General features: G+C 35.0%; 1 long non-coding RNA gene and 1 pseudogene across 1 annotated transcript; one reads left to right on the top strand and one right to left on the bottom strand.

The window, feature by feature from the left end:
- Positions 1-54,057: 54,057 nt before the first annotated feature.
- Positions 54,058-136,231, bottom strand: LOC143647973 (uncharacterized). Its single transcript, XR_013158293.1, has 5 exons — positions 136,140-136,231; positions 133,530-133,623; positions 76,039-76,136; positions 55,970-56,006; positions 54,058-54,155 (listed from the first exon to the last, which is right to left on the bottom strand). It is a non-coding gene; the product is annotated as an uncharacterized LOC143647973 (long non-coding RNA).
- Positions 109,455-118,302, top strand: LOC143648862 (SEC14 domain and spectrin repeat-containing protein 1 pseudogene; annotated as a pseudogene).
- Positions 136,232-144,179: the final 7,948 nt, after the last annotated feature.

The raw sequence follows: 144,179 nt of genomic DNA, 5'->3' as shown, positions 1-144,179 counted from the left end.
CAGCATATAGGAAGGCTAGCCACATTTAAGTATGACCAGGGCATCATTATATGACAAAATGAGTGAACAGTGGGGCAGAGCAGCTCTAAACAAGCCAGAACATACTTGCCTTCACAACTACTATTGTTTTATCATTTCTCAGCATTGCAAGCTGTTAAACCTATAACCTCACATTCCCATACTCAGGGACTTATGCAGCCCTGGTGTCAGAAAGAGTGTGAGTAGTGGAATGGGGTGGATTGTAACATAACAATGTTTTTGTATTTTCCAATATCCCCCAACCCTTCCAACATTGTCAGCAATTATGCACATCACTACAGGTACTGTCAATTCTATGAAAACATAAAGAATGTATCTCTCAGCCTTCCTTCAAGATGAAAGGGATTGAGAGAGTAGCTCAAGATCAGCCCTGCTCCATGGAAAAGTTAGAGAAGGGACAGGAGGGCAATTGAGGTGTGATTCAGGAGTGTGGCTGACTTGGGAGAACCTTTTGCATCACATAGAGTGGCCTTAGTTGCAGAGGCTGAGGAAATGAGATGCAGAAATTTGGAGACTGGTGCAGAGGCACAGAGCCCACAGTAGTGTACAGATGGAAGCCAGGGACTAGGAAGTAAGCCAGGCCAATTTCTTGAGCATGCTACCCTCATCAATGCAGCACCATGACCAGACACCCCATGCACCTGAACCCCATCACCCACTCCTATTCCACATGCTCCAGGTGCCCCCACCCCACCAGCTCCCAGCACACGTACCTGCCCCACATGCCTACCCCAAGTGCATGCACTCCTCCTGAACACTATTCCTCTCCCCTGTTCCCTGCAGGCTGTTGTCAGTGCATAAAGGCTGTAGGCACTGACTTCCATACCCAGGATACCCCTACCAGCCCATAGTGTTTCACAGCATCACCCCATACCCCCCGAGTATCGGATTACAGCATTCTTAGTTCCACACATACGCACTGCCCCTAATCTTGTACTTCAGCTTTGGGAACTTCAGTTTATGACACTTTTAGACCTGCACATGCACATGGGCCCCCAATCATATCATTCAGCTCTGCAAACTTCAGTTTATGACAGTTCTAGAACTGTGCATGCACATGGTGTTCAGCCACACTTCTCAAATCTGAGACAGTGTTGATTTCTACTGCCGGATCACATGTGCCCCCATCCCATGAAGATATAACACCAATCTGCTGCTGCAGCTCTATGCATGCTCACAAAGTACCCCACACTCTAGATCACTGCACATCAATGTTATTTCCCCTGGACTGGTGCACCCACATGGCTACATTCTCCCTGGCCAGTGGGCACCCATGTTCACAAACACCAGGGTAACATCCCCAACCTGCACCTATACCTGCTCTGAAGCCACACTGAGCGCCACACCCAATACAGTGCTCTCTGCTATATATCCATCCTGCAAACACAAGGCCTTAGACTACTGAAAAAAATCAACTCCAGAGTAAATCAATCAAGACATTTACATGCGATGAAAAACAACAGAAGGTCACTAAGCATATCACAATGCAGACAGATATAGCCCTACCTAATGACCAAATTAAAACACCAGAGAAGAACAGACATTGGAACAACTAATCGAAAATGTTCATAACACTACTTAATAAAATATGTGGGATGGCAAATGACATAAGGGCGATGAAGAAGACAGTAGAAGAGCAAAAAGAGAAATTTGAAAGAGCAAACAGAAATATAGGGGACAGGATAACTGATTTCAAAGACTGAAAACAGCAAATGGCAAAAAAAAAAAGAAGATGGAAAAATTTGAATTGGATCTCAGGGAAATGATAGACAAAACAAAATGCACAGAAATAAGAATCATTGGTGTACCAGAAGGAGAAGGGAGGAATAAAGGGCTAGAAAGAGTAGAATATAATGGGGGAAAACTTCCCAACCCTTATAAAAGACATAAATATACAAGTCAAAGAAGCCTAATGAACTCCAAACAGAATAAATTCAAATAGGCCTTCTGCAAGACACATATTAATCAGTCTGTCAAATGTTGAAGAGAAGCAGAAAATCTTGAAAGCAGCAAGAGAAAAACAATCAACTACATACAAGGGAAACAAAGACTGAGTTCAGACTACTCAACTAGCACCATGGAGGCAAGAAGGCAGTGGTATGATATATTCAAGATACTGAAAGAGAAATACTTCCAACCAAGAATTCTGTACACAACAAAATTTCCTTAAAAACTGAGGGAAAGTTTTCACAGACAAACAAATCCTGAATGAATTTGTCAACAAGAGACCAACCCTACAAGAAATACTAAAAGGAGCTCTGCTGGGTAAAAAAAAAAAAAAAAAAAAAAAGACAGGAGAGGAAAGTCTGGAGGAGGGCAGAGAATTGAAGAGTACCACTAAGGGTAATGTAAATAATACAAAGAGAAAGGGGGGAACGAATATATAGATCTGACAAATAAAATTAAAAAGATAAGATGGTGGATTTAAGAAGCACCTTTTCGGTAATAACTTTGAATGTTAATGGACTAATCTTACCAATTAACACATATAAATTGGCAGAATGGATTAAGAAACATAATCCAGCTGCATGCTGTTTATGAGAGACTCATCTTAGACACAAGGATACAAATAGATTGAAAAGGAAGGGATGGAAAAAGATTTTCCATGCAAGTTGTAACCAAAAGAAAACAGAAGTAGCTACTCTAATATTTGACAAAATGGACTTTAAATATAAAGACATCATAAGAGACAAAGAAGGGCACTATATGCCAACTAAAGGATCAGTTCATCAAGAAGATATAATAATCATAAATGTTTATGCTCCCAATCAAGGAGCTCCAAAGTATTTGAGACAGACATTGGCAAAAATGAAGGGAAGGAAGCAATAGATGTTTCAGCAGTAATAGTAGGAGACTTCAGTACACCACTCTCATCTACAGATAGAACAACCGGACAGAAGATCAACAAGGAAATAGAGAATTTAAATAACAAATGAATTAGACCTAATAGACATATATAGCTCATTGCACCCCAAAACATGAGGATATACATTCTTCGCTAGTGCTCATGGAATATTCTCCAGAATAGATCATATGCTGAGGCACAAAACAGGTGTGTATAAATCTAAAACATTGAAATTATTCAAAGCACTTTCTCTCATCACAATGGGATGAAGTTGGATCTCAATAACCACTAAAATATGAGAACACACATAAAATATGGAGATTAAATAACACACTCTTAAACAACCAGTGGGTCAAAGAGGAAATTGCTAGAGAAATGAGTAGTTATCTGGACATAAATGAAAATGAGAATACAACTTATCAGAAATTATGGGATGCAGCAAAGGCTGTGCTGGGGGTGGGGGTGGGGAGTTTATTGGCCTGAATGCCTATATTATAAAGACAAGAAAGAGCAAAAATTGAGGACTTGACAGCACACCTGGATGAACTTGAGAAAGAACAGCAAACTAACCTCAAAGCAAATAAAAGAAAATAAATAATAAAGATTAAAGCAGAGATAAATGAATGGGAGAACAAAGAACAATAGAATGAATCAGTAAAACCAAAAGTTGGTTCATTGAGAAAATCAATAAAATTGATGGTCCACTAGGAAGACTGACAAGGAAAAAGAGAGAGAATGCAAATAAACAAAATCAGAAATGAGAAATGTGGGTTACCACAGATTGTGAAGAAATAAAGACATCATAAGAGGATACTATGAACAACTATATGTCAACAAACTAGACAACTTAAATGAAATGGACAAATTCCTGGAAACACACAAACAAGCTACACTGACTCAGGAAGCAATAGAGGATTTCACCAAACCAATCACAAGTAAAGAGATTCAATCAGTCATCAAAAATCTTCCTACAAAGAAAAGCCCAGGGCCAGATGACTTCACAGGGGAATTTTATCAAACATTCCAAAAAGAACTAACACCAATCCTGCTCAAACTTTTCCAAAAAAAATTGAGGAAAAAGGAACTCTACCTAGCTTATTTTATGAAGGTAATAACATTTTAATACCAAAACGGGTAAAGATGCTATCAGGAAGAAAAACTACAGGCCAACTCCCTAATGAATGTAGATGCAGAAATTCTCAGCAAAATGTTAGCAAATCGAATCCAACAACACATTAAAAAATTATACACCATGACCAAGTGGGATTTATAAAGGGAATGCAAGGAAGGTACAATGCAAGAAAATCAATTAATGTAATACAGCACACTAACAAATTGAAAGGGAAAAATTATATGACCATCTTGATTGATACTGAAAAAGCATTCAACAAAATTCAACATCCTTTTCTGATAAAAACATTCCAAAAGATAGGAATCAAAGGTAAATAACTCAATATGATAAAGGAATATATGAAAAACCAATAGCCAGCAATGTACTCAATGGAGAGAGAATGAAAGTTTTTCCCCTAAGGTCAAGGATGAGACGATGCCCACTGTCACCACTATTATTCAACATTGTTCTAGAAGTTCTAGCTAGAGCAATCAGGCAGGACAAAGAAATAAAATGCATCCAACTTGAAAAGGAAGAAGTAAAGCTCTCATATTAGGAGATAACATGATACTATACTTGGAAAATCCTGAGAAATCTACAGCAAAGTTACTTGAGCTAATAAACAAATTCAGCAAGGTGACTGGATGTAAAATTAATGTGCAAAACCAGTAATGTTTCATACACAAGCAATGACCTAACTGAAGAGTCAGTTAAGGAAAAAATTCCATTCAAAATAACAACTAAAAGAATCAAGTACTTAGGAATAAACTTAACTAGGGACATAAAGGACATGTACCCAGAAAACTACATAACATTGCTAAAATAAATCAAAGGAGATCTAAACAGGTAGGAAGGCTAATTAGTTAAGACATCAATTCTCCACAACTTGATCTACAGATTCAACACAGTACCAATCAAAATTCCAACAACCTACTTTGAAGACTTGGAAAAGCTAACTACCAAATTCATCTGAAAGTGAAAGAGACTCCAAATAACTAAAAGCATCCTAAAAAAGAAGAACAAAGTGAGATGATTAACATTCCCTGACTTTAAAACCTATTATAAAACCAAAGTGATCAAAATGACATGGTACTGCCACAAAGATAGAAGCATTCACCAATGGAATCAAATTGATAGTGCAGATATAGACCACCAAATCTATGGTCAACTTTTTTTTGGCAAGGCCCCCAAATCCTATGAACTGGGACAAACTAGTCTTTTCAGTAGTTGGGCATGGAAGAACTGGATATCAATGGTCAAAAGAATGAAACAGAACCCCTATCTCACACTTTACACAAAAATTACCTCAAAGTGGATCAAAAACATGTAAATATAAGAGCTAGCACCATAAAGTTCTAGAAGAAAATGTAGGGAAACATCTTCAAGACCTAGTAATAGGAGGTAGCTTCCTAAACTTTACACCCAAAGCACAAGCAACAAAAGAAGAAATATATATAAATGGGAACTCCTCAAAATCAAATGCTTCTGCACCTCAAAAGACTTTGTCAAAAAGGTGAAGAGGCAGCCAACTCAATGGTGGGAAATATTTGGAAATCACATATCGGACAACGGTTTGATTTCCCGTATATACAAAGAAATGATACAACTCAACAACAAAAGAACAAACAACCTGATTATAAAATGGGTTAAAGATATGAATAGGCATTTTTCCGAACAGCAAATACAGATGGTTCAAAAGCAAATGAAGAGATGCTCATTTTCATTGGCTGTAAGGGAAATACAGATCAAGACTACAATGAGATGCCATCTCACACCTATAAAAATAGCTGCTATTAAAGAAACAGGAAAATATTAATGTTGGAGAAGATGTGGAGAAGATGGGACACTTATGTACTGCTGGTTGGAATGTATAATGGTGCAGCCACTATAGAAGACTGTTTGCTGGTTCCATAGGAAACTAAATATTGAGTTGCCCTATGACCCAGCAATAGCACTACTTGATATATACCCAGAAGAGCTGAAAGCAACAACACAAACAGATATTTGCACACTGATGGTCATAGCAGCATTATTTGCAATCACCAAAAGATAAAAACAAGCCAAATGCCCATCAACAGACAAGTGGACCAACAAAATGTGGTATATACATATGATGGAATATTATGCAGCAGTAAGACAAAATGACATCCTGAAGCACACGACAAGATGAATGAGACTTGAGGACATAATGCTGAGTGAAATTAGCCAAACACAAAAGGATAGATACTGTATGATTCCACTTTTATTATCAGAGGCTTATAATATAGAATATAGGGGACTTAGACATACATAGAAGCTAGAGATGGGTGAATCATTAGTTAATGAGGTTGAATTCCAATGTAAGGGAATAGGTAGGAGTGAAGGCGGTTCACTCATGGGTTTATAAATACTATTACCATATTGAAGATGAAAAAGATTGAAAGGAGTTGTATAGACCTATGTGTCCCACTGTTTAACACTAGAAATATGAATTAGTTCTTGCAAGAATTACTTCAAAGATGTGATTCTTGAACAAAGAATGTTTAAGTCCAGGGTACAAGGAGAAAACTGCTATTGCATTCTATGAGCTACGTTCAAAAGGAAACCATCAGCACTACCAGAGCAACAGCAGAGGTAAAAAATAGGGGAAGGACAAAAGTTAAGGGGCAAGAGTTAAGAGGAAGTTTAGATTTCCTTTTTGGCCAGGGTGTGTTTATTGTTCTCTTGGGAACAATGAAATTATCTAAAATTGAGAATATTGATGGACTGTGGACTTTGGGCACGATAAATGATGCCTGATGAAGGCAAATGGCTGAAGGATGTAGTGACTGAGAAGTAGATTGGTGAATGATGGAGTATATTTATGAACAAAGGTTGTGCTGCTACAAAAAGGAACAAAGTCATGAGGCATGCAATGATGTGAATGAACATGTGGGACATTTGGTGAGACAGAATAAGCCAGAAACAAAAGAACAATAGTGGTATGGTCACCTGTAGAAATGTTTATAAGAAAACAGTGGCCTTGATTGCATGCTTTTAGAGCAAACATATTAAGTTCGGAGTGGTGATTATTATTTGTGTATTTTGAGAACCTGATATGTATATATACATATAACCTGATATTTAGATATAAGAATGAAGCTGAACAGGTTGGGGTTAAAGTAATTCAGAACACAGGAGTAAGGAAGACAGTGTCTATATTTAGAATCACATAAACTTTTGGAGACCAACAGAAGAAAGATTTATTTCATCTGGAACTGAAATTTTCTGTAATGCATTATCTAATTCAACCTATCTGTACAGCTCATTTGAACAATTGAAACACAGGGAGCACAGAATAAAAAAGAAAAGGTCCTTTAATCCTGTATAGATTATTGTTATGCCTGGAAATATCCTAGAGTATATTAAGCAGATACTCAAAAAGTATTGTCATAGTCCCTTGAGGGATGGGAAAAGGAATATGGAACTATTAAACCTCACCATCAGGGAATCCCCTGATACTGTGTCAAACTAGGAACACCCAAATCAATAAGCCATGCCTTTGATCATGAAACTTACCCTCCTGAAGCTTATGTAGGTAGCAGATAAGCTTAGACTACCTATAGGCATGCCTAAGAGTTACTTCTGGAGAACATTTTCTGTTGCTCAGATGTTGCCTCACTCTCTCTAAACCTAAGTCTGCAAGTGAAATCATTGCCCTTCCCTCTATGTGGGACATTACATCCAGGACTGAAAGTCTCCCTGGTGACATGGGAGAAGACTGCCAGGGATGAATCCAGCCCTGGTGCCATGGGATCAACAATTTCATCTTGACCAAAAGGCAGAAAAGAAATGTGTGCTGGTTGGAAAGGATGTATGTTCCCTAGAAAAGCCATGTTTTAATCCTAATCCCATTTTGTAAAGGCAACCATTTCTTCCAATCCCAATTCAATACTGTATGCTTGAAACTATAATTAGATGATCTCCCTGGAGATGTGACTTAAGGAGTCACATCTTGATGTGAACTTGATGTGATCTTGAATGATCAAGAGTGGTTGTTAAACTGGATTAGGTGGAGATGTGTATCCACCCGTTTGGGTGGGTCTTGATTAGTTTATAGAATCCTTCTAAAGAGGAAACATTTTTGGAGGAAGAAAAGATTCAGAAAGAGCAGAGCAGAACAACATAGCCATGAGAAACAGAGTCCACCAGCCAATGACCTTTGCAGATGAAGAAGGAAAATGCCTCCTAGGGAGCTTCATGAAACAGGAAGCCAGGAGAAGAAACTAGCAGATAATACCATGTTTACCATGTGCCTTTCCAGATGAGAGAGGAACTCTGACTGTGTTCACCATGTGGCCTTCCCCTTCAGCGAGAAACCCTGAACTTCATCAGCCTTCTTGAACCAAGGTATCTTTCCCTGGATGCCTTAGATTGGACATTTCTATAGACTTGTTTTAATTGGGACATTTTCTCAGCCTTAGAACTGTAAACTAGCAATTTATTAAATTCCCCTTTAAAAAAGCCATTCTGTTTCTGGTATATTGCATTCCAGCAGCTAGCAAACTAGAACAAAGTGTGAAATGTCAGTGGCAGAGAGAGTTCAAGTAGAGTTAAGAGGCTACTCTAGTGGTTGCTCTTATACAAGCTTCAATTAGACCTTGCTACACATCATAACCTGCCAACCCCCAACCAGGACCATTCAGTCAATCTTAAAGAACACTTAGGGCAATATATAAGATTCCACAAGGGTTCCAGGCACTAGGGTAACTTGCCAGAAACCTACCCTCCAGATGGGTCCCTGGTCCAGATAAGTCCTGAAACCTGGTCCAGCCTCTTTAGAACATCAGATAGTTCCATCTCCCTACCCCATATTAGTGACAGACACTTCCATTATGAAGGCCATGGGCCTAAAGAAAGGGATGGAAAGTTCAAAGATGATGGTGGAGTTATACAGAGAAGATAGGATTTAATAAATGAATATGAATGCTGAATCAAGTTGATATCACTTTTAGTCTCCAGTATCTTAGAGCAACTAGAAGTAAAAACCTAAAATTGTGGAACTATAACCCATGTCAAACTCTGAAATATGTTCTACAACTAATTGTCATGCTGCACTTTGAAATTTATTACTTTTTTGTATTTATGCTATTTTTCACAAAAAAAGGGAAAAAAGTCAATTGTAATGATAGAAAATTATTTAAGTTCTCTAGCCACCTATATTCAGGAGCAGCTAGATGGAAAAATACGAGAGGCTTGTATGGTAGTCCATGACAAATTCTGGGATCTGTCCTGTAACCACTTGTTGAAGAGTGCTTTGGAAATTATTGCTTTTTTATTTCTTTGCTTTATATATATGTTATGCTATATGATAAAAAAGTAAAAAAAAAAAAGGATTAAAAAAGATTGAACTCTTTCAGAGGAGGATTGAAACAATATGAAATAGGACAACTGTAAGTCTCTGGTTTCCTATTCAGCTCTGAAAGAGTAAACAGACAACCCCAAGTCCCTTATTTCTTTTCTAGTTCCAAAGGAACTAATACAAAGCTGCAAAGTTCCTAGGACAAAAATTGCCTTAAAGACCCTAAACCTCCCCAAACCATTGAAACCGCCCCACACCATAAAAGCTTGTAAAATTCTGGGCCCAAAGCAAATTCTTGGTTAATAATAATAATAACAGTGTCATAAGGATTGTTAAACATTTGCCCAAAGACAAGTTTTAGGTATGTGACAGCAAGTCAAGAATTCTGCTAGCTGTCTCCTCCTAGAATAACGAAGACACCTAGTATTCAAATATTACTATGGAAAACTGCTATCTACAAAACTTTCCTATAAAACAAGCTGGACTACTCCATTCCTGTGTGTGTCCCTTCCTTGGACATGTCCAGGTTACCTCTCTAACATTTACTCACCCTTTTTATAAATTTCTCTTTTTAATAAACTTTACCACTTATTCAAAACAAACACACCAAAAGGACTCCAGTAAGAGAATTAAAATCCATCTTGTGGTATTTCTTAACTGAAATAAAATAATCAAAATGTTTTACCTACAACAGGGCTAAACTTGCAAGAATGAATTACAACAACATGACCTTTTCTGGGGTACACAATGGTTTCAAACTACCACAGGAGACATTATTACTGACCCTTCAGAAATAAAAGGGATCATTACAGGGTACAATGAACAACTGTATGTGGTAACAATTTAACTTAGATGAAATGGACAAATTCCTAGAAACACACAAACAACCTACAACAACTCTAGTAGAAATAAATACAGCAACAGACCAATTACAAGTAAAGAGACTGAATTAATCATTAAAAAAAAAACCTTCCCAAAAAAGAAAATTCCAGGGCCAGATGGCATCTAGCAATCAGTCTAAGAACCTGTATTCTACTAATCATTCTAAGAAGAATTAATACCAATTCTCTCAAAATCTTCCAAAAAATTGAAGAGGAGTGAACACTACCTAAGTTACTTTATGAAGCCAATATCATCCTAATGCGAAAGCCAGATAAAGCTACTACAAAAAAGAAAATTACAGAGCAATTTATCTAATGAACAGGGATGCAAAAATCTTCAAGAAAATAATAGTCAAACAATCCAGCAGCATCTTAAAATAATTATACACCATGGCCATGTGAGTTTATCCCAGGTATATGAGGGTGGCTCAATACAAGAAAATCAATTAATGTAATACCCCACATTAAGAAATTGAAGGGTATAGAAATTGAAGGGTATGATCATCCCAATTGATGCAGGAAAGGCACTTGGCAAAATCTAGCATCTTTTCTTCTTAAGAACACTTCAAAAGATAGGAATAGAAGGAAACTTCCTCAACATGATAAAGGGCATATATGAAAAATGCACAACTAACATTATACTCAGTTGTAAAAGACTGAAAGCTTTCCCTTAAAGATCCGGAAAAAGACAAGGAAGCCCACTGTCATCACTGTTATTCAACATTGTGCTAGAAGTTCTAGCTTGAGTAGCTAGGCAAGTAAAAGACATAAAAGGTATCCGAATTGGAAGGGAAAAAGTAAAACGTTCACTATTTGCAGATAACATGAACCTATATACAGATAGTCCTGAAAAACTACAACAAAGCTGCCAGAGCTGATGAATGAGCTCAGCAAAGTGGTGGGATACAAGGTTAACAGGGAAAATTCAGTAGTGTTTCTATACACTAATAATGAGCAATCTGAGCAGGAAATCAAGAAAAAACTTCATTTACAGTAACAATTAAAAAAAATGAAATGCCTAGGAGAAAATTTAATCAAGGATATAAAGAATTTGGATATGGAAAACTACAAAATACTATAAGAAATCAAAGATAGCCTAAATAAATGGAAGGACATTCTGTTTCATGGATTGGAAGACTAAATACTGTTAAGATGTCAATTCTATACAAAGTATTTATATATTCAATGCAATCTCAATCAAAATTATAGTAGGCTACATTGCATTAATTGGAAAAGCCAATTATTAAATTTATTTGAGAGGGCAAGAGATCTTGAATAGCCAAAAACATCTTGAAAAGGAAGAAATAACTTTGAAGGACTCACACTTCCTGACTTTAAGCATATTATAAAGCCACAGTGGTCAAAGCAGCATGCTACTGGCATAAAGATAGATATATTGAGCAACAGAATCAAATTGAGAGTTCAGAAATATACCCTCACATCTACAGCAAATATTTGGGATATATTCACTAACTAAGAGCATAATTTATATTATTTAAGGTCCATATTATGGTATGCTCCAAATTTTAAGTTCATATTATCATGAATTTCTACCTTATGATTCTATGAGATAAAAACACCTTTTAGAATGAATAAGTATAAAATAAAAGCTGACATCATTTTCATCAGCTTGTGCTTATTTTCATCAGCTTGTGCTTAAATAGAAATCTTATCCAGGTCACATTTCTCAGGTTCATAAACTATAGAAGCACCTGTTTACTTGCAAAAGTATAATTGATACCCAAAATACAGAAATAAAAAAGCATTACAAAGACTGAAAACCATATGGCATATCCTTATTATTAATAAATGATATTTAATTTAAAAACAAACCAATAATTTTATAAAGCAAGGAACATTTAGACCTCATTGCTACAAAATGCATGCATAATAGTCCTAGGAAAAAGAAAACCGAAAGGAAGCAATTTGGTTCTGTGTGCTTATTTACATGCATTATAGATGAGAGTATAAAGCCTGTCTATAAATCAGGTTTTGAATTTTACTATAATCGTGCTTTTCAAAGTAGATAATTAAATTGCTATGTCTTTTGGAAAAGGTCATACTGTTGGGATAGCACAGATTAATCTCTCTAGAGCATTTGCTCTTAATAGCCATGAATCGTTGCTTCATAAGCTTGAAGACTTGGCGAAATTCCATCAGCCTAAAATACTTTGGAAATGACAGGAATTCACTAAGAAGCACTGTAATAGTTTTATTTAATCGCCAATTAACCTGCATATGCACCTTTGTGTTCTCATCTAGCTGTCCTACACTATGAGCAGATACTTGCTCAAATGTACACACGGGGTCTTCTGGGCCTCTTTGTCTATGCCTGTGTTTTGGTTTGGTTTAGGGGCCCTGAGCTAGATGTATTGGGAAAAATCTATGAACTCAGTCATTCAGACCAAATGAAACTTGTAGCTCTATAAATTATTATTGAGTACCTGCCACTTGACTTTGTGCTTCTATTATAAAGACCCATGTATTTCCATGGTGTGCCATTATGTAAATTATTAAGGGTAATTTCTAGTCCAACTTCTGAAGAAAGTCCTAAAATATTCTTTCTAAGATATAAAGACAATCACTGCCTACACAAGCAAAATTAAGATCTTTTATTGAAAAAACGTCAGCTCTCCAGTCCTCCTAAAGAGATAAAAAATAAAGGGGAAAAAACTAATTTGAACCTGAATTATCTAGTACTATTATTCTCACATTGATGGGATTTTCCAGAATCCCATTCACAGAGTCTGTGAAAAAGAACAAATTGAAGATAAATGATCAGTGACATAGGATGTTTTTTAAAGCATAACTGCTATGGAGATGAAAACAATTTGGGTGTCTTTTTTAACATTACTATTTTCATTTTTGCTATTTTATATCAGCACACTTTTAAAAGTATTAATATGAAAATATCTGCATTTCTTTGGGAAGAAAAGCAATCATATTTATTGCTGTATGTTTGGTCATTAGTATTATTATTTTTGTTCATGGACAAGCACCGGGAATCGAACCCGGGTCTCTGGCATGGCAGGTGAGAACTCTGCCTGCTGAACCACTGGTGCCCACCCTGGTCATTATTTTTAAATGTTTATTTAATGAAACCATTATCTCCATTGCTGAAAATATGGTCACATGTTCTAAAAAAAACCTTCTGGATTGCCCACCCTGATCATTAAGCCGCAGCTTGTGCTTCTAGTAACATTGACTGATTTCTCTGGTGCATTAAGGAAGGTTTCCCTTTGAAGAAAGGCATATGCCCCATCCTTCTGCTTTCAATATGTCTGTAGGCATCAAGAACTTAGATTTCTAAAGGAAATGTTTTTAGGATTTTGGAGTGGAAGAATTTAAGGAGAAGTAACAAAAATTTAAGGAGATGCTGTAAAAAAACTTCTAGGAGAAAAATCTCAACTTTTTATTATTCTTAATTAACAAAACTCACAATAACAAAATATACTTTTAATCACTTTCTTCTTTGGGTTATTAAGGATCTCTCTCTTGGCACACTTAAATTTTACTTTAATATTAGAAATAGTATTTTATTAACTAATTTTTAATTTAATGATATTTCCCATTGAGTTCACACTGTAGAGCAATGTGTGCTTTATAAAAGATGGGATGAATGTTATCATTACATCATCATATCAATTTTAAAAACATTTGCTATTTTAGTAACTTTTTCCAAGCAGAACATGTGTTCTGAAATACCAAAACCATCATGGGACAAGGCAGAGACTAATTTTATTTCCTAATCAGCAATAGCTCAACTCATCACCATCTAATATTTACCATACTTTTATATTAATATTATTAATGAATACTTCTTTTTATCACTTGCTGACAGAGGGATTTTTAAGCTGACATTTATTACTTCTTAAATTGTGTTCTTGGTCAGTGGCCAGCATTATACAAAATATTCTAAATAAATGTGAGAATAATTTCAGCATCAATTTATGAAACTAATGGCCAGGAACTCTAGCCACAAATAAGTTGCTGAATCATATTGTTCACCTATTTACTGGAATCCTGCACATTACTGCCTAATATTTTTATTGTCCTCTCTTAGTATTTACGTCCTTCTACAATTTGTGAAAGACATTCATTCTGCATTTCACATTTAACAACACTTCTCAAAATTTATTTATGCATCAGAAGGAATGCTTCTAAAATAAAATGATCAAAATCATCATTGAGCTTACAAATGACAAATGCATTAAAATGTAAAGCAGGTATTACATGCATATTGCTAAAGTATACAAAAGACATGCAATTTTTACAAAGGTTTTGCATCTTTTATGATAGTCTATATAAATGTGTTTGAATTTAATATTAAGAATTATTTTAAAGAATTCTAGTTTTAGTCACTGTTTATGTATGAATGGTCACCTTCACTTCAGTCTATAATTTCTAACAACATGGTAAAAAGTTACTACACCCCAAGGCTATTTGAACCTGAAATTAATTTTATTTGTCTGATTACATCACTTAATGCTAATTCCTTTAAATCTTTCCAACCTGTTTCAGATCATTTGTTCCATTTACCACTAATAAACTCATCAGCCTAAAGCGCTATTGTTTAAAGTGTGTTTTCGTGTGGTGATAGCAATCTATAAGATCATTTGTTAATTGTTATGGCCAAAATTCAGTTTTTACCATTGAGGTAATCATACACCTTTAATTATGCTGCCTACAAAGACTTACAATAGATTTGATTCTGAACAGAACATTCCTTAAAGTGGTTCACCTCAAACTACTAAACTAGGAAATTAATGGCTCTGTCTTCTGTGGCTTATTCTGGGAAGTTACTTGAAAAAGACAAAGTTTTGTGTAAAGCACATTCTTTTTCCTTTGTCCTTGGCTTTCAATCTATCATGAAGTTTGATGACTTCCTCCAACTCATCATTCTGATCAAACTTTCCCACTTGTACATAAAACTCCAGCCACTTTTTATGATGTGTAATGTAGTTGTTACACATCATAATGTAAATTGTGAATCTATGGGGCACAGAGATTGTTACATGAAGAATGAATATCCTAAGGAGTCATATAGCAACATTTAAGAGTTCAAATTAGAGTGAAAGGAAAATAGCTAGGCTTTTGCTCCTGGCTCTCCTCCTCACCATTCTGATACATGTGGAGCCCCTCTTAGTCTCCTTTGCCTGATCCACCCTATTGTAAGTTGTTTTTAGAAAAGAATCTGATTAATTCATTCACACTGAGGTGTAAATGATGAAGGGTTTAAATATTGTTAAAGGACAGGTCTTTTACAATGATTTCAAAGAAATACTTTACTTGTAAAAAATATGTTAAGGACAAGGTTAGTATTGCTTTTCAAAATAATATTAACGGTGATCATGATATATATTTACATTAAGAAATGCATGGGTGAGACACTGTTCTGTGAGTTTTACATACATTACCTCTTTTATCATAATACTAGCCATTGTGAGTTGGGTGATTTTTTTACCCCTATTTTTCAGATATGCCTCTTTAGAGAAGCCTTCCTAAAATATTTGAAGTTACAGTGCAAAGACACTTAATAAGATCTTTTAATGAACCTAATCAATTTTCTCTGGACTTTTCGTCTTCACAGCTCATACTAAATATTCAATAAGAAAAATATTACACAGAGAATACTTTTATCCTACCAATGTACTTATTTAAACTTTTGAACTTAATAACAAATAAAAATTCTGGAAAAAACTACTTGAAGACATGGCAACACGAGCAAAAGTAGGCAAAAAATTGGATGGGAGTCCACACTTGGTAGAAGGCATGGATGTGTCTAAAAGATGTGTATTTGGAGTTACAAAAGGAGAAGAGATAAAGAATTTGACAAAATTTTAAAGAAATAATAGGGAAAATTTCCCAAAGTTAGTGAAAATCATAAATGTATAGATCTAAGTCAGGTCAGTCCTAAGCAGGAAAAAGACAAAGAAGCTACCCTTAGGAATATCATAGTCAAGTTGCTGAAAATAAAAAATAAAGAGAAAAATTCAAAAGCAGCCAGAGAAAAATGGCACATTAAAAATAGGTGACCCAATCAGGAGATAGAAATAGGGTAAGATATTGGGTAATTGGAGCTGAAGGGATACAGACTGTGCAACAGAACTGGATACAAAAACTCAGAATTGGACAGCACAATACTACCTAACTGTAATGTAATTATGTTAAAACACTGATTGAAGCCGCATGTGAGAATGATAGAGGGAGGAGGGCTGGGGACATAAATGAAATCAGAAAGAAAGATAGATGTTAAAGATCAAGATGGTATAATCTAGGAATGCCTAGAGTGTATAATAATAGTGAAATGTACAACATACAAATTTTAAAAATGTTTTTGCATGAGGAAGAACAAAGGAATGTCATTATTGCAGGGTGCTGAAAATAGATGATAATTAATACTTTAAAATGTCACCTTATGTGTGAGACTAAAGCAAAAAAATGTTTATTTGTTACAAAATTTATATTTTGACTAGAGCATTTCCTAATACACCTCATGTAGATAGTTTGATTGAATGTTATAAGTACTTGGAATCTCAGGTAGGACATGTGAGATTTTGTTGGTTTGCCCAGAGTGATGCCCCAATGAATCCCAGAATGATTTGATCAGTGACTGGAAAAGTATTTGTAAGCCCCCTTCGGGGAATGGTGAGAGCGTGGAGAAATTCAACTTCCCCAAGTTGAATTCTTGATATTCTCACAAGCAGTGTGGACAACCAAAGCTATAGGCTGAGCCCCCAGTCTTGGGGTTTGTTCATATGAAACTTAACCCCACAAAGGATAGGTCAAGTCTACTTTAAATTTAGGCCTAAGAGTCATCCCCAAGAGAGCCTCTTTTGTTGCTCAAATGTGGCCTCTCCCTCCAGCCAACATGACGAGCAGTCTCACCACCCTCCCCTCTCTGCGTGGGACATGACTCCCAGGGGTGTGGACCTTCCTGGCAACATGGGACAGAAATCCTGGAATGAGCTGAGACTCAGCATCAAGGGACTGAGAAAAACCCTAGAATGAGCTGAGAATTAACATCAAGGGGTTGAGAGAACCTTGTCGACCAAAAGGGAAAGAGTGAAATGAGACTAAGTGTCAATGGCTGAGAGATTACAAACAGAGTTGAGAGGTTATCCTGGAGGTTATTCTTATGCATTAAGTAGATATCACCTTGTTGTTCAAGATGTAGTGGAGAGGCTGGAGGGAACTGCCTGAAAATGTAGAGCTGTGTTTCAGTAGCCATGTTTCTTGATGATGATTGAACAATGATATAGCTTTCACAATGAGACTCTGTGAATGTGAAAACCTGTGTATGATGCTCCTTTTAGCTACTATATCAACAGAAGAGTAGAACATGTGGAATAAAAATAAATAATAGGGGGGAACAAATGTTAAAATAAATTTACTTTGAAATGCTAGTGCTAAATGAAAGCGAGGGGTAAGGGGTATGGTATGTATAATCTTTTTTTTTCTCTATTATCATTTTATTTCTTTTTCTGTTGTCTTTTTATTTCTTTTTCTAAATTGATGCAAATGTTCTAAGAAATGATGAATATGCAACTATGTGATGATATTAAGAATTACTGATTGTATATGTAGAATGGAATGATATCTTAATATTTTGCTTGTTAATTTTTTTAATTAATAAAAAAGTTAAAAAAAAGGAAATAGCCATATAATGATTAAAAAATCATAATCATTTGTTTAAAAAAAAATAGGTGACCCAAAAGATTACTTACTTCTCATATGAAGACTGGAAGGCATAAGATAGTAGAAAGGCACCTAGTGCTGAGATTAAAAGAAAAAAAACTGCCAACCCCAAATTCTACATTTGGTGAAATAGCATTCAAGAATGAAAACATGATATAGACTTTTCCAGATAATCAGAAACTAGGATAACTCAGCAGCAGCAGACCAGCACTAAAAGAAATGCTTTAGGAAATTCTTCAAAGTACTTAAGAATTGAAACCCAGATCTCTAGGAAGGAATGAAATGCACTAGGAGTTACAAATATGAGGGTAAATATAAAATATATTTTGTTCCTCTTCATTTGTTTAAAATCTACATGACTCATAAAAATAATATGGCTTTGTATTGTTTGGTTTCTATAGATGGAAAACATAGACCATCTATAGCTTAAAGGATCTTCTCCAAATTTTAGCTAAATGAGTCCAGCAATACATGTTAATCCAACATGTTGACCAAGTAGTTAATCATGTCAGGTATGTAAAATTGGTTTAATATTTTAAAAAACAATCAATGAAGTTACCGTATTAATAGAATAAAGGAGAAATGCCACACAATTATTTCAATAGATAAAAAAGCCACTTAAACTATATAGCTTCCAGTCATCATAAAAGCTGCCAACAAATTAAAAATAGAAGAGAACTTCAATCTGATGAAAGGAATATTCAGAATACCAACAATTGACATCATACTTAAAAGTAAAAAACTGATCATATTTCCCAAAATATCAGAAGCAAGGAAGGATGTCATCCAACATCAATTCCTCAGTGTTGCACTGGAGTTCCTAGCCAATGCAACAAAGGAGGGAGAGGAAATTCAAGGTAAATAGATCAAAAAAGGACAAAGTAAAACACTCTATCCACAGATGATATGTTTTTTTTATGTAGAACATATTAAGGTATCATCAAAATAAATATTAGAGCTAATAATCAAATTTGGCAAGCATCATGGGATACAAATTCAGTGTAAAGATTAATTATATTTTTATATAACAGCAAAAACTTGGAAAACAAAGCTGAAAATTAAAAAAAATGATTCTAATTATGAGATCATCAAAAACAGAATTGTAAGAATGAACTTAGCAAAAAAAATATAAGATCTCTACTTTGAATACTACAAAATATTGTTGATAAAAATTAATTTAATCATAACCTCAGAGATGCATAGTTGTTCATGTATTAAAAAACTCAATAATTTTAAGGTGTCAATTCTACTCAAATCAAATTAGATTCAATGCAGTTCCACTCATGATAACATCTGTTTTTTTTTTGGTAGATATATGCAACTTTATTGCAAAAAATATTTTGAAATTAAAAGGCCAAAGTGAATGCAAAACAATCCTATGAAAATGAACAAAAGTGGAGAACTCAGACTAGCTGAATTTAATACTCACTATAAGCCTATATTAATTAATATAGTGTAGTATTGGTCTAAGAATAGATAACATCAATAAACAGAATAGAGAGCCCAGAAATAGATTAATGTGTATATGATCAATTTTTGACAGATGCCAAAACAATCTAATGGGGAAAGGATATCCATAAAGAAAAGAAATATTTCAAACTCAAAGTCATACCCTATATAAAAATTAATTTAAAGTGGGTCATTGACTTGATTGTGAAAGTGAAAACTGCTAAGCTAAATGTATAAAACATAAGAGAATATCTTCGTGACTTAGGGGTAGGGTAAGGTAGAGGACACTAAAAGGAATAATCATAAAAGAAAACATTATCAATTAGACTTTATCAAAACCTAAGACTTTTGCTCCTTAAAAGATTTATTTAAGAAAAAACAGTAGACAAGACTGGGAGAAAATGTTCAGTAAACACATCATCTGCCAAAGAATTGGTATTCAACATTCATAATAAAACCTTACTGTCAAACAGCCATGAGCTTCCAGATCCATCAGAATTGTTCCACTGAAGTGGAAGCCTCCATCACCTGCCTGATCAAGCTGCATTTGCAGGCCTCCTACACCTACCTCTCTCTGGGTTTATAACCACACACACACACAAATAGTGTTAGCTGGTCCTGAAAGCCAAAAACCAGAAATGGCTCAGATGTCCGTCATCAATAGAAGGATCTGCAGTATATTCATACAATGCCACACTACACAGCAATTAAAAGAAACAAACTAATGATACACACAACAAAGATGCATCTCAAAATATTTTGCTGATTTAAAGAAACCTTAAAATAAGTGGTAAGATATTATTAACATGAAATTCTATAAATTGCTATCTTATCTCTGGTTGCCTTTGGGTTGAAGATAATGGAATAGGGAATTGACTGGAAGGAGAATGAGGGAATTTTCTGGGGTGATAATGATTCTCTATCTTAAGATGGAATTGTCAACATAGATATATACATTTGTCAAAACTTGTCATCTGGTATATTTAAGAGATATGCTTTTCATTGTGTGCAAATTATACCTAAAAAGAAATAAACAAAAACAAATATTGAACTTAAGTTAATAATCCATATGCAAAAAATATTTAGAGGTGAGTTGTATCAATGTCTGCTATTCACTTTAAAATATTTATTTCGAAAGTAAGATGGATTTATAGATAACCCATCTATAAATGGAGGATGAATAGATAAATATACAATAAAACAAGTATCCAAAAATGTTAATTATACAATCCATGTGGTGACTACATGTGTATTCACTCTAAAATTCTTTCAACATTTCTCTATGTTTGATAATTTACATAATAAAACGTTGGTGGAGAGACTAAAAATGTAAAACGTTACTTCATTTACTACAGCATTAAATATTATTTTCTAAAAGAGACATTTATTTGGTGCAAAATTTATATTTTTGGCAGTGCATTTCCTAATTTAACTTGTGTGGTCAGTTTAGCTGAACACCACAAGTACATGGAATATTGAACAGGGCATGAGATTGCAGTGGTTTGTCCAGGTTAGTGTGATACTCCGCTAAATACCAGAGTAATTTGGACAGTGAATGAAGAAGTATTTGCAAAGCCCCCCTGGGGGAATGGGGAGAATTCCCCATTGGGATAATTTCTGATATTATCACCAAATCAGCAGTGGGGACAACCAAATCAATAGGCTGAGCCCCAGTCTTGGGGTTTCCGCCTATGAAACTTATTCCCTCAAAGAATAGGCTAAGCCTACTTAAAATTAGGCCTAAGAGCCACCCCCAGAGAATCTTTTTTGTTGCTCAGATGCAGCCTTTCTCTCTAAACTGATAGTGTGAGTGAACTCACTGACCTCCTTCCCCACCCCACCCCCCAACATTGGACATGACTCCTAGGGGTATAAATCTCCTTGGCAAAGTGGGACAGAAATCCTGGGATGAGAAGGGACCCAGCATCTAGGGATTGAGAAAATCTTCTTGACCAAAAGGGGGAAGAGAGAAATGAGAAAAAAGTAAAGTCTCAATGGCTGAGATTTCATGGTCGAGGTTATCCTGGAGGTTATCCCTATGCATTATATACATATACCCTTTTCAGTTTATGGTGTATTGGAGTGACTAGAGGAAAGTACCTGAAACTGTAGAGCTGTGTTCCAGTAGCCTTGTTTCTTGAAGATGACTGTATAATGATATAGCTTTTATAATGTAACTGTATGATTGTGAAAACCTTGTGTCTAATGCTCCTTTTATCTGGGTATGGACAGATGAGTAAAAATAATATGGATAAAAATAAATAATAAGGGGAAGAAAGGCTAAAATAAAGTGAGTAGTTTGAAATGCTGGTGGTCAGTGAGAGGGAGGGGTAAGGGGTGTGGTGTGTATGAGTTGTTTTTATTTTCTTCTTTATTTTTTCTGGAGTCATGCAAATATTAAAAAAAATGATCATGGTGATGAATGCACCATGTGATGATACTGTGAGCCTCTGATTGTACACCATGTATGGAATATTTGTACGTTAAGAATGTTTGTGTGTTTATATGAGTTTTACCAATAAATTTTTTTTAAATATTATTTCCTAAGATTTGAATTTAAATACAGCCTCTTGTATACCAGACAACTTAAAAGCTAGGAAGAGCTCGGTTGGAATATTTATTAAAAATAGATTTCTAGATTGTTTCCAGAAGTCCCAACTTCCAAAATATCCATTTTAATTAAAGAACATAGTAATTATTATGCACATTAAAAGTTGAGAATCTCAGCTCTAGATAAATATTTTAGAATTACATCCTATCATATAAAAATGTTTTTTCTATATTTTGATACACTTGCTTTTTCCATTGTCCATCTTCTTTCACTGGGTTCTTTTGACCCAAGTCTTAACCAATACGTCAGTGCTTGTAGGACATTTTTCCAACCCACAAATTGCATGTTTTAAGTTGTTCTGTTAATCATCTCTTTTAATTTCCATTATAGTTTAAAAGCTAGAGTCCTCCTTGAAATGATTTTTTAAATCTATATCCATTCATCTATTTGGTGTATTGTTTATGTATTAGTTAGGGTTCTCTAGAGAAACAGAATCAACAGGAAATAACCATAAATATAAAATTTATAAAATTATCTCAGGTAACTGTGGGTACATAGAGTCCAAAATCCATAGGGCAGGCTGTAAAGCTGATGACTTCAATGGAGAGTCTGGATGAAGTCCATAGGAAAGGCTCGCCAGCCAGAGCAGAAAAAGTGCAACTACAGAGCTCTTCTACAGGGATGATGGTGCTAATTTCACAGTTTTTTTTCTCACTGTTCTGGTAAATAGTACACCCTCCGGATATTCCTGGGGTGTAAGAGCAGGCTTTGCCTGATAAATCCACTCTAACATTCCAATCTCTCTAAGCCTCTGGATCCCTTCATCTGCGTTATACCAGGGCAGTTCTGGTATTTCAACCTCAAGTAATGTCAGCCACCCTTTGATCCATGTTTCAACTAACCATCTAAACAAACTGTTAATGCCTTTTCTAACTCCTTGAGCTATAACATAGAATGCAGAATCTCTGCTTAGTGGGCCCATATCAATTAAATTCAGCCTGATCCAGCTTTATATTCCTCTCACCATTATCCCACACTCTTAAGATCCATTTCTAACCATATTCCCCTGGTTTCTGTCTGTATAAATTGGAAAATCTAGACAGTTCTTTTGGAGTATAACGTACCTCCTCATGGGTGATACTTTGTACCTCACCTTTTGGGGCTTGTTTGGACTTTAGTTATAGATCTGGAAGAAATGGGGGTGGATCACGAAAGGAATTAGAAGTATCTTCCAAGCCATTTGCTTCAGGACGTTCATTTGTACTTTCATCTGATGAACAAGATTCTAGAGCTAATCCCTTCAAGTGGAGGTTGTGTGACCAACTCAAGGCAGGCTGGAGGTGGGACAGCTTTGTCCTCAGGGCAGGCTATTACAGGGTCAATCTAGAGGAGACTCAGCATTACCTCGGGTTTCAACCTCTTCACCTACGTCATTATCAATCCATATGTTGCCATCCCACTTTTCAAGGTCCCAGTCCTTTCCAATCAGTGCCCTCACTTTAATGTCAGACACCATGCAAAATTGAGATTTCAGTTTATGTTGTAAAGTTGTTACTCTAACAATAAGATTCTGAGTCTGATTTTTGGACATCTCAAGCCTATGGCTACAGGAAAAGATTTTTCTTCAGGACACTCATAGAGATGTTTACACCTGTCAGATGGAGCATAAGCTTCTCATTTGTAGCCTTAAGGCCATCCTTTTCATTCATTACTGCATACAGTGTATCTAACAACAACCAGCCAACATCTCTATACCTCCTATTTCCACAAAACTCTGTAAAAGTGTCAAAAACGTTATCCCCAAGAGTCTGGTGTCATACAAGTGAAGCATTAGAAGAATTGAATGGTGATATTTTGACTATCTCTTTTGCCAACCCACCCCATGGATTGGCAGTCTCATTCTGATTATGGGAATGAGGGTCCTTAGTGCCTTTGAATCTAGTCAGAGTAGAAAACCCATTTTTAAGATTCTGTTTCTTAAGAACCACTCCTAGTACCAAGCTATATAAGTTAGGGTTCTCTAGAGAAACAGAATCAGCAGGAAATATCCATAAATATAAAATTTATAGACATGTCTCATGTAACCATGGAAATATAGAGTCCAAAATCTGTAGGGCAGGCTATGAAACTGATGGCTTCAATGGAGGGTCTGGATGAACTCCATAGGAACTGTTTCTTCTGAATCCTCCTTAAAAGCCTTCCATTGATTAGATTAAATATCACTCATTGCAGAAGACACTTCCCTTGGCCAATTACAAATGGAATCAGCTATGGATGCAGTCAATGTGATCATGATTTAATTCTATGAAATGTCCTCATAGCAACAGACAGGCCAATACTTGCTCAACTAGAGAAACGGGTACTACCACCAGGCCAAGTTGACACCTGAACCTGACCATGACAGTTTACAAGAAAATTCTCTATGTACTTCGACTTCTACTCTTTGTTGAAAATTGCCATTTCTCAGAAAACATTCCTTCCTTTAGTATTATCCACAAGAACTAATCTTATTTTACCTTTTCTGAATTGTAGACTAGGAAGAGAGGTCAGCATATCCCTTATTTCCCATTGCTGGTCCTAGAACACTATTCCACTATTGCTGTTACCCAAAACTTCTTGTTCCAAAGTTCATGATGTTCTCTTTATCCCTTCAACTCCCAATCCTATGGCTACTCTATACTGCTGTCCAGATTTACCTTGTTGATTTCAAGTATGAATTTTCCTCCTCATGCTCTTTTATACCTTTTTACTTAATACCTTCTTTGATTATCTATATAATTAGTTAAAGAATCACTAACTGGCAAAGCCCCATCTCAGATCTCACCAACAGTTGGAACTTCAATTATTTTACTGTGATTTGAGAACCTTTAATATTCTCCATTTTCTACTTTCACATCTGCTCTATGGTTTGTTGACTTATGTTCTCTTTGTGACCCCTGATCCTTCAGCACCTGCTCATTTTCCTTGTTTTTTTCTTTCTTCACTTACTGGGACCTAGCACAAGTCTTTGAAACTGGAGACCTTCTATAAATGGTTTTTTGAACTGAATTGAATGGACTCACTTTTCTGCTTTGGCTATCCATAGTAATCTGTCATCTCAAAGTCCCTTCTGTAGTAATCTAGAATCACTCATCCCCTTAGCCTACACTACATTCCTGAATGCTTAGTCACAACTACCTGTGGTTTCCTCTGTTCTCTCCTTAACCTTATTGAAAGTGGATGTGTGAAGTCCATACATGGGAATGATTATATATAATAATCATTGCAGCTAAGCTCAGAGAGCCCTAGCTATAGCTCACCAGTTCTTGTATTTATACTGTTTTATACTAAAATACTGTTTTCCAGTATCAATTATTCAATGCTTGATCTCTTTTCCTCCTGCCTTCAAATAAAAGAGCAAAATTTATCTGTATCTACTTCCCAGACCATTACATTTTCAGTATCTTCTACATCAACTCCTTTCCCTCTTACTATAGGACTTTACAGATCTCCTTCCTCAAAAAATAAATATCACCACTCTTCCCAAAAGTATTTTTCCATGGTACTCCAGACAATATTATCCTATATCTAATGAGTTAGAAGACAATTTTACACCCACCACTTCTATTTCTTCAACAACTGTTAAATTCGTAACTACCTGGTATATGCTTAAAGCCCCCCAATAAATATAATTGCAATTAGAAAGGCCAGAAAGACCATCTGTGACCTTTTCACCAAAATCATGTTTTTTCTCAGTTTTCTTCCACTTTGAACTGACAAGGAATACGAAACTCTTACTTCTTATTTCAAAACCTTTCCTTTGATCATGGCTTCTGGGTCCCTGCATTAGCTTGGATCCATTTTATCTTCTATTTTGTCTTCAAATATTTTCTTCACTGATATTGTTTCCTTCCCCATTTCCTTTTCAAAGTTTTTATTCCATCTTGTTCTTCTTTTCAAAAGAGATGATGACTAACCATATCACTTAAGCCAGGCCAATATTTGCTCAACTAGAGAAACGGGTACTACCACCAGGCCAAGTTGACATCTCAAACACCTCTCCCTAAGAAGAAATAAAGCTTCTAAATTAAAAAAAAAATTTTTAACTGAAGCATTTTAATTTGATTTAATGCAGGACTTAGAAGAAAAGCAAGAAAAAATCATTTCAAGATTCAGAATAAATTACATTCTCTTTGCTAATGGTTTATTCCCTCTTTCTGTATATTTAGATGATAGATATAGATAGTAGATAGATGGATGCAGATATAGATATACCTATATATGCACACATCTTTTATTTATGTATAGAAAAAGAATAATAGAAATCAAGCAGATTATAAATTATATGTGACCATAACATAACAACCCCAATGATTCAATTGTCAACAATGTATTTTCCCACATTGGTACTGGTGAAGTCCTTCATTTGTTGCATCTGAGTCTTAGTTCTTCTCTATCTCCTTCTTTCATTATCCTGCTTCTTTTTTCTATTCTACTTTGCCCTCTTCTGAGAGCCATATTATTTTTGTCTCATTTGTAACTCTCTGTCTAGAATTTCTAGAAACTCAGTGACAAAATAAAGCCTTTTCCTCTGTGCCTCATAGAGCCCAGCAACTATACTTCTAGTGCAATAACTATTTCTGTTTATAATTGCTATTGCTCAAGTTTAAGGAATTTCTTCATTGTGGTTTCCCATCTCTCACTTCTAAAACTCCCTTGGCAATAGAAGCGAAACTTTAAGCTGCCTTCTCTGGGAAAATGTTGCCTCACTTGCTATCGCTCTCAAACTCTCTTTTGCCAACTATAAAAGATTAAACTATAACTAGAATGCTTTCTGTTCAGTGAATCAAAATTGCTTCCATCAATTCACCACATCATTTCTAAAATTCTTCCTCAGAGTTTTCAAAATTCTCTATAACCTGGACAAAACCTACGTTATTACTCTTATTTCTGGAATCTCATCATCTGGTGCCCCTTTTATCACACAGATATTGCACTGTCCCTGACACAGCATGATGGTCCTTGTCAGGAAACCTTCCTTAATGGGGATTACCTTGCCTCGATGGCTCTTTCTTCTTGCCTTCTCCATTGTTAAGCCTACATATCACCTCTACCAGTATTATTCCTATATATTATTTATGGCCGCACTCATGTCTCAACTCATTAAAGAATTATTTTCCCACTATTATATCCTTTCCCTTTTCCCTTTCTCTGGTAACATTTACTCTGCACCACCAATGATACTTGGTCACAAATATTGTTAAATTATGCTATTTTCTTTTCAATTAGATTGTAAAATTCCTGATGCCAGATGCCTTATTATGTAAATGTATTTATTTATAGGGGCATAGGTATATTTCAATTGCACATTTGCAGCACCTGAATATAACACACTCAGAGTATTTTCTGGGTGTCAGATGCTATCCTGAACTCATTCAATTCTCACAACCACATTCTACAGTTGCTTGAGATAGTATTTAATAAATGAGAATGAGGTTCAGAGAGGTTAAATACCCAAGGTCACATAGCTAATTAAAGATAGTTCTGTTTGACAAAAAAACTATAATCCTTCCATTGAATCTGGGAGATTCTAAGTATTTGTGGAATAATTGTTTTAAATGAAAATCTTTCAAATTGGCTAAACAAATATGTTGTCAGATATTTAAATATAAATATTCTACCAAACTTTAAGTCTATATTCCAAAATGATCCTTATCTTCTGTTATTGTTTGTTGGCAATGAATACCTTTTCTGGCTTGTTCTTGCCTGTCCCAGAATGCCATTGCAACCTGCCAAGTTCCACATATTTAAAATTTAGGTTTTCTTTGGTAGCTAAAGAAATTGTCAGATCAAATAACTGATAATGAGAAACTGGAAATGTTTTTATCTCATATTAAAAGAATCATATGAAAGATTATACAATGATCTGAGAAAGCAGAACATATGACAATATGATAGTCTTTATTTATTTATTATAAATAAGTCATTTATACAATAAATGAATTATAGGTGGTTCAGTTATAAAATCTTTTTAAAAAGAATATTACTATCATAGTGTTGTGAAAATAGCAAATGGAAATATGACTAAATGGAGTTATATAAAAACTTCCAATAGTATTTGTACATTGTAGAGTGAAGAAAAATTTGAGAGAAATTCACAGGATAAGAAAATCATGTAATTGCTTCTCAGCCTTTCAGTTAAGGCCAAATGTAGAAAATCATGTAAGCAAAAAAAAAAAAAAAAGGGTGAGAGATAGTATTTATGTTATATTTTATTGCATCAGCTAAAAACTTTTCTATAGGGTGAAATATATACATACGTGTTTTTTTTTCTAAACATATGGAATGTAAATAGTTTGGCCAAGGAATTATTAGGTCAAAATCCTTCAAAGATAGCCAAATCTGCCAGTATATCTGAATACCTAATGCCAGACTCCTAAAGGGAAACACAATGGATGAAGAAAATAAAAACTTTTTCAGGGTCTAAAGTCAGCTCAGAATCCCCAGGAATCCATTTTTTTCTTAGAAAAGCCGGTATCATTATTAAATGGGAGTGAATTCTATTTCTATTTCCTCTTACCTGCTTATCTCTTGTGTTATTAGTGAATAAGCTTGAAATTTTCTTTTCCTATCCCTGGTTAAGAATCTTAAGAGGCCTGTGCATATGTTTGTTTTGTTTGGAAACATTCCACATGTGAGCACTTCTCACACCTGGAACACTTGGCTCAAGCTTATGGGCCGTATCACCAGCTCCCCTGCTGGGGTTGGTTTCTAATGACTGTCACAGCAATCCAGACATGGGGAGCTGTTTATATCCATCATCCTTTATTGCCTATATCATTTTGTAGTCTGCTGAAGGCCTTTTTTCAAAAAAGAAGAAGAAAAGACCTCAAGTTAGAAAAAGAAAAGAAAAGAAAAGCAGCTTAGCTGATATCAAGGGACTTTGAGACAAATAAGAGCTTTCTATAAGAGAATAAGGAAAAAACATGACAGAGATGACAAAAAAGACATCTTTTTCTGTCAACGGTCTTACTTTAGTTTGCTGAGATCTATTAGCAGCTGTGAAGTGTGAAAATTAGGAGCTAAAGCACAGATATTTTAAGCCCAAGAATGCAGTAAGCGTTCACATTTCTTTATCACATTGCCTTTTATTCCATCAAACATGTTATTCATTTTATTTTTTTAATGATTTCTCAACAGATTCAAATGTCGCTTCAGAAGTCTGATGAGAGAACCGACCTGATTCAGAATGCTACCATCAGGGGCCTATTCCCAAGAGAAACCTTCAAGGGCACAGGCAAGAAAGCAGATGTTTTCCATCAACAGCTAACTGGTGCTGGAGAGCTACCATACTCCCTTCCTAACCGCATGCTCTCGGCCATAATCATGTACTCCCTTCTTCTGCTTTCATAGACACAGCAGCATGTCATAATTCAAATCCTGTCTTGTTGACACAGCTTGCTTCAGCTGTTCACATAGCAAATTGTTTATTCACTGAAACCAAAGACACAGCAGCCCTTTGTGGAGTGACTAAAAGGAGCTGCAGATTTCTGGATGATGTTTGCAGTTGAGTGTGCTGCTGTGCAGGGGTCTAGAAACATTGTACAAATATGTTTACACTCTTTGAGTTCCAGCTACATATGGGGTATTTCCATATTGATATGACTCGTATTAGCTAAGCCAGGGCCTGTGTATGGTTCGTGAGATTTCTTGAAAGCCACAGACCACTACCATGGCTCTCTGCCTTGCTGCCCTCGATCTAAATTCCTCTCTGGATCCAACAAATGTAGCCGTTTCAAATAAAGGACGAAAGATGTCGTGGTAAAGGCAACAAGGAGTATTACGTAGGAGATAAAATCGATCTGTTATTCGAGCATTGTGAATTGCAATACGTCCATTGACATTGCTTCTGAGTATTCTGAACACTTTCTGTATGGTATCCTAAGGGATGAACTATTCAGATCACGTACTACCAATTAGTTGGTTTTATTCTGGGTATCTGTCCTCTAAAAAGTGGTTGGCAGGCAGTGTAAGCTCATGGCACTGAGGCTTAGTGGACAGAGACTGACTTGGAAGTTACTGTGTCCGGTCTAGTTCCAGAAGCACACCTGAGCAAACTCACTTTAATGCTGGGTTTCTTTATCTATAAATATGATCTGAAGTCTTTATGATTATATCTGAAGTATGATCTGAAGTTTTTAAATTCCATTTTCTCTAAATTAGTGTTTGGTAATCAAAACTGCAAATCAGCATAACTGCAATCCAATCATCTTTCCAAATGATTAAAACTACTTACCAAAGGTAAAGTCCATATGCCTAATCATTTCTGCTTTTCTAAAGGTGACATATTCACAGAGAAAATTTTCCTGAGAAAAAATGGGCACTTTTGAATCATCAGGTCACTCTTTCTTTCCATTTCACTCTGATTAGTCCATAATTCTGTGTATTTTCTCATTGGCAGTTTTGGTCTGTAGTCAATCTGCCTGTGTCCTACTGCACCCACCCCAACTGCTTGAGCTCATTGCCAGAATCATCTTTTAAAAATGATTTTTTAATTTCATTCTGTTTCTCCAGGAATGAAATACTTCTCTTTGCCTGTCATATCGAGTCCAAACTGCTTTGTCTAGTTTTCACATCTTTAATATTTATAAGATCAAATAATCTAAGTGTCTCAGAGTTATCCACCAGAGCCAGGTCAGCTTCCTCACTGACTGAGACACATCACTTTCACTTCTCTCCTCTAGCTATTTTCCCTGCCTCATGTAATTTACATACTTTGAATTCCTTTCCTCTTCTTTTTGCTTAACTGGGTTCTGCTCATCCTGCAAAGTCCAGTTCAAGCCTCTCAGGCTGCCTTCTTGCAGGACCTCACTGAGCATACCAGCTTCTCTTTTCTTTACATTTATAGTTGAAAGTGGTATTTTAAGGTGACAAAAATCAGTGTTTCTCCTCCTTATTTAAGTTTGGAACTAAGTGAGACAAATGAAGCTTGAAATATCATCTTTAATCGCAAGAAAATGCTGAATTGGGAGTTGTGACCTAGACCTAAGGCTGCTGTGAATTTGGTACTATTTCAGCTCAAATTTGGACATTCATGTCTTATGGCTTGGCGGAGAGCTAGCCAGAATTTATGCACCTTACCATCAGGAAGATTCACCAACCAAATGAGCCTCTCTTCTTCCGTGGTATCAGAGAGAAGTCACAAATATCATCTTGTCTAATGTTCCTTCACATAGAAACTTGATGTAGCTATTGATTTAACTCAGTGATTACACTTATAATTACTCTCTTGGTGTTTTATATCTAATAAACATGTCTCCTAAAATTAGATACTAAGACTTAAGTGGGCTTAAGCTATTATTTGTATTTCTTTTCCAAGTGTTAAGCACATATTAGCTCAAACATTATTTGTTGCCTTTTTGCTTGAGAAATTCGGCTACTCTTTATTAACTGATTTTACAACTAAAATGTATTTTATGGGTTTGCACGTGTGTGTATGGAGTGTGAGCAGAAGTAAATAATTGCAGATGAGAACACAAATAATTTTAAGGACAGATATGCACTTCAAAGGGAAGTGCATATCTTTTTTCTGATGCATATATTTTTTCTGATGTTATTGAGGGAGGGGGTCATTTTTTTTTAACCTTATGGTGGTTCAAGCCTGAAATGAAGCTGGGGGAGAATAGAAGGTTTTAATAATGCTCTTAGAAAATAGAATTGTGTTACTTCACACTTAAGGAAAATGGTAAAATGGTAATGTCACTCTAATCACATTTGATATGTCTTAAACTAATAGTGCTAGATGTCTTTCAGGGATTAATTGTTCTCAGCTCCCTTTACATCTTCCATTATAAAATTTCTTAATTTATTCCCTCCTGACTTGTCTTATGTCTCATTTTTCTAATCTTTGTAGAATACCCAATGAGAGAGACACTAGGAGTTACAGCCTTTTCTTAATTTTGAAAAACATAGATATTGTGCTTTGCTTTCATTGTTGTTTTTGTCCTTGCCTATAACATCTATCTAGACAGGGGTATTGCCATCAAGCAAAACCTCAGCTATTCAGAAGGTATCCGGAAATTGCATTGTAACAGGCAATTCTCCAGAGGAAATTCAAGTCACTTACGTCCTTAGGCCTTTCTTATGCATCATAAAGGGATCTTTAATTGGTTGATCTTCCTGGCCAGGACAACTCTGTGTTAGGCTGCCCTATTGAAGAAGATAATATGAAATCCATTATCTGGCAGTAATTGCACATACGTTGAGTGCAATTTTATAAAATCAAGACTGGCACAATGGGTGGATTTTTCCCCCTTGCTGTGGATAGGGGTAGAGGGTAGTTTAGGGACTTTGGCATGTCAAAAGCAATTTTGCAAATGTGATTGTTAAGAATTTTGAGGTAAGAAGATTTTGCTGGATTATCTGGGTGGGCCCAGTGTAATTACAGGGCTCTTGCAAAAAAGGAGGCAAATGGTGGAGGCAAAAGGAGATGCAATGGCAGAAGCAGAAGATCAGAACCAGAGAATGATTTGAAGGTTATGTGTTGCTGGCTTTGAAGGTAGATGAAGGGACATAAACCAAGGAAGGTTGACAGGCTGTAGAAGATGGAAAAGACAAAGAAACAAATTCTCTACCAGAACTTCCAGAAAGAAATTCTCCCTGCTGGCACCTTGATTTTGGCCTAGTGAGATCCATATCAAACTTATGTTGTATAGAACTGTAAGATAATTTGTGTTGCTTTAAGCTGCAAAGTTTGTGGCAATTGTAAAAGCCAACCCATTTCTGATATGTTGCATTCTGGCAGCCTAGCAGATTCAAGTAGTGACCAACAGTGCTGTTCAGTCTTTTGTATACTTACTGTCTACTTATTCTATCAATTATTGGATTGTTGAAGTTTCATTGAACTTTTCAGTCATAATTGTGGATTTATCAACTTCTTCTTTCAGTTTTTTCCAGGTTTTGTTTTATGTATTATTATTATTATTTTTTTGCATGGGCAGGCACCGGGAACCAAACCTGGGTCTCCGGCATGGCAGGCAGGAACTGTTTTATGTATTTTAAATCCCCATTGTAAGGTGCATACAAATTTAGAATTGTTGTCCCTTGTTGAAAAACTGACCACTTTATCATTACATAATATTCCTCTTGGTTCCTCTATATATGTTTTCTAAAATCTATTTTGTCTGATATTAATATAGTTATTCTAGCTTTATTTTGATGTGTATTTGCATAGTGTACTTTTCCATGTTTTTATTTTTAATTTATATTTGTATACTCTTTAAAGTATAAACATAAGAACATAAAGTATGTTTCTTGTAAAAAACATATATGTGGCTGTTCCTTTTTTACTTAATCTGAGAGAGATTCTCTGTTCTTTAATGAAGAAATTACACCACTTACATTTCATGTAATTATAGATATGGTTGGATTTAAATCTATGTGCTAGCAATTTTCTATTTTTAAAATATTTTCTTTGTTTTTTTTTCTCTTTTATAATTACTTTGAATCCATTTTAGCTCTATTATTGGCCTGTTATTTATGCATCTTTTCAAAACAGAACTAGAAGTTGTCTTAGTGTCTATAGTATGCATTATTAATTACACAGAGTTTACCTTCAAATAATTTTATAACAGGTATTTTTAGTTCTTTTATCTTTCACACTATTTTAATACATTTTAAATTTTCATATGCTATGAATACACAATGCATTGCTATGGTTTTTACTTCAGACAGTTGTTATCCCTTAGAGCAAAGAAAAATGAGTTTTTATTGCTTTCACTTTTTTCCCCAATATTCCTAATTTTCTGTATAGATTCAAATTACTATCTGATATCATGTTCTATTTGCCTGACAAAATTCTTTTGATTTTTTTTTGTGGTGCAAGACTGCTGAATTTTCTCACTTTTTGTGTTTCTTGGAAAATCTTTATTTCTTCATTTTTTTTCTCCTCCCCTTCCCTACCTCTATTTTTCATTTTTGAGAGATGTTTTTGCTGAGTATAGATTATGGGGTTCTCAGTTTTTTTCTGCAGCACTTGAAAGATACCACTTTATTGTTTACTGGCTTGCATGGTTTCTGATGAGAAGTCTGTTGCAAATCTCAGCTTTGTCCCTCTGTATGTAGTGTGTCTTCTTTTTTCCCCTGGCTGCCTTCAAGACTTTTCTCCTTGTCTTTGGTTTTCAGTAGTTTGAATATGTATGATATGTCTAGATGTATTTGTTTAATATTTTACTTGTTAAATTCTGCTACTTTTGTATGCATCTTAAATTTATGGTTTGGTGTTTTGTTGTTAACTTTGAACAATTCTTGATCATTATATCTTTAAATACTTCTTCTACTCTCTTCTGTTTCTTCTTCTGGGATTCCACATATATGGAACATTACATATACATATGTTATATTCTTTGATGTTGTCTCATATCTCTTTGATATTCTATTATGTTCCTCCCCCGCCCCCCCCACATACTCTTTTTCTGTTTCAGTTTGAGTTACTTCTATAAACCCATGTTCAATTTCCACTGATTCATTCCCCAGATGTTGTGAGCCTACTGATGAGCCTAGTAAAAACATTTGCATCTCATTTGCTGAGATATCATTTCTATGTTTTCCATTTATTTCCTTCTATAGGTCTCATCACTATCTGCCAAAGAAACCCATCTGAACTTGCATGTTGTCCAACTTCTCCATTAAAGCCTTTCACTGTGATATGAATCATGGTTATTTTAAATTCCTTGTATGATATTTCTAACACTTGTGTCATATCTGAAACTGACACTATTGATTCTCTTTTCCCTTAGCAGCCCATTGGATTTCTTGCTTTTCTATGTAGTTAGTTGCTCTGTAACCTCAATGCTCCGATAGCTTCAAAAAAAAAAAAAACAGTTCTGAATTTTCAGTTTGACATAGTAGTGTTGTTGTTATTTAAAGGTGGGGATGTTACTCTTTGTCACCTTCTACCTTGCAAATGGAAATGAAAACTGACACTGTAGACCTTTAAAAGTAAAACCGTCTCTGTCTTTAAGCAACTTACAGATTCATGTATGTGTATGTAGTGGGACCAGAAAAGAAAAGTAACCAAACAGCTTTAATGTGATCAATAATTTTATTCAAATATTATTTCATTGACAGACCCAACAAAAGCATAGGCAAAATAATCTATTTGAATTCAGAGGAGTTAATTACTCATAATTTTAAATTTTAGAATAACTTATGATGTAAATTTTAGAATAAAATAGAGTTTAAGTTCCTCAGTGTCACATAGCTAGTCACTATTGCAACCAAGATTCAGACCCATATCTAACTTGCCACATCCATGCAGTATCCATCAAGTTTTATATCCAATTGGAGGAAAAACGTAGAATGAGAAAACATTTTGATAAAAATACACAACTTGTGGTAGACTGGGAAATATGAAGACTAAATGTGATGGTTTGAATGGAATGTACCCCAGAAAAGATCATGTTCTTTTAATTCATTCTTGTGGATGCAGACCTATTGTGGGTTGGACTTTTGATTAGATTATTTCAATTGCTGTGTGACCCACCTAATTCAGGGTGGGTCTATAATCTTTTTACTAGAGTCCTTCATAAGAGAAAAAAGGACACATGAAAAACAAAACAAAACAAGACAAAAATATGCTGAGAAAGAAGTCACTGAAGCCAGAAGCTGAAAGCAATGAAACCTGGGAGAGAAGAACCAGGAGACGTCACCACGTGCCTTGCTATCTGACAGAGGAGGCCATTGTAAAACCCAAGTCATTTCTGGTACATCGCATTTTGCTGCTTTAGCAAACTGAAACATCAAGTAAGCATCTGTTAGATTTAAGATAAATTGAGGATATGGATATGGAATTAGTTTAGCAATGGATGTTAGAATTGTTATAGAAATAACATCTGCTGGACTTGTTAAGTGATTGGATGTGGAGGTGTATAGCACTCTCTTGATGAAGGAAAATGCTGACATCAAAAAGGAGATATTCTGAACAAAGGGAGGATTAAAAGAAGCAGAAGAGGAAGGTGATGAGTTAGGTTTAAATATAATGATATTCTAAGATGCCCAACAGCATACATATGGCCATTTGTCCAGAAGACAGTTGGCAATACCGTGTTTAGAGAATTGGAGAGAAAAAGGGTATCAAAGAAGAGGGTCAAAGACTCAATGTGTAAGTCATCACAGCGAAATGAGAAACTTAAAAGCCCAGCAAAGAGAAATTTTTTGTGAGTGTTCGTTTGTTTTTTAAGTGAATTTAACTATGTCAAATGCTAATCTTGGAAGGCATGAAAGTTATAGGAAAAGGCTATTGGGCTTTTTGATTGTTAGTGAATAATAGTTTAAGCAGAGTTGTGGGGCAGAAGCAATAAGGCAAGAAAATATATTCTTATATTTAATTTTTATTAAAGGCAGAGATTTGAGTTGGAGAATCCCCCTAGGCATTCTTTAATTCAATGACCTACACAATGCTCTGGAAAAAGTTTACCTTATGCTCAAAGGAAGAATAATTTGAAAATTAATATATCAGTTAAAAATACATTTATTGTTGCCTTTTGACCTAAATTTTTTATATAATATAAGATCAAATGGAATTTATTTCAATATTTTTTCAGATTAGATTATCTTTTTTCTTTCCCTCCTAATAGTTTCCTGGAATTCATCAGAATATGGGAATTATTGCAAAATCAACTTTCTTGTTTTTCTGAACATGTCAATATCTCTTTAAAAAAATTTAGTTCAAGTTGACTCATTTACTGTTTTATTCATGCAGGCTCATTTCAATTTTTTTGCTTAGCCAGCCATGTCTCTGATTTCAATTGGAATATTGGCCACTCAGGATCACATTATGATTCAGTGTCATTTGTATCAATTCCTCTGGTCTCAGGGTAGTTTATACTAAATTCACTGGAAGCAGTGGAATCTTCAGCAATCTCAAGCATGAAAGAGTTAATTTTCAAGGCTGATCCATTCCCATATTTCCAACTGTAATTGCTGTTGATTATTTTTATGTTGTAATGAAGCAATAATAATCAAAGCACAGGGCATTTCTTGGGGATTCATGACTGGCTGGCTTTGCCTTAAGCCATTAACCCCAGTCATTAATTCCCCTGGAAATGCATTGTGCTGAGGTCATTATTGTTAATAACAGAGCTGCATGAAAACATTTGCACACATTCTGGAGGAAAACTGTTGATTATTTTCTGCCTGTACAACTTTTGTGATTGAAAAACCTGAGAGTGATGATGTTTGACCAAGAGAAGAAAAATGAATTACAGTTCAGTGGGGAAGAATATGATGTATATTTGCTATATTTGTTTGTGCATATATATATATTTTTTTTCTGTATGTGAGCAAATGAGTAAGTATTCTTTCTTTATTTTTTTACCCCTGAACATGGAGAATGAATGTGAACAACAATTTCTTTGGAAATTAATTCCTTATTCTGTTACCAATCAAAAATCTACTTGTCTTTTCTCTGAGTTATTATTCCTTAAAATAATGACAATGTTGGCACTGTAATTGTCATATGTTCTTCGTGCATATCACTGAACTCACCAAGAGTAGCCATGATGTGAGACATAAAAGACCTTCTGGGGAAAATGAAATAACAGCCTAAATTTCAAACCATTCGCTAATCAAAATTAAAATTTCACTTGCGTAAAGCTTCCAAAAAGGGCAACTGTTGCCCTCAGAAAGCGATGAGAGATGATGAGGAGACACTAAATGGTCAAATTGTTTTTTGAGAAAAACTCAAGAAATTCTGTATTGCTCTTACTCCCTTGTAAATGAAGTTATGATTTCTGTGATAAACTTCAGTTATCACCATTGACGCTTAGCTTACTGTGGAAGACAATCTTCATTTTTCATGAAAGATCTTAAAATTTATGCTATTAAGACTGCTATAAATAATTCCTACTAAGTGTTTGTTTCTTATATATTCTTCTCCCAAATCAGTAGGAAAATAAACAAAAATTAATGAGATTTGGCTAATGGATTACTCCAGATATATTCCCTATAAAATTCGCTGCATTTATTGGAATTGGAAAGCAGATCAAATACTGAAAATGTCAGGTACCAAATGAATGTAAATTTTTTTCAATTAACAAGCGAAAAACAGCTTGGAGAAAATGTTTTTTAACTGTAGAAATGGTAGAAAATGAGTAATTCAATCTGGATTTTTCAAATGGAAGTTAATCAATGAAATGTGAATTAGTGAAAAGATCTATCCTCACTTTACAGATGAAAAAGCAAGGTGTAAGTAAGTAATTTACCTGAACTAAATCACTTATAGAACAGCAGAAGTTGGGTTTAAATTACACAGAGCATAATTTTTCCCCTTATTCCACCTGGTTTTATCACAGAAACATTCACTAGTATGTCTGGCTTTTTTTTTAACACTCTCTGTGGAATCACAGATGACACAACAATCATTTTTCAGTAGCAGGAAAACAAAAAGGGAAATGGCAAATGGTGTGAAGAACCAAAAGCATGTGGCAAAAAGGGGTATAGATTCAGAGGCCATAGAATGAGTCTGAGAATATCTTTTGTTGGGATTCCAAAAAAAAATCCCCATCCCCACTCATACCTAAACGATTGAACAAAACCTTAGGTAGAATGTGGGGTGGATATGAAGGTCTTGTCACATTTTACCACCTAGGAAAATGTTAAACCCCTTATACTTCATATACCTAAAATCTGTTTACCTTTTTTAACAAAAATCTAAGTTCCTCTCTGGCTTAAGATCAAAAACACCAATGAAATGTTCTTTCTGGGGTAATATTTGAGCATAATATGTATGGATGAGTATGTGTGAATGTGTATATACAGAAACAGTAATTGGCTAAATAGGTAAGTGTGGAGGTTGGAGAATATGTATCCTTTGTAATATGCATTTTACAATGCCTTCCATTCCTATGAAATTTAATTCATTTTAGAAAAAAACCTGAAGCCCTCCAAAAACATATCATCTCTCCTGTAGGTCCCATATTATTTCAATTACATCTAATTATATACACAGATATATATGTACATATATTCATATTCGTGTTTTTAAGTAGCGTGGCCCATTTGAAAAGAGCTTCATTTTATACCTTATTGTTTTTTAAATGGACCACCCACATATGCTTTAGAAATAATTATGCCTGTGTGGCTGTTTAATGGTTCTTTCTTCTGTGTCAGTCTTAATGGTGGTGGTGGGGGTTTTCTCAAGAGCAGCATGCATGGTTATGAGGGTTTTGTGGGGACAGCAGCTGCTATGAGAAAGCCAAGGTTCCTTATCCCTGGACTCTGTAATGAGGAAAGATGCTTCTTTCTATTTGAGGGAAATGATGCTTGATATTGCCAAGTATTTAATCTACTGTTATATTGCTACATTGTCATTCCAAAAGATTTCCAGTGGTGTCAAAGATGGTAAGAATGAGAAAAATGTAAAGGGTGGAAGAAACTCAGAAAGAATAATTGGGGATTCTTTTTGCCATAGATGCTTCCCTTTAAACTTTCTGTACAGAATGTGTATTGTGTATTTCAGGGGAGAATTCTTTACACCCACATTCTTAGGTGCAGAGATGGGGGAAAATGTCTCAATTCTAGACAGTTGTCTTGGGGGAAAATATTTCATTTCTAGACAGTTGTCTTGGAGGCTGCCTTTTCTGAAATTTCTTCCTTGTTCTAGCATTTTCAGAATGGGGGGTAGGAAAATCTATTCAATTTAGCAAGAAAAACAGATGCAGAGCAAAAGTCTACAGATAGATTTCTTATTCACAATTACTTAATAAAGTAGAAAAGTGACAGGGTTCATATTCATTATTATATTCTGTGTAGTACCTTTCACAAGGAGAACTCAATTTGATATCTTGATATTTTGATGATGAGTTATGAGGATGACCAATTAAAAGCAAAATATGGTAATTCAGGGATTAAAATGAAACGTTTCCATTTCAGAATGGTTCCTGAACCAAAATTTTATACAAGTAGTATTATCTCACCTTAGCTTAAGATACTGGCATTCCCTTTAGGGAAGACAATTTTTAAGCAATATTTGTTGATTGCTGTTATATTTACAAATGTAAACAAACTATCCATAATCCTTTTTTAAGTAAATTTGTCGATTGCTGTTATATTTACAAATGTAAACAAACTATCCATAATCCTATGCATTTATCAGGGTTCTATAGAGAAACAGAACAAATAAGAGACATCTGTAAGTATGAGATTTAAATTTGTGTCTCATGCAACCATGGAAATGAAAGAGTCCAAAATCTGTACAGCAGACTGAGAAGCTGGCAGCTCCAATGAAAGGTCTAGATGAACTCCACAGGAGACTTTTTGCTGCTTCTTCAGCAAAAATTCTCTCTTCTTCCTTAAAAATCTCCAACTCATTGGATTATCTCGTTAGTGGAAGACATGCCTTAACAACCATAGATGCAATCATCTGACTGATCATTTAATACACTAAACTTCTGGTTTAGCAAACAGCCACGAAATATCCTTGCAACAATGGTTAGGCCTGTGCTTGCCTGATGGACAACTGGGAATAATCATTAGGCCAAGTTGACACCAGAACTTAATCATCACACCCTACCATCTCAAAGTGTCAATTTTATGTCATCCTTCCAGATTTATACATTATAAAATGGTACAAAGAAAATAGTATTTCAAAACACAACTTTTAGATGTTATTTATTTGAAGAATGCATTCAACCCTGAACACAGGAATTCTTGTACTAATATATTTGACAAAGATATTATGGCACTTCCAATGGAGTTTCAGCAAGTCTATTTATATCTAAACTTGCATTATAAAATATTGCTACTAGCTAGTATGTTACGTACGTCTCTAGAAAACCCTCTGCCACCCTTTATTCAACTTTCCCTGGTACCATATTTCTGCAAAATTTTTTACTACTGAAGTTATAAGATGATTATATATTTATAGATTTTTATAACATTCAAAGTACTTTCATAGTCATCATTTTAACTTTTCTGCATTTTATAAAGATATGAACTGTTTCTCACATTTTACTGATATCACAATTAAGCCATATATAGAGACCTTCAATCTTTTGCAAGTAAGATAGAGTTAATTGAGGACTAAAACCTGAATTTCTGGTTCACAAAAAGTCATGTGTTATACAATGGATTTCTAAATTTATTCATACAAACAGTCATGAGCAACAGCTTAAGAACTATAGCAGAATTAAGAAAGTCATTATTTTAAGCCACTGTTGAATCCCTGTGTTTCATATCTGGTTCATTGGCCAATATGGGACTTTGGTTCCAGGACTCTTGATCTGTGTCATCATTTTGATGCCTCCAAATGAGCATTTGATTATGAGCAACCCTATTCTCTCAAATGAAATACAGCACATATTTTCTTACACATCCATTTATTTAGTGCAGAAAATATTTTAAAGATAGGCCAAACTCTGGAGAACCACTACAAATCTAAACAAGTCAGAGAATGCCTGGTGAACAAATAGACTTGTTTTTTAAGAGGTAAGATGGGGGTAAGAAGAGGGGCCAGAAAAAAGGAGAAGGGCTGAGAAAAGAGTAACTGTTCATATTGTGAAGGAAAATATAACACATTAGGTTGACAGATCGAATTAACCCCAAACATCAGAACTTTTAACTCCTTGGGAACAATGTATTGGGAATTCTTATGAATTGTCATCAACCAAATGTCTCACCAGCAGCTCCAGACAAGGAATTTTAAGTAAGTGGATCACCTCAGGTGATGACTACAGAATTAAAAGTGAATCCATCTTTGGGAATGAATGAGGAAAATTAATCTGTATGTTCATTTTAGAGGGAGAATTTTATTTTCAGGTGCAAAGATAAGTTATTGTTAAATATTTTGACTCAGTGCCCCTCACGTTAACGCAGCCTAAGAATTTTTCTGTAACGTGAGAATTAGATGTTTAGCTCTATTTCTACAAGGCACTGTGTCAAGCTTTGGGGGGATATTAGTAGAAAGAAGACACATTCCCTGAACTTAAACACAGGTGTTTAGATACTACTTAAATGCCACAGAAGAGGAATAATAGGGAACTGTAAGAGGATACATGTAGGGAGAATTTAGGGGACAATAAACATGGAAAGATAATTTTTAAGGTGGATGTTGAGGATGGAGTACATTTTAACCGAGAAAAATAATTGGACGTCTGGAGTAAATGATATTCACCCACAGCATTAATTCTTTTCATTGCACTGAGATTTGAGTGAAACTTTCAGGCTGTATGGATGGTACTCATACGAAATAGCCTTATGAAATTTGACATTAAGTCTATTGTAGAATGTGGCGAATAATTCTGCTCATTATAATTCAGAGTCCTGAGAGAAATTACTTTCTTGTCTTAGTACCAGAAGTAGTTCTGCTTAATAATTGGTTTTGCCATGCAGACTCTCTAAATTGTGAAATTGATCAGGATTTTATTTTCATATAAGCCGGTAAAAAAAGAAATTTGTGGCGCAACCACAGATCTGACTTCATTTGACAACCCTGTCCTTGTACTCCTTTACTGTTCTGTTCCACTCTTTTTTTTTTTTTTTTTAAAGGAAAGACAGAGAGAAGGAAGGAAGGATAGAAGGAAGGAAGGAAGGAAGAAAGGGAAACATTTTTAAACATTTTCTTGTTTTATTGTATTCTGTTTCTCCGTTTTTGTTACATGGGCTGGGGCCGGGAATCGAACCGAGGTCCTCCGGCATAGCAGGCAAGCACTTTGCCCGCTGAGCCACCGCGGCCCACCCTCTGTTCCACTCTTAACTCATGTCTACTTACGGCATTTCATGTATTTTGCCTTTATTCTTTTATGGTGAACTGTGGAAAACACAGTATATGAAACAAACCAATCAAGAAAAGTAAAATTTAAAATGTATAGTTGCTGAAGTTTTTAACATCGAGATAACCAGAATTCTCAATTCAGATGTTATTTGTAAGAGTTGGTAAACATCTGTTAAAACATGAAACTTCTGCTTGCTTATGCAGAACAATTGTCCTTCCTCATAGCAGTGAATCTGGAAAGCAGCAAACTCAGATTTTGGGTTTGATGGATGCTACGGAAGCATAGAAATGTTGAAACACCATAAAGATTCTCAGTCCAGTGTCTGCATACAAAATTAGAAGAAAGTTATTTTTCAGCTTCTCAGGTTGAGGTAAAAAAGTCAAGTTAGGAGAAATAACATTTGTAATAATAAGGCAAAAATTATTCTATAAAATCAGACTGTGACTTCCATTTCCAATAAGTCTTGTTGCTGTGGTTATCTATTACCCAGGTAAAGTAGTTGTACAAGTTTATGTTTGCTATACTCAATTCCCAACATTTCCATATTCAGTGATACTTAGTTTCTGCCTCTGGCCTTGTACCCAGATTACTCCTTCCTGCCTTGTCCCTTTTGATGGATGGGCTCACCAATTGCAAACAAGATTGCTCCCTCGAGTTGACTCACCTTGGACTGCATACATAACAGTCTGTGAGCAGGTGGCACCACATTTCCTCGTGTGACTCAGGCTTCTGGAATGCTTAGGTAGCTGTCTGGCTGAGATAGAGCCCCATAAACACCACTTGTTTAACCAGAGTAGAGAATCTTTGCCAACCTCTGTTTTAGGATGAAACATTGATCACCTTAAGTGTATGGAGTTTGGAGATAAACAGGGATTAATTCAAACACTGGCTTTGCAAACAGTGATAATAGAGGTGTGCGTGGGGCGTCAGGTCATTTGGGTTTAGGGGAGTCACAACCATGTGCAAAACTGAAAATATTTCTGATATTCAAAATGCAAAGAGATACAATAGTGAGTTCCATAACTCTCCTCTAATCTTGGAAAACACACCAGTTCATCAGAACAGAGAAATTTTGCTCACATGCATCTCTAAAAAGAATTAAGCAAAATATACATTCTGATTTTGCCATTCTGTTGTATGAACTCATATATTAATTCAACTTGTAAGATTCAATTTCCTCATGTATAACATGAGGGAGAAAATGACCCATAGATTGGTTATGAGAAATTTTAAAAAATCTAAATTTTTGTCACAGTTCTGGTGCACATTAATTGTTTAATGAATGTTAGTTTCCTCCTCTCCCACATAAACATCAATAGAGATTGCACTCTAATCAGTTTCATTCTAAGATTCTTTACTTTAGGGTATTATAGCATGTGTAAGTTTATTTTTTAAAATATTTTTATCGGTGATATTCCAAGGAATTTCCTTGAACTCCCTTTGACAGTATATATTTGTTTGCACACTTAGAGTTTTTATTCCCCGCCACTACCCAAATCATTCACCTTTGTTTGTACAGTTTTGTAAACCAGACCTTAGATTAATGTTTTCCAAATAGCAATCCCAGCATTTTTCAGATTAACAAAATAAAATGGGGTGTAGTATTAGAATAGGCATTTTTCCCTTTTTTTACTTTTAAATCCCCCAAGTCTCCATTAGGAACTAGGGTGAAACAAATTGGAAGCAAAGCATCATTATTTAAAATATGCAAAATTCTTTTAGCTTTTGGCCTATCCTTTCATTTCAGAACATAAGACAAAAGTAGCAAAGCTATAACAGAATAGAAGAAAATTCACATCTAAACTTTAGAGAACTGGATTTCATACAATATCCAAGGGTGACAATATAATTCACAAATTTTGCACATACTTTCAAAAATTGCACCATATACAAGTAGCGATCAATTTGGTTTATTTGTTGATAGTTTATAAGTAATGATAAAATAATTACAATGAAGTAGTTTTTTAAAAATAAGAGGTTAAAGATACATAATCCACATTTGAAACAGCATGATGCACCAGGACTCATTTCATTTCATAAATCGAAAACTTTTCAAAATAGTCACCATTTAAACCTCGTTGAATTCTTTGGAAAAACAATATAGCTGAAGCAATAAAAGGTTAATGATGTACCAGTGAATGTTTATTTCCTTATAATTTCCCCTTCCTAATGGATATTGATCTTCAACTGCCCATAAGCTGTATTTAGTACCCAGTAAGAATGCTTCAACACCCTTTATGTTATCATTAACACAAATGTGATTGTAGGATTTATCTCTCTTCAAGTTTATAAATGTTCATGTTTTTCTGCTTTGGGATACCAGTAGAAAAACTACTTTATTGATAACTTTGATGTATTAGGGTCAAGACAAGCTGAGAGTCAGAGTGAAGGTTTATAAGGAGTTTAACTTCATATTTCAAACTTTAAAGTAACTAAGCTAGGCATGTGACTTGAGAAACACTGGAAAATGTCACAGTAATGTTGATATATGTTCCCCCAACTTGTAGTATATTTTTAGTAACTTGCACAAAACTATTTTCCCTTCAGTAACTGACCTTATTTCAATTTTTTTGTCTTGCATTTTAGCCAGATGTCTTCCCTTGTCAAAGGAAGTCTAGTTCCTCCCACTTTATGAAAATGGGCAAAAATTTTCAGCATGTAAAGAGGTATGTTAAACAGTATTAAAGGCAGTGTACAGGATATATTTTTTCATTCATTCAGTTCATAAGTGTTTGGATGTCTACTCTGTGAAGTATCTGAAGTATATAGCTGTGCTGGTTTGAAAGGATGTATGTACCCCAGAAAAGTTATGTTTTAATACTAATCCTATTCTGTAAAGGCAACTGTTTCTTCTAATCTTTATTCAGTATTGTATGTTTGAGACTTTAATTACACTATCTCCCTGGAGATGTAACTCGGTCAAAGGCGGTTGTTTAACTGCATTAGAAGGAGATGTGTCTCCACCAATTCCAGATGAATTTTGATAAGTTTACTGGAATCCTATAAAAGAGGAAACATTTTGGAGAAAGAGGGAGATTCAGAGAAAGCAGAGGAGAATGACATAGCCACAAGAAGCAGAGAGTCCACCTGCCAGCAACCTTTGGAGATGAAGAAGGAAAAGCCTCCTGGGGAACTTCATGAAACAGGAAGCCAGGAGAGAAAGCTAGCAGATGGTGCCATGTTCACCATGTGCCCTTCCAGCTGAGAGAGGAACTCTGACTGTTCACCATGTGCCTTTTCACTAGAGAGAGAAACCCTGAACTTCATCAGCCTTCTTGAACCAAGTATCTTTCCCTGGATGCTTTAGATTGGACATTTTCTCAGCCTTAGAACTGTAAACTAGCAGCTTATTGAATTCCCCTTTTAAAAAACTATTCCATTTTTGGTATATTGCATTCCAGCAGCTAGCAAACTAGAACAATAGCTAATGTTCTAGTTTGCTAGCTAATGTTTAAAACTCATATGTCTTTCTTATTTTTTATTGGAAATAATTTGAATCTCACAGAAAAGTTGCAAGATCATACAAACTCCTGTATACCCTTACCAATTGTTAACATTTTGAGGCATTTGCTTTATCATTCTATGTATCTATCTGTCTATGTATCTGCACACGTTATTTTTTCTTATTCATGTACTCTTGTATGCATGTCCTAAGAACAAGAATATTCTCTATCATAACTATCTAGAGAACAACTGTAGGGAATTTATAATCTCTTTATGAAATCTGCTGTAAATATTTCAATTTGCCAACTGTCCCCCAAATGGCCTTTATAGTATTTTTGTCTCCTGTTCAAGAACCAGTGCAAAATAATGTATTACATTTAATGATCATGTTTCTTTAGTTTCCTTCATATGGAACATTTCCTCAGCTGTTTTTTATCTTTCATGACAATAGCACTTTCAGAGACTATAGGCCCTCCCTTTTTTTTTTTAATAGGATTTTGGAGTAGTTAGTATTTTCCTCATGATTAGATTCAGATTAGGCAGCCTAGGTCTGATTTCTATATACATGATAATTTTTCCTCCTCCATGTATCATATTAGGAGGTTCATGATTTTGTCTATCTCTCAGTGGTGATGTCAATTTGTATCAACTGGTCAGGGAGCTAGCTGCCTGTTCCTCCATTGTATATTTACTATGTTTCTTTTTGTATCTTTTAAGCAGTCTGTGGAGAAATTCCTTAAGAGTACGCAAAATTCTATTCCTTATCAAGATATCCTTTTATATGTGCCTGAAGGAATAGTTTTTATAATGACTACAAAATGATGATTTTCCAACTCTGGCACTTTCCATCGATTAGGACTCGACTGCAAAGAGCCCTATCTTCTCCTTTTAAAAATAATAAGTTAACCTATTTATCTATGTAGTTGTTTACTTGTTGACTTAATTTCAGTATGGACTAAAAGATTGCTAATGGTTTGTTTGCAATTCTTTACCCTCTGTTCTTAATCCTGCACCTTCTGCACCAAGCTGATGAAGGAGTCCTTTTGACCTGTTTCCATCATTTCATTGAGCATATTTTTATTTTCCGACATAAATGATTCCAGATTCATTTCAGCCTTCTTTGTTCAGAATCATGAGTGTGTATTTCTCCAAGATTTCCTGCTTCATGTGGAGAATGTATTATTAGAGGTACTTGGACTTTTCATGCACGTTTGCCAGTAGAGTTTCATTACTTTGGAAACTTTTTGCTAGAGAGATCTACTCCCTATATTGAATTCATGCTTCCATATTTCCAACTTCCATTCATTCCCTTCATGGTTCTTCCTTCCCTCCCTGTGGGGGTTTGAAGCTCAGAAAAAAAAAAAAAATTCTAAATTTAATTCATTCCTGTGGTTGTGAATGCATTGTAAGCAGGACCTTTTGATGGGCAACTTTATGAAATACTGAAATCTACAGATGGAGATGAGGACTAACAGAGGCAGTTAAGACACATCTCGGTATTTCAGTTCTACTCTTTAATATAAAAATTCTCATTGATATAGATATTTCCTCGCCTTCCATTCACTCTTCAATCTATTTCAATATTAATTCTTCTCAACACACAAGAAAATTACTCTGTCTTTGATGATGATGATAAAGACAGTTCTATCCTTCTTACTCAAAGTCTGGTCCAAGAGCCATAATCATCAGCATTACCTAGGAATTTATTAGATATGCAGCACAGATAAAAGATTCAAGGGAAAGGAGACTCCTCTTCTTGATTGAAGAATTGTCAAAGAATTTGGCAATTTTTAATCTGCTGTAGGCCAAGATTGCTGCCATAACTTCTGCCCTCACACCTGCTTTCCAGTTAGGAGGAAAGGAATAGAGGGATCAGAATTAGGGTTCCATTAATCTAGAAGAAAGGGACGATAAAACATGAAGACAACTAACAATCTCAAAATTTTAAAAACATACAAAATGAAAAACTTTAATCCTCCCTCCCCACACATTGCAAGATCAATATTTTCCTTCCTTAATCTTTCTCATCTTAGAAATTCATATAATTCCTCAAGTCTACTATTTATCATGGAATATTTCCTTACCCTCATCTCTCAAAATGTATCCGGAAGTCATACTTAAATCTTATGTATTTCTATGTCTACGTCATTCCATCTCCACAGCCACCTTCTTTCTGCAGAAAGGTGTCATCTCTTTCTGTTTCTCTGTGATTCTCTTCCATCTGACCTCCTTGCCTGCATATTTGCTCATCTACTATCCATTCTCCATAGAGATGTCAGAGTGATCTCTTAAATCAGCAGACCACATTATACCATTCATTCGCTTTAAAGTCCATAGCAGGTAGAATAAAATCAAACTGAGTTTTCAGCTCTGCTTCCTCTCCCACCTCATCTCATATAATTGTCCCTTTTATTGACAACTTCAGTCATTCAAGCATTTTGTTATTGTTGTTCTGAACTTCAAAGATATAGGGCCTTTTTTTTTTTGAGTTTGTTGTTTTCTCTGCTTGATGAAGTAGTTTTTAAAATTTATCTGTGCTTCTTTTGTCTGGCTAGCTCTCTACATGGCTGTCTCATTCTTGTCTCATTCTTGTCTCATATGTCTTGTCTTGTCTTGTCGTCATCTCAAACAACCTCAGATCACCCTCTCAGAAGAGCCTTCTTGGACCAGCATCTCTGGAATGGTTCACAGCTACTCTTTATCACATAAGCCTTTTTATATACTTTGGATAGTTATCTGATTTATTATTACTCCATTTATTTGTTTGTATATTTGTTTACTGTTCATATCACCACTCTGAGAGAGCAGGGACCGTACCTGCCTTCTTTACAACTTTATCTCCTACATTGCACAATGCCTAACACATAGAGAAGCTCGAAAAAAAATATTTGCTGGGTGAATGAATGAATGAATGAATGGGTATCTCTCTGAAAGAACTCACAGCTAAGGGAGCTACAGTCTAGACTTCATAGACTTCAAGGTCTGGACATTAAAAGGTGAAAAAGAGAGGCCTCTGCAGTTTGAGATATATTTCTTTATTCGATTACCCTCAAGATTGTCACAGAGACTCTTTTTTTAACAATAATAATAGTTTTTAGTTATTTTAATAATCATTGCTATTATTCTAACTTGGAATTTGAAGGTATTTCTCAAAATTCCCACCATCTAATAGTAGCACTTTGTATTTTTCATCACTGTTATGAACAACTTCTTTCTCCTCCTACTATGCCAAACCCCGTCTTTCTTATCCTTTCCCCCTTTTTATCTTCTTCATGTATTGTTTCTGTCATTTTATGGGCTTCAGTCTCTATAAGTAAAATTTGATATTTTCTTTCTAACTTTAGTTAACAGTATTGAGAAAACTTTTTAAGAGTGTGGATAATCCATCGAAGTTAGGCTTTTGAAGCAAACATTCAGAACTCCATTTCTTCATTACGTTGGATAGAGAAATGAATGAATTTGTTTTATACACATAGGAGCTTGCTAATTTGAGAAATGATCATTTTCCCCTAAAAATCACTGCAAATGGAATCCAATAAAACTAGTATCAAACATGCTCTGCTGCTAAATCTTCCACTAGCTGTGCCATTTTCCTCAAAAACATTCTATTTTTTAATTTTTTCATTAAAATCTTAAGAATCATGACTAGAAGATTTAAACAACAGGAATTTCTTATTTCACCATTTGGGAGGCTAGAAGTTCAAATTCAAGGTGTCAACAGAACCATTCTTTCCCTGAAGTCTACAGCAGTCTAGTGATGGTTTGCTGGAAATTCATAATCTCTGCCTCCATCACATGGCTCTCTCTCTCTCCAACTTCCTGTGTTCAAATTGCTCTGCTTATAAGGACTCCAGTTATATTGGATTAAGATCCATCCTATTCAGTTTGGTCTCACCGTAAATAATAGATTCAATTACCATCGGGTTCACATCCATAGGGGCTAAAATGTTAAGATTTTATATAACAAATAACTTTGTTGGGAACATGATTTAATTCATTGCACACAGTGAGTTCTATAAAGCTTTTGGTAATACCTCTGGTTTATTCTATTCCAAATAACATGTGTCTTTCCCTCAATTCTTACATGGAACAATCTTTTTTTTCAATTATACAATTTAGACATGTATGAAATGAATGGCAAGTTCCTGACAATTATATTTCTTACCATCATGTAGCCATGCACATAACAGCATCTTCTCCTTTCTCTTCCAGGTTCCATTGACTTCCAGCTTCTGGCTGCTCCACCATGGCTTCTTTACCTGACCTTTACTGTGCTTGTAAAGGACTCCAGTAATCCAAATTAAAGCCCAGCTTTATTCAGTTAGGCTAACCTAACTGAAGTAACATCTTGAAGAGATTCTATTTACAGTGGATCCACAACTACAGGACCAGAGATTTGACCTGAACATTCCATTTGGGGAGACATAATTCAATCCCTAACATTCAGGAAAATCTGACCAGCATTAATTAGTTACTTCATCCATCTGTTTATTCCAGAATATTGATGGAGCATCTACCTTGTGCCAGAAACTCACTTAAGTGCTGTACAGCAGGGAACAAGTTCCTTGCCTTCATGAAATTTACTTCTTACTGGGGATTGACCAGCAATGTACAGTGAACAGAGAATGAACAAGATAACCTTACATGGAAAAAAGTGCTATGGGGAAAATAAAATGGGTAATGTGAAAGACAGTCAATAGACGACCTATTTTAGAGTGGGTAGCCAAGGGAGAACTAAACAAGTAGGCAGCACTTGGGCTCATTGACGAGATAAAGCCAGGTATAGCAGGATCCAGAGCAAAGCAGTATAAGCAGAAGAAAGAGCTAGTATAAAGGTGCTTACCTTGATACTTTGACTTGTGTGATAAAAGGAAAGGGAAGCAGTGTGGCTGACACAAAGTAGGTAATGCAGACGGTGTTGGCATTAAATTTGGAGATGCAGGCAGAGCTCAGATTAGATCTGCCCATAAAAGCCGTGGAAGGGAGTTAGACTTTATTTTAAGAGTAATGAAAAGCCTCTGCCAGTACAAGGTATTCCACTGACATTTCTGCTGTCATATTTCTTTCTCCTGACCCCATGACCTGAAAGCTTTCTCCCTATCTATTACTCTCCTTCAAATCAAAACTAAATATAGATCCCCAAAATAAACACAGAAAAACAGATATTAAAGCATGCTCCTTTATAATTCTTGAGCCTTCTTCACCGATTATAGATAACTAAGACCTATTCCTGAAAATTCTTAATCTGGTCCTTTCATCATTTCATGGAAAGTTACTCTAGATATTTAATCAAGACTGACATGGAATCAAATTTCATGTCATCCCAATTCTCTTGCTTAAGAAATAAAACAGTATAATAATGAAGAAAAACAAAGTAATCTAAACTCTTCCCAGTAATCTTTGAAAATCTTCTTATTTTAAAAATCTCTGAAATGCAGAAATACCCAGAGTAAAAACTTGGAAGCGCCTTTACCCTTGTTCCCTACTATTTGAACTCTTTTCTCTAATGTAACCACTATCAGTTTGCACATCCTTCTAGACTTTGTTTTATGCATTAATATATACAAACATGAAAATAAATGCATTTATGTTCTATATACAAATTTCCATGTATACAACTTGCAAGTAACAACTTGCAAGTTGCCTTGATTTTATTTGAAATGTATCTTTAAAGTTGCTTGAAATGTTATGAATATGTGTAGAATCTCCTCTTCTTTTTTAATGGTTGCATAAGCATCAATTATATGAATTTACCATTGTTTATTTGACCATTTTTTATTGATAGACATTTAGCTTTTCCATTTCTGTTTTTTCTTTTAGAAATAATGCCTAATGAACAAATGCTAAAAGACATGTGAAAGATTAGTATAGAGGTACAAGGGTAGTTTAGTGGTAGAATTCTCGCCTGAAATGTGGGAGACCCAGGTTTAATTCCCAGCCCATGGACTTTCCAAAAACAAACAAGCAAACAACAGACAGAAAACCAACCAAACAAAAGAAAATACATTCAACAAATGGCGCTGCAATAATGGGATACTCACATGGAAAAAGAATGAAATGTGACCCCTGCCATACAACACACATAAATAATATAATATAATGATTAATATAAATATTAGTAATATATAAAGTTACCATCCACAAAGTATTAATAATATCAAGAACCCACTAAGAAAATATATATACAAAAGGGATGTGTAAATGATATAAATAAGTAATTTGCCAAAAAGTAAATAAATAAGAGATATTCGACCTCATCAAGAGCTACAAAAGATGAGTGATAAAAATGAGATATGTTTATACCCTCAGATTAGGACAAAAAGACTTAATTATAATAAATAATGATGATAAAGGTTTTAGGAGCATTTAACCCATTATTGATTGACGTGTTAGAGGAACCTTCATCCATGTCTAAATATGCATATATACATAAAGAGTAAATTCCCTGCTTATTATCCTCCCCTATTTTTTCTGTTTAGAGTTTCCAACAGTATCCTCAGCTTGCTTTGGATAGACTGTCACAGTGATCAGTCCTACCATACTCCCTCCGCTCACTAAGAATGCCATCACTTTAAAAACACTCTGAAGTATAAAAAACTGATGCTCCTTAAAAGGGTAGGAAAGTATTTTTGTTTTCTTTTCCAAGATTATAAGGTGGAGTTTATAATAAGTTATTGGAATTGCATAGAAGAAGACAACAAAAAGCGAACTTCAGAGAGTGGTGAGAAATGTTTTCAAGCAAGAGTTTTCTAGCTGTTATGTGATTAAGTGAGCACATTCAGAATTGGGAAGTGAAATGGGAAAAGGCTGCTTTTGATTTTTTTCTAAATGCTTGTCTTTTACAATGAATGACAAAAAAAAAAAAAAAAATACATATTCTGCCTGAGAGGAAAATTCACATAGGAAAGGATTTAGATTCACCCTATATATTTTTGTTGTTTTCCAGACCAAAATAATGAAGTACTCTATACTGTTATTAAATGCAGTATCAGAAATTACCACCCCACCCCCTTTCCATGCATTTAAATTTAAGAAATTTCACACTTGAGATTGTAACTGAGAAGTTAGGATTTAGGGGGTGATCATAATTACTGAATTATTATATAGATACGCTTTTTTTTACTTTCTGCTGTATTAAAGTAGACAAAGGGAATATCTAAAATCTCTGAACTATAACTCAACTCTCTTGATCTCTGATAATGATTGTATAGCCTTTATCTTGTGCCCTTGTGATTGTAAAAACCTTTGGCAGATGTTCACTCATGTCTCCTGAACATGTTTTTTAACTTTAGAATCTTATGATCACTAAAGACAGCCCCTAGAATTTATTGATGAATGGCTTTGGGTCTGCCTAGAATGAACCCACCTCAGTTCCAAAGTTATCTTAATAACAGAACCTGGATCGAACTAAAATGGGCCCATGTGACATGTTCAGTGGCTTAAACTTTAACCTAAAAGTGACCTATACCTCATTATAATATCAAAGATCACACTCGTCACCAAATAAAGGCCACTTTTTTTCTTATCTATTTCTATTACAAAGCATGTAATCAATCTGCACATGCTGAATAATTAGTTGACCTCTAACTTCTGTCATCTCCAACCATTGTGCTCATTATTCTAAAACCTGCCCATCTTTTGATACTCTAAAACTACCTGCAGTTTTATAGTATTACTCTTTTACAGAATTACTGCAGTCCAGGGAGACAGGGTCTTAGGCTGATAGGCTGTCTGATATCTTGCCTCATGCTGAGAGAGAGAGAGAGAGAGAGAGAGAGAGAGAGAGAGAGAGAGAGAGAGAATGAGAGAGAGAGAGAAAGAGAGAGGGAGAGGTTTATGTGACCACGGACTAAGTAAACTTTAATGACCAATAAAGGGATCAACGCAAAGACTAAAAACAAAAAACAAAAAACCCAGTATTTTTTATTGCAAGTAAAAATGTCACAGCAATATTTTCTGGATTATCTCCATTTTATTAAAAAATATTTTTTTAATGTGTTTTTAAATAGATGTTACAAATTAAATTTTCCTTCGAGTTTCTTGACAATTAGTACCTGGTATTTTGCCCTGTCAAAAATTAAAAGTTAAAAATGTCATCCTCTGAGGGTTAAATTATGTTTTTAAACAATAAAAATGTTGCCCTAGTTCTTACCTCACAAAACCATTATTTTCATCGTTAAAGACACCAAAATACAAGTACATATTTTCCTCCTAAAGAGAATAAATGTATCCAAGCTTCCTCCAGTTTTTCTCTCTTTAAAGATACATAGCTTGGTGCTAGTTAATGTAGAGTTGTTGGCAAAATTATGTGAAGCTCCATAATTAGAATTAATGAAATTTGCTAAGTGGAATATACTTTAACAGAAGTTAAATTATAGAAAATTCAACCTGAAAATTGAGGTTTTTTTCACCCCAGCTTTCAAACATAGCTAACAGGCTAAGATCCAAGTCTGTAGCTTAGAATAAGCTTTTATTTTTTACTTTTTTTTATCAGAAATACTGCTTTACCATGCTTCCTAATAAAATTTTTATAAAAGAAAGTTGAGACAGTGTCCTGTCATGAAACTCTCCTATGCTATATAAAAGTGCGGTGAAAACTTTTTCCATTTTCTCTCTCTTAGGAAAATAGAACCTTTCTGTGGGGTCATTTAAAACTGTATGTCAGTTTTGGTTATAGATTTACTTTCTTTTAATTAAATTATATTAATGACAGTCAATTTCAGCTCTACAAAACTATAAAAAAGATGTTCGATAAAGACCTGATATGCTTTGTTAATTAATTTCCTGCGATAAAGCTTACAAATGGAGTTATGGTATGCTGAATCTGCATAATAGGCCATCCTTTCATCAAAACCCTGCAACTGTTTACAACAATCTGTGTTATGTTCACTGGTTTTCTACTATTAACATTTTAAAATTTAGCCATAAATAATAGTGACAACATATATTCTACATACTGAGGTAGAACAAATTAGAATTCTATCCCTAAATAATAACTAGACTGGTCACAAAATTATATCTAATTTAGTCATTAAATAAGTACTATGATAGATTGTGATTTCAACATTAAAAGTAACTTATCTGCTTTTTAAATTATGCAATAGAATGCTACTATAGGCTTGAATTAGAAACAGGTAAACCAAAATCAGTGATAGGATATGTTTCCTTAAAATGGAAGTGAAATTGGCCAAGAGGTTGTGTTCTGAGAATATAAACTCAAAGTCGGGAATGTGGGTCTTTTTGTCCTAGGCTAATGCTTCAATGTTCTATGAGCTAATTTTTCATGTCAAGAGTGAAAAATATTAAAGGAAATTGAGGGCTGCCAAAAAAAAAGGGTTTCTGATTGCCCATTCAGGATAATAGTTACTGTGTGATATATTAAGAGGGAAAAAATCTTTAGCTTAAATATGAACACTCATGCCAATACTTAAATGAGAATACATCAAATTAAGCTTCTCATTTCTTTGAGAAATGGCCTAGAGCATATCTAAGGTTAAATTACAGGAAAGAGCTCTAAAGATGTGTGAGCACTAACATTATTTTTTGTCATAGAGCTATCTAATAAAACTGATTATACAATAGAGTATTTTTCATTGCGATGACATTAAAAAAAATCTTTGTTACTAACTATATCATCATTAATAAGTTAGGGTGTTTAATTTAGACCATCTGAAGATGAGATGGATCAGGATTAAGACATGGCTTTTCTAGGGTACATAATCCTTTCATTCTACTGTCTGGACCCTAAAAAAGACATGTTTTCCCCATATACAAAATATATTCATTCCATCACAATATCAGAAATCCTTAAACCATTTCAGTAACAATACAAATACAAAACAAGATTAAAACCAGTGCAAAGTCTCATCACAGTTACTTACAGGCATGGTCTGTCTCAATTCTCTTCTGGTTCTGGACCTGTAAAACACAGAAAAAGTTATTTGCTGCCAACACACAAAGGAGGAACAGTCATAGGATACATAAACCTATTTCCATAGGGAGAAGTCGGAAGGAATACAAGGGTCACTAGACCTCAGCAGTTTCGAAAACCTGCAGGGCAAACTCCATTAGATTTTAATGTCTGAGGGTGGGGCTTTAGAAAACAGCAATTCCACCCTTTCCAGTGGCCAACCTCTCTCTGAATGCAACCTTGGGGGACATTGGAGAGACACCTTTTTCTTGGTTTCATCCTCTCCAAACATTGGAGCTGTATCCAAGCTCTCTGCCATCTCCCACTGTCAACCCCTCCATGTGGTGGCAGCCTGGCTCGCCCCAATCGCCAAGGAATGTGCTTCACCTTCTCCAAGGCTTGGGGTGCCATGGCTCTTCCACTGCAATGAGGTATAAGACCCATCCTCTGCCTTCAGGGAAAACTCACCCTTTCCACGTGTTTGGGGGGGGGGGGTCTGCTCTCTTGGCCTGAGGTTTCTCAACTTCAGACCTCAGCCTCCATGGTTCTGCCTATGAATATTTTACCTTCACTTTTTCCCTTTTCTGAGCCCTCAAGTCAAGACTGGCAGCAGTTCCATTTATAAAGGTCCCACAGCACTCTTTGTGGCTTTCTATATAGTAAGCAAAGAGTGTGCCCATCAGACAGCAGGATTTCCACAAATCCTTCCTGGATAACTCCATTTCCAATCGTGGCCTTTTCTGATATGGCTGACTGGTTCCATATTTGGTTAAATGCTCAGGCGGAGCACTATTCTCTGGGGTCTCACTTCCTGGAAACCCAGAATTTTCTAGAATATCAACTTCTGGTTTCTTTGTACCCAAGAGTTCAGTCTTCAGCTTATGTCTTTCCTGTCATATTTCACTATAAACTGCAAGGAGAAAGCAGGCTGAACTTTCTACATTTAATTTGAAAATCTCTTCTGCTAAATATTCAAGTTCATGGTTTTTAAAATCAGCATTCCAGTCAGAGTCACTAGCCAATTTTGCCAAATTAGTTGCCATTTTAAAATAAGGAACAACTTCCTTCCAGTTTGCAATAACACATGCCTCATTTTTGTCTAGAGCCTTGTCAGAGGTATCTTTAGAGCCCAAATTTCTATCAACAAAGTCTCTTCAAAGCATTCTAGGCCTTCTCTATCAAGCTCCTCACAACTCCTCCAAAAATTTCCCCGTATCCATTTAAAAAGCCATTCCAACATGTTTGGTATTTGCAAACTGCAGCAGTACCCCACTTCTTTAGTACCAAAATCCGTTCTAGTTTGCTCGCTACTGGAATGCAATATACCAGAAACAGAATGGCTTTTAAAAGGGGAAGTTTATTACATTGTAAGTTTACAGTTTTAAGGCTGTGAAAATGTCCCAACTAAAGCAAGTCTATAAAAATGTCCGATCTAAGGCATTAACAAGCCTTTGCTCAAGAAAGGCTGATGAAGTTCAGGGTTTCTCTCTCAACTAGAAAGGCATATGGTGAACATGGCGATGTCTATTAACTTTCTCTCCAGGCTTCTTGTCTCATGAAGCTCCCCCAGGGGTGTTTTCCTTCTTCATCTCCAAAGGTCTCTGGCTGCATGTGCTCTTGTGATTCTCGTGGATCTGCTGGTCTTTCTGAAAAAAATATTTACTCTTTTAAAGCATTCCAGTAAACTAATCAAGACCCAACCAGAATGGGTGGAATCACATCTCCATCTAATCAAAGGCTAATACGACAATTGGGCAAGTTACATCTCTGTGGAGATAATCTAATCAAGTTTCCAACAAATAACACTGAATAGGGGAGGATCGGGATTAAAACATGGCTTTTCTAGGGCACATAATCCTTTTAAGCCAGCACACTGACTGTATTATCATTAATAAGTTAGCATGCTTCAATTTAGACTGTGTGAATAATATGTAAATTTCCATTAGAAAAATGTAATAGGAACACTCACTATAAAATATTAGTGGTTCTGTTCTCTCAGGAGACCTGGTCCTATCAAATGTGGGTCTTTACAAATGAGAACCCAAGTTTACCTGCCTTCAGGCATTTTTCTATGTGGCATGCTACTGTACTCTCAAATACTTTCAAACTTTCATCATTAAGTTCTTCTCAGTTAAACCGATATGTGGAAGCGTGACACCTGAGAGCATACCCTTGGGAGTGATTCCATTATTAGAATATCTTTGTGAAAACACTTAAAACTTGGTCCTAAAAGGAATTAAATAAAAAAAAAAAAGAGGACAGCAGAAAAGTGTTTTATGTTGTGATCCCTAGGTGTAGATCATTTCAAAAAATGGATTTGTCTTTGCGCTAGTCTGCTTCTTTTATGACCCCAGAAAAGATCATGTTGTTTAATACATCTTTGTGGAGGTAGACCTATTGTGTATGGGACATTTGGGTTAGGCTATTTCCATTGAGATGTGACCTAACCATTTCAAGGTGAGTCTTGATCCTTTATTGGAGTCATTTGTGAAAAGGATGAAGGACAGTAAAAGCCCAGAGAGCTTAGAGAAAAACAGCCTGCGAGAAAGAAGCAAGGACCCACAGGAGCTGAGGGAGAGAGCCATTGAAACCAGAACCCAGGAGAGAGGGACCAGTAGATGTCAACACATGCTTCCCATATGACAGAACCCAGATGCCAGCAGCCTTTCCTCAAAGAAGGTATCTTCTTCCTGAAAATTTGGACATTTTCATGGCCTTAGAACTATAAATTTGTAACCTAATAAGTACCCATTGAAAAAGCCAACCCATTTCTGGTATATTGCATTCCAGCAGCTTCAGCAAACTGAAACAGTTCTCTTCCTAGAATCTCTTCTCTAGTATCCAAATTGTAGAAAGCTTCATTCAAGGATAGTCAGTTTAATCCAATATAAAATTAATGAGCAGCTACACCATGCTGAATTATTCTTGAAACCAAGTTGAGAGTGAATTTGAAGGGAAAACTTGGAAATAAAGGGAGTAATTGATAGACAATAATTTAGGTGAGATATGATGAGCACAAGAAATAAAAATGAAGTAGTTGAGACAGAGAGAAGAAAAACTTATAATGGACATTTTGATCATGTAATAGAGGCAGAAATCAGAGTGTCCTGGATTGAGAATTTAATACTTTTTTAAGTGACTAAACAACAAGAGTGAATGTGATCAACTCAAGTTTCAAAAATTTTTCTTTGTAGAAAAAAAAAAGACCTTCCTTTGTGATACATGGAAGCTCAAATAGTTAAAAGTTGACAGAGATCTCATGATTCCAGCCCAGTAATCTTTCCACTGCATTACCTGCCTCTTCCCCTGCCTATACAAGGAAAATAACTTTGAAGGAGAAAGGAGAGTTAATATATCCAATTACGGGAATGGCTTCTGTTACAACCAAATAATACTTCTGTAATAAAAGGTGTAAGTGACTATGCTATTTGATTTGGTGTTTTCATTCTCAGCAAGAGGTTTCCATTTAATCATGTGTTGGTCTATTTGTTTGCTATTAGATATTCATTTCTGAATTCACAATTACTTCTTGGCCAGGTCATCTGCATGCTATCTTTTTTATCATCACTCAGTTTCCATCCTGTCTTGTGGCTCCACGTTAGCCAAATTCTTAGGCATTCCACCATTGCCTTTTGTAGGAAAAAAAAACAACTATGTATTTTATTTTCTTCTTTTTACACTTACTACCTTGTGTTAACTGCTCATTTTTAATTAACAAATATTTATGAATGGCCTGGGTGGTAGCTTTTAGGGATTTTCACAAATATTCTTGAATGCCTCTTCTTTTAGATGTTGTTGGAATGCACTAACCTGTCTATTTTGAAGTTAGGTGCTGTTTTGTTATTTGAATGTAAGCCTACTGATCATATCATTTCTAGGATGACACTTTAAGAATCAGACAACAATTTCCCACACTCTTCTTTCTGCCACAGTGATCCTGAAAGCAATGTGCAAAGATGGAGGCTAATTCAGCCTAGGTCCCTACCTGTGTATATGAGCAGAAGTCCTGCCCCTAAATTCCTAACCAGGGTAACTGAGTAAGCAACAAACCTAAGAATCCAGAGTTATTTGTTACTTCATTTTAGCCTGATTTATACTGAAATGGGTACACTGAAGTGCAATGCTCACATAACAAAATCTGAAATATGTGATGTTGCTTATAGTGGTCAATTGGCAGGAAATTAGAAAACTTATTGAAAGGGGGAAAAAAAGAAGACATATTTTGAAATGACAAACTATTTGATGAAGCTATTTGCCTGTTGTAACTTAGTAGATCAGGTTTCTAATAAACTAGAAAAGATCAGAAAACATAATATCTGCATTTCACAAAGTACTGAAAGATAGCATGCAGAGATAAACATCTAGAAACAGACTGAGCATGGCACCTGGAGGTCACTGGAAATCTCCAGATTGATTCTGCACAGTCAACTACAGATTGATCTACAGAAGAACATTTTAAAGTTTTTGAAAGAATTGTTTTGCCAAAAGAACCGACACCCTGGATTAAACAATACTGTGCCAATTACAATTTATAAGTTAAAGAGAACCTTTGGTCCCCAGCCAACTAATGGCAGGGATTGGACTGAAAAATAACTCAGGGCCTAAGATGGACACATTCCCCAATGACTACTTCAGTTAAGATTAGGAAAGTAATTGAAAGGGAAAAATTTCCTCAGGTGGCAGAGCAAAGTACTGTGTAGAACACTGAAGGAAGTACAGCCAGGAAATGGGATCAGTGTTTACGCAAGGTATTCTCCAATATGAGTAAGGGACCCCTCACAATGCTAACCCCTCAGGAGTTCAGAATAGCTACCGCCACTGTCTGCACTATGTCCCCCTTTCTTCTACTTTCTGAATGAGAATGTTTGCTTTGGTGTCTCTATCATTGGTGTCTAGAAAAGTACAGTCTTACTAAGTTGTTCAACCTATCTGCCTACTCTGTACCTCTCCCACAATACTGAAAATCAATGGGAAAATAAATGTCTGATTGTTCTACTTTTAAATTCAAAACTATGACTGTCAGTAGAACTCACCAATGCCTGTAAATCCTGCTATTTTTCCCTAGCATTTCCAATTCCCCACACTGCTGCACAAATCATTATTCCATAGCTTCTCCACTCACCCCAAACATGTCATAGCTTCTCCAACTCCTTCTTGCCGGCTGATGAGAAAATAAACTAAAACAGAGGGAATTTCTCCATCTTCTCATTAGGAAATCTAATTGAACAACATTTTATGCAGTCTTCCTCTATTTTATCACTGATAAATTGTCCTTGCTCTTATCAAAGGCCAATATATTCCACTGTGCAAATACCTCTCTCTCCTGTGTCAAAAATTTCTCCCCTTCTACTGGCACATTCCTATAAGCCTTTAAATGTCATCTAGTATCTCTCTTCCCCACTGCCACATTTTTTTTTTTTGGTTGCCGTTGATAGTAAATCTTTTGATGTTTTGTCTATAATCCGTCTCCTTCTCCATTTCAACTTCTTGTCTCAGCACTACATATTCATGTGTTCAGTTCCCTACTCTATCAAGACTGCCCATGTTGAGGTATAATGAACTCCGTGTTGCAAATTCTAGTGGTCATTCTTCTGCTTTTTCTTGGTTGAAATGTCAATATCAACAGACAGTTTGCCATTACTTCTTCCTTAAAACTTTTCTTTTGGCCTCTGTGATGTCACACTGCTCAGACTTTCTCCTACCTCATTACACTCCTCTCCGTCTTCTTATGCACAATTATGTTTGTCTATTTCATCATGAAATCCTGGAGAACCTCTGACTTCAGTCTTGGGCTTCCTTCTCTATTTCTATACTCGTACTATGTGAAATCGTCTAATCTTAGCTTAAATAACATCAATATGCCAGTAGATCCTTAATCTATTTCCTTAATGCAGACCCTACCTGCAATCTCCAGAATGATCCATTCACCTGCCCAATTGTTATGTATTTATAAGAATCATCTCAACCGAATGTTGACAAATATAAAAACTCAGTTTCTTTCCTAACCAAATCTGTTTTTCTCTCAGCTTTCCCTAACTCAGTAAAACCACCAACCAGGTGGTTCTTTGGACAAAAACCTAAGAATTTACCTGGAATCCTTGCTTTTCTTCCCCTGTACATCCAATAAAAAGCAAGACTTATGGAATCACTGTACAAAGAAAACATATGTTAGACCCATCTATGTCTCCTTGACTTCATCATTCTGACCCTAACCCAAGCCACCACCATCTTTTTTCCTGGTCCATTAAAATAGGCTCTTAATTTTGCTTAATAATCCCCCTTGTTAGGTTCTCATTACACTCAGTATTGGATCTAAATGCCTTACTTGGGCTTGAAGATCCCTCTCTAAACTTCTCTCTACCTTTGTCTGTAATCCTAATTCTTTTCTTTGCTCACTGTGCTCCAGCCTTGTTTTTGTTTTGCTCCCCTGTGTCTCTGATTTAACATGCTTTTATTTTCTTCAGGGCTCTGCAACAGATGTTCCTTCTGCAGGGAACGATCTCCTGCCTGCCTTCCTTCTCATCATTTTTCAATTCTTTACTGAAATGTCAATTACTCGGAGAGGTGTTCTCAGAAGACCCTAACATGGCCTATGTACTCTATCACATGAACTTGTTTTCAACATATTTTTCTTCACTATATAGCCTATATATACCTCTTTCATTTGTTTCATTGTCTTTGATCTGACTCCCACATTTGACTGTAAGCTCCAAGAAGGCAAATATCTTCTCTCTTGTTCACCACAATGTTTTCAGTGCCTACACAGTTTGTATTTTATTTTAAGCGTGCATTTCTTGATACATACATAACCTTCAGTCATTTGGTGCCTTATTCTTCCTTGGTCCTTAGTTATTTCACAATTATGTGATTTTATTTGTGCTACTGACTCTCTCCTAGACATCTATCTTGCCCCTTTGTAAGACAGAAAAACTCCACCTCTGCCAACTACTGCTCATCTCTTGCATGAAAATGCTTTCACTGAATATGATATAGAATCATCATAATAAGAATATCTTATTTCCAGTCATTTTCCAATCTTATTCCTAGGTTTCATTTATGAGGCAAATGAGAGAGAAAAGTTAAGAAGGGAAAAGGAAGAAGGAGTGTGTGGAGAAAACAACTTACAAAGAAGCTCAGGGAAGAAGACTAGAAGAATTTGAGAAAAAATATTAAAATGAATTTGTTTTAAATAAGGTATTACTGCCTTTTATTTATAATACTTTGTCAGTGTTTTTGAATGTAGCACTCATTAATCTCTTTTATCTCCATAAAGTCAAGGAATTTTTAAAAATATGTTCAATTTTGTTTTCATGAGTAAAATATTTAAGTGTATGAAAGTGCTAAATCACAAAAGCTCATAAACAATTTACTTAAATATGATTGTTTACAAACTATTATATCAGCAAGAAAACTATATGCATGCCATATATCTTTAATTTCCTAGAATATAGATATTTACCCAAGTCTGTTTTGACATCAGGAAAATGTTTGCAATTGTATAGTTAGTCTTTTTTAAAGTCTTATTTATATTTTTTCCATCTACACAGTAAGCAATGTAACAGAGTAGGACTTTATATAGTTCCGTTGTAAAGATGTATTTAATCTAAAAGTAGCTTTAGGATGCATATTTTGGGTTAAATGAACTGGTCTCCTTGTCTTTATGTCTGAAGCAAACTGCTCACATTAGCCTTGTGGGTAATGTAAAGACATTACAACAACCATCAAATTAGCCTTAGGAATACTTATTTGGAAAAATAAATTGTTAAATGCTCTATTTTTGCCAACTGTACAGATAAGCATCAGTTTATTTCCTCATGGAGCATCTGTCCTTTTCAAATCTCTTTTGGTTCCTTGACCAACTCAGAGACCTCTTGGCCCAGAGCCTCGGCAGACAGCTGTGTTTATAGGTGTTGTTGACAAAAGCAGACTCAACTGGTGCACTGGGACAGAGGCAAACTTGTTATATGGAGAGAATAAGACATGGTTAGTACTAAGGAATTTCATTAACCTTTCTTTCTCTTCGTTAGTTTTTCTTCCTGGAATACATATCAGAAAATAAGTTGCCTTAACCTTTTAAAGGTGATTATTTAGAAAGTACTTTCGAAGTGTTTTCTTTTTAAATTTTGGAATAATGATATTGAAAAAAAATGTTAATGCCAAGTGAAAGGAACTGAATATAAAAGGATCACAAATTGAATTCCAAAAAGAAGTAGAAAGAGTAAGATGAAATCAAGGTGAGATATCAAATAAATTACTTGGCTATAGAAAAGAAACACTGTAATATTTGTCAGCTAAAGGGATGATATAGAGAAAGGGAAGAGTTTTATATAATTAATTATAATGGATAAACATAAGAAAATGAAGGTTCAAATGAGATTCTTATATTTTATCAATGGATTAGTGACAATTTTCACAGATTAAGGAAAAAATAAATTAAATATCAAAATTGAACATTTGAAAAATGAACATAAATCCTATAGTTGGGCTAAAAATGGGAATGGGATGATATAATTTTGGACATAGTAGATCAAACTCAAATTGAGGTTGGAATGTAAGGAGAGTAAGAAAGAGAGTTAAGATGAAAATGGGATTTAAAAATGGTCTTCAAAGAAAGTTGTAGGTTATTTTGATGCACAGTTGATGAGAGTGTAAATTGGTACATTTTTGGGAAGATAATTTGGAAAGAGGTACTTAGAGATGTAAAACTGAACACTGCCCACTTAGCAAAAAATAAAATCATTAAAAATATTTTCACAAAGTAATTTTCACCCCAACACAATATTTTCCTCTAAAGATGACAACGATGACTAGCAGTGGTGATTCATGTGGAGTTTTGAAAATATCACAAAGCTTTCTGGCTGTCCAAGAGGGATGCAGAGAAAAATAAACATTCTTTAAAAAAAATTTTCCCTTTTACTGCAATGCATCTTACTACAGAATGTACTTCATCTTTCCCAGACAAAACAGAGAGTTAAAAGAAGAGTTAGGTTGACACTTGTTATTGGGATGAATAAACAGGCATGCCTCCTCTCTCTCATCCTTCTTAACTCTATTTTCTTTTAATTTTACTGTCCCTTCACCCACTCTGAATTGATTGGTTTTAACCATAATTAGACTGAATTGCTGTAAAAATATGTCCAGATATCTCCCAGGCTTTCTCTACTCAGTCCCCAGAAAGGCGCTAAGACAATGCATTGGCCATTACATTGCTGGATAAAAAATTGACATGGTAATATTTGAGAAGAAATAAATTCCTAAATGTTAATGCCACCCTGAATTTAGAATTCACTTTATATTGTTTCCTTCTGTCTCCTCTATCAAAATCATAATATAACAAGAATTCTCTATTTTAATCTCTACCAAATATATTTCTCATTATAAAGCAAAAATATTATGGAATAAAAGTAATTTATAGGAATGTTATAGAGGAGAGAATACTTAAATTAAGCCTTTAAGAAATAGAAATTTTACATTCAGAGCAATTGTATGTATATTGGGGAAAAAGAAAAAAGCATACTAGAGAGACAAATTTTCTAGAAAAGAGAGCACATATATGTTTATTTCAAAATATTAATTAGTGATTAAAACAACAATAAATATTTATTGAGCAATAACTAAGTGATAGGAACTACAATGGGAAGAAATGCTTTTTTTGGATTGAACAGGCATGGAAGGCCAAGTTACATAATACCTGGAAGCTTGTATTAGAAATTAGAACTTAAATAAATAGGCAGAATGAATCCTTTGAAAATTCCTGAGAAATAGAAAAAAATAAAAAGTGTTACATTTGATATTATGATCACAGCCCACGAACTACTGCCCATAAACCTAATCTGGCCCACTTAAGATAAAAAATATAACATACTTTTTTTATTTGTATGCTGTATGGAAGGGCCACATTTCATTCTTTTTTTTAATGTGAGCATCATGTTACTGCAGCACCATTTGTTTGTTTTGCTTGTTTGTTTTTTGGATAAGTACAGGGACTGGGAATTGAACCTGGTTCTTCCACATGACAGGCGAGGATTCTATCACTAAACTACCCCTGCACCCCCTACATACATTTTTAAATGGTTGAAAGAAGTTAAAATAATAATAATATGTCATGGCATGTGAACTATATGAAGTTTAAATTTCAGTGTCCCATAAATATTATTTTGGAACACAGTATTCTGGTTTGAAAGTATTGAGTACTCCAGAAAAGCCATGTCCTTTAATCCTGATTCAATACTTTAAGGTGGAAACCTTTTGATTAGATCACTTCCATGGAGATGTAGCACTCACAGTTGTAGGTGTGACTTTTTGATAAGATTATCTCCGTGAAGATGTGACGTACTTCAATTGTCAATGTGGACTTTTGGTTAGATGGAGATGTAACTCCACCTATTCAAGGTGGGTCTTAATTTGTTTACCGGTGTCTTTTAAAAGAAGAAACATTTTGGAGAGAGCTCAGAGCTAATGAAGACACTTGGAGAACAGTTGTTTCAGAGCCAACAAAGTCAATACAAGACCCAGATGTTTGGAGATGCAGGGCTCAGCAGATGTCACCATGTGCCTTCTCATGAGATGTTAAGCAAGTCAAAACCCAGATTTGTGTCCCAGAGGAACTAAATGAAGGCCCATAGATGCCAAGCGAGTAACCCCCATAGGAAAGAGAGGCTGAAAGCAATGAAGACCAGGAGCTATGGATCAACAGATGCCAGCATGTGCCTTCCCAGCTGATGGAGATGTTCCAGAAAGTATCAGCTTTTCTTGAGTGAAGGTAACTTCTTATTGGTGCCTTAGTTAATACGTTTTCTTGGAACTAGAGCTGTGAGCTTGTAACATTAAATTTCTTCTTTAGAAGTTGTTCCACTTCTAGTATATTGCTTTCTTCAGAGCATTAACAAACTAACGTAACAGTCATACTCATTCACTCCTGTGCTGGCTATGGTGCTCTTAGGCTACAAAACCAAAGTTAGTAGTTGTGGTTAGAGGTGTTTGCCAATAAGTAGGACCAATTTTTCCCTCCACTTAAATTAAGAAATAATTTTAAAATATGGCCTTAAAAATATGACTCTATTAGCAGATAAAGTTATTATTAAATAATAAGTTTTATATTTGTGGACTAGTGGGCCTCCTAATAGTGAATCTCATTTTAAGATTTACTCATGAAGTCAAAGAAGTATTAAGCAACTATATGCTCCCTGTTCAGTTTCTTAATGCTGCCGGTATGCAATATATGAGGAATGAATTAGCTCTTACAAAGGGGATTTATCAGTTTACACATTTATAGTTTCAAGGCCGTGAAATTGTCCAAATTAATGCATCAATAAGAGTATACCTTCATTCTAGGAAGGTCAATCACTTTTGGGGTTTTCTCTGTCATGTGTGAAGGCCATGGCAATGTCTGCAGATACTTTGTTCCCAGGTTTCATTGTTTTCAGCTCCTGGTTCCAGTGGCCTCCTCTCTGAGCTTCTGTCCCTTAGTTAGCTTCTCTGGGGGCAAACTGTGGATTTTATCTCCTAATTTAGCGTCTCCAAATATCTGTGTCTGGATTTCATTTCTCTGCTCTCTGTGCCAGTTTTGAGCTCTCTCTCAACATGAGCTCTTTTAAGGATTCCAGTAGATTAATTAAGGTCCACCTTGAATGGGCGGGTTCAAATCTCCATCTAATCAAATGGTCACACAATTTGGGTGTGTCATACCATACAATTGGGTGGGTCATACCTCCATGGAAACAACTAATCAAAAGCTCCCACCCTAATCACAAGATTGGATTAGGATTAAGAGAACATGGTTTTTCTGGGATACATAACAGTTTCAAAACAGCACATTCCCAATGGCGGCAGACCCCTTTTACTGTATGGCACAGAACAGACAGGATACATTTCCCAAGAGGCATTTGTCTCCCAAAATGGAAGAAATGTAGAAGAGGAAAAAAAAGCTCATTACGCCCAGTTTAAGGAACTGAAACACTCATCAATCAGATAAGTAAATCCTGTTCTCCAGTGGAAGAATAATCATGGGACAGAGAGAAACCATGCATTTCTCTAAAACTACAAAAGAAATGTTACACCCAAACTACCTCCCAACTTTTATTATCTTTCCTTCTGGCCTCAAACATAAGCCAGCTGTCAAATGCAGCTATGTCTATCCACTAGAGGGAAGGAATCAGCACACATACTCTTGCCCCCACCTTCCTAGATACTATCAACTAATCCTTTATAACTTCTCTTGGGATCACCGGTAGGGATTCTTCATCTTTAGAAGAACCTAAAATGTCTCAGAAGAGTACATTAATAAAATTAACGCTAAATGCTCTCTGTACTCCAAATGTTTACATTCAACCCCCAAATAATTTTACATCCTAAATGTCTTTCACTATGTCATCCATCATAGCCTAGCTGAGTTTTTATAAGCCATGAAATTAAAGACACCATTACAGTAATAAAATGCATCAATAAATTTCAATAACAGATTACCAATGATAAAAAAGGTATATTAAATTAGCATACAAACTCCACCCTCTTGTTAACAAATTCCCAGGGAGTTCTTAAATTCTGAAATTCAAGTTAAAATCTAAAGAAATTAAAGTGCCTGTTGTTCACACTCCCAGAATCAATACTCCTTACCCTTCCAGAATACTTTCTTCCTAACTCCATATTTCAGCTATTATTGCCATTCACTCCAAAGTGGTCTCTTACACCAGAAACTGGGCATGAGCTCCATCATCTTTTACCCCCCCCCATATGAACGTGATTGCCAAGTCCTACTAATTCTATCTTTAAATCACTCTTACATGGGTTCTGTCCCCCGAGTTCAGTTGAATCACCTGGGGCAAATGTTTGCCATTGCTCATGCAGACTACATAAAAGCTTATAGGTCTCTCTGTCAGCAGTTTCTCTCTCTTCCCATCCTCCACACTAGAAAAGAATTAAACTTTATGCCACTTGTATACCTATATCTACTTACATAGAAAGATCTTCTAAGTATGTGGTTAAGTGGAAAAAGAAAATAATATTTGTGTAAAAACAAAGCATGGGTCCTTTTATAAGCAATAAAAAAGGTACAGTCTATATGTATATGTATCCATATAAATTGATAGATGAATGCTGTAAGCATTTGGAAATACAAAATATTCAATGGTGGTTATCTCTCGGGAAGAAAGGAAGATTAACTTAAGATGGGTAATTGTGAAGGTGGAAGTCATATTTTATTTCCCGTAATTCTGCATATTATTCTTTTACTAATATAGACTATCAATATATATTATTTGTGTTATTAGAAAAATACCAATGTCTTGAAAAATATAAAGCAACAAAAGTATATTAAAAACCTGGCATCTCTGTGAAACTATGTAAAACTCTAGACCCAGAAGTACTTGGTGAACTTTCCATTACTCTGGATATGAGGGGAAACTTCTTGATAGAAATGATAGCAATGGAGAAAGGAAAGCGATAGCAAACAAAAAAGAGCAAAGCCAAAACACATTTGAATGCAGAAACATCCAAATCTGCCACCTATCTTAGCAGAGGAATCAAAGGTAACTTCAAAGTTTCCATCTTGATAGGAGTGGTAATTTACAACTGACGTGGGTGGATTATATATGAAGGTGACACGTCTTCAGGGGATATTTTTATCTCCATTACGACTGGCTGAGTTTGAGATGATAAGAGAATCAGATAGAGATATGGCATATGCAGTTATAGATGCAGCCTTAACAGTAAACTCTAAGATGGAAGTCAGAGATTTGATTATTTTGAGTAGAAATGTAATGATTAGATCCATGAGTCCTTGAATGGAAGGAGCAGAATGTAAAAGACTGAACACAAACTTCTAAAAAGATTCAAAGAAAACAACTGAAAGGTATCAATGACTATAAAATTATAAAGAATGCAGAATGCACAGTCAGAGAATTCAAAGGAACAAAGTGTTCCAAGAAGTGATGGGAGATCAGCAGTCTCAAATTTTACAGCAATATCAAGGGTGGGTGAGTAAAAGAAAAGTTCTCTGAATTTGACAATAATTATTGGTAACCTTAGAAAGAGCAGTTTTATAAATATTTCAATGTTAATGTTCCCTTTTAGAAAAAAAGAATGTACATTAAAATGGGCTATAATGTATGAGCAAATACCCTGAACCACATTAAACATATATTCTGTGAGAGGATGTGAATATGGGTAAATGATACGCACAGACAGTAGACTGAAACACAAATAGCTATCAAGCATATGAAGAGATCCTCAAGCTCATTTGTAATCAGAGAAATGTAAATTAAAGTAAAAATAATTTACCACTTTATAACCATCTGATTGGTAGAAACTAAAAAGTTGAATAGTGGCAATATTAGTTGGGATGTGGAGAAACCAGACTAGTTTAATGTTGCTTAGGAGCACTCGAGCAGTTCTTATTCAGATTAAAACTGCATAAAGCCCACAACCCAGTATTATTATTGGATATGAAACCCAGGAATATTCTCCCATGACTAGGAAGGGACACTGATGAGGATGTTAACAGTCAGGGCAGATTAGGTTATGCCGACATAATAAACAACCTCCAACCCCTTACTTAAGACAACAAAGATTTGGTTTCTGTTCGCACTGCAAGACCATCACAGGTTGGTAGGCCAAGTCTGCCCATTGCTTTCCTTCTGGCTGATCCCATCACCACCACCTTGAACACCATTCCACCACTGTGCAGAGGGAAAGATACAAGCTCTGGAGGGTTTCAAGTCAGCCATTAAATGGTCCAAGACGGAAGTGATACATATCACATCTGCCCACATGTATTGGCTAGAATTACATGTAACAAGAGCTTAAAAAGTACAATTCTCCCACAGATTGTACTTTTTAAATACAATCCCATATGCGCAGATATGATGAGAACCAGAAATAGCAGCAAACAGCCCCAAAAGCTTCCAAAAGAATAATCAGTGCAGTATTGTGGTAGCAGATATGTAGTCAGCTTAGGTGTTCCTTACAAGGGGAATTTGGGAGAAATGAAATATCATGGATGTTTGCTTTACATTGTTCAGCAATTAGAAGCAAAGAACTAGAGTATATACAGAAAAATGGATAAATATTAAAAATAATTGTTGAGTGAAAAAAGGAGTGAGATGGGTTTTGTTTTTCTTTTTAAGCACAATAGCAGGTACATACATTAAAAATGTGTACTCACACCAAACAGCCATATAAGGATATATCTAAATTCAAGGATGTATACTCATCACATATAAGTTAGCTAACCATAAGGAAGGGAAAGGAGATTGGGCATAGGAAAAGGGGGAAGAAGGTGATAAAATAAATAAATGAAACCAATGATAATAGTTGCCATAAATGGAGGAATATGATTAATTCAGCTGTTCACTTGAGGTTACACACACACACACACACAAATAAGTCATTTAAATACAATTGATTCATGATAAAACTAGAGACTGTATCTAAAAGGGACTAGTCAAAAACCAGTAAGGAAGTCGGCACTCTTTGTATAAAGTACCTACCTTCGTTTGCCAGAGCTGCTATGACAAATACCACACAATTGGTTGGCTTAAACAACAAGCATTTATTGTCTCACAGTTTTGAAGGCTTGAAGTCCCAAATCAAGATGTGTACAAGCCTTGGGGAGGCCACAGTGGCTCAGCAGGCAAGAATGCTCGCCTGTGATGCCAGAGGACCCGGGTTTGATTCCCGGTGCCTGCCCATGTAAAAAAAAAAAAAAAAAAAGAACAAAAAAAATTTAAAAAAAAAGATGTGTACAAGTCCATACTTTCTTCTGAAGTCAGGAGCATATTGATAATGGCTGTCTTCTGACATCTAGTGATGTCCTTAGTGTCCTCCTCTGGCTTTCTCTGACTTCTAGTTTCACTGCTCTGAATTTCAAAGCTTCCAGTCATCTGTCCTCATTCAGTTTGGCCACATCTAAATAGGAACTTTGAACATCCAATTCACAAATGAGCCCACATCTTAAATGAAAACATCTTTAAAGGGCCCTATTTACAAGTGGGCAGAGGAACATGGATTAACATTTGAACATGGTTTTTGTGACATGTGTCAATCCCCATAGTACAATTTACCTATAGGAATGAGGCAATATTTTGAGAATTAAAGGAAAAATGCAGAATATTTTAGAAGTCGATACAGAAAGCTGTGGTTGTGCTAAAATGGATGCATTGAGTATTGCTAGTTGATAAGAGAAAGAAAAAGAATCACAAAAGGAGCAAATCAATCTGTATAGACTAAATTTGTACCTATTTGGTAACATTTGGAGACACAGAATTACAGGAGAGGAAAATGTCAAGAATGCTAGCTTAGTAATTACTACCCTCAGTTTTTACAGAAGTTATACTTGCTAATATAGACAGATGAGAAAGCTCAACATACATCATGCATGTTCCTTATTATTTTCCATATAAGGCAGTCTCTCTATAGTAGTGTGGCAGTAACTTCTACTTTTAAGTCCCATTTTTGTTTACTGCTGAGCCTTCTTGGATTTATGATGTTTCTCCTCAAAATAAGTCACACTCCCAGTGCTTTGATTCTTGCCAGCATGGCCCATATGCTTCTCGTTCCTCCAAGAAATAAACAATAATGTGGTGATGTTTGATGAGTTTCAGTCTGAACTCAGTATAGAAATGCCCACTTTATCAGCACCTGATGCACACTTGTCACTGTTCCCAATTTCCTGTCCTCCCACACACCAACCAGTAAAACAGAAAAACTGCCTAAGAATCTTGTTTTCCCTTCTCTTCCTCCTGTCACACGCCTAAGTCAAAAGCTGCAGTCAGCATGGATAACAAGTTGAGCGACTGCCAGAAATTCCAATCATACCTTTAGAAAGCTTATTGATAAAGATCACGTCTTGTGTTAAATTACTTTTATATAATATTTTGCTATTTTAAAGAAATGCTTTTGCATTTGTGTGTAGGATCTTCTTGAATTTCCTGGTCAAATGGAAGAAAGTTAAAATTAGTGAGTCAACAAAATTGCAGCGTTGAAAAAGTTGGAAGTGATTTCTGTGGTTAGTCAAAGTTTCACTGTTCTCTTCTGGGGAAACATGACCTCTATTTTATAGATCCAGTACTTGATATCACATTGGAAATGCATTCAGACAAAATAGTAATGGGAGGAGAAAGGGCAAAAGGACAGAGTTGAAACCATGGGCTTCTTTTAAAATTGCTCAATATTTATTTGAATTTTTAATAGCTCCACATTGTACTATTTTCAAATAAAGGAGTTGAATTAATCCTACTTTTCATACTTATCAAAATTTATTTTATTTGGTTTGCTTCTATTCAGAACTCAAAGAAATATTGACATCAGAAAATATGCTATTAGCTAGAGATGCATATGGCTTACAGAGAAGATCATAACAAATAAATATTGAATTTTGCTGAAGTAAAGATCAAGGTAAAAATTGATCAATATTTTTTTCATTTCAACAAAATCTTAATATTACCAGCATCAAAATTCAATTAGTCTGTTTCCTCACTCTCAACTGGAGAGTCTATGCAGAATTACAGCCTCCCCTGGAGAAGTGAGAAAACCCTGGATTTTCTTGTCTCCCTCTTCTGCCATCTGCCTGCCTCCATGTATACACAATTCTGTTCAGCTTCCTAGGCAAGGAATTAAATGACTAGGAAGCAAAAGAGCCTTTTCCTTATTCCCTATTTCAAATTAGAATAATTTTAAAAAAAAGAAAAATAAGTAAAACAGGGACAGAGTACAAAGAGAACTTTTTTTAGTACCTATATAATAAATAGTAAAAAAGTTGGTCATGTTCCCACATAGTCCATGCAAATCCTACAGAATTATAAACAAAACTTCATGCACCCTGCTGTCTCAGAAAACTTTTAAGACTAAACAATATAGAAGCTGATAAATTTTCCCAATATGTTTAATTTTTGAACCTTTAAATTACATATGATTTTTTAAATATACATTTGAGATACGGATTGAGCCTTTCTCCCATTTGATGATCACCTTAACAATAAAAATAACTTTAACATGATCTTTACTTTTCTTTCTTAAAAATTACATCTATAAATTTGCTTGAATTTACCAGAAAAAAGACTTCAAATATACACACAAACACCCATAACCTAAATCGTGGGCATTCCTATGAAAAAGTTGCAATGCTCTATGACACAAAATGTGTTTTCCCTTCCTTATCATTCTCCTTACAATCTATTTTGGAAAATAAAATCAAACTCTTGGTTTTGAAGATGTACACTGTGAGGCTGCTATTTCCAGTATATTAACACGAGGCATAAATCAAATCACGAAATTCTAGAGGTGGAAGTTTCCTTATATACTACATAATTCCATTTTATTAATTGGAATAATTAATATTTTGTGACTGAAATATTATTAATTTCATTTTATCAATAAGGAATTTGCTCTGAATGGTTGCAACAGAGAAGGTGACAGAGCTGAAAATACAAAAACGGTTTCTGCTTTGTAGGTTATAAAAAGAAGGTCTCCAGCTAGTAGCTTGCATACATTTTCAAACATGCGATTGAACTTTGAGAATGCAATATTACAATTAAAGTAGGCTTTTGAAAAAAGTGGGGAGATTTTAACAGAAGAGGATGAAGAAGAAATGGGAACAGTTACTAAAAACGCAATTGGAATTAATCTCCTCCAAATAGAAAATCCATGTTCCTATTTTAATATTCTCCAATGCTATTTCTTGATCTCTGTCTCCATATTTGCCCTAGACTGCTGCTGGACTAAACTTTTACTAAAATTTACCTTCCCTCTCTTCATCTTCTCTTTATTTTCCTGCCTTTGCCAAAGGATTTGAAATGATTGACACAACTGAGGCTACCATTAACCCCGGGCAGTCTTTGCTAATATGTAGGAAACAATGGAAATTCCCTGCTTGGTGTTTATCTTGGCTGGAGGAGGCTATAAACACAAAACTGCTGTGAAGGAATTGAGTTCAAACCACACACACTTCTGAACTACCTTGCAAGCTCAGTCTAGTTCTAATAAGAAACAACACCCAAAATTAAACCCATAAATTTGATACACATTGAAAAGAGCATACACAGAGATCTTTCTTGGCACAGCAGATAGCAAAGCTAGTTGCTGATTCATGTGAGTTAGTCTTAACACTCCCATTCATAAAATTCTGCACTTTGGAATATGACACCACTTTCTGATCCTTCAGACAGCTAATTTTTCTCTGCTTGCTTGCCATTTTGCCTATTAGAATTCTTAGGAAATCATCAGATACATGATGCATTAATTCATATAAAGGCACCATTTACCTAATGTATTTTCCATATGCCAGTCTATTTTTACAGACATTTAATTTTTAATATCAACTATTGAACCCATTTTATAGAGGATGGAACTAAGACAAAGGAATGTTAAGATACTTGCCTAAAGTCACATCACTGGTAAATGTGGAGGAGCTGGAATCTGAAACCAGGTTTACCTGACAGTATCTCCATATTGATGCCTTTTTCACTGTTTCTCAAGCCAAGCTCTGATCGGATCTCCATACTCAGGTAATAAACGCGCACTTGAGCATCTCTGTTTGGGTGTCTGCAGGAATCTCATAATGATTGAAGCTCTGAATACTAAAGTCTCTCTGCAATCCTCATTTCTACCATATTAGTAAATGTTACCAACAACCGCTTAGCTGCTCAAGTCAGAATCCTGGAAGCCCATCTAAGAATTTTATTCTTCTTTTAATCTCACCAAGTATATTGCAGTTAACCAGCAAGTCTGATCAGAATATATATCCCATATCTAATCTCTCCACTTCTCTCTTTCCCCAGATACTTGCTTCCACTTTCTTTATTAGAAGCAATTTTTGACAAAACAGTTCAAAAAGTACAAATCAACTGATACCACTTTTCTGCTTAAATGGTTTACCATTCTTCTTAGATATGCAAATTCTTTGATTTAGCCCTTAAGACTGCCTGATCTGGCTCCGGCCTTCATCACAAACACCCTTCTCTCTAATTATGCTATAGTTGTGTTGACATCTGTTTTGATTCATTGAATATCTCAAATTTTTTCCCACCTCTGGGTGTTTGCACATACCTCTTTCATGGATCTTCACAGTCCTTTAAAATTTCTTCTTCTCATTTCTCAAGCCTGAACACCAACATCATCTTTTAAGAGAGGTTCTCCATGAAGTGCTACATAAAGAAAGTAGTGCAAATTGTTTCACTTAACAAAAATTACACAATTTGATTTCCTTAACTTTTTCTATGTATTACATGTTTGCTATTTCTCTCTCTTTAACTTGAAATTAAGTTTTATATAGTCAAACCTCATCTGTCTTGGTCATGGACTTAATAATGTGTAGCATAGCACCTGGAACATAATAGTCATTCAGTAAAGTTACTGATAAAATAAGTAGAAAACCCTCAGTCTTTCATGAGCTGTATTGTTGTCTCAGATGGGATTGAAGACTTAAGAAGTTGTTCATCTCAGTGAGCAACTTAACTTTAACTTATGAGCTTATTTTTGTTCATCTCTAGATTTATCAGTCATTTCTGGAAACTCTCACAAGGGTAGAGAATGATAGTTAATTATTTGTATCATGATTTACCTACAATCTATGAAAAGGTTTGTTAGCTGTGATCCCAAAGCATAAAACTATCTTCAGTAAAATACATTTTTGTTTATAAAGAATGGTGGGTGATAAATAAATAGGTAGATAGATATACCTTAGATATAGGTATAGATAAATGATAGATATGGATAAATAGATATATAGATACAGATATAGATAAGATATATAAAAAGATAGAAAGGAAGGAAGAAAAATTAGAAAGATGGAAGAACAACCTTATAAAGAACTTGGGAATGACGTAATAAAGTATGTGAACTAAACAAGGGCCTGAAACCATGACCTTAATTCTAAACTAATACTTTTTCTAATTTGTTTTCATAAGGCAATTGGTATGATTATCTTCTTCTGTTTATTTTTAAAATCTTCACCTTTTCTTATTCCCATTAAGTGAAAATAGCATTGCACCAACCTTAAATTCTCTTTTGGAACAAGCCTGAGTTTAGAACATCCACCCATATGACAATAAGTTGATGACTTTATAGAGGACAACATTGAATTTAGTTTTTCAATAATGGATTATTTTATTGAGTGAATCATCTATAGGACACCTGTAACCTAGAGTTATATTAATGAACAAGATACATTCTACTCAGGAAATGTTCTTGATCTGTGATGTGTGGGGTAGATGTTCAAGTATTAGCAGATAAATTACATACAATATGGTATTGCTGCTGGTAAAAAAAAAAAGCCCGTGATGACTCTGCTTAAAGATTTGTCACAATACATGCATTATCTATCTGCAGTTCCTTATCTCCTGCTGGGAACTGTCCTTCTCACTTCTCACTTAATAACTTCTTAGGGATATACTTAACCTGAATTGATTAGGTAATTGATCTAAGCTAGGACAGAGTACCCAATCCCCTGAACCCAGTTGATTCTTCCAAGGTATCTAACTGATCTAAGCCAGGTAGCCCTGCAAAGCAAAGCTTGGAGGTGGTCTTGGAGACATCTGACATTCTCTTTCCCAGTGTTTCTGTGGGTTAGTAGTACCTATGTCTCCAAGTAACTTTTACAATGCTTCTATAAATTTATTGGAGCAGTAAACATACTTTTGTTTGGGCTAGTTCAATCTGAGTTTCAACTAAATGAATTTTGACTAATATACCTGGGAAAAAAATAGCAATTGGTAAGGTGTGGTGAACAGAGCTCAGGTGAATCCCCAGTGATTTCCTGCTTCCTGTTATCTACACTCTCGTGCAACCCCTTCTCCTTGAGTTTGTTACAAACTATGACTCACTTCTAACCAACTGAATATGGCAAAGGTGAAGGGATATCACTCCCTTGAATAGGTTCTAATATATGGCAAAGGTGCAAGGAATTTGCAGATGTGCTTAAGTTTCCAAAGCAGTCAGTTTTGAATTCAATAGAAGGGACAATCTTAACCAATTATGGTTAAAATATAAAACCTCTTCCAAATTTTACAAAGACATACATTCTTCTGATCACATTGGTAAGGCCCCTTGTGGTAGCAATAAAGAAACATGTGCACATGAAGGGGGCTTCCCTTACCCTTTGTTAGTTTCCTAGTAATCCACCTTGGATCTGTCCACAGTCATAAGCAATTATGAGAAACTACACTGAAACCATGTTTTTTTTTTTATTAATTAACGGAAAAAAAAGAAATTAACCCAACATTTAGAAATCATACCATTCTACATATGCACTCAGTAATTCTTAACATCATCACATAGATGCATGATCATCGTTTCTTAGTACATTTGCATCAGTTTAGAGGAACTAGCAACACAACAGAAAAAGATATAAAATGTTAATATAGAGAAAAGAAATAAAAGTAATAATAATAGTAAAAAAAAAAAACCCTATAGCTCAGATGCAGCTTCATTTAGTGTTTTAACATGATTACTTTACAATTAGGTATTATTGTGCTGTCCATTTTTGAGTTTTTGTATCTAGTCCTGTTGCACAGTCTGTATCCCTTCAGCTCCAATTACCCATTATCTTACCCTGTGAAACCATGCTTTGATATCCAGTCTCATCTACACAAAAGAATCCTAGTAATAGAATTAGAGTAAGAAGGCTAGGATTTGATGTGTATGTGTGTATGTGTGTATGCACATCTGTAATGTGTTTCCATCTACAAAGAGAAGGGTCTATTGACACAGCCTAATTGATGGTCTTTGACCCTCAAAAATTGTGTAAGTTAGCAAAAGTGTACAACAGTAGCTTGTAATCATTAGCAAAAGTACTCAATAGATTATGGATGAATAAAGTTGTAACTGGATATTATATTAGACATGATATTAAGAAATTAGGTTGGTTCTTTTTTTTCGGTAAATTAATTTGGCAGGCAATCACAGCCTTCTGTTGACAAAATAACCAAAATGTAGGATCAACTTGTTAATTAAGTCATGTATGGATAAGTATGGTTATTTTTTCTCACTTTCTTGCCTCCCCCCAACACTTTCACTGAAGTCTTAAATGAATGAGTGTCTCATTACAGACAATTGATTATGTGGCAATGATAAGAATCCATGTCAGAGGCAAAGGAAGAACTATGGGAGGCAGGTTCGATCCTGAAATGGGAGTAAGAATAGGAGATCAGGGAGGAGAATAAACCCTTTATCTATATGCAATGACCTGGAAAAGTTAGGCAGAATCTTCAGTGTTCTCAGGATCAGGAATGGAAAGAGGATTAATCTGGATAATCCTCTAACACAAAAGCTTCCACCTAAAATCATATGTGTGCACAACCAGAGGCCCTATTCCTGCATTAGATGGGGGTCATTACACAAATGGAAACTGTTTCAAAATTGTGATGACTTCCATGGAAGATTATGGGCTGCAATAAACAATCACCAGCTATGATGGTTAGGTTCTGGTGTCAGCTTGGTGAAGGGATGATGCCCAGTAGTCTGATCAGGCGAACGTTGGCCTGACTGTTGCTGCAAGGAAATTTCGTGGCTGGTTGATAAATCAGAAGGCTGCTGTATTAAAACATTAGTCAGTTGATTGCAGCTGTGGCTGATTACATCAGCTGTCAGCTAAGCCTTACCTCCCACAAAGGAGATAATCCAATCAGCTGAAGACTTAAGAGAGATTTTTTCATTGCTCCTTCAGCCAGTGAGTTTCTCCTTTGGAATTCATCAGCGCTGCCAGCTTCACAGCCTGGACTCTTTCATTCCCATGGTTGTGTGAGACACCTTTATAAATCTCATATTTATGGATGTCTCCTGTTGATTCAGTTTCTCTGGAGAACCCTAACTAGTATACTAGCTTTAGTAATTTTATTATAATTAAATGTATGATTTTATATAATTTCATGGAATCTGAATATTGCTACAATCAGTTCCATTCTGAATTTTTATAGTGTTAAGTTGAATATCTTAGAAATACTCGAATGTAACAGTGAGAGGGTGACTTTGATGTCTATTTTATCAAGGATGAAAATGCTACCTCTATCTTCAAAGATAATCAGGGTATATTGATTGTTTTAATTGTCTATGTATTACTTCTTGACAATATTCAGACAGATATTTTCTTTTACTACTATTAATAGTCAATCAATTCATGGTGTATCCAAAAAGCATTGATTGGGAAATTGGTGGATTTCTCATTTCCTATGATGTTTCTTTTTCTCCCCGCTACCAGTACATGGATAGAGTTCACTCAAATAGCATAAAATATTCAAAGACAAATTATATTACATTAGTGATTTTTTAAAACTTCTATGCATTAGAAGACTTTGGAGGTTAAGCTGTATATTTCATCCTTTAAATTTTTACTTTCCAGAAAAATAGATTGTCAAGTTTATTCCTGAAAATGTAATGCCATTTCTATTACTAATTCCCATGACCTTATTTAAAAAGACTTATAATAGAATTATTTAACTTAAATTAGCTCTAATAAAGTCATAATTTTTATTCTAGCTGCTCATATTAATAGTTAAATCACTGATTAGCTTTTCTCTAGTAGTTTTAAAACAAAAAGAAATTAGAAATTAATTTAAATTTAATCAATAGGTTAGAGATATTTTTTGATAGTAAAAAAGATCATTGGTTTAGATGCCAGTCAAACCTGGGTGCTGTATTATGACCCTTTAATCTATTTTCAGGGCTGTTGTGTATACAAATGAGGAGGTGACAAGGGATGGATATATTACAGAGACAAAAGCAGACAATTGCCTAAAAGCATCCTTTATGATGGGTTGAATTTGTGAGCAGAAATAAACATATACAAATGTTTAATAGTTAACTTGCAAAGCAATTTGTCTGGAAGATAATGCAAGCAAGTACAAAATATAAGCAAGTAAAAATATATCAGGATGCCAAGTGTATCTGGATATGGACTCTTGGTCAGTCATGTCCTGAAGTAAGAAATAAAGATGATCTAATAATGCTTGAAAAGAAATTCAGCAAAAGTAATCCAGATGAATAAGAATTTGCACAAATGAGATCACCTATTTCCCCCGACTGGCTGTTCTATCACTAAGTGTACAGTATTTTTATAAAGACCAGGGCTTAGAAGGCTCACTCTAATTCTATCTAATGAGGATGACTCATTGCAAAGGCATAAATGCTGTGGGCAAGAAGGCAGAATTGAAGAGGAAGAAGTTCTGTGATTATGTCTCAAGTATAATTTGCATGTTTTCACATGACAAAATTGCTAAAGTAACAAGTGATATCAGTGATTATGATTGCAAAAGTGAGAGATTTATGGAAAGAAGGATAAAAGGATATTGTGGGTTGCTGATTAATAGACTCCGAGTTGAGTTATGATTTAAGAAATAATTGTTGGCACCTATGTATAAATTCGTAAGTTAATAAACTTTGGTGGTTGATATCAGAGTCTGAAAGCTAGGATGATGACATTTTTAAAAAAACCTCAGTTATAAAGGTGATTGAAGACCATGATCTGAGAAGATAAGAATGCCTATTAGGATTGTATGATACTATGACAGAGAGAAATTTATGTTCCTATGTATAGATGCTAGATAGTACATTGGAAGGAGGGAACTTGACATTGATATTCAGATAGAAGTAGCTTCTGATTCACTGATTTTTATTACAGGTAAGGCGCTTTGGCCTCATTTGGAGTTAAATTGTTTTTCATAATGTATCTTCTTAAACCAACATTAAAAAATCACTTTTTCTTTCTCTCATCCCTAGTGTATTCCCAATTCCAATAAATTGATGTTTTTCATTTAACAATTTGACTACGTTGGAGGATTCCTAGCCAGTTTTAAAAGCTATTTTAGCCTCCATGCTTCCTATGGGTTTCCATTAAACAAATTTATTTAAAATTTTGAGATTGTAAGTAAAGCTACAGGATTACCGTTATGAGATTTGAATTAAAGCTACAAATTTTATTATGAAAATGTGTTTGTTTTTATGATCAGCTTTGTTTTTTGTGTCAGCTTTGTTGAACTGAAATGGTTTGTAAAACTTGTATTCGCTCTTCTCATTTTCTTCATGCTTCCTGTCTCTAATTGCTCTGATCTGTATAGGCAGTGAAATAAAACACGGAAGAGAATGTTTCTAAATCCCCCCCAAAATGTCCATGCTTCCCCAAAATATCCTAGTAAGTTTGTACCATTTTGCACCTCACTTTACATTTGTATGCTTTCCTGATCATAAAATCGCCTGAGATGGCTGTTTAAATATACAGATTTTGGAACCCACCATAAATCAAATTTCCCATCTAATTCTTAGGATAAGCCAAGTTTGGGAATTATTGCCTCATATATCATTGTTTTACCTTGTACACACAGAAAAAAATAAATTAGAAGGATACATTTTACATATACAGACAGTCTCTGCAGAATCTATTTCATCAAGAGTAGCATTTGGGGACTTTATTTATCTGAAAAATTTACTCCAGTGATAGATCTTATTTGAGAATGAGTTTCAATGGAACCTATGTTATTACTCTATTATCCACTGGGAACATTTTAATTTAAAATCTTTAGTAACTAGAAATCTCCAGTATGGTGAGTGATTACAGCTGTGAATTATAGGTACAACAGCTCAGTATTGAGACAAGCTCTGCATGATGATATGTAGAAAAATTATTGAAAAATTTCACTTAAATTGAGCAACGAAAAAGTGTTGCTGAAAATGTCTGGCATCTTTGGCACAAGTCAGGTCCAAAGATTTAGAAGTGATTTTTTTTTAACTCTAAGGGTTTTAGATTAAAGAATAAGACACGGAATATTTATTTATTTGAACATCTCAAGCCATAGGGGAAAGTGTTTCTTCTGAAGTTAAAGAAAACATTATGAACTGCCCCTTGAGTTAAATTTGGGAAATATCACAATCTTTTCCCATCCTCGAGTTAATCTTAGGGCAATACATGTTTGAAATACCCAAGATTTTTTAACTCGATCAGAATTAGGGCAAATCGCTGACACCGATGAGCCCCCCAAAGTCCAAATTTCCACTACACATTTTGATAGAGTACTTCTGCTTCCTTTCTCTCATACTTTCCTACTCTTACTGCAAAGTCCCTAAATTCAACAAAATACACAAGCCCAAATATGGAGTGATGTCTCTTCTATGTGTCCCTATGATAACTGCTCTAGTCATCAAGATCATATCTAGTTAAGTACCTGGAGACCTGTTCATTCCTCTTTTCTAAACCAAACTTTACTACAGAAGGTACTAGAGAGGTTCTAAGACTTAATGGGAGATAATGGTATCAAGCAATCAAATCAATAAATTAAATAAAATCACAACAAATGTCAATAATATGTTTCTATGAACACAGAATTTGTGTATTTTAAAAAGTACATTCAGGGTGGGCCACGGTGGTTCAGCAGGCAAGAACGCTTGCCTGCCATGCTAGAGGACCCGGGTTCACTTCCCGGTGCCTGCCCATGTTAAAAAAAAAAAAAAAAAGGGGGTACATTCATATGGTGCTTACTGTACACCAGACACCATTCTAAGAACTTAACAAATAGTAATTCACTCAATTCAAAAACCAATCCCCTTATCCCACTGATTAACACTATATACATAAATACGTTCTCACATGACTACTTTGAAGGTGTGATTCTTGTACAAAGAGTGTTTAAGTTCAGGGTACGAGGGGAAAACCGCTATTGCATGCCATGGGCTCTGTTTAACAAGAATACATCAGTACTACCATGGCAACACCAGGAGTAGATAATCGGGAGAGAGACAAGAGTTAAGGGGAGGTTTAGATTTCCTAGTTACTGAGGGTGTATTTATTGATTATCTTTCTTTTGGGGACAATAACATTATCTAAAATTGAATGTTGATGGACTGAGGACTTTGGACATTATACGTGATGCTTAATGAATGCAGGTGGCTGAGGGATGCACTGGTGAGAAGTAGAATGGCCAACGATGGTGTGTACATGATCAAATACTGTGCTGCTACAAAAAGGAACAGAGTTGTGAGGCAAGCAACATTGTGAATGAACAGTAGGACATTAGGTGAGGCAAAATAAGCCAGAAACAAAAGAGCAATTATCATACGGTCTCCTTTAGAAAATGCTTATAAGAAAACAGGGGCCTAGATTTTAAGCTCTTATAGTGGTCACATTTAGTCCAAAGTGGTAATTATTATTCCTGGATTTTGAGAGGCTGTTTTATATGTGTATAACCTGGTATTTAGAGATAAGAACAAAGCGGATCAGGTCGGGATTAAGGTAGTTCAGAACACAAGGGTAAAGAAGATATTGTCTATATTTTAGAACCTCACCTGCTCTTTGTGACCAAAAGAAGTAAAGTTTGTTTGGTCCAGAACCCAAATTTTCTGTAGGACATAATCTAACCCAACTTGTCTAGATAGCTCATTTAATCAATAAAAACACAGGGAGCTCAGAATAAAATGAAGGCCTTTAAACGTGTATAGCCTGGATGCATCCTAGAATGTATTAAGAAGATAATCAAAAAGTATTGGAAAGTACCTTGAGGGATGGGAGAAAAAATATGAAACTATTAAACTTAACTTTACCACTGGGGAAACCCCTGATAATGTGTCAAACATTAGGGACACCCAAATCAATAGGCCAAGCCCTTGATCTTGAGACTTACTTTTGTGAAGCCTATATACATAGTGGAGGATCTTAGCCTGCCTATAGAAATGCCTGAGAGTTACTTCTGGAGGACCTCTTTTGTTGCTCAGATGTGGTCTCACTCTCTCTAAGCCCAACTCCGTAAGTGAAATCATTGCCCTCCACCCTACGTGGGAAATGATATCCACGGGTGAAAGCCTCCCTGGCAATGTGGTAGATGACTCCCAGGGGTGAGTCTGGCCGTGGCACTGTGGGATCAACAATGCCAACTGACCAAAAGGAGAAAGGGGGTCTTTAGGGTGGGATAAAGGTCAAAGGTGATGATGGAGCTATACAGAGGAGGTAGGGTTTAACAAATGAGTTTGCTGAATCATTATACATTTTACTGATATTTATTTTAGTCTCCAGTATCCTGGAGCAGCTAGAAGTAAAAACTTAAAATTGGTAAAACCAGAGTTGGTAATTCATACCAAACTCTGAAATCTGTTCTACAGCTAATTGTTCCTCTATGCTTTGAAATTTATTGCTTTTTTGTATATATGTTAATTTTCACACACAAAAAAGAAAAGAACATCGATTGTGATGATAAAAAATATTTATTCCTTCTAGCCTCCAATGTTCTGGAGTAGTTAGAAGGAAAAAAATCTGAAGTGATGGTATGGCAGCTCATGACAAACTCTGGATCTGTCCTGTAAATACTTGTTAAAGAGAGTTTTGAAAACTATTGCTTTTTCCTTTCTTTGTTTTGTATATATGTTTTATTATACAATAATTTTTTTAAAAAAAACAACCCTTTGCAGTATGTAACATTACTGCCATCCCTATTTTACAGTTGAGTCTGAGAGAATTTTAAAAATTGCCCAAGATAACTGAAAGTAACTATGTGAGAGGGTCAGGATTTGAACCCAGGGAATTGGCTCCAAATCTGAGCTCTTGACAACTAGAAAATTCTTCCTCTTATACAACTATTCAGTGCCAAGCAAAGTTAATGGCAGAACCCTTCCTCTTATATATAAGGGTCGCACTTTACTAGGGCTCACTGCCCTTTTGTAAGCCTGATGCATCCTCAGGATATCAGGTCACCAAGTATAAGGTGATGTACCTCCCCACCCATCCCACTATATAATGTGAAAGTTGCCTACAGACTACATGAAAAGTCATAAAGATTTTTCTTTCTTGTGGTTTCTCTCCACAACTTCTTTTTTAGAAAATCACATTCTGCAGGAGGTTTTCCACACCACAAATCAACAAACCAACCTTTATGGATGTTATCTTAATAAGATATCATGCCTGCTAGTAGCATACTGAGAAAACAAATCATTGTGATTAGTCTTGTAAGGTTTTGAAAGAAAATTGGGATAAGGATTCATCAATAGTTTTCTATTTCTACTTGGATGAGGCTATTTGCTGCTACTTTTCCTATATTTGGTCCCTTCTGAAGAACTTATACTGGCTTGCCACAACCTCTAGAGAAGGATTTCTTACTATTTTAGGACCATGGCCTCATTTGAGAAACTAATGAAAACTATAGATACTTTCACCAGAAAGATGCATAAGTGCCTATAATTTTTACACACAACTTCTGCACCATCACCATACCCAGTAATGGGACCCTTGAGGGTAGCAAACTGGTGATTAAACACCTTCACTCCAAACAAACTAAGAAATAGCCCTTTGAGTTGTGACTGCAATATTAAGACTTGTTCTCTCTTAATAATGTTGACTTCTTTTGGAAAAAGGTCATTGATTACTGGTGATAAATACTCAATCTAGCTGCTATTTTTTTTGCTTTTTCTCAGGAAAGATAATTTTGAAGTAACCTATCAATCTAATCTCCACATCATGGTCTATATGTAGTGATACAATGCTATTTATAAAAATAAAACTATCTCCTTAGCACTGGGTATTAAATGGTTAAATAATTAAATATATAAGTTGCTGCACCTAGAGTGGATAATTATGTTTCAAAAATAATTGTCAAGACCCAGATGGTTTTGCCCAATGGGATGTCAATTTTCTACTGCAACCTAATATGAAAGTCCCTTTTCCCTCCAAAAAAGACTGGAAAGTAAAATATCTATCTTAACACTGAATGTGGAGAACATTGAAAACAAATTGGGAATAGGACAGAGAGAACTCAAAATAAGCCATTCCTTTGTTAAAAAAAAAGTTATAAATTATTGAGCACTAAATCATGTACATACAAGAGCTTCAGCAACATGCAAAAGTCATTAGGCTGGGTAACTTTCTCTGGTTATGTATCTCCAAGGAAGCCTTATATTAGGTCTATCATAATACTTATTTATGTTTGTTATTTTGGTTGTTTGTGTGTCTTCCCTGCTAAATCATAAGTTCCAAGGAGGTAGAGATCATATATATGTCACTGTTATGTCAGTGTTCTGTCTTCTTATTAGGGAATATGTGCTATTATTCATTTTCATAACAAAAATAACAGAATTCTGATGATGTGCCAAGCACCACACTAACTACTTTACACATATTACTAACTTTATTCTCATTTGCATTTCCTTCAGTTGCAATAGTCTTGAAAATATTTTGGTAATTTGAAACAAATATAATAGCAGTATACATGATCTATGTATTAATATGCATTTGTTGACTGAATTAATATATCTACTAATACATTTTTCAGAATTTCTAACATTTTACTTAGTAATGTGATAGTAATTTAAATAAATTTTCAGAAATATTTTTGCTTTCAATTAGTAATGGGGAAGCCACAGATGGGAGCTATATAATTAAACTATTGTTATAGCACAAAACAAAATGAAAAACACAAATCCAAATCTGATTAACCTAAGGCAGAGATTATTCTCTTGGTCATGTTTTACTAAGTACTATCACCATTTATTTGGGGAGGAATAATTGAAAGATCACATCAAACCCCAATGAATATCATTTCTGGTTTAAATAATTTTTGCTTAGGTTAACTCTATTATAAATTATACTTATTTTACATTTCATTAACAATCCACTAACAGTCTTCATGAAATGCTGAGTCCAACTATTCCATTTTCTTTTATAAATGGATATTGGAGTGAGTGGACTCTTCTTAATTACTTCAATTCAGATTCTGGGTCTCAACTGAAGAGAATTGGGCACCCCTTCCAAGAAGACTGAAGTAGGCTTATTTCAGCTCATGTGTGCCCTGTATCATAAGACAAAGATGATATGCAGAATATCCTTATATCTTGGAAAGACCACCAAATGGTTCATGTTGTTCTAATCATCAAAATGTATGCATCTGCTAATCTGTTTTTTCTTTCTTTTCCCATCACAAACTACTGGGAGTCGTCTTGCTTAGGTAATTGTGTTTTCCATGCAGGCCTGCCAAATCTTTTGCTTTGGAGTTTAAAGCCTAAAAATGAGCTGAATCTCATTACATATCCTTCAGATACTTGCATCAACTAACCATGCTTTACATAAGTGTCAAGACGAGCCCTTCAGCTTTCATTCACACTCAATTCTAACCAATACTAAACTCTCACACTACAACAATGCTTAGTCCATTTGCACCCACCTACCCTGCCTCAGTGTCCATAACTAGTTTTTGTCTTCTAAATGGCTAAAACCTGATGAAAGAATGACAATCTTTCCTTCTGCTGTGTACTGGGCTTCACAATTCCAGGACCCCACCCTGATGTTGAACTAGGAAGGATAAAGGACATAGCAATCCATATTACAGGGGCAAAATTGACTTCTGAGATCAATGGAAATTATAATAAAGCTGTGGGCATTTATCCCCCTGAAAGTCTTCCATTTCTCAAATATATAAATGATGACTTTGCAATATGACTTTCACTTCATCAGCATCTCTGCGGAAATTGGAAATTACAGTATGTGATACAATTAAAATGTATATCCACAGCCACTCAAAATAATCATGGCTAATTAGAAATTATGAATCATTAAAATTACATGGTTTTCTGTTCGTATGTGTGCACAGCACATTCACGTCTTTTAACTTCCCAATCCAATCTCAGTAAATCTAAGGAGGCACATTTGTTACAATATTTCTATTAGTCCTCTCCATTAAGTAAATTACCATTACAACCAAAGTTTAAAGGTTATCTGGGCTAGCAAACTACTCAATATAGCTAATACATATAATTATCCATAGTTAGATTCCACATTAAATGTTTCCATTGCTATTTAGTGAATTTTCAGAAACAAATTATTTATGTAAGTTTCTCAAGGTTGTTACAGTGCCCTTGATGGAATTTAGAATATCTTTATCTTAATAAAATCTTCCTTTCTATTTTCTTCTTGTTGCACCCATCATTAATTTTAAGACTTAATATAAGATCATCCAAATACTTCAGTTCAGTGTTTCTGAAACAATATTTTGAACATTCTACAGGGAAAGTGGAAGTAAGTAAAAAGTTGAATTGAACTAAAACTACAAAAAAATATGTGTAGAACAAAATCTGTTGGTATTTTTTCAGCAAAAAAATTTTACATAAGTTATATTAGGAAATGCACCAGTCAAAATATAAATTTTGTACCAAATAAACATTTTTTGATTTAGTCTCACATGTAAGTTAAAGTTTTAAAATATGAATTACCATCTATTTTCAGCACCCTGCAGTATTGACATTCCTTTGTTCTCCTCATGCAAAAATATTTTAAAATTTGTACATTTAGTCACTATCATTATGCACTCAAGGCATTCCTAGATTATACCATCTCAGTCTTTATTGCCTATCTTTCCTTCTGATAGCATTTGTGCCCCCAACCGTCCTGCCTCTATCATTCTCACATTCAGATTCATTCAGTGTACTAACATTATTGTATTACAGTTAAGTAGTATTGTGCTGCCCATTTCTGAGTTTTTATATTCAGTCCTGTTGTACAATCTATATCCCTTCAGCTCAAATTACCTAATATCTTACCTTATTTCTATCTCCTGATGGTCTCTGTTACCAATGAAATATTCCAAGTTCATTCACTAGTGTCAGTTCATATCAGTGACACCATACAGTATTTGTCCTTTTGTTTTTGGCTAATCTCACTCAGCATAATGTCCTCAAGGTTCAATATAAACTTAGAGGTAAAAAGAATTCAGTAAAAAAAATCTTCTGTTCAAACAGGTTAGAAGTTAAGCAATATTCAGGGCGGGCCGCGGTGGCTCAGCGGGCAGGGGTGCTTGCCTGCCGTGCCGGGGGGCCCCGGTTCGATTCCCGGCCCCAGCCCATGTGAAAAAAGCAGGCAAACAAAATATAGTGAAACAAGAAAATGTTTAAAAATGTTTCCCTTCCATCCTTCCTTCCTTCTCTCTGTCTTTCCTTCCTTTAAAAAAAAAAAAAAAAAAAAAAAAAAAAGAAGTTAAGCAATATTCTGAGAGAATTTCAACTGTCTTATTTTCATATTAAATTCTTCAGATATGAGAGACATTAGGTGAGAAATTCCCAGGAAGAGAGCCACAGAAGAGGTCTGCTCTCTGCCTGTCAACAAATTCTGTATATCTTTGCCAAGCCAGGGGATACACAGAGACCATACTAATGTGGCTCCTTTTTTAAGCTAGAAATATAAAGGCAGAAGGAAAACTCAGTATTAAGGAAATCAGATTTTATAATACAAAGAAAAGCTTCAGATAATCTTCTTAAAGAATGGTTAGTATGCCCCTAGGTTTAAGTAGAATATGATTCCAGAAATCACTAAACCGAATGGAAAGCACTTGATGTACTACCACAAAGCTTAAAGAAGCTAATGGATAGTGTGACATGATCAAGTTCAAGAGATTTGCACATAGATGTGTTTCTAATTATTATTGCGTCTGTAGACAACAGACAAAAACCATTGCTAATGCCTACAAAATTTCCCGAATGATGTGGAATTGAAGCTTTCCTCAGAAAGGTGCTGGTTGTTAAGGTGTTGTATCTTAGCCTAAAACCCACACTTCTATACTCTTCTTTGTGATGTGGGTGCTGGGAATCAGGAAGTCACATTTCTGCTTTGCCACCTGGCACCTTATTAGGCCAATAGGGGACACTAGATGGAGACTTGAAGGCTGGAAGTAGAAGAAGGGATTTGCTTCTCCTTTTTTGTAGCTGTTTTCTTTCTCTGTCGCTTCAGTAAATATTAACTTCACCATAGAGTAGCACCTGGTATCTGTTTGCTGTTCTGTTTTCCACACCTCCATGTGGTGTGGGCTCTTCACACAGACACCAAAGACACCAGCACCCCCCAAAGATCTGGGTCCCAGCTCTATAGGATGCCACTCCGAACTTTCCATTTCCTAATAACCTCAACCTCTTTTTATAGCAACAAATATACAACTTAAAATTTCCATTTTAACCACTTTCAAATGTATAATGCAGTAGTATTAATTACATTTACAGAGCCCATTTCCCTAACTTTTTCATCAGTTGAAAAAGAAACTCTGCACACATTTAGTAATAACTTCCATCCCATGCCATCACTCCCCCATCCTTGGTAACCTGTAAACTACTATCTGTCTTTATGAAATTTGTTTCTTTAAGTAGTTCATAAAAGTGAACACAAACAATATTTTTCTTTTCATATCTGGTTTATCTCATTCAACATAATAGCTTCAAGTTTCTTCCATGTTGTAGCATGCTTCAGAACTTCATATCTTTTTATGGATGAATAATATTCTATGCTGGTATATACCACATTTGTTTATCTATTTGCTTGTTGATGGATACATGAGTTACTTCAACTTTTGGCTATTATAATAATGTTATCGTAAACACCTGTGTCTTAGTTTCCCAGCTGCTAAAACAACTACCATATAATGGGTTGGCTTACACAATGTGAATTTATTGGCCCGCTTGTTCTGAGGCTAGGAAAAATCCAAAATTAATGTGTCAGTATGGTGATGCTTTCTTCCTGTAGACAGTGGTTTTCTGGGACTGGCTGCCAGAAATCCTTGGCTCTTTGACTTTTCTGTCACATGACATTGCATGTGGCAAGGTTTTTTTTTCTCTCACAGTTTCCACTGACTTCCACCTTCCAACTGGGCCCACTTAACTCAAAATAATAGCTTCAAAAGTTCCTCTTTAAAATGGGTTTACATCCACAGGAGTGAATTTGGATTAAAACATGTTTTGCTTTTTCTTCTCCTGGGGTACATAATTCCACCTACCACGACTGATGTACGATTATCTGGTCAAGTCCTTGCTTTCCATTCTTTGGGGTATATACCAAGAAGTAAACTCAGGTCATATGGTAAATCTATTTTCAGCTTTTTGAGGAACCCACCAAACTGATTTCTGTAGTGGGTGCTTTTTATTTTTTTTCTTCCCTTGCTTTAGGGGTGATAACAGCTTCTTTCATTTACTACTCTGTGATACCTTAGTGTTGCTTTTATCTTTTCAGTTTTCAGTATATGTTTAACTAATATTCTATATTAAATTCTCTCTGCTAAAATAACTGGTGTAATTTTATGACTGGTCCATGACTAATACAGTAGGTCAATAATTATTTTAACAACTTATATTTCCAGGCTTAATCTGCAATTCATGATTCTGGCTTGCTGTCTCATACAGTAGACATAGTCTATTTCTCAGCATCTTTTCCTTTAGGGAACCACTCCATTTATAATAACTAGGCCCTAGTGGTGGATGGAGGACTACACAAAGGGCATCTTATTCTCATGACAGAGGTAGGTTCATGCCCCAAGTTGTCAATCAGAGTTCCTCAATACTCAGCCATAAAGATTGGTTTGCGGGCAGGCATGAGACTATCACATGTTTTCCTGGGACATTTCTACCAGAGTTATTAAATTTATGGTGATGGGAGGACTTGAGGTTCAGCTGCTAGCTCTCATCTTTCCCTCTACGTGGAATTTTCATTTACAATAGAAAAAAGAGAGAAACACAATCAAGAGATGGATGAAAGAGATAGTGAGCATAATATTGAGAGGGAGAGAGAGAGAGGGAAAGAATGAGAAAGATTGAGAGAATGTGCATTCCTCATTGGAATCCTTAGATCAAATCATTGACTGTTAGTCCAATAGGGCCTTCTCAGGAATTTCTATCCCTTGAAAAAAAAAACTATCTAATTAATATGTATTGAAAATGATATTAAAGAATAAAAAAATATTAGTACTGGGCAAAACCAAAACAAAATACCTTTTACTGAAAAAGCCAAAAAGGATACACTATAGGTTTACAGAGCCTTATATTAGGTTACTTTCAATTTCATTACTCTACAAGTAAGCATGCTTATGTGTTTCTAAGAATTTGTCCATGCAATATGTTATCTAATTTATTAGCACAAAATTGTTCATAATACACTCTTAAAATATTTTTCATTTCTGTGGGGTTGGTGTGATGACTCCCCTTCATTTTTTGGTTTTAGTTATTTGCATGCTCTCTCTTTTTTCTTTAATAGTCTAGCTGAAGGTTTGTCGATTGTGTTGGTTAAGTTCTAGGTTACAACCTTGACTAGGTTACAAAGTCCCTTGTCTGGTTAAGCAAACACTGGCCTGATTGTGACTGTGGGGGTATTTTATGGATTTAAATCACTAGTCAGCTGATAACATGTATGTCTGATTACATATACATTCAATAAAGGAGACTGCCTTCAGCAAAAGAGAAGTCTCATGCAAACAGCTGAAGACTTTAAGGAGAGCCAGCAGCCAGAAAGAATTTCTCTCTCTATTGCCCCCAGACGGCTTCATTGGAGTTCCCAACCTGCAATATGCCCTATGGAATTGGGACTTGCTAATCCCCACACGTGAATAAATTGCTAAAATAAATTTAATGTTTATATATATATATTTACACATATGTAACATGTCAGTTCTGATTCCCTGGAAACCTTGACTAACACAGCAATTTTATTGACATTTTCAAAGAACCAACTTTTGGTTTTCTTGATTCTTTCTATTTTTAATTTTCTATTTCATTTGTCTCTGTTCTATTCTTTATTTCATTCCTTTTGTTTTCTTTGGCTTTAGTTTGCTATTGTCTAGTTCCTACAGATGTGAAGTTAGGTCTCTGACTTGTGATTTGTATTCTTTTTAAATACAAATCTACACTGATTCGAAAGCAAATAGAAAGATCTCAACAGACCAATAACAGATAAAGAAATCGAAAAAAATGAAGGAAAAAAAAGAAAAATCCAGGATAAGATGTCTCTCTGGTGAATTTTAACAATACGTCAAGAAGAATCAACACAAATCAGCACAGACTTGCAAAAAAAAAAAAAAGAAGAAGAGGAGGGAATGCTTCCTAATTCATTCTATCAGACCAACATCACTCTGATACCAAAGCCAGATGCAGATACCTTAAGAAAAGAAAATTATAGACAATTATTACTTAAAAAGTTAAATGTAAACTTCTTCCACAAAATACTAGCAAAATGAATCCAACCACACATTAAAAGAATTATACACCATGATCATGTTGGATTTATCCCAAGTATGCAAGGGTAGTTCTCCATAAGAAAATCAATTAATACAATATACCACATTAATAAAACAAACTAAAAATCTATGATCATCTTAATTGATGCAGGAAGGCATTTGACAAAATCCACACCCCTTCATGATAAAAACGCTTTAAAAAATAGGAAACTTCCTCAACATCATAAAGGGTATATATGGAAAACTCGCACTTGACATCATACTCAATGGTGAAGGACTGAAAGATTCCCCCTAAGGTTAAGAACAAAACAAGGAAGACCACTGTCACCACTGTAATTCAACATTGTACTGGTAGTTCTAGCCAGAACAATTAGGCAAGGCAAAGAAATAAAAGGCATCAAGATTGGAAAGGTAGAAGTAAAACTTTCCCTATTTGCAAATGACATAATCCAATATAGTGAAAATCCTGAAAAAATGCACAATAAAGCTAATTGGTCATTTATTAGGACAAAAGAATTCAACAAAGTGGCAGGAAACAAGATCAGCATGCAAAAATCAGTCATGTTTTGATACACTTATAATGGACAAATAGAAGGGGACATCAAGAAAAATTCTATTTACAATAGCAACTAAAAGAATCAAATATCTAGTAATAAATCTAATGAAGAATGTAGACGACTTGTCCACAGAAAACTACAAGACATTGCTAAAAGAAATCAAAGACAACCTATATAAATGGAAAAACACTGTGTGTCCATGGATGGGAAGACTAAATATTAAGATGTCAGTTTTACCCAAAGCATTTTACAGATGCTACGTAATCTCAAACTTCTAATAGCTTTCATAGCAGAAATAGAAAAATCCAATGTTCAAATTTATATGGAAAGGTAAGGGACCCTGAATAACCAAAACTATCTTGAAAAAGAATGAAGTAGGAGGACTCACATTTCCCTATTTAAATAATTATTACAAAGCTATGGTCATCAAAACAGCATGGAACCAAGGACAGACATACAGACCAATGGAATGAAATTGAGAGTTCAGAAATAAATCCTCATATTTGTAGCCAACTGATTTTTTGCAAGAGTGCCAAGTCCATTCAAAGGGGAATGAGTAGTCTCCTTAATAAAAAGTATCGGCAAAACTGTATCTCTCCATGCAAAAAAAGTGAAGGTGGAACTCATCTCATGTCGTATACAAATTACTAAATGGATCAAAGACTAAAATATAAGAACCATGGCTATAAAACTCTTAGAAATAAAAATAAGGAAACATTTTCAGGACCTTGTGTTAAGCAACACTGTCTTAGACTTTACACCAAAAGCACAAGCAACTAATTAAAAATAGATAAATAGTATTTCATTAAAACTAAAACTTTCTGAGCATCAAAGGACTTTATCATTAAAGTAAAAAGGCACCCTACAGAATGGGAGAAAATATTTGGAAAACACAAATCTGATAAGGATTTCATTTCCAGAATATATAAAGAAATCCTCCAACCCAACCACAAACAGCCCAATTAAAAAATGGATAGAAAACACAATATCTCACTTACATGAAGTGATCAGAAAGTGCAAATTAACAGTGTCAGAAACTAGCATGTAGCTACCAGGGGCCAGGATGGGGGTGTGATATGGGGAGTTGATGCTGTATTTCTAATGTTACTGTTTGAGGTAACTGGAAAGTTTTAGAAAAGGTTGTTGATGACGGTAGTATGCAATTGTGAATGTAATTAATGCTACTGAGTTGTATATTTGAAAGTGATTCAAATGGAAAATTTTAGATGGTAAATATGTTATCCAAAACAAATTTTAAATGCTGTATATCACAGTGTGTCTCCTAATAAAAACCATGTACTATGCTTAATAGTATAGTTATAGTTCACCAATTATAATGAAAGTACAATACCAATGCAAAGTGGTATTAATAATAGGAAAAACTGCATGTGGTGAGTATGTTATATGGGAATCCTGTACTTTCTTCATGTTTTCTCTGTAAATGTCCAAATTTTCTAATTAAAAAAAAAAAGGCAAGCAAGATGAATTACCATTGATTAGGAGTCTGGTATAATCTTTTTGCCAACCAATGGGATCTGCAGCCGTCACTCTCTCTTGGTTATTCTTTTTTTATTTTGCATGTAATATCAATTAGTGTATGCGAACTAATTATAGCTTAAAATTCAATTTTTCTCAAGAAAACACTGAAAAATAAATCCTTGATTTTACGTGCCTCATAGATCCATTCAAACCATTAGAGAATCCTATCTTTTCATTTGTCAACGTTACCAAAGATAATAAATTAGAACAGCTACTCAATTTTTTAAAAGCATCGAGCTTTTTAAGCCTCCTTGATACTTGAATTTTCAGTACATTCTCTTGACGAATGAATAGTTATTTCCTGTACATAATTCCTCTTAAAAGCTGATAGCCTGTTTCCTTTCATTTGACCTAGCACATAAAAGAGACCCAAAGAAGTTCAAGAAGGCTTGTGATTTTTCTCCCAGGATAATCATCTCTTTTCTAATTTTCTGAAAGCGATCTGCTCCAGCTGTGCCTGACAGAATTTCTAGGTTGCTCAAAGAGGAAGACTCCAAGATGAATTTGGACCTCGTTTCCAGCTGCTTTTTCTTTGGACAGGTCTACTCTTACTTGGCATCCACAGAATGATTTTTCATCGTGCTCAGGTAGTATCAGCTGTCCTCATTTAACTTAAATTAAATCTCAGGAGAGGTTCTTGCACTCCACACATGTTGTGCAATCTAATATTCAAAGCCCATTCTTAGTCAGTCTTCATGTCATTGTTTACAAGCTTATTCACTCAAACCTTACAGTTGAATAGACAAACATAATGTCATATTTTTTTGATCTGGGGTTTACAATGGAAGATAGATGTCCATTTTCAACTAGTTCTTCAGATACCCCCTTCCAGCGAATTTGCTTTCTCAGATGTTTTTTCTCTTCGAGGATGCACTAAAGGTTGGCCACACAATTTATTTTTTAAAAAATTTTAAGTTAAATATTTATATATGAAGTTGTAAATCTTTTTATATTCATACAACTATGGCAAGTCAGGAAAACCTGAAAGATGCCACATATGTCTATACCTTCCCCCCTTGCTGTCCATAACTTCATTCTTCATCCATCTACCACATTATCCACAAACTGTAAGCAAAACTAACATGACCGCATTTAGCTAGCTTAACTGAATCTCTTATCAGTTTCCTCTATGGTCATATAAAAATGGTATTTTTCTCTAGACATTAACGACGATTTTTTGCTCTCTATCTGGGCCATGAAGATATTAGATTTCTCAACCCAGTTTTTAAATGTTGGTTCTTACTCTCTTTATATTTTTTTCTATCATTTTAAGTTTAGATCAGAGAGTCCTAAATAATAGATTGAACATATTCACAAAAAGCATTTCCTAATAATTTTGCAATTACCTGGGTGCTTACATTTTTATTTTTGGTTTAGTTTTTCCATCAAAAATTCTTAAGCTCCCCAAGGTCACAAAGACTTAATCAGATTTATGTGGATAATCATATATAACACTTACATAAACAGGCCATATATTATATTTACATACAATTTGTAAATGTATTCATCTGAAAATACATGAATCACCTTTTTTACTCTTTAGGATGCTTGCTATTATTGCTGATGTGTACATATGACCGTAATCAATTAAATTAAGTTGAGTGATTCATGCAAAGGACTTATTGGTGCCTATCATTGTCAATAGTACTACTATTAATCAGCTTTTATTTAGGTCATCTTGAAAACTGTTTAAAAATACAGTACCTTTACCAACAATTGGCAAGACGTGATTTTTTTCTCTTTTCATAATGAACATTTTATACGTGAAGTTCAATATTTCCTATAAAACTTTCATAAAATTAACCTGAAAATTATTCTTAGCACTAAACCAGAAAGACTCATTCCTTACAAAAAAATGGAGACAAATCTCAAATAACCCTGCAAGTTTTACAGAACTGATTTTCAATTTTCAAAAGAAAAGAATCTTCTATTATTATTTTACCCACTAAATTATCTTTTATTATAGCAAAATTGCTTTTTTAACGTACAGGTTTCAAGGTTCACTGTAATGATTAAATAAGTTTGTCCTCCTTCTGAAAATATCCATGTGTATTTACATGTTGCTACATGCAAATGGATATAGTTATATGTAGTTTATTTAATTGAGATGATGTTTGATACACATTGGGTATCATCTCTACAACTAATACACTAGAAATACTATAATTTATAACATGTATTGAAAACAATTTATTTTCACTTGTATTTTACCTCTTTTTATTATATAGAGAACAGTAAAGTAGAATTGTATGTATCAGAATCTGCAGAATAAAAAGTATAAAAATCACATTGATTTTGCTCATGATCTTGAACATTGAACAAACCTGTATGTAATGGGATAGTTACATAAATTTTGAACAAGGACGAATGAAAATTCAGTGATAGAGCTGGCGCTACTAATAACCTCTCCTACAAAGAAATTTATATACCATGCTAGTTCCTTTATTAAAAACCAATATATTGCAAATATTATAATGGTAAAATATAATTTGGTATTAAATATTATCCTATCAGAAATGAAAACTATGTTCCTGGGAGCTAAAAAAAATACATGGAAATAAGATATGCAAAGATAAAAATAATGTATAAAAGATATTCACTTGTATACTCTGCAATTGGTGTGACATACGAGTTTCAAACATATGAAAATGCTATTCTGTGTCATATCTGTATTCTACTAATTCTGTAATATTCACAGTAGAAAAAAGATATTTATAGAATAAATACAGTTGATTTCCTTTAATAATATTATGCTCATAAGAATGTCCTACTAAAATCTGTACTTCCCTTTGTTCATCTCTTTTATATTAATGGATTTACTTAAGCTATACTCAGAAAGATTTTTATTTGCATGAATTTTGTGATAGTGCCTTGCAAGTTGGTCACATTTGATTTCCAAATTCATAAACTACAGAAGTGAGTACTTTTCCTGAAGAATTATTCCAAGTATGAATGGTATATCTGGTCATTTATATCACTAACATCCATTAATGTTTCATTTTATCTTATGTGATTGTCTACCTTCAGCAGGGATAGCTGATTCCTTACTTACATGAAAATTGAATTCAGCTGAAAATTATACTGGAAAAAACAGCCTATAAAAGACAAAAATCCATTTATATGGAATACATCATTCAACACTTGGAATCACACAAAGCTTTGGCTGCATATAAACCAATGTTTTCATTTTTCATTTATTCAAAGCAATAGTGATAAATAAGAAGAATTGACTTGTTCATCTAATTAATGGGAAAAATGTAAATTATTGGATTTTAAATATGAATTTCATATATTAACATAAGAAGAGGAAAGTTAGGATAATTATTTTTACTGTTTACATTTGGATTATTTTGTCACCAAGTTTGTGAAAACTATCAAGAGCATTTTAGTGGAAAACCACTTATTTCTTTGATGGTATGTGGAGCCAGTTGTAAAAATGACCCTCATAACTATAGAAACACAGAAATATTTTAAAATTTAATAAAATAATTTTAAACCATTGCCCTAAATTACAATTATTTCTGAAGGTAAAGCAATCTAATTGTAGAGGGAACAAAGACATTGTATATAAAAGTTGTAACCAGTTTCCCAGGAGGAATTTGGGGAAAAAGAAGATAGTTTAAATAAACTGCATTATTCAAAGAAAGATGTACTTTTGCTCCCTTTTCATAAACCTCCAAGTAGTAAAGAAAAGCAGCAGAATATAAATTGGGAATAAAGGAGTTAGAATTGGAGATTTACATATGTTTCCACCCTATGGAAAACTGACAGCAAATACTTGGTTCTTGCAATTCAGAAAATGAGGATAGGTCACAAAACATAAAAATAAATAGGGGTGAGGTGCGTGCCACGGTCGCTCAGCAGGCAGTGTTCTCCCCTGCCATGTAGGAGACCCAGATTTGATTCCCGGTGCCTGTTCATGCAAAATAAAGAAATAAATAAATAAACAAACAATAAATAAATGGGAAATATTGCCACAGCAGTTCTATGTCCGTAGTGTAGTGTCAGGAAAGTTATTATAAATGTAACCATTTTTAAAAAGTGAATAAAGGCACCACAGATATTGTATGATGACTGGTTTACTGAATATCTCATGTTAAAGAAAATAAATCAGAAGGTTAAGAGCTCCCAAATTATTTAAACATTATATCAATGGACTGGAACTCATCTAAAGAAATAGATAAAAACATAATTTCCCATTCATGTTGGCCAATATTTTATATTCACCCATGAATAATATCTCAATAAAAATAATATTAGAATATGCACATAAATATATTTATTTTATGAAGCTATCCCTTTAGAAAATGATTATATTGTTTTCTGGAATTCTTAGACATCATTTTGAAAGTCAAATAGAGACTCTCATTTTAAGGGTCTTTTTAAGAGGCAAACATTTTTTATCACTTGAGCTGTTTCTCCTTGTATTTGTATAGATATTAACTGACGTGATTTTGTTGCATTGCTTGTTTTTTTACCACAATTTCGATACTATTTATTGACTTCCTAATATAAAGTGTGAATAGCTCTCATATATGCTCTACATTTTGTGCCTAAACACACATGCACAAATGTGTAGACACATAAGCAAACACACACCCACACCCCTGTCCTACATCCTAACCAATTCATTGCATCATTAATTTTGTTGAATAGTTGGAATTCATAGCATTTTGTTTTTGTAAATGTCATTTACATATAATTTGTGTAGTATAGCACAGTTTTACTTCTTTTAAAGTTATTTTGGTTGGAGTTGAAAACTGCATTAATTTTCACTACACAATCTTCTTCTTATTAGAAGTTTAAACCCTCTAATATATATGCCAAGGAATCTATTCATTATGTTTTTCTTCACTATATCCTTCCTTGACTGCTTCATCTTTCTGCTATGTTGGTTTCTGACATGCTTCATGTGTATTGTAGTGGTTTTTACTTTCTCTGATTTCTTGGGAAATCCCTTCATCATATCTTCTGGGTTGAAATACTCGTTTATTAGATACCATGTCTCCCTCTTTCATTGGAGAAAATCCAGCAAGGGACCTCCACGTAAAGTTAAAAGTCTATTTAATATGTCCACAGGACAGATGTAGAGGGCATAAAAACTTGTTTTATTCAAATTTGGAATTGGATGTGGGAGAAAAGTATTTTAACCTGAGAATTCAAAATTAGAAACCTCACAGAAAATACTTTTATTATGTGAAACTGGACAACCTATGAGGTCTAAATATAATGTAAACTAGAGAACATAATTTTAAATTGTCTAGGCTGAGTAAAATGATTGTTATAACCAGAAAAATAAAATGTATCTTCTCTGGAGTAATGTCTTTTTAAATAATCAGCACAAAATTTCTAAAAGAATTTGAAGGAAAATGAGTAACAGCAAAAAAATTACAAAATAATTATGTAAAACATAGCATAAGTGAAAGCCAGACAAATAAAAAGAGTTCAGAATCAGGTGAATAAGGACTTCAGATATTGAAATTATCAGACAAAGAATATGATAATATAATTAAAGAAATAAAAAGAACATTACAAATATGAATAATTAAAAAGACTACAAAGATCAAATATGTGCAATGAAAGAAACCAATTTCACTTCTAGTAAAATATAATTGACAATGAAAATTCAATGGATAGATTAAACTTCTAAAAACAGAATTGTTACATTTGAAAATAGTTATGACATATTATAGAAAATGTAGCCTAGAAAAAAATGGAAAATATGAAGAAGAGTAAGACATATGGAAGAGAAGGTGAACAGGTCTTATAGATCTTATCAGATTTTCAGAAGTAGTAACAGAGAGAATATAAAAGAACATATATTCAAAGAGAAGGTACCTGAGAATTTTCCGGACTTGTTGAAAGACAACAATCTTCAACTCTAACAAGACTGAGTAATTCCAAGAGAATAATTAAAATGAAATCTACACACGAATGCATCATAGTGAAACAGCAGAAATCCCAAGAAAAATAGATCTCTAAATGTGTCAGAAATAAAAGAGACCATTTTCAAAAGACTAGCAATTAGACATCTCATGAACTTTCAAAAGCAAAAGTGACAGGAAAATATCCTCAATGTGGTGAAAGAAGATAATAATTCTGTCATCTTATAATTCTATGTCTGCTGAAATGATGAGGAAAATGGCCAAAAAAAAAGAGATTTTCATGCAAACAAAATTTAGGTTTATGACCACAACTAATAGAAATTCTCAAGGATGTTTTTTTCTGGAAGTAGCAAATGGATAAGCAGAAAGAAGATCAGAAAGGGGAGAATGAATGATCAGGAAAAATATTTATAAATACGATATGTGTGTAAACCTAAGCATTGACAAGTACAAAAATAATGATAAAACTAACAATAATTAATTGATCATTAATAATTGAAATAAGATACAGAGAAAGTAACATGCAGGTTTGGAGGGGGTTGATGGAAGGTAATGAGTTTAAGTTTCCCTGAATTCATTAGAAGAGAAACTTTTAATAAAAAGGAATGGTGAGAATACGGCGAAGTAGAAGAATTCAGGAATCATTCTCTCTATTCAGACAACTATTAAACAAACAAAAACTGTCTGAACCAACTATTTCAAAGTCCCACAATCCAATAGAAAATTTTACAGCATTCAAGGAAGAGTGAGAGGAAAAGCCTGGTGGTTACTGTTATCCACTCTCCACTGTAAGAGCAGGTAGCAGTGAAATACAGCCCGTGGCATAGCCTGCTGGTGCCAGAGGGGCACAAAAAACGAGTTCTCCAAGATCTGGGGTCTGTGACATAGCCTGATCACTGGTCATTATTTTTGATTAGTTACTTCAGATTGCTGAGCCCCTAGCTCCAAGGGGGAGGGGGCATTGTTCCAACCCAGCCCAGACAAAGGAGGCAGAGGACACTTAACGATGGTACAATTCCTCAGAGTTGTGGAGGATAGTTGAAGGCTGCATTTGCTGGGCAGGTTTCTTGTCAAGAAAGCATAACTTTGGGAGCTGTAGAGGAAGATCCTGAGGCCCTACCTGGCCTTCTCCTCCTTAGGGCAGCTTAGATAAAGCAGTCAGGGTTCCCTTTGTGGGAGCTGACCTTGTTCCAGCTGGGAAGCAGCTTAAAACAACAAAAACAGTGTAAGAAACACCTGATGTGGGCAGCCTGGGGCAAAGACTGTAAGTTCTTGCTTTATGTCCTTCAGTGAAACAACTGGGAGAGGGAAAAGGACTGTTTCCTGGTAAGTAAGAGGGAGCATTGGAACTCCTATAAGCAGGGGAACTCCTAAGGCCACTAGTAAGAAAAAGTCCAGGACAATGCATAGGCCCAGGAAAAACAGGGAGGTACCCTGCACTTTGCATTCATTTTAAACTGACATTCCTGAATGGAACACTGGTCATTGCAAAGCCAATTTGCAAAGAAAGTGAAAGATGTTTTCTTTTCTTTTGCATAGGTATATTTGGTTTTCTTATCTTTTGACATGCAAGGAAATGTCTGTCAAACCTAGCTGGACACAGACTCAAGAAACAGAAACACGCATCTTGGGAAATAAATTTCAGTGCTAACATCTAAAAATATTAAAATTTACAAAGTGCAACAAAAGGTTACATGACAAACAAAGAAACAGGAAATGATGGCCTATCTAGAAGAAGAGGATAAATGTCCAGAAAAGAAAACATCAACAAAGAAGACTAGACTATGGGCATACTAGACAAAGTCTTTAAAAAGATTAGCTGCAATATGCTCAAGGAGATGAAGGAAAACTTGGAGAACGAACAAAGGGATATCAGGAAAACAATGAATGAACAATATGAGAATCTTAGTAAAGAGATAAAAATTTTTAAAAGGAACCAAACACAACTACTGAAGTTGAAGAACACAATAACTGAAATAAAAGCTTTCCAGGAAGGTTTCAAGAGCAGATTAGAACTGGCAGCAGACATAATTAGCAAACATAAAAAAAAAAAAAAAAAAAAAAAAAACAAGACAATTAAAATGAGTCAGGCTAAGGAGCAGAAGAAAAAAGAATTATAAAAAGTGGAAAGAGCCTCCTAAGTGACCAGAGGGACAACAAGAAGTGTACCAGTATATGTATTATGGGAATTCCAGAAAGAGGAAAAGGGGCAGAAGGAAGTATCAAAGAAATAATGACAGAAAAGTTTCCAAACTTAGCAAAGACATTGATATGGATACCAAGAAGCCCAGCAAACAAAGCAGTATCAACGTGTAGGAAAATATGTTCCAGCACATACTGAATCAAATGTTGAATTCACAGGGCAAGGAGAGAGTACTGACTACTGCAAGAGAAATGCAACATATTATGTAAAAGGGAGTCCCAGTTAGATTAAGTGCCAATGCCTCATCAGGATCCATGGAGGCAAGAAGGTAGTGGGTAGAAATACTTAAACTGATGAGAGAAAACAATAGCCAACCAAGAATTTTATATCCAGAGACTTTCTTTCAAAAGTGAGGGAGAGATTAAGACGTTCCCAAATACACAAAAGCTGAGGTAGTTCATTATCACAAGACCTCCCCTGCAAACCATGATAAATGAGTTCTTTAGACTAAAAGGAAAGGACACTTGACAATTGTTCAAAGCAACATAATTTAATAAAGACCTCTAGTAAAGGTGACCATTTGGATAATTATAAATAACAATACTATTGTTCTGCAGTTTTTGGTAACACATCATAGTTCCTACAGGGGCTTGATCCAAATGCATAAAAAGTAATGATAAATCTGTGGCTTTGGACTTACAAAAACAAGAGCAAGAAAAGGTGGGGGATGGAAGGCTACAGGAATGTTGTATGTACCCTATGGGAATCAAGTTGGCATCAAATCAAATATAATTAATATAACTGATATATATTTAAAATGTTCAATATTAATTCCATTTGTAAACGCAAGAAAATATATCCAAATAGAAGTGACAAGGTATGGTATGGTACAACACAAAAACACAAATAAACATGAAAGTGGGCATTAATGGAAGATTTGAGGGGCAAAAAGGTCTAAGGCTTACAAAGATGAAATGGCAAAATGGCAAAGTAAGTCTTTTATTACCTGTGGTATCTTTAAATGTAAATGGATTAAATGGTACAGTCAAAAAGCTGAGATTGGCAGAATGGATAAAAATTCAACTATATGCTGTTTACAATTTACATACTTAAATTCAAATACATAAGTAGGTTGAAAGTAAAAAGAGGGCCATGGTGGCTCAGCAGGCAGAGTTCTCTCCTGCCATGTCGGAGACCCAGTTTCATTTCCCTGCTTGCCCATGAGAAAAGAAAAAATAAATACAAAAGACTATAACAGGATACTATGAAAAACTGCACACCAACAAATTAGATAACTTAGATGAAATGAGTAAATTTCTGGAAACTCACAAACTACCTACACTGACTCAAGAAGAAATATATCTTAGCAAATCAATAACTAATAAAGAGATTGAATACTACTCAAATACCTCTCCAAAAAGAAAAGCCCAGGACCAAATGCTTTACAGGGAATTTTACTAAACATTCCAAAAAGAATTAAATACCAAAACCAGATAAAAATCCCACAAGAAAAGTAAATTACAGATCAATGTAATTACAGATCAATGAATATAGATGCAAAAATCATCAACAAAATACTAGCAAACTGAATCCAAGAGCACATTAAAAGAATTATATACCACGATCAAGTGGTATTTACCCAAATTATGAAAGGGTAGATCAAAATGAGAAAGTCAATTAACGTGATGCATCATAGTAGCAGAATGAAGGAAGAAAACTGATCATCTCAATTGATGCAGAAAAGCATTTGACAAAAATCCAGCACCCCTTCTTTATAACAAAACAGTTAGAAAACTAGGAATAGAAGGAAACTTTCTCAGCATAATAAAGGTCATATACGAAAAACCCACAGCTAATATCAAACTTAATGGTGAAAGAATGAAAGCTTTCCCTCTAAGATCAGGACAAGACAAAGATGCTCACTGCCACCAGTGTCATTTAGCTCTGCACTGGAAGCTCAATCCAGAACAATTAAGAAAGAAATAAAAATTGGACATCAAAATTAAATAAAAGACATCAAAATTGGAAAGGAAGAAGTAGAACTTTACCTATTTGCAGATGACATGCTCCTATTACAGAAAATCCCAAAATACCCACAAGAAAGAACCGAGAGCTAATAAATGAATTTAGCAAAGCAGCAGAGAACAATATCAACATACAAAATTCAGTAGTGTTTCTAAATATTAGTAATGAACAATCAGAAGAAGAAATCAAGAAATATCCATTTCTGATAGCAACTAAAAGAATCAAATATATATGAATACTTTTAAGCAAGGATATAAAGTATTTGTACATGGGAAACTTCAAAATATTGCTAAAAGAAATGAAAGAAGACCTACATAAATGGAAGGACATTCTATATTCCTGGATTGGAAAACTATTATTATTACAATGCCAATCTACTCAAAGTGATTCACAGATTCAATACAATGCAAATCAAAATTCCAACAACTTTCTTTGCAGGAACGGAAGAGTCAATCATCAAATTTATATAGGAAGGTAAAGAAACTCCAAATAGCCAAAGTTATTTTGAAGTAGAGTGAAGTTGGAGGACTCATACTTCTTGACTTAAAATTTATTGCAAAGCCACAGTAATAAAACCAGCATTTTCCTGGCATAAGGACAGATATATGAGCCAATGGAAACTAATTAAGACTTCAGAAATAAATTAGGCTAGAAAATATCTATTTTAATGGCCAACTAATTTTTGACAAGGGGATAAAGAACACTCGAATGGGAAAGAATAATTTTTTCAACATATTGTGCTGGGAAAACTGGATATTCATATGGTAAAGAATGATGGTGGACCCCTACCTCACACCTTACACAAATAAAACAACTCAAAATGGATCAAAGACCTAAATATGAGTCAGAAATATAAAACTCCTAGAAGAATATATAAAGAAGCATCTTCACAACTTTGTGGTAAGCAATGGTCCTTAACTTTATAGCCTAAGCACAAGCAACAATAGGAAAAAATAGATAAATGGAGTCTCATCAAAATGAAAAACTTCTATACATCAAAGTAAAATGTAATGAAAGTAAAATGATAACTTATGAAATCTGAGAAAATATTTGAAAACCACCGATAAATGTTTGTTACCCAGAATATATGAATAAATAAATTTTGGTATATATATGCAATGGAATATTATTCAGCCATGAAAAGGAAGTTCTGATACATGTGACAGTGTACATGAACACTGAAGACATCATGTTGAATGAAATAAGACAGACACAAAAATTCAAATATTAGATCATCTCACTGATATGAAATAATTAGAATAAGCAAACCCATTGAATCAGAATCTAGAATATAGGTTACCTGGTGATGGAGTAGGAATAGGGAACAGGGATTTAAGGCTTCAAATATGCAAAGTTTCTATTAGGGATTATGGAAGAGGTTTGGTAATGGATGGTGATAATGTGGCACAATATTTTGAACTTAATTAACAGCCCTGAGTTATGTATTTGAATGTTGTTAAAAGGGGAAATTTTAGGTTGTATGTATGTTACTAAAATAAAAGTAAAAAAAAAAAAAATTATGGAACTTCCCAGCATAAAACAGTGAACCCTGAGCTAATGAATTAACTGTGGTTAGTAGTATAATATTAAAATACGCTTTCACCAGTTGTAAGAAAAAAAAATTATATTGGATATGCTGGTTTTTAAAGAAATAATAAAATGAAGTATTGAGTAAGGAAGAGAAATTCAGCATTAGTTTGGGTTTGTCAGAGTGATCTTTCTTTTGATTATAGGTTAGAAAATACATGCCAGGGTTTATAAAAACATGCTTTCACCAGTTGTAAGAAAGATACCCATGCAAGCTGTTAATAATAGGCTTGTATATGGAAATCCTATATTTTATGCTTGAATTTTCTATAAACCCGCAGCATCTCTAATTAAAAGAAAAGAAATAAAGAGGGAGTGAGGGAGAAACTAAAACCTCAATTGATCCAAAAGTAGATGATAAAGGGAGGAAAAAAATAACCAAACCGGAAAAAAAATCAGGACTAATTTAAAGAACATAAGAAAATGTTAAGAATAACTAAAAATATATTAGTAATCACAATAAGTGCAAGTGGTCTCACCTCTGCAGGGAAAAGAAGCAGACATTTCAAACCAGTAAAAGTAAAATAATAAAATAAAATAATTCTGACTATATGTGGTTTACAGTACAGTTCTAAAATATAAAGATATAAATAGCTTAATAGGAAATGACACAAGAATTATCCCAAAGAAAATGTTGTAGCCATATTATATAGACCCCCATATATCCAGAGGAATATAGTCATTTATACATTGTTCAGAAACAGGTAAAAATGAAATAATATATTTTAGAATTATTAGAATTACATAGAAATTATTAGAATAACATAGAAAAACAAATGAATCATGAATCCAAATTCTAGATAATGGTTACTTCTGGTAGATAAGAATGACAGTGAGATATAAAGAGGCACACAGTGACTGTTTAATATACTGGCAGTTTTCTGTTCATTATTCTAATTGGTAAGAATCTGAGGACTATTTAATCACCCATTGTTAAATTTTATACACACTTGTGTATATTTATGTATGATATATTCCACAAAATGCATGCAAACATCTGCCAAGCATTTCATCCAAGTATCTCTGTGTCAGAAAATTTGAAACATACGGTTTTTGTCCATTTGTACTACATTCGCTTTTTCAAGCCTTACCTTGTATATAGGGTCCATCTCTTCCGGAAATTTACCCAGTCTGCTTTGGGGAGATAGTCTTACATTTATTTTTAAATGCATTCATACCTAATATTTTCATTTTATATGATGTTCAGAAACAGTGAAGATAGATCAGTAGACATACAAATCAGAACAGTGGTTGTCCTTGACGGCCCCACTCTCAACATTGAGAGCATGGAGGGAAATGGACAGCTTAAGAGACTATCCGAGAGTGATAGAAATATTTTGTATTTTCATGGGGGTGTTTATTAAATGAACATATACCTTTGTCAAAACTCATAAAATGGTATGTCTAAGATCTGTTCATTTATCATGCGTAATTATACTTCAATACAATAGGGAGGACAAGGGGGTGACTGAGAAATGGATATAAGGAACAATCATAACCCAACACCCAATTCTGCTGCAAAATGAATCACAAGCTTTCTTTGTCTATGTAAATTTCCATACTCCAAACCCTGGAGTATATTTCTTGACATATAATCAAAAACAAGATCACTCTGACAAACTTGAAATAATGCTGAATTTCTCTTCCTTACTCAACATTTCATTGTTTTGCTTCTTTTAAAATCAGCACATCTCCAAAACTATATCAAGAAGGCATGTTCTCCTCTTCAGTTCACGGGAGCCACTGGCCTCCAGCACCAGCCAGAAGTGAGGAAGTTTACTGGAGTACAATGGAAGGCTCAGTAATGTTACCCACTTTGAAGATAAAACTAGCTTTCCTTTCAGGAGGTAAGGACAGACGAAGTAGCTTCATTTTGAAGATTACGTTGTGCCTTGAATAGAATAATATGAATGAACTCAGTGTCACCCTAGACTGTCTCAGCATTCCAAGTGAAAAGTGTAAGACAGAGGACTTACTGTGATGGTGGATGGCAGAAAATCACAATAGAATGTGGCAAAAACAGTAGCCTTAATGCTTCAGAATGGTGTTCTAGCTGAGGTATCTGTTGTTTGTGTAGTGAGGCCAGATGAATTCTGGAATAAGAAGGTAACACTTTTATTTTGGGAAGTAAATGATAGACTTGGCTTTGAAGATATTTTAGTGTCTACCAATAAGTTAACTCGTTAGATAGAACCCTGCCACTTAGAAGATTTTGGTAGGAGTTGCAAGCTGCTGGAATGAGATATACCAGAAATGAAATGGCTTTTTAAAAAGGGATTTAATAAATTAGAAGTTTACAGTTCTAAAGAAGTTCAAGTGTCCAAATTAAGGTGCCAACAGGAGGTTACCTTCATTCAAGAAAGGCCAAGGGGTCAGGAACAGCTCTGTTGGCTAAGTCATGTGGCCGGCATCTGCTGGTCCCTTGCTCCTAGGCTCCATTGTTTTTAGTCTCTGTTCCTGTGGGGGTTCCTCATTATGCTTCTCTAGGGCTTACTTTCATCTCTTTACTTCTCTGGTTCTCTCCAGGTTCTGGCTTGCTCAACATCTCATGGTGATATCTGCTGGGTTCCAAGCATCTCCAACATCCAAGCATCTAGATCTTGTAGATGCTGAAGCAAATGTTCTCCAAGTATCTACATCTGCTCTCTCTGTGGTCTCTGAGGCTTCTGTCATTTCTTATTCATTCCAAAATATTTCCTGTTTTTTAAAGGATTCCAGTAAACTAATCAAGACCCACTTGGAATGGCCAGGGTCACATCTCTGTCAAATCAATATGTCAAACCCAAAACTGGGCATGCCACATCTCAATGGAGATAATCTAATCAATTTTCCAACCTACTGTATTGAATCAGGATTAAAAGAAAAGGATGCTCCCAAAAGATTGGATCAGGGTTAAAACATGGCTTTTCTAGGGTACATAATACTTTCAAACCAGCACAGGACTCTTACCTATGATCGCATGGACTTGTTAAATAAGAGGTTTTTTGAGAACTTTACAAAGAAATCTGCGTAATTATTAAGTGAAATTGCCTTAATTAAGAATGGAGAAGATGGCAGCTTAGTAAGGTACGTGTGTCTTAGTTCCTCCTCCAGAGCAACTACTAGGTGAACAGAAACAGTGCAGAACAGCTCCCGGGGCCACAGCAGGGAATGGACACACAGCGTACCCCAGTCTGGACTGGCTAGTCTGACTGCGAGACTCGGCTGCGGTGAGATCCCCGAGCTGCACGCGATTTCCCGATCAGCGGCAGCTGTGGTGGCCGGAGCTCCTCCCTCCCTCCTTCCCAGGCTGGCTGAGAGTCTCGGAGAGGCAAGTTTCCCAAGCCGAGCTGGCCGGCGCCCCTCTTTTGCAGGCGGCTTCCTGGTCCGGCTACGAGTCTCGGATCAGAGGGCTATCCAAGCCGCGGTGGCCCTCCCCCACGGGCGACTTCCTGGTCCGGTGGCGAATTCCCAGGGCCCGCTGCGGCCTGCGACTGACACCCCTCCAGGGAGAGGAGGGAATTTCCGACAGTGGCAGGGACTGGGTCCAACCAAACACCAATAGGGGAATTAATAAAGGAGCCACAGGGTCCCCTCAAGCCGCGGCAGCTGACGCCCCCACCACGCACGGCCCCCTGAAGCAACTGAGAGAATTGGATCGGAAATCCCCAGGCCGCGGAGATCAGTGACCAGGGGGATCCCTTCCAAACATGTGAGACAAACGTGTGCCACGAGCGCCACCTACTGGGCAGGATAAGAAAAACAGAACCCAGAGATTTCACAGAAAAATCATACAACCTTGTTGGGTCCGACACCCAGGGAAATCTGACTAAATGCCCAGATGCCAGCAGCAGAAGATAACGGTCCACGCTCAGAAGATTAAGAATATGGCCCTGTCAAAGGAACAAACCAATAGTTCCAATGAGATATAAGAGCTGAGACAACTAATGCTGAACATACGAACAGAAATGGAAAACCTCTTCAAAAATGAAATCGATAAATTGAGGGAGGACATGAAGAAGACATGGGCTGAACAAAAAGAAGAAATAGAAAAACTGAAAAAAAAATTACAGAACTTATGGAAGTGAAGGATAAAGTAGAAAAGATGGAAAAAACAATGGATACCTACAATGATATATTTAAAGAGACAGAAGATAGAATTAGCGATTTGGAGGATGGAACATCTGAATTCCAAAAAAAACAGAAACTATCAGGAAAAGAATGGAAAAATTTGAACAGGGGATCAGGGAACTCAAGGACAATATGAAGCGCACAAATATACGTTTTGTGGGTGTCCCAGAAGGAGAAGAGAAGGGAAAAGGAGGAGAAAAACTAATGGAAGAAATTATCACTGAAAATTTCCCAACTCTTATGAAAACCTAAAATTACAGATCCAAGAAGTGCAGCACACCCCAAAGAGATTAGACCCAAATAGGCATTCTCCAAGACACTTACTAGTTAGAATGTCAGAGGTCAAAGAGAAAGAGAGGATCTTGAAAGCAGCAAGAGAAAAACAATCCATCACATACAAGGGAAACCGAATAAGGCTATGTGTAGATTTCTCAGCAAAAACCATGGAAGCTAGAGACAGTGGGATGACATATTTAAATTACTAAAAGAGAAAAACTGCCAACCAAGACTCCTATTTCCAGCAAAAATATCCTTCAAAAATGAGGGAGAAATTAAAACATTCTCAGACAAAAAGTCACTGAGAGAATTTGTGACCAAGAGACCAGCTCTGCAAGAAATACTAAAGGGAGCACTAGAGTCAGATACAAAAAGACAGAAGAGAGAGGTATGGAGAAGAGTGTAGAAAGAAGGAAAATCAGATATGATATATATAATACAAAAGGCAAAATGTTAGAGGAAAATATTATCCAAACAGTAATAACACTAAATGTCAATGTACTGAATTCCCCAATCAAAAGACATAGATTGGCAGAATGGATTAAAAAACAGGATCCTTCTATATGCTGTCTACAGGAAACACATCTTAGACCCAAAGATAAACACAGGTTGAAAGTGAAAGGTTGGGAAAAGATATTTCATGCAAATAACAACAAGGAAAGAGCAGGAGTGGCTATACTAATATCCAACAAATTAGACTTCAAATGTAAAACAGTTAAAAGAGACAAAGAAGGACACTATCTACTAATAAAAGGAACAATTAAACAAGAAGACATAACAATCATAAATACTTACGCCCCGAACCAGAATGCCCCAAAATACGTGAGGAATACACTGCAAACACTGAAAAGGGAAATAGACTCATATACCATAATAGTTGGAGACTTCAATTCACCACTCTCATCAATGGACACAACATCTAGACAGAGGATCAATAAAGAAATAGAGAATCTGAATATTACTATAAATGAGCAAGACTTAACAGACATTTATAGGACATTACATCCCACAACAGCAGGATACACCTTTTTCTCAAGTGCTCATGGATCATTCTCAAAGATAGACCATATGCTGGGTCACAAAGCAAGTCTTAACAAATTTAAAAAGATTGAAATCATACACAACACTTTCTCGGATCATAAAGGAATGAAGTTGGAAATCAATAATAGGCGGAGTGCCAGAAAATTCACAAATACGTGGAGGCTCAACAACACACTCTTAAACAACGAGTGGGTCAAAGAAGAAATTGCTAGAGAAATTAGTAAATATCTCGAGGCGAATGAAAACGAAAACACAACATATCAAAACCTATGGGATGCAGCAAAGGCAGTGCTAAGAGGGAAATTTATTGCCCTAAATGCCTATATCAGAAAAGAAGAAAAGGCAAAAATTCAGGAACCAACTGTCCACTTGGAAGAACTGGAGAAAGAACAGCAAACTAACCCCAAAGCAAGCAAAAGGAAAGAAATAACAAAGATTAGAGCAGAAATAAATGAAATTGAAAACATGAAAACAATAGAGAAAATCAATAAGATCAGAAGTTGGTTCTATGAGAAAATCAATAAGATTGATGGGCCCTTAGCAAGATTGACAAAAAGAAGAAGAGAGAGGATGCAAATAAATAAGATCAGAAATGGAAGAGGAGACAAAACTACTGACCTCACAGAAATAAAGGAGGTAATAACACGATACTATGAACAACTTTACGCTAATAAATACAACAATTTAGAGGAAATGGACGGGTTCCTGGAAAGACATGAACAATCAACTTTGACTCAAGAAGACATAGATGACCTCAACAAACCAATCACAACTAAAGAAATTGAATTAGTCATTCAAAAGCTTCCTAAAAAGAAAAGTCCAGGACCAGACGGCTTCACATGTGAATTCTATCAAACATTCCAGAAAGAATTAGTACCAACTCTCCTCAAACTCTTCAAAAAAATCGAAGCGGAGGGAAAACTACCTAATTCATTCTATGAAGCCAACATCACCCTCATACCAAAACCAGGCAAAGATATTACAAAAAAAGAAAACTACAGGCCAATCTCTCTAATGAATATAGATGCAAAAATCCTCAATAAAATTCTAGCAAATCGTATCCAACAACACATTAAAAGAATTATACATCATGACCAAGTAGGATTCATCCAGGTATGCAAGGATGGTTCAACATAAGAAAATCAATTAATGTAATACACCATATCAACAAATCAAAGCAGAAAAATCACATGATCATCTCAATTGATGCAGAGAAGGCATTCGACAAGATTCAACATCCTTTCCTGTTGAAAACACTTCAAGGATAGGAATACAAGGGAACTTCCTTAAAATGATAGAGGGAATATATGAAAAACCCACAGCTAATATCATCCTCAATGGGGAAAAATTGAAAACTTTCCCCCTAAGATCAAGAACAAGACAAGGATGTCCACTATCACCACTATTATTCAACATTGTGTTGGAGGTTCTAGCCAGAGCAATTAGACAAGAAAAAGAAATACAAGGCATCAAAATTGGAAAGGAAGAAGTAAAACTATCACTGTTTGCAGACGATATGATACTATACGTCGAAAACCAGGAAAAATCCACAACAAAACTACTAGAGCTAATAAATGAGTACAGCAAAGTAGCAGGTTACAAGATCAACATTCAAAAATCTGTAGCATTTCTATACACTAGCAATGAACAAGCAGAGGGGGAAATCAAGAAACGAATCCCATTTACAATTGCAACTAAAAGAATAAAATACCTAGGAATAAATTTAACTAAAGAGACAAAAAACCTATATAAAGAAAACTACAAAGAACCGCTAAAAAAAATCACAGAAGACCTAAATAGATCGAAGGGCATACCGTGTTTATGGATTGGAAGACTAAATATAATTAAGATGTCAATCCTACCTAAACTGATCTACAGATTCAATGCAATACCAATCAAAATCCCAACAACTTATTTTTCAGAATTAGAAAAACCAATAAGCAAATTTATCTGGAAGGGCAGGGTGCCCCGAATTGCTAAAAACATCTTGAGGAAAAAAAAATGAAGCTGGAGGTCTCGCGCTGCCGGACTTTAAGGCATATTATGAAGCCACAGTGGTCAAAACAGCATGGTATTGGCATAAAGATAGATATATCGACCAATGGAATCGAATAGAGTGCTCAGATGTAGACCCTCTCATCTATGGGCATTTGATCTTTGATAAGGCAGTCAAGCCAACTCACCTGGGACAGAACAGTCTCTTCAATAAATGGTGCCTAGAGAACTGGATATCCATATGCAAAAGAATGAAAGAAGACCCATATCTCACACCCTACACAAAAGTTAACTCAAAATGGATCAAAGATCTAAACATTAGGTCTAAGACCATAAAACAGTTAGAGGAAAATATAGGGAGATATCTTATGAATCTTACAATTGGAGGCAGTTTTATGGACCTTAAACCTAAAGCAAGAGCACTGAAGAAGGAAATAAATAAATGGGAACTCTTCAAAATTAAACACTTTTGTGCATCAAAGAACTTCATCAAGAAAGTAGAAAGACAGCCTACACAATGGGAAACAATATTTGGAAATGACATATCAGATAAAGGTCTAGTATCCAGAATTTATAAAGAGATTGTTCAACTCAACAACAAAAAGACAGCCAACCCAATTACAAAATGGGAAAAAGACTTGAATAGACACCTCTCAGAGGAGGAAATACAAATGGCCAAAAGGCACATGAAGAGATGCTCAATGTCCCTGGCCATTAGAGAAATGCAAATCAAAACCACAATGAGATATCATCTCACACCCACCAGAATGGCCATTATCAACAAAACAGAAAATGACAAGTGCTGGAGAGGATGCGGAGAAAGAGGCACACTTATCCACTGTTGGTGGGAATGTCAAATGGTGCAACCACTGTGGATGGCAGTTTGGTGGTTCCTCAAAAAGCTGAATATAGAATTGCCATATGACCCAGCAATACCATTGCTGGGAATCTACTCAAAGGAATGAAGGGCAAAGACACAAACGGACATTTGCACACCAATGTTTATAGCAGCGTTATTTACAATTGCAAAGAGATGGAAACAGCCAAAATGTCCATCAACAGACGAGTGGCTAAACAAACTGTGGTATATACATATGATGGAATATTATGCAGCTTTAAGACAGGATAAACTTATGAAGCATGTAATAACATGGATGGACCTAGAGAACATTATGCTGAGTGAGTCTAGCCAAAAACTAAAAGACAAATACTGTATGGTCCCAATGATGTGAATCGACATTCGAGAATAAACTTGGAATATGTCATTGGTAACAGAGTTCAGCAAGAGTTAGAAACAGGGTAAGATAATGGGTAATTGGAGCTGATGGGATACAGACTGCGCAACAGGACTAGATACAAAAACTCAAAAATGGACAGCACAATAATACCTAATTGTAAAGTAATCATGTTAAAACACTGAATGAAGCTGCATCCGAGCTATAGGTTTTTGTTTTGTTCTGTTTTGTTTTTATTATTATTACTTTTATTTTTTTCTCTATATTAACATTCTATATCTTTTTTGGTTGTGTTGCTAGTTCTTCTAAACCGATGCAAATGTACTAAGAAACGATGATCGTGCATCTATGTGATGATGTTAAGAATTGCTGATTGCATATGTAGAATGGTATGATTTCTAAATGTTGGGTTAATTTCTTTTTTCCGTTAATTAATAAAAAAAAAATAAGAATGGAAGTGGTAAAGATATCTGAAAGAGAAAGAAAGGTCTGTAGATCTAAACTGTTGTTCATCAGTTGATCCTGAAACAGTTCTTCAAACAGGACATGATTTGCTATTGGAATTACAACAGTGTCTATTTAATGGCTCAGATGGAGGGAACTCATGGTCTCCTATTGATGATAAACTGCTTGCACAGCCACAGATTATGAAATTACCGGATACACTCTGAAAGCAACATACCCACTACCAGGAAGTTTGTAGGCAATGCAGTAAAGTTAGAAGAGATTCAACAGAAGGTAATGCAGGTTGTGAATTGGCTTGAAGGACCTGGATCAGAACAACGAAGAGCCCGGTGGGGGGTAGGAGACTCCATTAGGGCTTCCCAGGCCCTCAAACAGAAGCATGAAGGTATTGAAAGCCAGCATAGTTTTGCAGGATATGTGGATCTTAATCAACAAACTGCAGCATTCTTGAATGCCGGGGATGAGGAAGAATTTGTGGAACTGAAGTCACTGCAGCAACAGCTGAGTGATGTTTGTTATCAACAGGCCAGTCAGCTGGGATTTAGGCAAAATTTCTTACAAGCAGCTCTTGAATTTCATGGTGTTGCTCAAGATTTGTCTCAGCAGTTGGATGGCTTATTATGGATATTTTGCATAGAGATAGCACCAGCTGATGGAGCAACAATTCAGCAAACTTTAAAACTACTTGAAGAGAAGGTAGAAATTGTTGATGTAGGATTGCAAAGTTTACATGAAAAAGACCAAAGTCTTCTGGATCAGATCTCCAACCAGGCAATCTGGGCCTATGAAAAGAATGCAGCCATTAAAATAAAGAAAAACATGGACCACATGTAAGGAGTGATGGAAGATATGCAGCCTAGGAAACAAAGATGTCGAGACAATGTAGACGTGCAAAGTGTTAACAATGCTCCAGATGTTGTAGTTGTTTAAATATGAAGAAGATGCTGCCCAGGCGGTAGAATGACTAAGTGAACTTCTTGATGCTCTGCTTAAGATTCACATCAGATTGGGTGATGAGGCTCAAGACACAAAAGTTTTACTGGAAAAGCTTAGAAAATTTGTTGATGTTGCACAGTGTACTTATGGCTATGGAAGATAGTTGCTACAGGCCACAGTTGTGTTGTGCCAATCTTTGTGCTGTACTTCTTGATCATCTGGGGATACACTTCCTCAGCTGAGTTGAATATGGAAACAATTTACAATAGCATCTGAAGAGAGAGTACATAGGTTGGAAATGGCTATTGCATTTCACTCAAATACTGAAAAGATTTTGCAAGACTGTCCAGAAAAGCCTGAAGCTATTAATGATTGGGAGCAATTTGATGAAATTGAAGTGGTTGGGAAATCACTTTTGAAAAGATGAACTGTTCTTGTAGTTTATCCTGATGGAACCAAACAATATTTTGAGAGTTCAGGTGATATGGCTTCTACTGCAGAACACATAAGAGACAGAAGGAAACTAGTCTCAAAAGGCAGCAGCTGAGACATCCCAAAAGAGTGACCACAGAGAGCTAATAGCTATCAGCTCTCCACTGATCTGCAGTTCATAATCCCATGTGTCATTGGCATATGGCATTATACACAATATAATAAGATGCATTTCACAGCCAGGGTAAGCCTTATTTATTTCCATTAAACATTTATTTATATATGTTAACATCCTGCACCTACCAAGGTATAATTATTTAACATGCTTTGATACCATAGATTTCAAGTATTTTAAAAGAAGGAACTGTAAACACAGCACTGAAAACTTGCTTTAAAACTTTACCTGACCTGTCAGTTTATAGATGAACAACTGATAATAAGTTTTGAATGGTGCTAATAAAAGTTTAGGAGTTCTCTACATAAAAAATCGTCACCCTCCTTCCCTAGGTGATGTGGTAAATTTAGGCTATAGTTAAACTGGTATTAGTAGACAATGATGTCCTCGAAAACTTACTTTGTGAGTCTTCCAAATTGACTACATTTATTGTGTCAATATGGAGAAAAGCCATCATATCTTTGATATACCATATTCATTAAAAGACATTTTCCTATTTGTATTGATAATGTATTAAAAAGTTGTCTGTGCTTAATAAAAGCCTTCTTAAAAAAAAAAAGGAAGCATGTTCTACTGTTTTTATTGCTGGCAGTTGAAGCACTACTGTCTTTTCCAGCACATGCCTTGACCTTATATGGTCTGTTTACAATTAATTTGGGGCAAACCACAAACTCCTTCCCCCATAATCTTCTGGTAAATTGAGAAACGACTGTGGTTGTCTCATTTGATCCCTCTCCTCATCTTTTGTAAAGAATTTACATAAAAATCCTATAGATTTCCACTTCATAAAATTATGCTTTCACTTCTTTTTACACAAATTTATACCCCATCCTCTGCCAGATCACCTTAGTCCAATGACCCGGAATATGTATTTTATTTTCTTTCATTTATTTTCATCACATGATTTTCAACTTGAATTTAACATGCTGTCAAGTGACTTTTTTTATTTTCTTGGCAACAGTTAAATCAGATTCCTTTGTGTGTACTGCTGCCATTCTTCTTGGTTTCACTGAAATTAATATGATTTTACTTATATTGAACACATCAGGACTTAGAATGTATCTCTTTATAAGGAAAAAATTATAAGCTAGAACTATACTGTTTTGTAAGGAAAGAAAAACTTCAGTAATACTAAAAAAAATTAAGATATGAAAAAACACACTGGGTTTCAAAGAAATCATATATAATGAATATGATTCAGATAATTACATGGATGCATAATTTTGTAAACAGTAAGAGAATGGAAATTATTCTTTTAAATGTGTGTAGGGGGAGTAGAGGATGGGGATGAATAGCTGATAGGAATTTGGTTGGAGTGACTTAAAAAGAAATGTATTAAAGAGGATTTGGAGACCCATCTCTCCATTGATTGTAGCAACATCAAATCTGCATGAGTTCTGGCTTATACACTGAAGAGAATCTACAGGGATTTAAGCTGGGTTAGTAAATGTCAACTTCCTGGGACTATGAAATAAACTGGAAATAATTTGCTACCAAGCTTCCTGAATAAGAAGCAGTTTTAATAATATCATTTGACGAGTAAATGAATCAGAAAATTGAAGGTTAAATTTTCCATACAGTTCATACATTTTTACAATGACAACAAGGTCAAAACATTTGTATTATAATTTGAGAACCATCAACTCTTTAGGTAAAGGCTATTTAAACCAAATCATTGTCAGACACTAAAACAGAATGAATCCCACTAATCCAAATGCAATTCATGGGTTAGAACTCACATTTGAGAAGGGAAAACTAGTCTACTCTGTTGTATGTATTATGCAAATACATAAATCTGCAGTCTCATTCTAAGATTAATTGTGTTTTGTAAGAAATCGTGCCTACTAATAATCAAGTATACAAATTATTTTTAAATGAAATAAGATCAATTTGAAGTTTCTTTCATAAATCATCATATACTTTTTGGATTGAATGAAATAGTATTACAAGAAGCACTGGACATTTACAAATAACTGAATAACTGTACCTCTCCCAAAACTTTGTGTTGTTAATTGTTACCATGATCAAAGGTTACTTTTTCAAGCATTTTTTTTTGTTTTTGATCTGTGAAATAGGCATATATGCTAAAAGGTATCATAGCAGACAGACTTATGATCATTTCATACAATATTTTTACACAATTATATTTATTCAGACATCCAAGTATATTGAGTACTAATATTCCAGGCACAGTTTTAAGCATGGGGCATGTACTAGTAAAGAAGAAAGACAAAGGGATTGCTTTCCTGGGGCTTAAACTCTAGTCTAGTGAATAGCCTAAGGGTTTTCAAAATAAATTCACATTCATTGTTTTATTAATAAAACATTAACGTGGTTAGACAAGTAGTATTAATCCCTATATATTTTTTCAGATTTATAAAGAAGGTTTAGTCAGGCTGAGTTCTTCAATGTGCATTGCTAATACACATGTGTGGTGATCATGATATGTAGTTATAGTAAGAAAATAACATAATAAAAAGGAAAGATACTGTAATAAGTCATAGATCTTTCTTCCATTCTGGCCAAGGTCGTAACAGGGACAAATTTAACTTCTGACTTGAAACAAACCCTCCTCCCCAGGAACAACAACAGAAAAAAGCAGATGAAATATATAAAACAATTGTTTTCATGGGGATGATTAAGAAAAATTAAATACTATCCCTCTTCCTATTTATTTATATACTTATTTATTTCTATCTTATAATGCTGTCACCAAGGTTTTGTTTATCTTATCACTCAAGTTTGTTTATCTTATAATATTTTTAAAACCATCATTTTATTTACAAATCTTTTTACACTTCAGTTTTTTACCCTCCACCTGGACTATTGCAAAAGTTGCCAAATTCATAAGCCTGTCTTTCATTCTGCTTTGCTCCACCTTTCTATACCCAGCTGCTAGCATAATATTCCTAAAGTACGTTTTAAATTAGGTCATTCCCTCGCTTATAAATGTTCTGCGGTTTTTTCCCAAAAATAAGTAAAATATAAATTTCTCTTTAATTCAGAAATTACATGATTCACCCCTATTTTTGGATTCTTGAAGGAGACTCAATAAATAACATCTCTATTCTGCCCAAGGTTGGAATAACACAAATTAACCCATATTTTAGGCATTTTTCTAGGCACTAGAACACAGCACAAATTGGCAATATTCCTTCTCCTCACAGGTTTTAAGATTTACAGAAAGGAGGTAAATAATCATTTAAAAATACATAAGAAAAATATAGAGTGAGTTAAATGATGCTCAGTGTTACTGGGGACAAAAAGGAAAGGGTAGATTGATAGAAATTAAGAAATAAAACAAGGTCAGGACAAATAGAAGGGAAATGGTTCTTTTATTCTTAATGCAGGCTGATTAGCAAGATGCTGCTTATATCTGTGGGTGAATAAACTTCATAATCTAGAATCCCATAGTGTCAGACTCATTAGCTCAGTTCCCTTTGAGTGCTGGTGTGTGGGAATACTTCCCTGCAGGGGTCGGGTTAGGAGGGTTGAAGGGAGAAATTATATGCTCTGCTGGAAGACTCACATCCAGGAAGGAGAAAAGGAGGACCATAACTCAACATACCTAACATATTCCTCCCAAATTTCACAAGCAGGTTAATCACTCCACGTCTTCTGGAGAAAGTAAGTAAAGGGATGGAGAAAGTGTCACACTAAAGAGGGTCCCTCCACAAGGGTATGGGAAATCGAGAGTGGAGACTAAGCATTTGCCTCCTAATGTTCCCCAACTTTTAATTTTTTTTTTAACCTATGTTCAAAATAAGCCATGAATTGTAGGTTATCTTCAGGGGAGGAGAACAGGACAATTACGTTCCCATGTTCTGCAAGCTGCTCTCCAAATACAAACAACTGATCCATCAAGTAGCTTACTGGAACCACTAGTGGGTAGTATAGATTTTGCCCCAGAAAATAGTTCAGAGTAGAACATTAGATAAATCAACTCAAGATCACTCTTTATTTAAATTACAATCTGTAATCTATTTCCCATTTCAAATTATGTCTGATCACTTCATCCAATGTAGCATTTCCAAAATTCTTAAATTAAAGGACAAGGCTAAAATAAAGACACTCCATGAATTATATTAACCACACACACACACACAAATCCCAATATGAATATACTACCCTAATCCTTAACAGACTCTTAGAGAGATGCTGAAGTTCAAAGGCTAAATTTCTTCATGTTAGTTCAAGGATTTTTAGGTCCAGGGGAACGATAATGTATGTCTTAATTTCCTAGAATTGCCTTAACAAAGTACCACACACTGAATGCTTCACAACACCTAAATTTATTATCTCACAGTTCTAGAGGCTAGAAGTTCAAAATCAAGATGTTGGATGGCCATGCTTCTTCTGAAGTCCATAGGGAAAAATTTGTTCTGTGCCTCAATCTTGGCTTCTGTGGGTTATGGCTTGCCATAACTCAATCTCTGCTTCTCTTGTTACATGGCCATATTCTTGGTCTCTTCACATGGTTTTCTTCTCTTCTGTGTCTGTCTCTGTGTTCAAATATCCTCTTCTTCTAAGGATACCACTCATGTTGGATTATGGGCCCACCCTATTCCAATATGACCTAATTTTAATGTCACTAATTTCATTTGCAGCGACCCTATTTTCAAATAAGGAAACATTTGCAGGTATCAGGGATTAGAGTATCAGCATATCTTTTGGGGAGACACAATTCAACACCTAACAAATAACTGGACTCTTGAGATATAAAAACATGAAATCTAAATACTTAAATGAGATTCAAGTGTAAAAATCATCATCCTCAATGTCTTTTTCTCCTCATTGTCTGCTAGAGGTTTTATTAATGTTGGGTAGAATCAGAGTATCTCCAGCTGCTACATCCTGTGTTTTCTATGAGCGGAATAAATTTAAGCTCTCAAAATCCCATAGGTTACAGTAAATCAAACTAAGTCTCCCAGAAACCCCAATTTTTTAGAGGCCAATCAATAATAGAGTAAAAAGATCATCAGAACATAGCCCTCTCATTGACTAAATTTCAAAACTAAAAAATTGTCTGTCAAATACATTCCTGAATTGGATACTTATGGTCATCAAAGACTATAGCAGAGATTGGTGTTATCCCATGAAGCAAGTATCTGGAGAAATATTCTCGGCTTTTAACTTGCCTGGATGTTAGTCAGCCTAAAGCAGTAGTCCAGAAAACATGAGTTGTGAATTTAAATTAATTTATTGTGGTTAATTTTGCCACTGTGATTTTATCACATTTAGTGATTTTTATCACTAAAAATTGACCTAAGCATATTGTCTTCACTCTCATAAAGTGGCATCTTTGACATGACTGCTTTCATCCAAAGCTTGACAATCAGCAATGGTGGCAGCCTCATTTAAGACAATTTAGTTTGCCACCTATCGTATAAAAAATTGTTAACTTCCGTATCACTTTTTAGTCCCATGTACCTGGCACCTATGCACTGAATTTAATAAAGAAAGCAGAGATTGTGAACAAGCATTTTACCACTGTGTTAGAATACCTATTTAAACTTCATTTTTCTATGGGATTGTTTAGACCCAAGGCTTCTGTCTTTTAAAGACGTTTCTCCCCTTAAATGTAACTAACAAATCTAGAGACAATTTAACATGGTATAGGGTGACACTTGCATCTGTGATAAAACAGTAATGTGAAGTCAGCTCCACACAGTTCCTTCTGTACAAATAAAGAGTAAAATCTGTGGCAATTAATCAAGAGCTGCCTGACTATGCCTAGTGCTAAGAGTTTACAATATAATTTTTCTAATCATCTGGGCACTTCTGGATCTCAATTGCCTCACAATTTAATAAGCATCAGACAATTTTGCACCCTCTAGTATTTGAAGGGCCTATATAAAGAGGGAGACATTTCTACTGTTTTAAAACCTTTGCTTAGACACTCTGCAAGTAGTCTGAAGTCATACATGGTTTGTACTTTGAGGACTCCCGTGTCGGTCAAGAATCAGGCCTAAGGCACCCACTTGGGGGAACAGTGTCTGCTGAATATACCTAGGGGCCCCCACATCATTGCTGAAACCCCAGAGGTCTCCGAGCCTTTCCTGAGATAATTTGTCTCTGTCAGCAGCTAATATGTCACTAGTTTGAATTTACTCTCATTTATACTCTATTCTTATGACGCTTGCCTGGGGACAAAATCATCCTAAACTGCAGTTGTCCACCAATGCTAAAATGATGGGTAGTTGACTTACAAGTGTTTGCCTAATTTCTAGAATTGAAAGCCAACAGCATAACTGGGAAAACCTACCTGGTGTAATACGCCTCAGAAAAATGACCAAGATCCAAACATTCTTTGAGCAATCACACCAAGTCTAAGGAAAAGACGTTATACCTCAGACTCACAAGAAATGTTAGTAACTCCCCATTTTGGTTTGCTCTTTTGTTTTATTTCTCAGTAAGGTTTTACCTCAAAGAGTAAAATATTTGGTCGCACGTTATCAATCCCTTGAAATCTCGATGTCATGATACCAACACGAGGAAATTTAGTCTACTCTTTTGGAGACTCTTCTACTCTTTTGCATTATTTCTCAATGTTCTCAGCCCATCCTCCAAATGCTGATGCTTTTAAGATTATAACCCCCAATTGCAGGCTCAGAAGAGAAAACTAGCCCCCAAAAGCAACACAATAAATTCCTGTTTAAACCAAACTGTTTATGCCATTAGTCAGAAAACTGAGACACTCACCTAAAATCCAAATTTATCACTAGGTAACTTTAACAAGTATGGGTTCTCTCAACCTAATTCCCACTTTACTATAGAAGCACGCCTTTCATCTGGCCCATTCACTTTCAATCTTAAAGGGGAATCAAGGGTAAAAGCTCAAAGTGTATAAAAGCAAAGTGTATGCCCTGTTTGACGGCTTTAACACACGTGAAGGTTTTACTTGACCCTCTGCATGTTTTATCAATTTCATAAAAGGAATTAACCTTTTTCAGGATAAGTCACATTGCAATTTCAAAATTTATTTTGCGAAATATGAAAAATTGTCTATTCAATCCTCCTTTACTGGTGAGTTGCCTTACATTGAGCAAATTAGACTAATCATCAGTGTTCCCTAGTTTATCATTTTTTCTTGTGAAAATTATTAATATGGGATATTGAAAGGTCTGAGAGCATTTGAATCACTGATAATCATGCCACTAACAGTAATTGAAAATATAGTAGGCTGAGTGGTTAAGGCAATGGACTGCTAATCCATTGTGCTCTGCATGTGTGGGTCCAAATCTCATCCTCATCGGCTTGTGGTATACTTATAATGTGTTTAGTTTGGGGCAGGCCATGGTGGCTCAGTGGCAGAGTTCTCACCTGCTATGTCAGAGACCTGGGTTCAATTTTTTGCACCTGCCCATGCAAAAAAAAAAATATATATATATATATATTTATATATATATATATATAAACATGTTCTCTTAAACCATTAGACATTGCAAATTCAAACACACCAAACTATTACAATACATTAAAAAAATTCCCAAATTAATTGACTATTAAAATAAATCTATTAATATATTATTTAGCATTAGAAAGTTGTAGCTTATGAAAGTCAATAATGTATTTGTGTCATTAAAATGGAATACAATAATCATTCAAATTTTTCTCACTTAAAAATATTGATCATATTTTATTGCCAAACCATAACATTTAAACAGAGAAAAAGGAAAGGGGAGAGACATAGGTTTGCAAAAAAGTATCTATTATTAACTGAAAAGCAAGTATGTTTGGGAACAAATAATATTTTTCTTGCACTACAAATAATGGACACCAGAAAGCACATAGCTATATGACAATAAATAAAGGCTTCCAGGTGAAAATATGTAATAATTATCAGAGGACTCATGTTTAATAATTAACTGTTTTATCAGTTAAGATCCTTTCAACTGTAACTAACAGAAACTCCAGCTTTAAATGTTTTAAAAGTTGTTAGCTCCCATAATGGGAAGTCAAGAGGAAGGCATGTTAAGGGTGGTAGATTCAGTAGCTTAATGATGCCTTCAGGGACTGAAGTTCTTTCCTTCTCTTTTGCTCTCCTGGTTACATCACTGACTTTATCAAAAGGCTGGTTACCCTTGTGGTCATATAAGGGCTGTCAGCAGCAAATGAGAATATGCTTCCTTTCTAACATCCCATGAAAGGGAGCCTTTTTCACATCCAGCTAATGTGGTTCTTCCCATAAATCTAAACAAGCCAGGATTTCAATAATGTCATGAGCTCACTGATTTAAGCTAATCACAAACCACCTTCCTAACTAAGATGGAGCCAAGCTTCTCCACAATGATATGGGCTGATTAGTTTGTGATCAACATGACAAAGTTGAGGAATAGATTCAGGGTAAGAAAATGAAAATGCTTTTTATACAACTGTGGGCCTGTCTCTTCCAAGTTATCCTAACTAATTTCCTCATATTCCCTCATCACAGCATTACAATAGCTCACACGTGGTTATGCTTAACAGATTCTTTATTGTCCAGTCTGGTGGGAAGGAAGCATCCTTATTATAGATAAGAAATAGGAAGGAACTGAGTGGTAAAGTGTAGATATTATGATACTGGCAGAAACTGACTTGTTATCTTGGATTTTATGATGGCCATGCTGGGCACAATCAAAATGTATATGTAAAACTTAAAAAATGATGTGGTTCATTCATCTAGAGGTGCTATGGACTGCAAAGCATAGTCCATGCAAACTAAAATAATTTCAACATGCATCAACTCCTTTACTTTTATTTGTCAAATACTATGAAGGAATCATAATCCCTAGAACCACTTCTTATATCCCCTGGTTTTTCTCTGCCATCCACAGCCTGTATGTAGTTGACCACTTTCTTGTCTCTTCCATCAAACTAAAGAAACACTCTTATCCCACTATCAGCCTGTGGTACTTTTAGTCTTTCTGTTTCTATGCAGGGTTTTATAAATGAAATTTCTAAGCCACTGTGTAGAAGGTAGAAAGGGTTGCACATTATTTTTCATTAATATGTTCTGTCCTCACCACACATAATTAAAGAGGAATTGAATTGCAAGAAATGTGAATCGCTAAAAAATTAGTTCAGCTTTCCCTGCTTACCAATAAGATATACCCCAAAGTATTGAAAACAGATGAAATTTCTGAACCGCTTCATAATACTATTGCATAAATATGCTGAATGAGCATGATGTTGCACTGGTGGAAGTAATCTAAATGAAATACACATACACATATTAGTATAACCAAAGTTATTTTCTTTCATAATGACAATACTCATTGCTAGTAATGGTGTAGAGAGAGCAAGCAGAGGGACAGGCAGTCTCGTATATAGCTGTGATTGTATATGAAATTGCTTCTTTGTTAGAGCCTGGAACCGCTCATATCTTTTGATACAGTACATCTTTGAAGCTAACTTAAGGAAAAGATATACGATTAAGAAAAGACTAGTCTAAGCTAATTTTTCTCAATGTCATTCAAAAATGTAAATTATTTGAAATAATTCAAATATACATTAAACAGATGTGATTAAATAAACTATAGATGATTCATGGACCAGACTAGTAATTGTCTATTAAAAATGCTACTTACAGCCCCACTGAGAATGGCACAGCAGGGAGATGAAAATATCCTGAGTTCTTGGTAATGGTACTGAACTCTTGACTCAACCAGTTTTAGCATGTCCTACTTAGACTTGTTTTGTGAATGAATGCATTTCACTTTTTTTTTTTTTTAGGTGCACGGTCTGGGAATCTAACCCAGGTCTCCCACATGGAAGGTGAGCATTCTACCACTGAACAAATATGCATTTCACTTATGTTAGAAGCAATCCGAATTGGGATTTATAGGTACTTGCAGCCTAAAGTATTTTTTATAAACCAAATCCAATAATGTATTAGAATAATAGCACATAATGACCAATGGGTTTTACCCAGGAATTTAAGAAATTTCCAGCATTTCAAAAATATATTTATGAAATTCTTTAGATAGAGTAAGGGAGAAATAAGCATATGATCATCATCCAATGTGCTAAATTTAGATAATTATTCAAGGCCCATTTCTGAATTTTAAAAAGTATATATATTATTAAGCTACAAGTAGGAGACATTTTTCCTAACATGATAAACATGCTAACAGTAAATAGAAATTTAGAATAAAGCTAGGATGCCTGCTTTCACATCTAATCTTCAAAATTGTTAAACATGACCATCTAAATTCAATAATATAAAAAAAAATAGCTGAATTCTAAAATTTGTACAGGCTGAGATAAAAAACTGGTATTTTTAGGTGATATGATTTTCATCTAGAAAATCCTGGTCAATCAACTGAAGAAGAAATCAAGATGAATTAGGGAGTAGAGACAAGTGGCTTAGATAAAAATATTAACAACAACCCAACACCAACAATAATCCAGGAATCAATTCAGGAAATGTGGGTGGGAACATGTTCAATAGGGTGGGGGGGGGGGTAGAAACATTCTAAATAGCAATAAAACTAGAGTATTTTTTGTCTAACGAAAGAAATGCTTAAGGCCCATATAAAATGATAATTATCTGAAAAAAAAAAATGGAAAGGCATGTCATGTCCTAGAGAGGGAAGGATCAGTGGCGAAAAAACATCAATTCTCCCCAAATTAACTTTTAAATTAAATGTCTTCTTAATCAAAATCCCAGTAGGAAATGGAAACATTGATAATAAAGTTCATCTATAGAAAGGTGCAAAAACAGGAATTTTTCTGAAATGATAAATATTAATTACGTTAAATATAAAAAGTAGTAGAAAGAATATATGACCATATTAAAGTAATAATCTCTGGGTGGCAAGAGAATGAATGAGTCTCATTTTCTTTCTTAAACAGATTTAAATTTTCTGCAGTAGATACAAAGATGTTTTATTTTCAATTAAAATGACATTAATAGAAACCAGAGGTAATGAAATATCTTTATTTTCTAAAATATAGATGTAAGATACAGATTCAACAAAAAAGCTTTAATGTAATTACAAGACACAATTTTAGAATAAATTGTTAAATAAAAGATTTGAAGCATTAAAGTTAGCTGCCCTATTTAGAGTACCTACCTTGTGTCAGACATGCTCTTATGTTTAACACAATACTTTCAAGACCACAGTGTTAACAGTTTTTTCTTGTACAAGAAAATGATCGATTTTCCTGTTAACAATGATTTTAATTATATAAAAATTCACCCAGATTAATAAATACTTAGAACTCTCTTTTGAAGTACAGGGTTTTATCAAGAATTATTCTGAGTTTTTTTTCACATCTTTTTGGACTCTGCAAACACTTCATGTTTGGACAAACTGTATAAATCAAACTAAATCAAGAAAGTAACTCCTAATGAAATAATATATTAATGAGAAAGTTGACTCATATCATTTAAATTTTCCCTCTGCTTTCTATTACAATTAAACCTTGAACTAGTTATTACAATATTTTGAATTTCTAAGTATTTCAAAATAAATGGCTTTATGTAGATATAAATTTAAAAGGATATCCTCTTCGGTCATCTTTACCATATGATAGAAACAAATAGCTAAGAAATAAGAAATAAGATATTTTTTAAAAGACCAAGCTAGAAAACACAGAGTTATTAATCTGCAGTTTTAAAGATGTAGTAGATTTTTAGAATAAACATAAACTAAAGCTGAAATAAGCAGGGACAATGAGAATGTGACTAATGGACAAGGAACATTGAACTATTCAGATAATTAAGGCTAATCTACTTATTTTGTCCTAATTATATTTCAATCTGACCTCAGGGTCTGGCCATATTTCCTTGACAAGCTATTAGATTCTTTTGCAGATATTCCAAAGGACATCATGGGTTTCTGAAACCAATGAGCAATGCCAATATAAAAAAAAACAATAGAGGGCAGTACAATGGTGGCTCAACAGGCAGAATTCTCGCCTGCCATGCCAGAGACCTGAGTTCGTTTCCTGGTGCCTGCCAAAAACAAACAAACAACAAACAAAACCAATAGACTCCATCATAGCTGAATCATACAGCAAGATTAAGGCAGCAAGTTGCTGGCAAGAGTGTAGAACTAGGCAGCTAGCAGAATCAGATGCTTCAACTAAATATCCCCAGATTTCATCTAATGGTCTCAGGAGACAATGAGTATATCCTTAGCAGAATCAGTGGTCTCTTGAAGACTGGTCCAGAGCCAAAGCTATGTAATGCAGAAACCTCAAATATATTTAACTCAACACATGAAACTAAAAACACACAAACAAAAAAGGAATATAGTGCAGAGGCCAGAGAATCCCTCCCATTTTTTAGCTACTTAGGATTTTTTGTTTTTATACTGCTTGGGATTATATGTGCACCATGATTAAAAATACCATTTTTTTGGTTTCATTTGTTTTGTTTTATGCTCTATGGTTTCATAACGGAACACAATAAAACAGATGAGAACTCACACCTTCTTTGGCCACCAGTCATGAAGCTCTTATCTGAGAAACTGCAAATAAATCATTTGTTGAGGTTATACAGTTCCTAGTTAGCAAAGCTTTGATTTAATACTGTTGGGGATGAGGGTACAAAAACTATAAAAAATGCTCATTTATTCAAGCATGCAGTCATTCATTAATTCCGCAAGTATTTACCAAGCACCTACCAAAATAACTGAGAATAAGAAAGTAATATTCCTCCTCACAGAGAATGTAGAGGCAATTTCCAACAGTAAGCAAACAATTACAATTAAATAATGATAATTGCTATGACAGATCACCAACCCCTGCCTTGGTAATATTTCTAGAGGAATCGTTGAGTTCTATAATACCTGTGATCTGCATCAGCCGGTGCAATGTGTTTTGGGGTGTGATAACGGTTAAGATTGGAAAGAAGGGGCATCTCGGGAGAGGAGTTGGAAGCAGAACAATGGGCACTTCTAAAATTCCAGAGGCAAGAGAGGAAATAGAATGTTTCTGGGACTGAAATTCCTCGATCTGGCAGTATCTCAAATTTGACATGAATGGACAAGAGTTTCATCGGAAGAGGAAAATGAAGCTCAGATACAAATGGACTTGTGCACCACTGTGAGGAATATGGACTTTTTCTTGGGATCATTGAGAATCCACAGAAAGGTTTAACGTTTACGGAGTGCTATGACCCGAATACCTATTAAAACAAGCACTGGATGCAGAGTATAAACCTACTCAAAGGATGCAAGATGGACGTCTGGAAGACCATTCAGGGAACAGTTATAGTAAAGTAGGTGAAGGTGGCTGCTTGTGCCTACTAGAATTGGAAGCTAATTTGTAGAAAATTAAGAAATAATTATTCTACTACTTTTCTCCCAACCTTTAAAAGGTGAATCATTTCCCTGCCTGGTTAATTGTCAGCTCTTTAGTGATCTTCTAATCAGTTTTCCCACATTCGTCCATTCTTGCCACTCTGAAGACAGAATTAAATTGTTAAACTAAAAATAAGATTGCATTACTCCTTCACCTAAAGCTCTTCACTGCCATCACATCACTTTTAGGATACAGATTAAGTTCTTAGCATGCCCTTCCATCTTCTGGGTCATACCTAATGATATAGCCTGTGGCATTATCACTTACATTCCACCTCAACACACAGGCCACATTCCCCTTCCTATGGATACTCTGACTGCCACAAATTAAATGAGTTTCTCTCTCTTAGGCAGTCATATCATTTGTCTTTTCCTTCTTATAACCAACTGATATTATAAGTGATGGCTGCTACGTCCAACAATTTATTGAACTGAGGTGACACAAACCCTTTTTCCTTTACAAACACATTAAAATGGCAAATGGGAAAAAAACAGTAAAAATGTTTAAATGCATAAACAAGCTCAAAGAAGGAAAGGAAAATCCTTAGGTTATCAGCACTGCACTGAGGAACAAAAAAATATTAAAGCCCAAGCAGCAAGCAGAAACTCACAGTTATAGTAACCATGATTATTTTATCCAAGTTTAGAAGCAAGCAGCTAGGTTAGTAGTTTTTAATGTCCATAAAATGGATGCCAGGAGACAGATGTAGCTGAAAATTATTTCTGTACATGAAAACTAAAGCTTCAGAAAGCTGCCCCAATTCAGAAAATAACCAGAAAAAAGTTTGGAAATGTAGAAAGAAGACTTATTTCTTCCTAGGTTCTAAACTAGAAATAAAAAGTCATTATGAAAACTACAAATCCAAATCTCTTCCATGAATAAATATTAAATGTGAATTTTCATTACCAATGGTGCTTTAAACTCAAGCCAAGCAATAAATATGAAAACTGACTTAGGACCACTTGGGTCACAGCAAAAGTTCATACAAAAATCTTCCTACTTATGGAATTTGCAGAATCAAAAACACATGGAATTCCTATGGAATAAACACTCCCCTTGTACAGATTTAGTCTGAGTGTGTGGTAGTTAGATTCAGGTGTCAACTTGGCTAGGTAAAGGTGCCTAGTTCTATTGCTGTGGAAATGAGCCAATGGCATGTGAACCTCATCTGTTACTGATTACATCTGCAGTCGGCTAGGAGGCATGCCTGCTACAATGAATGAAGTTTGATTTAATTGGCTGGTGCTTAAATGAGAGATTCAACATAGCACAGCCCGAGCAGCTCAGCATTCCTCATCTCAGCCCTCGCAGCTCAGCCCAGGCCTTTGGAGATGTAGAAAGGAATCACCCGGGGAAAAGTTGTTGGAACCCAGAGGTCTGGAGAGAAGGCCAGCAGAGATCATCCTGTGGCTTCCCGTGTAACAAAGAACCTCAGTTGAAATTGAGAAATTGTAAGGAAAACAGGAGTGAAGGATCCTAAACAGTTATGAAACTCTGCAGGACATACTCCATCAGATTTCAATGTCTAAGAGTCATCGATAGAATCACATTTGCCTTTGGGTCTTAATAGAGCTGCAGCCCTACACTTTCCAAAGGCTCACACAATGACTGCTCTCTGAAGAACTAATGTTGACTAAATAAATCCCCTTTTATTGAAAGCCAATCTGTCTCTGGCGTGTTGCATTCCAGCAGCTAGCAAACTAGAACAGAGTGCATCCTAAATTCAATCTGTCCCATGTGCTTTTCAGGTTTTGTTTGTTCCTCTTGATTCTTGGATGAATGATCCTGATGATGGTTCATACTCGTCTGATAGACACAAATCCCAGCCCAATGCCATGGATGCCATGTGTATTTGCATAGACCAAAGATGACACACATAAAACACCAATTAACAAAGGAGACTTACCACTACAGCCCATTGGCTAGGTTGGACCTGGTAAACCTCTGCCTTTCCCAGAAGTTCTTTACAGTGTGAGGAGACATCCTTCCCTGGAAGCAGACTTTGAGCAGTGAGAGAGAGGAGGTGTTAAAGAGGACAAGAGATAAATTTCTCTCCAATTATCCCCCAACCAATAAACCTTTCCAAAATGCAGTGTTCCATAGAGACTGGTTTAGTTTGCTAAAGCTCTTGAAATGCAGATACCATAAAATGGTTTGCTTTTAACAATGGGGATTTATTAGTTTTACAAGTTTACAGTTCTGAGGCATTAAAATTTCCAAATGTAAGCATAATCAAGATGATACCGTCTTCCTGACAACAGGCTGCTAATGATCTAGAACTTCTCTGTCACATGGCAAGACACATGGCAGCATCTACCGGTTACTCCCTTCTCTTATGGGTTTTGTTGCTTCTAGCTTCTGGCTTCAGTGATTTTCTCTCTGTTTCTGTGAGTTTCTCTCTCAGCTTCTGTGGCTTTCTGTTTCTGCAGTGTTTTCTTTCTGTTCTTCTCTAAATTTCATCCTCATATAAATGACTCCAGTGAGGATTAAGCATCTGGAGCATGCCTCAACTGAAATAACCTAATCAAAAGGTCCCACCCACAACAGGTTTCACCCAAAGGAATGGATTATCTTTAAGAACATGATCTTCTGGGGTCCATAAAGTCTCTAACCATCACACTCTACCCTCTGCACCCTAAAAGACATTTCCTTCCATATGCAAAATATTAATTCCCTCACAATATCCTAAAGCCTTAAATCATGTCAGCAAATCATGTCAGATTTTGTCAGCATTAAGTACAAAATCTCATCAAAATCAGTCACTAGTGTGGTCTGTTCTAAGGCATAATTCTCCTTAGGCTGTGGGCCTGTGAAACTTAGAACAAGTTATCTACTTCTGACATATACAGGAGGGACAATCACAGAGTAAACATTTCCATTGCCATAGGGAGAAATTGGAAGGAAAACAGGAGTGAAGGATCCCAAACAGTTATGAAACCCTGCAGGACATACTCCATCAGATTTCAAGGTCTGAGAGTCATCTATAGAGTCACATTTGACCTTGGGCCTTAATAGAGCTGCAGCCCTACACTTTCCAAAGGCTCACACAGTGACTGCTCTTAACCCTGGGGTGAGTGCTCCAACATCTCCCAGCATTGAGATGACAGCCATTCGAATGATATACTTGGGAATGGTTAAGATGGGAAAGTTTGTGCTGTATTCATGTTTCCATAATTTAAAACCTAAAATTAAGAACCAAGAGACAAAGACAATAAAATACAATCCATGATCTTATTTATGGAATATAACAGGAGAAGCGAGAAGACTCAAAGAGATATTATTGGGACGTGGAATAATTGGATTATAGATTGTAAACTTTATATCAATGTAAAATATCTCAAACTTGATAAATACACTTAAGGTGGCGACTTAAGTGAATATCCTTGTTCATAGGAAATGTACATAGCAGTATTGTGTTCATGGAGCATGATGTATACCATCTATACTCAAATTGTTCAGAAGATGGATTGATACATAGGGAGACAGACAGAAAGACAGATATAGAGATTGGTAGATGCATTGATAGGTTCATGGATAGAGTTAGAATGATATGGCAAATGGGGCGAAATGTTAAAATTGGTGGATCTGGGTGTATTTTGGAGTTCTCTGTATGTTTTTTATTTTTTTATTTCTGTAGCTATCCTCTAAGTGTGAAAGTAATTCAAAATAAAAAGTTTAAAATTATTAAAATATGTATTATATTATGTATGTATATATATATGTACATACATACGTTTGGCTACAAATGTATACACTTTAGTTTGGGACTAGAAATTTTCAGTTTCCCTAGTTGGTTGGATTTTTTTTATGCAAACATTGGTTTCATAAGCAAACAATAAATATTTTTAAAATATGAAATAAACTTTAAAGAAGAAACTAAGAAAGAGAAATCATATAGAAAGAAAGATAGCATGAAAAAAATAATAAGAAGACATGAAAAAAATGTTAGAATACCCAAATAGATTTGGGGGAGGGGGAATAAAACTATAATCTTTGAAATGAAATGGACAAAAATCCTACACATCTTAAGGTAATTAATCATATTGGAACAAATGGAAAATGGAAATTAGTACTGAGTGGAAAGAGAATGACGTAAAAAGGAGTGAAGAACAGGTAAAAGAAGTCAATAACAGAATAGGAAATTTCAAATAAATATCCAGGTATTTTGGAATAAGAAATTAGAAAAATAAGGGAAAGGCAGAAAATGAAGTGATAATTGCTAAACATTTTTTAGAATGGAAGAAAGCCAGTGTTCTTCAGATTATGAAAGCATATTAAAAAACAAGACTGACAAAAATAAACCCACGCTATAGTAAATTATGATAAAATTGAAGAAGCTCAAAGATAAAATGGAAATGTCAGAAGCAGCCAATAAGAAAGGTAAATTGCAAACAAAGGAAAAATTATTAAACTAACAGTAGACTTCACATTTGCACGACTGACATCAGGAAACAATGGAATAATATATTTTTCAGGATGAGAGAAAATAAATGTCAATCACAAAGTATATACCTACTTTAATCTCTGTTGAGTTTGAAGGTCATACAAAGACATCTTCAGACAGATTAAAGGAACTTAAAATCCACAGCCTCACTGAAAGAACTTCTATGATACTCCTTAAATTAAAAGAGTACATATAGTAAGAAAACAGGGAACTGAAACCAGGGGTAGGACATTGTTGCAAGAGGCAATAATGAGCAAAGAAATTAGTAATTATTCTCTTAGATTAAAAGTGGTGATTTGCTTTGAATTAAAGGAATATGAACTGGTATATGATAAAGACATGGAAATGGTAGGTAAGGAAGTTTGGGATAAAAATGTCTCAGCAACTAGATTAAATAAATTATGCATGTTACAAATTTAAGGATAAGCACAAGAATAATAGCAATATAAGCATATTTTCTAAAATAATATGAAAGTAAAAAGGAAATTTAAAAACATGAACATCCAACAGAAGACAAAAATGAAAAAGTTATTATAGAAAAAGCATAGTAAATTGTAAAAAGGTAGATATATTTTTTAAAAACTCAGTAATCAAAATTAATGTAAACAAATTAGATACATCATTAAAACACACAATGTCAACAAATAGATAAAATCTAAATCTGCATCTATGCTATTTACTTAAGATGGACTTACAGCATGTTAAGTGAGAGAAAAGTTGAAAGTAAAAACTTAGTGCAAATATAATAGGTAGTCCTTAACCTAGATAATTACGGTATAAAAATACTAATATCAAACAAAATATTTCAGGGCAAAATGCATCATACTAGTAGAATATAATTTCTAATCCTTAAAGGAACAATTCACTGGGAAGATAATTAGACTTTTATACTTCTATATACCTAAAATTGCATCAACATATATTAATGTTTGTACACACTCCAATCTTTTATGAAAATATGCAGTATGTTTTTACACAGCATACTATTTATTTTATGCTATAGAATATAATATAAATACACACTATTAAAAATATTTGTTCCATACATCAAAGTGTGTGAATTTAACAAATACACACACAAGCTGGAGTTGATATGTGTGGAACGCTGTACCCAAGAAATAGCAAATAGCCCTTCTTTACAGGCAGCCACAAACATTTATAAATTATGACAACATAGGTGCCCCAAAGAGAGCAGTTGTTACCTTGGGTGTGATAAAAGGTCAGACGAAAGGCAGGGGAAAGAGGGGAGTTCAGTAAACCCAAACTGCTGTGCACTCAAAGGACACGATTTTATGGGGTGTGAAAACATTAGGGCATGAGAAGACAGGAGGTTGAGCCATATGTATCCTTCTTGCTAGGACTGTATTACTCTTTTAGAATTTCCATTAATTAAAAAAATAAGCAAATGAAATACATAAATTAGCAAGGAACTAAAGTGCTATCAAAGTTAGTTTGCTTTGAGTGGGTGGAAAAAATAATAAGGTGCGATTTTTATAGGCACTGTTGGTTCATTTTTTTCTCCTGAATACATACTGAGGTACAACTTACAAGAGAAGAAATATCAAGCATTTCAGGGTATCCTTCACTTCGCATCATGGCTAGGAAAAATTACAGAACAAAGTTATCTAAAATAATATGATTGATTGCTTTCAGCAATTCTATGGATTGATGTACAATTCCATGCCATTTTTATTTGTAATATGACTTTGAAAATGCACTCATGGGCATATATACTGAGCAGGCACTTAACTCAGGCTAAATCAACCAGATTTATTCAACTGATTACTTGTCCATATTAGAATAAACACATGATTTCTTCCTGCCCCTCTCAAATCCTAATAATGTATTAATAACTAGACAATTATGGAGCAAATTAAAATAATTATCTGGATCATCCTAGCAAAAAAGGATCACTTTTTACCTAGAATACTGAGCCAATAAAATACCACTACATTATGGAACTTATGATTTAGGAATGCTGAGTTCAAATTTGCCTGTGGATACTCAGTTTGGAAAATAATCCTCTACACCAATTAAACATATAAACAAGGTTATTGTGGCCTGCATAAGACTCAAGGGTAACAAACTGATCTCATGTATTTGTAAACCTAAATGAGGAAGAGTATTTTTGTAGACGCAAGGAGCATATTATCATTTAAAATCTTTATTTATTAAAGGACAATTTGATTTTCTAAGAAATATCTCATTTCATTATCAAATTCCAAAATAGAATGTTTCAACCTCCCCACACAGAAATACCAAAGTAATAACTTTGCTACTTCATTTTATTTGACTGCAATAGTATTAAGCAGAATCTAATCAAATGCTAGGTACATAGTGACCTAAATATGTTGTGACTCTTATTACTCATTGTTTTATTTTCAGTGTCAGAAAGTTCATTGTCATATTGATTGGGAACCTAATACGTATCAATTAATATTTTTTTTTCTGAATTTAATGAGTTTTAAAAATTGTGGAACTACCAGTTCATGTAACTCTAAGTTGAATTTTATATGCGTACTGCATGGAAGTTCTAAACTCCTAATATGGTTATCTTAAAAGGCTTGTTTTCTCTTCCTAGACCTCCCTTCCTCATCCTTTTATCTATCCATCTATCTCTCATCTACTTATCTATTTACTGATCTACATCCTTACCCAACTATACCACGTTAACTATGAGTTCCATCACTAGTCTAATTCCACATGTAAGAAAACTGCAGTTCAGAGATGCCAATTCACTTGCTTATTGCCACACAGCTAATAAATAGGAACGCCCAGAAATGTCCAACTCCAAACCCCTAGTCTCAAACACTGCGCTGTACTGCTACAATGTGCCTTCTAACATGGAAGTCATAAAACTATAACTGGGTTCTCTGACAAATGTCTGAAATCTACTCTTGCTTACCTTGTTCCACATATGCAGAGATACATCATCTAGTCAGCCTTGTGAAATTTTCCAAATTCTTGTTGTCTTGCTGAAATGGCATATTATTCAACGTAGCATTTACAATTCTTCTCAATCTAAAGTAATTCTTTTCTTTTTGCATGGTTCTCAAGCATTAAATATGCCTCACCCCATTATTTCATGTATCATTATTTACATGCTATTTTTCTGTAGTTTTTTTTCCATAAGGACTCTCTTCCCCACTAATTTCTGAGGTCTTTCATAAGAACTACTTTGTTATTTTTTATATCAACCAAAATTCCTTATTGCCTCTACAGAATTGAACACATAAACAAATGATAAGCTATCAGTTTTTCTCAAACACTGATTTGTAACTGTATATATGATTTTTGAAGTTTGAAATCCATTTAAAAAAATTTTAAATGTATTCACCCCTTATAAATAATATAATAATTTAAACAAAGTAGATGATATGGTATCTATATCAAAATTCAAATACCTTTAATGAAGGTCTAAATTAGATGGAAGAGAATCTGAATACACACTGTGGTGATTGGAGAAATAGGGTGGACTACATGAGTTGTGCCTGCAGTGGAATCTGGAGGACCTCTGGAGGGAAAAATAGGAAAGAGATTTAGGTTGATTCTCAGAGTCTGGAACACCAGGTTTAGACCATCATGCAGGAGGGGAACAAAAGCTTTTTTATTGTTTTGGGTGAAAAATGAATTAACTGGAGTGGAAAAACTCAGTGGACGTGTGTTGATTTAAACATGGAAGAATAATTTTATGTTGAAACTTGTTTCATATTTCTATTCAAATCTAAGGGAACAGGACAAAATTTTCTCAGAGACAAGCGCCATTAGAAACAGAAAAATAAATATTAATTCTCTACTACTTGAACTATAGTATAGAGCACAAGGATAGTTACAAGACAGGTAGAAAAGGAAATCTGTTTCATTGAACGAGATACCATTAGTAAAGAAGATTGGGAGAGCATCACCAATAATTATGAAATGGATGAGAGCAAAATATCCCAAAATTGGACCACATAATGGAAATAGCAGAGCCTGGGGGTGGCAAAACAGAACAGAATTTGATGCACACAGGGTACAGAGGCAAACACCAAAGTCCGCTAAGTAGAACCAGCGAGTCACCCAAAACTCTGCCAGGAAATGGAAGGAACTATGGAATTCCAACAGTTCTGCTTGACAGAACTTAGAGGCAGAGGGTATTTCTGTCATTGTTTATCAATATTCATTATTACCTCCTTGGCTAATGCAAAAGCACATGCTAGATAACTTAAAATAAGCATTAAAAGTCCAATAAAGATCACAATGTCGTTATTACATTATTGGATAATTTTAAAAATATCTTCTTTCAATTATTAAAAAGCAAACACAAGAACAAAAATCTCTAACTGATCTGAGCCAGAAGGATTCTCTGCTGTGATGTAATTTCCATTAGAATTTCATGCATAAAATTCCTGGCTGACGGAATCTTTTGAAAGCATGTCTCTCTACAAGATTGTACCCAGTGTGCCCACAATGCAACATGCTAATATTCACCAAGACTGATTCCCATCCTTTAGTATTGGGCTTCAGTTTGTAACATCAACTCTTCTGTTCACCTTTCTGGCCTCCACACCTTTAATGCCACTTTCCAAAGAGCATTAAGGAAAAAGTCCCACCTGTCCCTGTTTCCAGAACTTGTCTCATTAGGAAGGGAGAGGTCAAAATTAAATTTTCATCGGAGGTGAATATTGTACCCAGATGCTAATAAGTAGGACTAATGTGATTATAAAGAACTTAAAATGCATTTATCAGTCTTTAGATGAGTTGATAGGCTTGCACACTATCATTTACCCTTCTCCTGTGTACCTGTTTTGGTTAATTATTTCTCCCTGTTACGTTATACTTTCCACAAAGTAACTCTGCAGCATCTTTTCTATAAAATAAATCATTATCTTTTGTCAAAGGAGTGCATAATTGCAAGAAAATAGCAGTTCAAAACTGCTTACAATTGGCTTTTTACATTTGACAAATACAGAAGAGAATAATTGCCTAAGGACAATGTATAACCTTGATTTAAATGACTTATTATGCACACTTCACATATATGCAGCAAAAATAATCTTCCTCCCTCAAAACAGCTCTCCCTGCTGACAAATAAATTTCTTTAGGTTGAGAATGGTGTACGTTTATAATTCTCTTGTCTGTTTTATAACTTCATGTATCTTACATCTACTCCCTTTTCACCTCATTGCCCTACTTTTTAATCCAAGAGATCATTTTTCAACTATGATAACTTCTTAAAATGAAGTTTCGTGCAAGTCTAAGGAAAATAAAGAAGTATATCATACAAATTGGGAAGAGAAATGGAGAGATGGGTACTCATTTTCTCTCCCTCCCTCTCAATGTACACAACATTAATTCTGTGAAGATAACTAGATATAGTAGTAGGTAATAGCACAAATCGCTACAAATAGCATTTAAAATCTTGTAGAACTCTGAATTATGTACATTTCAGTTAAACAAGCTTAGTTTTACTTTGTATTCTTTCACAACCAATAAATGTTAATCTCCGTAGGGCATTCAGGATTTACAAGTGATATGGTGGGTAAGATTCCTCATGTATTTTCAAGTCTTCTATCTTAAGCATCGTAAGGTAACTGATCGATATGAATGAGAAACCAGAGGAGGCATTGGGAGTGGGAAGTCTTATTCTGCTGGAATAAGGACATCATTTGACAGGAAAGGGAGAGGCTAATAAGAGGTAGAACAGTGATGAAGACTTTAAAATGTTTAAGAATTCTTGCCATGTCTGTTGGTATTATTGGCTGCCTTTCCTTTAGTAAAATGTAGATTCCAATCATAGTTAAGTTGTATTTAAAACTTTGCAATGGTGATCAATATTAATAGATGTTTACTTGTACCTAGTTGCTGGAAAGTCCAGAGTAAAAATCGGTCAATGATGGGATACAAGTAGAGAGGGTGATTTCAAAAGGTCTGAAAAATTTGGCATATGCAAAAAAGTCAAATAATTAAGAGTCAGAAACAGAGGGCAAAAGCAGCTGTCCCACAAGGAGTGCATCTGGACATTTCATTGGAAAAGACACACTGATATAAATACCATCTGAGTCTTCTAACATTGTAAGAAGGAAAAGTGCCTATGCTAGCTCAGTGTGTTTTCAAAGAGAAATCGGTGAATGAATACTCAATAACTTCACAGAATTCTTCAAGTCCTGTAGAGAGATTTTTATGTGTATTAATTTAAAAAAGTAAGTAACAAGCATATTCTGTATTATTTAGTTGACCACCATATAACAAAGTGAGGTTCTTCAAAGTCAGCATTTCAATGCCATTGAAGACAACTGGATCCAAGTGTCCTCCCATCATTCATGCATACACAAATGTATCTACAACACAAATGCACATGCGCACACACATACAGAGTCTACTATAAGCCGGGAACAATTCTAGGTATAGATATATAGGAATAGGAATAACAAAAGGAAGTCCTTGTTCTCATGGTGTCCACTTCCAGTGAGGGAGATCAAGTTTTATAAAGAAAAACAGAAAGCAGTAATATATAGGATAAGAGTAAATACTATCCCGAGAATTAAACATTGGCAATGTGATAGAAGGAGGTCAGCAAAAGACTCTGTGAAGAGGTATTTAAACTGAGATATGCATGAAGGGGAGGAAACTAACCACAACAAAAAATAATGTGAAGAGAATCCAGGCAAGGACTAGTTAGTGCAAGGACTGCTAAGGGGAATAAGTTTTATGTGTTCCAGGAAGAGAAAAGAACGCTGTGGCTGGGACTTGGTGAGTCAGAGCGTGCATATTAGATAGGTGAAAGGGGCCAGGACACGTAGAGCTCTGTGGTCCAAGACAAAGAGTTTTTAGATTATTCAAATTGCTGTTATAAAGCACCCATGTTTTTAAGATGCAATATTTCTATTTAAAAGATCACAGTGGCACCTAAATGAAAAATGGATTTTAGAGAGATAAGAAAAATGCTAAGAGGCCCAATTAGGGGGCCTGTGGGAATTCATTCAAGAAATGAATCTAGTAAGATGCTAATAGTAGATATGGGAAAAAAGTTGATGGATTCACTTGGTGAATGTGAGAGATGGGAGGGACAGAGGAAATGGGTGATGGGTGCTTGACAAGGTCTGATCATAGGAAGAGCAGTGATCCCATTTATTGAATGGTAAAAATTCAGAGTTAAATAGTTTGATGGGAGAAGGGATGCTGGGAAAAAGGGTTATGGCTTGGACATTTAAATTTAGAAATGCTTATTGGTCATTTAAGTGGAAATGTCAAGTAGGCGAGGATAAATGGGTCTAAAGTTTTAAGGTAAGGCTCAGAGCACAGCTAAATAATAATGCTATGGATGCTTCGGAATTGTTTAAGAGATTTGAGAGGGGCCTATAGGAAAATAAATAATCCACTGTATGATTACATGCTAAAGTGCTGTATAAAATGAAGGATACAGTATCATCCTTTTAAATAGCTTCCTCAGATTAAAAAAAAATAGTAAACCATCAAAAGTCCAAAAGGCCACACTTATATCATTCCTTACTTAATTTAAAAATGTACACATCTTTGTATTTATAACTTAAATGATATGAAATGCAAAGGAAAGATATACTTCATTTTAATATTTTTTTCTGGAGAATTCTAATCAACAGTTTTTCAAAATAATACCATAGTACATTTTAGTGCCCATTTATGTAGATTCATCTTTATTGGTCAAATTGCATTCCCAAGTTTCGTACTATAATCAGACACCTTCTATACCACAACTTCTTTATATATTTCTCTCAATGAATATTTGTCTTGTTTCCAAGACAAAAATTGTTTCCAAATTTTGTTATTTTGGTAGAATGAATTACATATTCCTGACTGTTGAATGGATGATTAATTTCAGGTGAAATGCCATCCAAAGGATTGTCCTCCTTTTATGAGCTATCTTTTGTCCTATGATTGCCTTGATTCAAATTGTCATCCATCCCTCCTACTCGTCTTACCCTTTCTAAAGAAATTTTACTTAATAAATGTTCACTATAAATTGGAATACAGATTATCAAGAGATAGAAATAGGGTAGAGATGGTCCTGAAGGAATACAGATGTTGCAACAAAGCTGATTGTAAAACTTTATATATGGGTAGCACAATACTGCCTGATTGTAGAACAATAAT

The sequence above is a fragment of the Tamandua tetradactyla genome, chromosome 10 (assembly GCF_023851605.1).
Source record: "Tamandua tetradactyla isolate mTamTet1 chromosome 10, mTamTet1.pri, whole genome shotgun sequence".
In the NCBI taxonomy this organism is placed as follows: domain Eukaryota; kingdom Metazoa; phylum Chordata; class Mammalia; order Pilosa; family Myrmecophagidae; genus Tamandua; species Tamandua tetradactyla.
This window is presented reverse-complemented; position numbering and strand designations above follow the sequence as displayed.